At 45.7% G+C, this 121,896-nt stretch overlaps 1 protein-coding gene across 3 annotated transcripts; it reads right to left on the bottom strand.

The window, feature by feature from the left end:
- Positions 1–2,478: 2,478 nt before the first annotated feature.
- On the bottom strand, positions 2,479–85,123 carry vwf (von Willebrand factor). 3 transcript variants are annotated; one of them, XM_033039593.1, is made up of 52 exons: positions 84,994–85,123; positions 84,706–84,763; positions 84,209–84,382; positions 84,024–84,126; positions 80,863–81,071; positions 80,010–80,134; positions 77,471–77,678; positions 76,089–76,211; positions 75,884–75,995; positions 73,682–73,728; positions 72,030–72,166; positions 71,807–71,945; positions 71,445–71,545; positions 71,173–71,368; positions 69,449–69,664; positions 68,376–68,616; positions 66,986–67,080; positions 64,164–64,324; positions 63,980–64,083; positions 56,427–56,565; positions 55,593–55,727; positions 54,843–54,989; positions 53,143–53,283; positions 52,943–53,041; positions 52,015–52,171; positions 50,299–50,457; positions 49,325–49,457; positions 45,266–46,621; positions 44,507–44,628; positions 42,767–42,910; positions 41,959–42,102; positions 39,759–39,920; positions 39,221–39,267; positions 38,440–38,617; positions 37,003–37,223; positions 35,330–35,516; positions 34,081–34,428; positions 32,694–32,905; positions 31,706–31,808; positions 31,082–31,156; positions 30,092–30,196; positions 28,449–28,651; positions 27,104–27,253; positions 24,323–24,436; positions 23,132–23,315; positions 20,739–20,779; positions 19,318–19,431; positions 15,151–15,249; positions 13,187–13,315; positions 12,175–12,214; positions 10,094–10,197; positions 2,479–2,961 (listed from the first exon to the last, which is right to left on the bottom strand). In XM_033039593.1, exons 2-52 carry the CDS (start codon positions 84,761–84,763, stop codon positions 2,776–2,778), a joined length of 8,427 nt encoding a protein of 2,808 aa, XP_032895484.1. In that variant the 5' UTR covers positions 84,994–85,123; the 3' UTR covers positions 2,479–2,775. The 3 variants fall into 3 exon arrangements, with proteins under 3 accessions (XP_032895484.1, XP_032895482.1, XP_032895483.1); XM_033039591.1 differs by lacking the exons at positions 80,863–81,071; positions 84,024–84,126; positions 84,209–84,382; positions 84,706–84,763; positions 84,994–85,123 and having other exon boundaries at positions 77,471–77,695; XM_033039592.1 differs by lacking the exons at positions 80,863–81,071; positions 84,024–84,126; positions 84,209–84,382; positions 84,706–84,763; positions 84,994–85,123 and having other exon boundaries at positions 44,507–44,626; positions 45,288–46,621; positions 77,471–77,695.
- Between the last annotated feature and the right edge of the window lie 36,773 nt (positions 85,124–121,896).

Genomic DNA, 121,896 nt, shown 5'->3' with positions numbered 1-121,896 from the left:
TAGTTTTCTGGAGAAAGTCGATGCTTGTTTACTTCAGTTTAGTTTGGTTTAGAGATATAGCGCAGAAACAGGGTCTTCGGCCCACCGAGCCCAAGCCGACCAGAGATCTCTGTAAACCAGCACGATCCTACACACTAGGGACAATTTACAATTTTTATTGAAGGCAATTAACCTCCAAACATGTACGTCTTTTATGTGTGAGAGGAAACCGGAGCACCCGGAGAAAACCCTCTCCGTTATGAGGAGAACGTACAAACTCCGTACAGATAGTCAAGATTGAACCCGAGTCTCTGGCACTATAAGGCAGCAACTCTACCGCTGCCCCTTGATATAACCATCTAAAATCACCAAAATAAATTGACAAAAGCTATTTAAACTGAAAATAATCTAACTAACTAAACTGACTATTCAAGTTTGAATTCAATTCAATCCACAATAAACATTTCAAAACACCGCTGGAAACTAGTACAATTTCGGCTAATCAGAGGTGTGAAGGAAAGCGGAGGACATTCATTGGCCACAACCCCCCGCCCTGGCCCTGGATTCGACCCCCATCCCTATACTACACGGAGCCAGAGACCGACCGGGAGGGTGCCACATCCAAACTGGAGCCAGCCTGGAGAATCCAGGGATGGAAAACCCATCCATCTCTCTGTCAGAACAAGACCTAACCTCCGATGTGTGCAGAGTTCAAATGAACAGTGGAAGGACATTCAATAGTGACTTTCAAATATCTTACACATAAAATGGAAAGTTGTAGATGCATGTCATAGTCATGGAGTTGTACAACATGGAGACAGGGTCCTCGGCCCAACATGTCCACGCAGACCAAGATGCCCCATCTATATCAGTTCCACGTGTCCAGGTTTGGCCCAGATCCCTCTAAACCTTTCCCATCCATACATCTGTCCAAATGTTTTTTTTAATGTTGATATTAAATGTACCTCAATTACTTCTTCTGGCACCTCGTTCCATACATCGTGTGATAAACCTGCCCCTCGGGTTCCTATTAAATCGTGCCCCTCTCACCTTAATCGTAAGCCTTCTAATTTGTGATTCCCCTACCGTGGGTGTAAAACAAATCTCAGTGCCATCCCCTTACGATGTTATACAACACTGTAAAATCACCTCGAAAAGATGGATGTGTAAGGGGAGTGCGGTGCAAAGGTTAGTCAGTGAGCTAGTTCAGGCATGTGATAGACTGAAAGGACTCCAACCCGCAATGGTTGAGATCACTCCATGGCTATCATAAGGCTGGCAAGCTCGGCTCTTTACCTCCAAATCCTCCAAGATCATCTTCCGATCCAGGGTCCGCCACGTGGATCAGGATGAGACGTGCTCACGCTTCTTCTTCCATAAGGTTCACAGGGGGAGCTCTGTGATGAACAGCCTTAGGGAGGAGGACGGCTCAGTAACATCCTTGCAGACGGATATGCTGAGGATCTGCACATCCTTTTATACAGATTTATATGACAGAAAGGCCAGAGACAGCACTGCCTCCCAGAACTTCCTGTCCTCTATCATGGAGGTCTTGGAGGACGACAAGCGGGAGAGTCTGGACCAATCACTGGCCCTAGAGGAGCTGACTGGCTCCATCCATTCCTTTGACTTGAGTAAAACTCTCCGAAGCGATGGCTTACCGACCGAGTTGTATTCGGCTCTGTGGGACTGGGTGGGCCCAGACCTGCTGGAAGTATACAATGACATGCTTCTAGCTGGCAGCATGTCAGACTCCATGAGGAAGGGCAGCATTACCCTAATCTACAAGCAGAAGGAGGAGATGAATGATATAAGGAATTGGAGACCCATCACATTGTTGAATGTCGACTACAAGATCCCTCACCAACCGGGTCAAGTCTGCTCTGGGACGGGTGATCCACCCAGACCAAACCTGTGCTGTACCTGGCAGAAAAGGGTTGCCAGGATCCCTGTCACGATTTATTCCGAACAGCTCTGTCACAGAGGACTCTGTGATTTACGACTGTTCCCAGGGACTCATTCAGAGACTGACATCGAGTGCTGCTGGAAGGTCATCAACTCGGTGAAAAACGCTCTTTGGTCTGCCTGAGCTTTGTTGACCTCCGAGATATCTGTTGGGGAATGTTGCCGACTGGCCCGCTCCAAGCTGCAGGAGTACGTGCTGAGGGACGCACTGAAGCTTGGTGCAGCCAACGCCAAGGCTCGGTGGGGGAGGACCACAGTCTAGGGCCCTTCCGCTGCTGGACATGGTGGAGACGCCCCTCAAAATAAGGGAAGGGATTCCACGTCAGTGGGCCACAAGAGTGGCAAGGGTGGGGGATAAATTAGTGGAATTTGTATAAACAGTATTGAATGTATGTATAGCCTCCTAGAATGTTGCAGGGAGTCCTGTAAGGATCATGTATTGGATATATTTATTTCTCGAATAAAGTACATTTTGAAAAAAAAAAATTAAATCATAAGCTCGCTTAACAACAAAATAAGCTCCACAGATGACAGTTTGTGGCTTAAGCCTACATTGGAACTTTATTTATTAATTTGTGTAAATCTGAAACCAGTGCAGTTTATATTGTCGGTCGGACATTGATTCAGAACAGTTATTGCAGCAACAAAACAAGAATTTGCTATTGCTCACATCTGCAGTGAGGGTCGGCTCAACAGAAGCTGAGCATTAAGTTGGATATTACTGTTTGTGAAGAAGCGAGGAAACTGAGAATTCAATCCTGAACTTGACATAATACAATTTCTGGCTCAGCAGGTAAGATTGGTTGGTGGCGTCGACAAGTTTCACTCCGTTCATTCACATCGATGGGCCACACAGCCACACTCCTGCATGTCAATAACTCTGTGCTGCAGCACAGTCCCATTTGAACATCTCAGAGGCACGAAGACGGGAGCAGATGCTGTTGCTGCACAGCAGGTACATTCCTTTTCAAACTCCTTCATCTGCAAGGAGTAGGCATGGCTACTCAGACAGTGGCCCTGAAACACAAAAGTAGTTCAGCTCAGTTTAGTTTATTGTCACGTGTACCTCGGTACAGTGAAAAACGTTTGTTGCATGCCAACCAGTCAGCAGAAAGACAATGCATGATTACAATCAATTCAGTTGGCGTGTATAGAAACATTACAAGGGAATAACGTTTAGTGCAAGTAAAAGTCCAGTCGAGGATAGTCTGAGGGACATCAAAGAGGTAGATAGTAGTTCAGCACTGCTCTCTGGTTGTGATAGGATGACTCAGTTGCCTGATCACAGCTGGGAAAAACTGTTCCATGAATTTGGTGGTGTGTGTTTTCACACTTCTATATGATTTGCCTGATAGAAGAAGATAAGATTATGAGAGGCATAGATAGAGTAGACAGTCAGAACCTCTGTCCCAGGTTGAAAATGCCCAACACCAGAGGGTGTAGCATGAAGGAGAAAGGGGCAACGTTTAAAGATGTCCATTGCAGGTTTTTGTACACAGAGAGTGGTGGGTGCTTTAAATCTGCTGCTAGGGGTGGTGGTGGAGGCAGATACGCTAGTGGCATTTAAGAGGCTTTTAGATAGGTACATGGAGGTGCTGGGAATGGAGGTATGTGGATCAAGTGTAGACAGAGAAGATTAGTTTAACTTGTCATCATGTTCAGCACAGATGTTGTGGGTCGAAGGGCCTGTTCCTTTCCTGTTCTATATTCTATCACCAACTGAACAACTGCAATGTTTAGGGATTTGATATTGTTGGGACAGAATCCCATTTTGTCATTTTGTAATCACATTGAACTCTCCACAATGTTTCTGGTGAATTGATATTTAAGATTATTGAGTTGTATTTGATGGTGCAAGGGATGAGAGGCACAGGAGTGTTCCCAGCTGAGCTGACGGCAGAAGTAAGAAATCAGAAGCAGGAGGAGACTGTGAGGAAAATTAAACTTGTTCGCCATTCAACAGAATTGTTGCCAACCCTGGGTATCAAGCCACAGCCAATCCCCACAACCCCTGTTTCCCCAAGAGTCTAAAAACTGAGTGAAGTGTGAACATACAGAATATCCACAGGTAAGGAACAGGTTCCATTTACAGTATTACAAGTCAACTTTGCCCATTAGACAGAAGGTACACAAAGATCACTCCACATGGTAATGGAACCACCACAGTATCAAAGCGCAGAGCACTGATAACATAGAACATAGACAGATGAGAACAAACAATTACTGAAAGTGGAGAGGGAGGAAATTAGTCGCACCAAGTGCTACATCAGTCCGAGGAAAGGTCTCGACCCGAAACGTCACCTATCAATGTTCTACAGATATACTGCCTGACCCGCTAAATTATTCAAGCACTTTGCCAGGTATTAACCAGCATCTGCAGTTCCTTGTTTCTGCATTCTGGATTCATGGGTAATATCCACTGGGAGAGGTTGTGTAAACTGGGATAATTTGCTCTGGAATATCAAACATCAATACAATACAATACAATTTTATTTGTCATTTGAACCTCATTGAGGTTCAAATGAAATGTTGTTTCTGCAGTCATACACACAAGAAAAAGACCCAAGACACAACACAATTTACACAGACATCCATCACAGCGCATCTCCTCCTCGCTGTGATGGAAGGCAAAAACTTATCTCTCCCCTGCACTCCCCATTCTTCTCCCGATGTCAGAGTCAAAGCCCCCGGCGGGCGATGGTAATTGTCCCGCGGCCATTAACGCCGCGCCGGGTGATGCAAGGCCACGCTCCGGGTCTTGGTGTTGGAGCCCCCGGCGGGCGCTAGCAAAGTCCCGCAGCCATTCCAAGCCGCGCGGGGCGGTGATGTAAGGCCCCGCTCCAGGTACTCTTCAACCCCGCAACTCGGGCGGGAGAAGTCGCCGTTGCGGAAGCCCCGAAAAGCGGTCTCCCAGCAGGGACCCGCGGGCTCCTGGTATTACTGTCCACCAGACCTGCGGTTGGAGCCTCCGAATCTCCGGGTGTCCGGTCGCAGCAGTGCGCCACCACCGCTCCTCCCGCTCCGAACTCGGCCAGCTCTACGATGGTGAGTAGGTCAGCAGCTCCGCGACTGGAGCCCCAGGTCGTTCCTGCTGGAGGTCGCTCCACGTTGCTCAGCCCCAACGACAACGGAGACCCGACAAGGAAAAGGTCGGGTTCTCCGTGCAGGGGAAAGATCAAATCGCTTCAAACAATGCGATTACTCCAGCACTTTGTGTTTTCTTCCATAGTTTTAGACACAGTGTGGAAACAGGCCCTTCGGCCCATTGAGTTCACACTGACCAATGATCAGCCATTCACACTAGTTCTACGCTATTCCTGTTTCACATCCTTCACACTAAGGGCAAATTACAGAAACCAATTAACCTGTAATTGTGCAGGTCTTTGGAATCCAATAGTGCTGGGGCTTCTAGTAAATACGTGTGTGAGCTTGCAGGTGTTCCGTATGTATGAGTGTGGTAAGATGTTTAAATAGTTTTATGAAATATTGAACAGATCCAGTTTTGCCATTGCATTTCCCATGTGTGGTGCCCCTCGCTGGCAAGGTGTGGTATTGCAGACAGTGACAAGACACCAATACAATAATGTGGCAATATATGGGTTTGAATGATCAGGCAGCAAATTGCGTAGCAGACACAAGTCGTGCTAATAATTACACACTTGGGAGTTTTTATTTAAAGTACCGACATACCCCAAGGTGAAGCAGTGATTTGAAGCAACTTTGAGGCACTTTAATGTATGTGGGTCGTATTGCATTGATGCTTGGAGAATAGTGTTGAAATTGTTCTGAGACTGAAATCACCAAAATGTTTTTAGCCACAGAAGTTTTACTTTAAACAATTCGTGAAAAATTAAGAACGCTCATGGTATCCAAAAGAAATGTATAACATGCTAATAGAGAGCAAAAGTGGTTTACATATGTGTGTGTACCGGGATACAAGGAAAAGCTTTGTATTGTACTATCCTAACTGATTTGATAATACATAAATACAATCAAGTCAAACTCAAGAACAACAGGTAGAGCAAAGGGGAAGATACAGAATATAGCTCTCAGCATTGTAGCACACCAGTTCCAGAGACAAAGTCCAATGTCTGTAATGGGTTAGAGGTGAATGGGACAGTACCCTAGCTTATACAGTGGCTTGCAAAAGTTTTCATACCCCTTGAACTTTTCCACATTTTGTCACGTTACAACCACAAACGTAAATGTATTTTATTGGGATTTTATGTGATAGACCAACACAAAGTGGTGCATAATTGTGAAGTGGAAGGAAAATGATAAATGGTTTTCAAATTTTTTTACAAATAAAAAACTGAAAAGTGTGGCGTGCAAAAGTATTCAGCCCCCGAGTCAATACTTTGTAGAACCACCTTTCGCTGCAATTACAGCTGCAAGTCTTTTGGGGTATGTCTCTACCAGCTTTGCACATCTAGAGACTGAAATTTTTGCCCATTCTTCTTTGCAAAATAGCTCAAGCTCAGTCAGATTGGATGGAGAGCATCTGTGAACAGCAATTTTCAAGTCTTGCCAGAGATTCTCAATTGGATTTAGGTCTGGACTTTGACTGGGCCATTCTAACACATGAATATGCTTTGATCTAAACCATTCCATTGTAGCTCTGGCTGTATGTTTAGGGTCGTTGTCCTGCTGGAAGGTGAACCTCCGCCCCAGTCTCAAGTCTTTTGCAGACTCTAACAGGTTTTCTTCCAAGATTGCCCTGCATTTGGCTCCATCCATCTTCCCATCAACTCTGACCAGCTTCCCTGTCCCTGCTGAAGAAAAGCATCCCCACAGCATGATGCTGCCACCACCACGTTTCACAGTGGGGATGGTGTGTTCAGGGTGATGTGCAGTGTTAGTTTTCCACCACACATAGCGTTTTGCATTTAGGCCAAAAACTTCAATTTTGGTCTCATCTGACCAGAGCCTCCACATGTTTGCTGTGTCCCCCACATGGCTTGTGGCAAACTGCAAACGGGACTTCTTATGGCTTTTTTTCAACAATGGCTTTCTTCTTGCCACTCTTCCATAAAGGCCCGATTTATGGAGTGCACGACTAATAGTTGTCCTGTGGACAGATTCTCCCACCTGAGCTGTGGATCTCTGCAGCTCCTCCAGAGTTACCATGGGCCTCTTGGCTGCTTATCTGATCAATGCTCTCCTTGCCCGGCCTGTCAGTTTAGGTGGACGGCCATGTCTTTTTTTTATTTATTTTTTTTTTTTTAATTTAAATAAATGTATTCAATTATTAAAAAATAATATACACTACAATAAAACAAGCCAGAACCCACCACCATAATACAATACAAACATGTAATAAACTACTACACAACTATGATACAATCCTTATTGAGGATACATTCAACACCTTGCGGAGCCCAGCGGTCCCGGAACTCCCTCAGGGTGCCCGCAGACAAGGCGGATTCCCTTTCTAATCCCACCCGGGCACGGACGTAACCCCGGAAAAGGGGCAGGCAGCTGGCTCGGGTAGAGCCCTCCACCGTCTGGCGCCGTGACTCGCGGATGGCCAGCTTGGCCGCCATGTCTTGGTAGGTTTGCAGTTGTGCCATTTTCGGATGATGGATTGAACAGTGCTCCGTGAGATGTTCAAAGCTTGGGATATTTTTTTATAACCTAACCCTGCTTTAAACTTCTCCACAACTTTATCCCTGACCTGTCTGGTGTGTTCCTTGGGCTTCATGATGCTGTTTGTTCACTAATGTTCTCTAACAAACCTCTGAGGCCTTCACAGAACAGCTGTATTTATACTGAGATTAGATTACACACAAGTGGACTCTATTTACTAATTAGGTGACTTCTGAAGGCAATTGGTTGCACTGGATTTTATTTAGGGGTATCAGAGTAAAGGGGGCTGAATACTTTTGCACGCCACACTTTTCAGTTTTTTATTTGTAAAAAAATTTGAAAACCATGTATCATTTTCCTTCCACTTCACAATTATGCGCCACTTTATGTTGGTCTATCACATAAAATCCCAATAAAATACATTTACGTTTGTGGTTGTAACGTGACAAAATGTGGAAAAGTTCAAGGGGTATGAAAACTTTTGCAAGCCATTGTAGCAGGCCAACCATTGACATCACCCACCTTACCCAGGTGGATATGAATTGAACCCAAGTCTTTTTGCTGATGAATGCTATGCTATAAATCAATTGGTAATGTATTGGTCAACTCTCCAGATATAAATGGAATATGTGATCATTTCACACGGAGGTGTAGCGGTGTGGAGGGGAGAACAGCACAGCACAGGAACAGACCCTTAGGCCCACAATGTTTGTGCAGAACATGATGGCAAGTTAAACTGATCTCAACTGCCTGCTCATCATCCATATCCCTCTATTCCCTGCATGTCCATGTGCCTATCTAAAACACAACTATCGTATCTGCCTCCACCACCACCCCTGGCTATTCCTTCCTGACACCCACCATCCTTTGTGTAAAAAACTTGACCTGCACACCTTCATTAAACTTTCTCCTTCACCGTATAGCTCTGCCCCCTCTAGTGTTGAACATTTCCAGCCTGGGAGAAAGGTTCTGACTGTCTACCCTATCTATGCCTCTCATAGCTGTATACACTTCTGTGAAGGCTCTCCTCAAACTCCGACATTCCAGAGAAATCAATCCAAGTCTATCCATCCTCCCCTTGTAGCTGAAATCCTCTAATCTAGGCAGCATTCTGGTAAATCTCCTGTCACCCTCTCCAAAGCCTCCAATCCTTCCTGTAATGGGGTGACCAGTACTGTATGTGAAGGCATAGTGTAATGGCACATGATTGGTGTCCCTTGCTATCTCTTCCCTCTAACAGGTACTCATCAGCGACCCACAAAGACTCTTTGGACATGGCATTCGCAAGCAGAGCAATCCTCAATCAGAGATGCTGCCTCTCCCGCTGAGTTACTCCAGCATTTTGTAACTATCCTCGGTGTAAACCAGCATCTGCAGTTCCTTCCTACACAACCCTCCATCACAACGGCTGTGTGCAAACCTAATAGAACTGAGGACTAAATTACTGTGTATGAATATTGCATTAAATCTAGGCGTGGACTTAATACCCTTGCAGTCTCTTCCAATTAAGCCATCCTGGGCAGAGAATGAGCAGACTATTCTGGTGCTTGAATTTAATTACTGAAGGAGGTTTGGCTATTCGAATAAAACTCAATTATAGCTAAATTGTTCTGTGCTTTCATGTTGATGAGAAACTGGTTGTGTTTCAGAGGTTTAATAAACCCCATGCACGTTATCAAATGTTTGATGGGGAATCGAAAAAGACAGTCCCATTACCGGGACCTGCTAACAGATGGGGTAATAGAACATCATTAGCAACAGGAATTCCACAAACACAAAGAATGAGCCTTGGAGAATTCACCTCCGCCGGTGAAAATCCTCTTTACTATGACTATCTAATGTTCAGTCTGAAGAAGGGTCCCGACCCAAAACGCCACCCACCCACGTTCTCCTGAGGTGCCCCCTGATTCACTGAGTTACTCCAGCACTTTGTGTCTTTTTTGTAAACCAGCATCTGCAGTTCCTTGAGACGACACCTAATGATCTGAGGTGGTTTCCAACTTTCCTCAGGGAAATCCAGAGTTCTATTAATGTTCACTTTGCTTTGATTGATTGAAAGACACAGCATGGAAAGAGGCCCTTCGGACCAGCGAGTCCGTGCCGACCATCGATCATCCATAGACTAGTTCTATCTTACAAGCAAGGAATAATTTACAGAAGTCAATTAACCCATGAACCTGCACGTCTTTGTAATGAGGGAGGAAACCGGAGCGCCCGGAGAAATCCCACGCGGACACAGTGAGAACAAGCAAAGTCCGTACAGACAGCAACCATGGTCAGGATCGAACCCAGATCTCTGATGCTGTAGGGCAGCAGCTGTACGTGCCGCCCACAACATGCCTGGTTGTGGTGGAAGGAACGAGGGATTCGATACTTCTAGGAAGGGGAGGGAAGTTGGGAGGGTGAAACCTTTAAGATAGTTACGATTCGTTTTACTGGCTGCGTACCCAGCCCTACATCTGGCATTCCAGTTTCAGTTCCAGTTCCGTTTCCACTGCAGAGCCAACAGGGGAAATGCTCAACAATGAATAAAAACATTGGTAAATCACGTGGTAAGCAGTACCTCACAATAATGGATATCAGTCTCCCCTTCAGTTGTACAGTCATCCTGGGTAATCTTTTTAATCACACGAGTTAATTTCTTGCACTGTTCTGACTTGTATTTGCCTGAACACAAAAATATGAAGTATCTTAAAATCAATCCTGTCAGATAATCAGTGAATACAGTCATTTTTATTCTTATTTTAGCATGTAATATTCATCAGGACATAGGAAGTCAGATTTTGCACATGACATAGTATCATCGAAAGGTGTAGACTTGTGCCTTGCTATGGATGGGATCGCTGACACATTTGGAGAGTCAGACCCATTCTCATCATCATATCTCAGTATTCTTTGGGAATGGGAATGGAAAACTGGAGGGTTATTACACCGCGTACAGAGTGAAACACTACTCAAGAAAGGCAACAAAAAATGATCCCAGTGTTTCAAAGGCAACGTCTAACCAATGCGTAAAGTCCATTCACTTTCTCCATGACTGTCTGGGCAAGACCAGGAAATGAACACACACCAACTCTTGCCTGACAGGAGTTCCAAACAGGCCTAATAGAGTCATACATCAAGTAAATCGACCCTTCAGCCCAGCTCATCCGTGCCAACCAAGTTACCCATCTAAGCTACTCACAAGTGGCTGTGTTTGGCCCATATCCGTCCGAACCTTTGCTAGCCACGTACCTGACCGAATGTCTTTTAAATGCTATTATCCTACCTGCTTCAACTACCTCCTCTGGCAGTTCGTTCCATATACCCACCACCCCACGAGTAAAAAAGTTGCCTCTCAGGTTCCTATTAAATTAGCCTGGGTAAAATACATTGTGCATTCATCCTATCTATTCCCCTCAGATTTTATGCACTTCTATAAGATCACCCACCAATCCTTCTGCTAATAATACATTCCTAGCCTGCCCAACCTCTCCCTAGAGCTCAAGCCCTGGCAACATCCTCATGAATATTCTTTATACTCTTTCCAGTTTAATGGCATATAATTGGGAAAGATGAATGAAGCCCTGGAACACCCTCAAACATGGGATTTTGGGAGTATTTGCCTTTCACTTTGCTGAGATTAACAGTAGCATCTTGAAATTCCACCAGAGTAGCTCCACCTGCAGGCTCCTTCTCCCCTAGGCCAGTAGATTGTTTCAGTATTAAAGCAGTCTGTGCACTGGCATTCTCAACCGCGGCACCATGGCTAATCCAACTCTAACCTTTGCTATCGGTTGTCCTTTCGTAATCCTCATCTAAAATCATTTAAAGAATATTAATTGATCCCAATTCAACAACGGTTTGAAGACTAAATTTTCACATCTGAACCTCAAATGTTAAATCACCTTTCTTTTGTCTTTTAATTGACCTTGTTACCCAAATGTTTTGGCTTTTTCAAGCATTTTGTCTTGTTTCCAAATTGCCAAGTAGCAAAAATGATCGGGAAGTAGTTATTTTAACATAATTCTCTGTAATCTTGAGGACCTTCAATAGGAAAGGTTTAGAGGATAGGAAATGTTTAAAGGGATATGGGCTAAACATGGGCAGGTGGGACTGGTTTTAGTTTGGAGATACAGCTTTGAAACATGCCTTTCGGCCCAACAAGTATGCGCTGACCAATGATCACCAGTTTACAAGTTCTATCCTACACGCTAGGGGCAATAAACCTGCATGTCTTTGGAATGGGGGAGAAAACCGGAGCACTCAGAGAAAACCCATGGAGAAGGTACAAACTCCGTACAAGCAGCAACCGTAGTCAGGATTAAACCCAGGTCTTTGGCGCTGCGAGGCTGCAACTCTACTGCTGCACCACTGCACCGCCCCTCGTGTGGATGGGGCATCTTGGTCAGCATGGACGAATTGGGCCAAAGGGCCTGTTTCCATGCTGTGTGACTCTGTGACCTCAATACAAATTTCTTTCCTCTTCCTGTAATATCCCCCATTGTAATGAAGACTCCTATCCCCCAATTCTCTGTCCTCAGAGTAAAACCTCAACTCACCATTAACCTGCAACCTAAAGGGTATTGATTGCTCAGTACATGTGGATATGCAGCTAATAGCAACAAGACATCACAACTACAGAGCCACAGCATGGATACTCACAGGTAAAGCAGCAGCTGTTTTCCACAGGTACGATCTCACCCTGCAGGCCAAGAGAAGTAAATAACACACTTTAGAGTTCTCTTTTACTATTAGCTTCATTTGAAAGCATATGATGGCAAATTAAGTTTGATGTTAGAACTCTCAAATCTATGGTTCTGACGATAAGTCACAAAGGTGAAACATAACTCTTGTTTCTCTCTCCACAGATGCTGACCAACTTGCTAAGTATTTCCTGCAGTTTTGATTACTGTTTAGAACAGAAATCTGTGGTTTAGTTTAGAGATACAGAATGGAAATAGGCCCTTCGGCCCACTGAGTCCGCGCTGACCAGCGATCACGCCGTACTTTAGTGCTATCCTACACACTATGGTAAATTTACAAATTTTTAAAGCAAAGCCAATTAACCTACAAACCTGTACGTCTTTGGAGAGTAGGAAAATTATCCATAGAATAAAGACTCCATTCATGCTAGGAAACAGCAAACCTCTCCCTGCAAATCTGTTATTTCCCTAATACATAAGGTCAACTGCCAAATTAGTCAACACTGGAGGATTGAGTCTGATGTCAGGAACCACGTCATTGTGTAGATATAAGGAACAACAGATACTGGAGACATGAGGAAAACACAAAGTGCTGGAGGAACTCAGCGGGTCAGGCAACATCTGTGGTGGGAATGGACAGACGACGATTCAGATCAAATCCATTCTACAGATGATGTCTGATGTGCTGAGTTCCTCCAGCACTTTGTGTTTCGACTCAACACTTCTTTGTGCAAATGTCAACAAACCTGTGGATTCTGCTTCCGACCAGGAGGGAGAATCCTTGGATTCTTCCAGAAACTATTGGGAGAGAGGTCTCCTGGATGAACGATCGACAGTGATCCGTGGATCTAAGCCTCTGCAGCGATTGTCGTGAGGTTTGAACAACTCGAACATTGCACGCTTCCAGTCCCACGGACGGTCCTAGACCAAAGTTAGTCATTTGAAGGCATTGAGCCCCTTGAGTCACTTACCCCTCCATTTCTGCATTCTTGCTCATCGAACGACATGCAGACTGTTATTCGCTTCTCTGACACAAAATCTCCAGTTTCACTCACTTTGCATCTGTACAAGTCACAGTTATCTTGCACCTTCTCATCCGCCTGTTGAAATAAAGTGCTCTCTTTAAATGCATAGTTGTTACAATCTCCCGTTGATACGACTAAAATGCACATTTCCTCCAATTTAAACAGTGAATGTTGACGAATGTCTGTCAAAAGTGTCTGTCAAAAACAGAAAATAACATTTTATGGGGCCGTTTAGCATAATGTCTTGTTATTGCCAGCTAAGTACTTTTTGAAGTATAGTCATTACAGGAATGAGACCTGTAACTTGCACACAACAAAATCCCACAACAAGTAATACCAGGAGTGATTAAGTGGTCTGTTTTTATTTATATTAAATGAGAACTATATATTCACCGGGCTATTCATATCCATTTTGAATCATGCTTTGGGAACATATGTGTACCAGAGAGTGCAGACTGAGCTACACTGAGTTTTACCATTTCTTCTGAAAAACTGCTCCTCCCATAATGATAACTAGAATCATAGAAAGAGTCATACAGCACAGAAACAGACACCCAGGCCCAACTGTGTAGGAAAGAACTGCAGATGCTGGTTTAAATGCTGGAGTAACTCAGCGGGACAGGCAGCATCACTGGAGAGAAGGAATGGGCGACGTTTCTTCAGAAGAAGGGTCTGGACCCGAAACATCACCCATGCCCTCTCTGCAGAGATGCTGCCTGTCCCGCTGAGTTATTCCAACATTTTGTGTCTAACTTAGCCCAACTTGCCCATGCTAACCAAAATACACTAGGCCCATGGTCCATATCCCTCTAAACCTTTCTTATCCATGTACCTGTCCAAATGTATTTTAAATGTCTTTATGGTACCTGACTCAACTACCTCCTCTAGCAGCTCGTTCCATATACCCACCACCCCTTGGGTTCCTATTAAATCTTTCCCCTCTCACCATGAGCCTATGTTTTCTGCTTCTTGATTCCCCTACTCTAGGTTAAAGATTGTGTATTCCCCTCATGATTTTATACACCTCTATAAGATCACCCCTCAGCCTCCTGCGGTCCAAGGACTAACGTCCTAGCCTGCCAAACCTCTCCCTATAGCTCAGGTCCTCGAGTCCTGGCAACATCCTCATGAGTCTTCTCTGCACTCTTTCCAGAATAATCACATCCTTCCTAGAGCTGCGTGCCCAAAACCGAACATAATATCCTAAACACTCGTCTTTTTCAGTTTAGTTTAGTTTAGAGATACAGACCCGTTTAATTTAGTTTAGTTTAGAGATACTGGCCCATTGGGATCACCAAGTCCGCATCAACCAGCGATCCCCACACATTAACACTATCCTACACACACACGAGGGACCATTTTTACATTTATACCAAGCCAGTTAACCAACAGACCTGTATGTCTTTGGAGTGTGGGAGGAAACCGAAGAGCTCGGAGAAAACCCACGCAGGTCACGGGGAGAATGTACAAACTCTGTACAGACAAGCACCCGTGGTCAGGATCGAACCCGGGTCTCTGGTGCTGTAAAGCAGCATCTCTACTGTTGTTTCACCGTGCTGCCCACTTAGTTTGAACAAATCTTCTGAAAGTGCACATCTCCTACAATGATAACCACCTAACCATTACCCGGCAGTGTCAATCTGGACTGTGCTATCTCGGACAGAGAGAGGGTTGAATCTATGAAGTATGAGGGTTGAGTCTGAAGAAGGGTTTCGGCCTGAAACGTTACCTATTTCCTTCGTTCCATAGATGCTGCTGCACCCGCTGAGTTTCTCCAGCATTTTTGTGTACCTTTGAATCTATGATTCCCTGACTCCGAACTGAAAGTGACACCTCTGATCCAAGTGTTTTCCCAAGTGTATGAGGTGTTTGCTCAACTCAGTATCTACACTATGTGTGTCAGCACCAACCTTCAACTTGAGCACTGTCCCATTCGTCAGATGGATCATGCACATTGTGGCTATGCATTTCCCACAGCAAGAACCACTTTCTTTTTTCCTGATGAATCCCTGGAACAAAGAGCAAATAACAAAAGTCTTTAAAAAATGCAGACATTTTCTTTGCAACGTTAATTACCCTTGATCACGAATATTACCAATCACCAATGGCATGTTGTGTGCCAGAGCTATAGGGAGAGGCTGGGCAGGCTAACTGTGTAGGAAGGAACTGCAGATGCTGGTTTAAACTGAAGATAGACACAAAATGCTGGAGTAAGAAGGGTCTCGACCCAAAACGTCACCCATTCCTTCTCTCCAGAGATACTGCCTGTCCCACTGAGTTACTGCAGCATTTTGTGTCTATCTTTGGCTGGGCATGCTAGGACTTTATTCCTAGAAATTCAGGAGGATTGAGGGCTGATCTTATAGAGGCGTGCAAGATCATGAGGGGAAAAGATCAACTCAATGCACAGAGACTCTTACCCAGAGGACATAGGCTTAAGGTGAGGAAGGAAATATTTAATAAAAACACGAGGGGCAACATTTTTACAGGTTGGTGGGTTTATGGAACAAGCTGCTGGAGGAGGGTAGTTGAGGCAGGTACTATCATAACTTTTTTAATATATTGGACAGGTACATGAATAGGACAGGTTTAGAGGGCTATGGGCCAAGCGCGGGAGGATGGGACTAAGGTGGATGGAGCATGTTGGTTGGCGTGGGCAAGTTGAGCCAAAGAGCCTGTTTCTACGCTGTATGGCTCTAATTAAGTAACAGACGAAATGTTTTACAAGTAACATAAAACTATGTAAAAAGCCTGAACATTGTAAAAACGTGACTTGGTCCACATTTCACGCATTCCAAAACTACGGGCATTATGCTCCACATTCCTTACTCTCCAGAGCACGCTGATGGGGCTTTAGAATCCATCCATACATAATGCATATTTGTTGGTGTTAATCAAAGGGAAACCTTTGATCAATCACTTGTAATGGAGTGAAGATTACTGGGGCTATGACAGGAGCTCATGAAACTGAATACCTAACACGTGCTCACACCAGCCTATGTAACGTGTGTGGAGAATTAACCATAAAATGCACCCTTAAACTCCTGCATACTATCAACATGTTCACTTACTGTTATAATAAACCCCTTACACTTGCACTATAGGTGAGCACGCAGGAGTTGAAGTACAATTTGGAGTAAGGTTGGTTGGAAGGACATGTTATTAATGTTGCCATGTATTCAGAGAAAAGATGTAGAGCATCGAACATAGCAGGCACAGAAATCGCTGTCAAAACTTGGGGAATGACGCAATTTCTTGGCGGCCGTGCCCGCGCACACACACGCGAGGTTTCGGCCAGCGGGCCTTATGGCCGGTAACATCGGCAACTGACCTAGTTGGTGACCGACTCCAAACCCCAGCAACAGCAGCCAATCGTCCGCCCCGAATCGTGGGGCTTCAATCGGCCCGTTCGAGGGGGGCTTCAACATCGGGAGTGTCGATCGCCTCGACGCATCAATTCGACCACGGGGCGGTGGAAGATCCCGAGGTCGATTTTAAGCCGCGCCGGGCTGGGCGATGAAAAGCCCCGCGAACGGGCCGATTCAAGCTCCGCCCTGATCTTTGCTCCACCAGGACGTCTCCCTCCTCCAATCACCGCGCTCTATCCTCAGTCCCCCCCCCCCCCCCCCTATGTCTGCCTCGGACCGACACTTCCCTCCTCCAGTCATCACGCTGAATCATCATGTCCCGCCCCCTCCCCCCCCCTCTACTGCCTGTTGACCGACATCTCTCTCTAGCCCTATCGGCGCCCTCGATCATCAGTCCCACCCTCACTGTCTCGCGGGAAGCAGAGATTTTTAACAGCTTTTTTTTCACGGAGTTTTAAAATCCGGACAACAAAAAATGGGGGGATCGTCCCCCACCACTCGTCCCCCCCCAGGATTTCCGCCCCATGCACAGTGCAGCACAGGAACAGGCCCTTCATGATGCCGAGATACACGAATCTCCTCTGCCTGCACGTGATTCACATTCCTCCATTCCCTGAATCTGCAACATCTTTATTCAGATGTACCATGAGTCTTCATCTTTGGGTGCGGGCATTAACTTTTTGTAAAAGTACCAGCTATTTATGGAACACTCCGCCTGCAGTTTCATCCCATTAACAAAGGCTCGGTGCTGGGACCACAGCTACATCAATGATTTAGTTGAAGGGATTCAGTAACATTAGCAAATTTGCAGATAACACAAAGTTGGGTGGCAGATGAACTGTGAGGAGGATGCTATGAAAATGTAGGGTGACTTGGACAGGCTGGGTGAGTGGGAAGATGCATGGCAGATGCAGTTTAATGTGTATAAATGTGAGGTTATCCACTTTGGTAGCAAAAACAGGAAGGCATTATTATCTAAATGGCGTCAAGTTGGGAAAAGGGGAAGTACAACGGGATCTGGGGGTCCTTGTTCATCAGTCAATGAAAGTAAGCATGTAGGCACAGCAGGCAGTGAAGAAAGTAAATGGCATGTTGGCCTTCATAACAAGAGAAGTTGAGTATAGGAGCAAAGAGGACCTTCTGCAGTTGTACAGGGCCCCAGTGAGACCACACCTGCAGTATGGTGTGCAGTTTTGATCCCCTAATTTGAGGAAGAACATTCTTGCTATTGAGGGAGTGCAGCGTATGTTTACAAGATTAATTCCCGGGATGGCGGGACTGTCATATGCTGAGAGAATGGAGCGGCTGGGCTTGTATACTCTGGAATTTAGAAGGATGAGAGGGAATCTTATTGAAACATAGGATTATTAAGGGTTTGGACACGCTAGAGGCAGGAAACATGTTCCCGATGTTGGGGGAGTCCAGAACCAGGGGCCACAGTTCAAGAATAAGGGGTAAGCCATTTAGAACGGAGATGAGGAAACACTTTTTCACACTGAGAGTTGTGAGTGTGGAATTCTCTGCCTCTGAGGGCAGTGGAGGCCAGTTCTCTGGATACTTTAAAGAGAGAGCTAGATAGGGCTCTTAAAGAAAGTCAGGGGATATGGGGAGAAGGCAGGAACGGGGTACTGATTGGAGATGATTAGCCATGATCACATTGAATGGCGGTGCTGGCTCGAAGGGTCTAATGGCCTACTCCTGCACCTATTGTATATTGTCTAAATCCATTAAACATGGATATGCAGAGAATAGAGGGATATGGATCATGTGTAGGCAGAGGAGACATAGAGTCATGGAGATTGCCAGTATCATGTCATCATGTTTGGCACACACATTGTGGGCCGAAGGGCCTGTTCATGTGCTGCACTGTTCCATGTAATATTCTCCTATGCATTTAACACTATTGACCACAACATTACTCAGCATTTAACTAATAAAATAGCTTCAAATTTAATATTGAGAGATCACTGTCTGTTGATCCTTTTTCAATTCAGTCATTCCCGTTTCTCTGCTATTGGTAATGATCGAAATGCCTGCCAGGTCAAAGTTTAACAAGTGGGTAATTGTTTCATGAAGGTTCAGGTTAAGGTTAATTATTGTCATGTGTACTGAGGTACAGTGAAAAGCTTTGTATTGCATACAATGCAAACAGATCAGATACGCAATGCATAAATACAATCAAATCAAAAATAGGTAGAGCAAAGGGTAAGATACAGAGTGCAGAATATAGTTCTCAGCATTGTAGCGCATCAGTTCCAGAGACAATGTCCAATGTCCGCAATGGCTTAGAGTTGAATTGGACAGACCGTTCAGAAGCCTGATAACAGCGGGGAAGAAGCTGTTCCTGTGTTTGGTGGCGGAGGAGAATGGTGGTGTGTGAAGTAGGAGAATGTTGGCTTCATGTCCATGTGTTGGTATTGGGACAGTGACGTTTTTCTTATTTCGAGCACATTCAGAGATAAACTTGCCATATACTGTTTCTGCCAATAATTGAATATTAAATCTGACATTGTTTTTAAATTAAGAAAATGAAAGGATCTGATGATACCAGATAGATAATGTTCCTTGGTACCTTGGTAAATGGCCAAATACGTTAACGTGTTAGCCGTTCCATCAATGAGCCGGTTGAATTTGGCTCCCCTTTGCCTGACCCCATCTCATTCAATTCTGCAATCATTAATAGTAATGAACATAGACATGTGATCTTACTTCAGGGCACCCTGTACATCGCACGGTGCTACACCGGAGAGCGTACGTCAGTTTATCCTGTTTGACTGTACATTGACACTCAGTGCAGTCATCAACCTTCAGAGATTCCCCCACCTAGAAAAAAAACAAATAACTTTGTTCACCGACAATATTTAATACGAAACAGTCAAGCAGAGGTGCAAGCAATACTAGGTAACTAACCAACAAACACCCCCCTCCCCCCTAACCTCCCCCCCTTCCCTCTCATCCCTGTGTCCACCTAGATACAGGTAAGGGGGTTGTTTGGTTGGTACATGGGTGGACAAAGGCTAGAGATGAAAAGACAGAAGGCTGTGAGATACGTATGTGCCCCACCTGGATGCATGCGAAGTTCCGTGCAGTGTATGCCGTGAAGATTTACTGGGTGGAAAGTTAGCTATAAATGATATTTAAACTTGCAGCAGTATACACTAGGGGCAGCAGTGTTGCAGCGGGCAGAGCCGCTGCCTCATAAAGGGTTCAATCCTGACCTCGGGTATTGTCTGTGTGTGGAGTTTCCACGTTCTCCCTGTGACCCCGTGGGTTTTCTCTGGGTGCTCAGGTTCCGTCCCACATCCCAAAGACGTGCAGGTTTGTAGGTTAATTGGCCCTCTGTAAATTGACACTAGTGTGTAGGGAGTGGATGAGAAGATGGGATAGCATAGAACCAGTGTGTACAGGTGAGTGATGGCTGGTGTGAACTCAGCGGAGTGAGGACCTGTTTCCCTGCTGTACCTCTAAAACTAAATCTCAACAATCATGATCTCCTCTGGACCATGCCTGTGTTAGCACAAGGGACTTTGGCATCTGTTCTATTATGGTCACCTGGTATTATGTTTAAACTCTATTGTTTTATTAATTATTATATATTTATCTGTGTGCTATTATAGGCCTGTTAAGCTGCAGGAAGTAAGAATGTTATTGTTTTGTTGACAATGATACACTCTTTACTCATGATTCATGCCGTCTGATTTACCTCTTCACTCATCTTTCTCTGTTGAGACTCATACTTAAACCCCTTTATTTTTAGTTTAGATTTGGTTATAGATACAATGTGGAAACATGCCCTTCGGCCCACTGTGTCCGAGCTAGCAAGCAATCACCCATACACCAGTTCTATCTATACTACACTTTAGGGGCACTTTACAGATTTACAATGAACCCATAATCCTGCACGTTGGAGGAAACCGGAGCACCCGGAGAAAACCACGTGGTCACGGTGAAAACATATAAACTCTGTACCGATAGCACCCATAGTCTGCATCGAGCCTGGGTCCCTGGCACTGTAGGTCAGCAACTCTACCGCTGCACCACATAAGTTTTCTTTCAGAAGCAGAACAATTATTGTATTGTGTACAACAGCACAACGTTAAATAAAATGATCGAACAAGCCATTTGCTTACCCCAATGACGGATCCATTTAGCAAGCAAACATTTCCTGGAACTGGAGAATAAAAATTGATCAATAGTATTGATTCACATATCCGTGTGATATCCATATCATCCCAAAATTTAAACTGTGACTTTTATGCACAGACCAATTTAAACATTCATAATTAACACTATAATATCCTGGATGGGGGAGTCTTGATTTGCAATTAATCCTTTTCATTATTTTGTGTTTCTAATTTTGACACTATAATTATAAGACAGGGTAGGGAACCATTCAAGGGGGGGAGGGGGAGGTGCAGTTTTCAATTGCTGCAACATAACCTTGTATAGGTCTGAGAGCTTCATTATAGACACAAAGTGCTGGAGTAACTCAGCGGGTCAGGCAACATCTCTGGAGAACTTGGATAGGCGATGTTTTGGGTCAGGACCCTTTACGAGTCTGAACAGCATTAAAAAAAACATTTGGACATGTACATGGATAGGAAATGTTTAGAAGGATATGGGCCAAGCAGGAGCAGGTGGGACTAGTTTAGATGGGGCATCTTGGTCGGTGTGGGCAAGTAGGGCCGAAGGGCCTGTTTTATGCTGTATGTCACCTGTCCATGTTCTCAGAAAATGCTGCCTGACCCACTGAGTACTCCAGCATGTTGTGCCTTTTTTTTTTTTTAATATACCAGCATCTGCAGTTCCTTGTGTCTACATCTAGCTTCATTATAGAGGGTGGAGTTGGATTTACGGGAGGTGGCCTTGGAGGGGAAGATTCTCTTCAAATTGCAGAGCATCTTGGACAGTAAAGCTCACCCCCTCCATGACACACTGGTCAACCTGCGGAGTACCTTCAGCAGTCGACTGGTTCCACCAAGATGCAATACGGAATGCCACAGGAGATCCTTCTTACCTGTGGTTATCAAACTATACAACTCCTCCCCCTTCTGTCATGGGGTAGACTAACTCCCCTCCCCACCCTCTCCCTCCCCAAATCTATGCACATTTCCAATTCTTTCCACTTGTCACTTTAATTTCATGTTTCATGTACTTGTGTTGTATTTTACGACTGTTGGCAGATCAATTTCCCTCCTGGGATAAATATAGTTCTACTGTAGCATCGAGAACAAACTGGGTCATCACAAGGATGAGACATCCAGGCTTTAAGAAATTGTTCTGGTGGTTTGTTTCCCTGTCAGAGTGTGATAACCGGACCTGTGTGTTTCATCATCAGTGCATACGTCTGAGGCAGGCAGCTGCCAAACATGTCATCTGCCGAGGCTCACAAAGTGCATCCCTGTGCTGAAGGATTCTCTCCAAAAAAGTTTGGGGAAAACAGAGGCGGGAAGAGGAAGAGCGGGTTGAGGTGATGAACGTTGCTGGAGTCTTCCTGGAAGCCTCTTCAGGAACTGTGGTGTATGGCCACTGAGGGATGCTATGCTGGGGTCAATGAGAATGATCCCAGGGATGACCAGGTTAACTTATGATAAGCGTTTGACGGCACTGGGCATCTGCTCGCTGCAGTTTAGAAGGATGAGTGGAGGCATAATTGCAACATACCAAATAGTGAAGGGCTTGGATAGAGTGGATGTGGAGAGGATGTTTCCACTAGTGGGGAGAGTCAAGGACCAGAGGGCAGAGCCCCAGATCAAGGGACGTACATTTAGAATGGAGATGAGGAGGAATTTATTTATCCAGAGGGTGGTGAATCTGTGGAATTCATTGCCTCAGACTACCATGGAGACCGTCATTAGGGATTTTTAAAGCGGAGATTGACAGATTCTTGATTAGTAAGGGTGTCAAAGGTTACAGGGAGAAGGCAGGAGAATGTGTTAGCGAGGGAATGTTAGATCAACCATGATATAAAGTGGAGCAGCCTCGCTGGGCCGAATGGCCTAGTTCTACTCCTTTGACTTATGGGCATAAGATCATAGCATTTACAAAACTGAAGCATCAGTGGAAAGGAACCCAAATCTGAACTAATTACAAACTCCAACTAAACTCTCAACTGTGAACTGCCTTGATTACACTTTGGGCTTTGTTTTCACTTCTGCATTGTATTTGTTTGTGTTTTAATTTATTGAACATATAAGAATACAGCACAGAAACATGCCCTTCAGCCCACAATGTTTGTGCTGATCCTGATACCAAGTTAAACTGATCTCTTCCGCCTGTATATGGGATGTGGGAGGAAACCTGAGCACCCAGAGGAAACCCACATGGTCACAGGGAGAAAGTACCAACTCCATCCAGACAGAACCCATAGTCAGGATCGAACCTGGGTCTCTGGCGCTGTGAGGCAGCAACTCTACCGCTGCACCACTGTTCTACCCGCTGGACATGGAGGGTCACCCGTGTCTAGTTTTGATCATGAAGGTTGTGTGTCATAAAAGTCTAGAAGGAATGTTGTAAGACTCACCACACTGGCACAGCGGGCAGCAGTTGAGGAAGCGTTCACAATGCAGCTCATAGCCAAGAGGACACTTTGGCACGTCAATGTGTGAGCACGACTTATTCCTTTCATGTAAAACCACCTCGCCGTTGACTTCCAAGCACTCCTGCATGATGCAGGGGTTTGTTGAGGATGTCCACTGATCGCCAGCCTGCAGGACAACAACAAGACTTTAACCTTCACTGACATAAGGTGCAAGTGCTGACAGAGTGCAACGCAGTGGCGCAGCGGGTGGAGCCGCTGCCTCACAGTGCCAGAGACACGGGTTCAATCCTGACCTCGAGTGCATGGCTGTACAGAGTTTGTACATTCTCTCTGTGGGTTTTCTCCGGGTGCTCCGGCTTCCACCCACACTCCAAACACGCGCGAGTGTGTAGTTTAATTGGCTTCTGCAAATTGTTCCCAGTGCGTAGGATGGAACTTGTGTGAGCGAGTGATCTCTGGTCAGCGTGGACTTGGTGTTTCCTTGCTGTATCTCTAAAACTAAAACTAAACTAAAAGATGTTCCCTGAATACTTTTAACGGATATTTATTTCATACCAACATAAGCAAAGTCAAATTATGACCAAAATAATCTATTCCAAAATAGTAGGTAGATAAAAATGCTGGAGAAACTCAGCAGGTGAGGCAGCATCTATGGAGAGAAGGAATAGCCGACATTTTGGGTCGAAACCCTTCTTCAGACTGATGTTGAAGAAGGGTCTCGACCCGAAACGTCGCCTATTCCTTCTCTCCATAGATGCAGCCTTTCCAGCATTTTTGTCTACCTTCGATTTTTCCAGCATTTGCAGTTCTTTCTTAAACAATAACCCAAAATAGTGATTTGTTTGGAATTTGCCTCCTCAGACAAGATTGTAAAGGGATAACTTAATGCAGTGTTCTTTTTGTAGACTATAAGGTGTCAGTATGCATCATTAATAAACATACGTTTAACCTTTCTGAAAAATAAAATAAGAATGTGCACATTTTTAGAGGTGCCGGCATGCTGTAACGTCACAATCAAAACACTGCTGAAATGTCTGAACAGAAGTTATCTCAACACAGAAGATGGAGATGCAGGCGTGCAGGCATGTCTAGGTGTCTCAACATGTTGTAGAACATGTTCTACGCACCGTGTAACATACAAGTAACATATAAGTAACGACCTCATGCACTCACTAGATGGATAATGTTGACCGGATCTCCATCACCTCTCTGAGAGACACGTTCTTCACACACTGCCTTTTTGCATCTTCCACAGCAAGCATCTTTGTCTTCCCTGTAGCTGAATCCCTGTGGATGAGAAGTTCATAAGCTTATTAAGTCATAGGGATAGAATTAGGCCATACGGCCGGTTGAGTCTATTCCGCCATTCAATCACGGCTGATCTATCTCTCCCTCTCAACCCCATTCTCCTGCCTTCTCCCCATAACCTTTGACACCCTTACTAATCACGAACCTGTCAATCTCCGCTTTAAAAATACCCAATGACTTGGGCTCCACCGCCGTCCGTGGTAATGAGTTCCACAGATTCACCACCCTCTGGCTAAAGAAATTCCCCCTCACCTCCTTTCTAAAGGTACGTCCTTTTATTCTGAGTTATCAACATTAGGATCATTCCGAGATCTTCCTCGGCCTGCAATAACCATGGGTCACATGACTGGCATTAAAACATAGAACACAGAATGTAGAACACTACAGCACAGGAACAGGTTCTTCAGCTCATGATGTCCATGCAGCACAGCATGTCATGTTGAAGTAATCCCCCCTGCCTACACGTGATCCACATTCCCCCATTACCTGTACATCCATGTGCCTATCCAAAAACCTCAAGCACCGCAATCCCAGCCGCACGTTCCACGCACCCACTACCTTCTGTGTATAAAAACTCGCACTACCCATCTTCTTTAAACTTTCCCCCTCTTACCTTAAAGCTGTGCCCTCTAATCTTTGACATTTACACCCTGAGAAAAAAGTCTTACTGTTTAACCTATCTACGCCTCTTATCATTTTATATGGTCTCCCCTCAACCTCTGACGTTCCAGATAAAGTAATCCAAGTATGTCCAATTTTTCCTATGGGGTTGAACTCTATAAACTAGTGATCGGTCAGATCAATCTAATCTATTGACTCTAATCTATAGATTCTAATCTAATCTAATCTAATCTACTGATTTTTTTTCAACATTTGCTTTTGATGAAAGAGAAGGATTGAGATTACTTGAGTTTGGGCAGAGAGATTACCAAACAAATGATGTATCTACTTGATCATTTTAACTGGCATTGTGTTAATATATATAGAGTTTCCAACCAAAGAAATCTTGTATTCATGATTGGATTCATGATCTGTCTGGAGGTCCTGATCATTCTCATTAAATCACTCCGAGACCCAAATAAAATTCCTATCATTTCTCAGTTATTCATTTGGAGGAAGTTTCTGGCAGTCACAACGGAATGGCAGCTCTGTTGCAGCAGTGGCAAACTACAGTGAAGGAAGGGGCTGTGAGAGATGATGGTGGGATAGGGTTAGGTGTCGGCACCTGCATGGAACCTGACATATTTTGAAACCAGTGGAAGTACAAATCTTATCCATGTTGTCGAGGTGCTGCCTGACCCGCTGAATTACTCTAGCAACTTGTGGCCAATTTTTGGTAAACCACCATCTGCAGTTCCTTGTTTCTAAATTTGAGGAAGGACATTCTTGCTATTGAGGGAGTGCAGCGTAGGTTCACAAGGTTAATTCCCGGAATGGCGGGACTGTCATATGCTGAGAGAATGGAGCGGCTGGGCTTGAACACTCTGGAATTTAGAAGGATGAGAGGATATCTTATTGAAACATATAGGATTATTAAGGGATTGGACACGTGAGAGGCAGGAAACATGTTCCCGATGTTGGGGGAGTCCAGAACCAGGGGCCACAGTTTAAGAATAAGGTGTAAGCCATTTAGAACGGAGATGAGGAAACAATTTTTCACACAGAGAGTTGTGAGTCTGTGGAATTCTCTGCCTCAGAGGGCAGTGGAGGCCGGTTCTCTGGATACTTTCAAGAGAGAGCTACATAGGGCTCTTAAAGAGAGCTGAGTCAGGGGATATGGGGAGAAGGCAGGAACGGGGTACTGATTGTGGATGATCAGCCATGATCACATTGAATGATGGTGCTGGCTTGATGGGCCGATTGGCCTACTCCTGCACCTATTGTCTATTGTCTATTGCCTTTCTTCAGATTGCCACTGTTTTAGGTCAGGATCCTTCTTCAAAGGTTCAAAGGTCAGTATATTGTCACGTGTACCAATTAAGGTACAGTGAAACTCGTATTACCATACAGCCATACTAACAAAAAGCTACAAAACACACAACTACATAAAAGTTAACATAAACATCCACCACAGCAGGTTCCCCACATTCCTCACTGCGATGGAAGGCAATAAAGTCCAATCTTCTTCTCTCTTTATTCTCCCGAGATCGGGGTAGTAGAACCATCCGCAGTCGTGGCAATTGATCCATCCGCAGCCGGCGATCGAAGCTCCCATGGTTGGACCTCCCAAAGTCGGTCTCCAGCAGAGACCGCCAGCTCTTATATGTTAGGTCGCAATGCGGACAGAGATACGATATGGATAAAATTTGCATCTCCGTCAAGGTGAGAGATTCAAAAAAAAGTTTCCCCCCCCCCCACATAAAACAAACTAAAGAACACAAAAACATACATTTAACACATACAAAAAAATCAACAAAGAAGGAAGGCACAGACAGACCGTTGGCGAGGCAGACATTGCTGGCACCACCCAGTGGATCAGAATGGGAGTCCAAGAAAAGGTCCCGACCTGAAACGTCACCTGTTCACAGATGCTGACTGACCCGCTGAATTCCTACAAGACTTTGTCCATTCGACATTGTATCAATTGAGTCCAGACACGAGATTTGAGTTTTTTTAATTTAAGAAAGCAGATATATTCTTACTTACAAGTGGACAATTCTTGTTGCAGGCTTTGGCCGCACACTGCACGGCGTGAAGCCCCGTGATGCTGTCCCTCCTGTTCGTGCACGAGCATTCGTTGCAAGATTCCTCCCAGCTCCTCCCGACCAAGTAGACCACATCATTGTACACACAAACCTGTTTGTGAGAAGCATCCAATCAACACCTTAGTGTACCTCATTACATACGACGTGTGAATACCATAACCCGGCTCACAGTAACAGACCCACAGGCTAACGCACTAGCATGGAGTCAGGTCACGTTGATTTAATCTCATTTGAAAGTTGGCAATGGAGAGTCACCGAGAGAAATGTACTGGAGTACCAGGGCAGAGATTAAACCCACACTCTTCTGACTCACAGCTGACGCATATAGAACATCCCCTTTGGGATCACAGAAGGATCTCGACCCGAAATGTCACCTATTCCTTTTCTCCACAGATGCTGTCTGACCGGCTGAGTTACTCCAGCATTTTGTGCCTATCCCCTTAGAGACCTACCCTTTAACTTATACATTACTACAGCAATGTACAGTTGCACTATAATGGTACTATAACATGCAGTAACTATTACCTCTCTACATTAATGTATCTCACAGTAATTTAGACATTATTACTAGCCTGATGGTAATGCTCAGTAATCTCTTGTCTGAGTCAAATCTTCTCACAGTCACATTTCCCGCTCACACCATTCCCCCTCTCACTCAAAAAAACCCTCTCACTCAAAGACGCCTTTTGCTCAAAAGCCCCTCACACTCAAGAACCCCTCCCACTCAAAACCCCTCACACCATTCCCCCTCACACTCAAATACCGTTCACTCAAATACCCCATACACCATTCCCCCTCACACTCAAAAATCCCTCACACTAAAAAAAAACCCCTCACACTCTTGCCCAGAGTAGGGGAATCGAGAACCAGAGGACATAGGTTTATGGTGAGGGGGGAAAGGTTTAATAGGAATCTGATGGTCCATTTTTTCACGGGAGTATGGAACGAGTTGCCAGAGGAGGTAGTTGAGGGAATGTTTTAAGGAACAATTAGACAGGTACATGGGTAGGTACATAGAGTCTTGACCCAAACGTCACCCATTCCTTTTCTCCAGAGATGCTGCCTGTCCCGTTGAGTTGATCTGGCATTTTGTGTCTATCGTCGGCACATGGGTAAGACAGGTTTAGAGGGCTCTGGGCCAAACACAGGCAGGTGGGTCTAGATGGGGCATGTTGGCCGGTGTGGGCAAATTGGGCTGAAGCATCAGTTTCCTCATTGTATGACTGCAGTGACGCAGTTGATGGCAGCCACGGGGTTGAAGACTGCACACACACACCATCATTTACCTTGTTAGGCTCGCAGTGTGACGAAGTACAGTTGCAGTCATTTATCACCGACTTGAGTGAATATCCAGCGGGGCAGGTCACTATTTCATTATTGCAACTGCAGACACATTCATATCTGTCGCAACATGTTGTTGCAATTGTCTTCAGTACACGATGCTGTGGACATCTCAAGGGTCGTCCCTTACACATGTTCCTATTGCAGACTAAAAACGACAGAACATCTAGATTAAACTGGATTTGACCAATGGTCCCTACTCCTTCACTATGACCCTTTGGTCCTTGTAATTCAGCCACTTGTACAGCCGATAGTATTATTTGTGGTGGGATTTACAGTGCCTTAGCTTTGACCAACACTGCCCAAGGTCTAAAGTTGGCATAGAGAATCTCGCTGCCAATGAGAAGATTAAAATTATTTGGAGACACAAGGAACTGCAGATGCTGGAATCGAGCAAAAAAAAACACAAAGTGTTGGAGGAACTCAGTTGCCCAGGGACTGTTCTACAGATTGGCATAGTTTAAGGTCAGGACCCTTCTTCAGAATGGGAGTCTGAGAAAATGGCCCAATCTGAAACATCACCTGTACTCAGATGCTGACTGACATGCTGAGTTCCTCCAGGATTTTGTGTTTTGCTCAAGATTCCAGCATCTGCACTTCTTTTTTGAGAACTGGGCTTATCTTGTCTTGTTTAAGGAATTAGTTTGCCTTTGTACAAGTTCAAGGGGTGATTTTCATCTGTTGCAAAACACACTTGGCAAATAAAGTACTATTCTGATTCTGATTCAGGCACAAAAATACAATCAAGATGGGGATCTTCAACTGATACCTGATATTGTGCATCATCCTTGTAAATGGCTGATCTCCTGGAAGTTTATTATGGGGCTGATTGCCTTTCCTACTGCCATTAAAGAACCTCACAAGAGGGAGGTGAGACTAGTGTAGGTGGGATATTTTGGTTGGCATTGCCTCCATCTATACCTCAAGCTGCCTCAGCAAGGCCTCCAGCATAATCAAGGATGAGTCTCACCCCGGCCACTCCCTTTTCTCCCCTCTCCCATCAGGCAAGAGGTACAGAAGTGTGAAAACGCACACCTCCAGATTCAAGGACTATTCTTCCCAGCTGTTATCAGGTAACTGAGCAATTCTCAAAAAGAGAGGGGTCCTGAGTTAACATCTACCTCATTGGAGACCCTCGGACTATCTTTAATCAGACAGTGCAAAGTGTAAAAACGTGTGTATACCCACCACAAGGGTCTGCATTGGGAGTATGTGATCAACAATTGCAATCTCTGGCCCTTTCTTTGACCTACACCATACACAATGCTGGCAGAGACCTCTACAATATATTTTCGGCTTTAAATGCACACCACATATTGCGCTGATTCAAGGAATTAAAACAAATTTAAAAGGCAAATATAATACATGACACTGAAATTTGAAATTGATAACTGTTCTGCTCTGTGCAGGAGAAATAAAGCAAAACCATTTGTAAAGATTCCTTTGTCTCATTTTTCCGGTCTAATTATAAATAAACACACAGAAAAATACACGGGAGATGTCTACACTGTCACTCTATGTTCCTCTAACCTCTATTAAAATGCATAAGCTGTTCACGAGCGAGCGATGGACTTTTCCGAGAACTCACCACATTCATAAATTGCCCTGCAACGGCCTGGGTTTTTCAGTGAGAGTGAGGTCCCATCTGCACAGTTTGGGATTGGCTGCATTTCACACGACTGGAAATCACAAACTATGGGAATGGAGAACATCCATCATTGGAGAATTGGCGCTCTGCTTCTAAACTTCATGTACAGTAGATATCCACATTGTATGTGGTGTTACACAAAAAGCAGCATTACTCCATCAGCAAAATATTCTGTTCATAAATTTACCTCACAGAACACAAATACAACAAATGATCACAGTTTGCATGCAAAATGAGTGATATCGTAGGTTTAAGGGGAAGGGGAAAAGGTTGAAAAGGAATCTGAGGGGTAGCTTTTTGACACCAAGGATGGTGGGTGTATGGAACAAGCTGCCAAAGGAGGTAGTTGAGGCAGGGACTATCCCAACATTTAAGAAACAGTTAGACAGGTACATGGATAGGAGAGGTTTGGAGGGATATGGACCAAATGCGGGCAGGTGGGACTACTATAACTGGAACATGTTGGCCGGTGTGGGCAAGTTGGGCCGAAGGACCTGTTTCCACACTGTATCACTCTATGACTCTCTCTATGACTCTATCAAAGTACAAACACACAGTCACAGAGTACCTTTAGCAAAATGTACATGGCAGGTTGTGAGTGTTAGATTTTCCTTCATTCTCCAAACATTGTTTAACATCATAATGTTATTATGACGTTTCTCTATGCCCTCAGAATATCTTCCTAAATTATCCATCCAATCTGTACCTCAAGCACCCATTAAGCAAAACAGCTTTTGTACTTAACCCGAAAATATTCTTTCACCTTTGCAATACGAAATGTAAAAAAGCACAAAGAAATATATCTTATTGCCGATCACTTAAGTCTTATTACTTAAATAGAACTTAAATAGTTTTCGTTTTCCTCAGAAACAGTAAAGCGTCAATCTATTCTGAACGCAATATTCAATATTCAGAAACAGCTGTACATACGGCATTCATACTGTGGACAACACTGGTCTGCGACACGCTTTAACATCGGACTCTCACAGACTTCGCACATAGGCACTGGAAAGAGGAACAGAAAAGACATTTCATCAGTTAAAGTCAACAATCATAAGAAGTTTCCATGGTTGGCAAATGATGTTTGAATTCTGTTGAATTAACATTCTGCATTATAATGTATTCACGCCATGATTTATAATTCTGTTATGTCCAGAGTTTGGATCTTATACAGGCAGATGAGAATATTTTAACTTGACATCATGTTTGGCATGGACATTGTGGGTCGAAGGGCTGTTTCTCTGCTATACTGTTCTATTTTCTACGTTCATTAAAATATTGACGGTAACTGCAAACAGAGTGAGGTTGTAGAAACAAGGAACTACAGAAGCTGGTTTACAAAACAGCTACACCTTTTAAATCAACAAGATTTAACCAAGAAGGCAAAGAAAGGGTTAATGCCACAGAAATGTGTTCATTGATTTTAACAGGGAGAGTCATTGTTGACGCTAGACACAAACTGCTGGGGTAACTCAAAGGGACAGGCAGCATCACTGGGGTCGAGACCCTTCTTCAGACTGAGAGACATTGCTGGCGCTGTGGGTTGTTGTTTACCTGTGATGGCAGGACAGGGCTGGTTGGTGCAGTTGATCTGATTGTTTCCCAAGCACATGCAGAGCTGGCAGGGGTCGCGATGTGGTATCCACGTATCCAGATACTACAACATAAAGCACATGGCAAATAAGTTAACAGCGGCCATTGCTCCACGAGAGAGGCTAGGAAGAGAACATCGATATTTGGGCAAGGATTAAATGTTTAGGTTATGGACAAGTTCCAATATTCATTTAATGAAGTCACTCCCATTATTCACAGCTCACTGGTGTTTAATTAAGTGCACTGGGTATTATTCCCCATGTCATCAGTCTGATGAAGGGTTCCAAAACGTCACCTAAGCATGTTATCCAGAGATGCTGCCTGACCCGCTGAGTTACTTTAGCACTTTGTGTCTATCTTTGGTATAAACCGGCACCACAGTTCCTTTTTATGATGATAATGATGATGATGATGATGATTATTCACCCTGCATGAAAACATGCAATTCATCATTTCCTTCCTGCTTATCGGTTTAACGACAAGTGCAATGCTATTGTACAGTATTGCCTTTTCTTCCTGTAACTTGAAATTCCTTGCATCAGTGCAATATGTGGCATGCATTTTAACCTGAGTAGATGTTGTGAGGTTCTCTGCTAGCCCTCTGCAAGGTGTTGATCAGAGAAAGACCCATAGGTTCCATTTGTTGACGACATGTTCCCAATGTAGACCTGTGCCCACCAAGAGAGAACATTGTGCATGAGCTGCTTTCAACCTCATCGCTGGAACCAGATGGGTCTGGAGCAAAAAGCGTGCTGGAGCAACTCAGTGGGTTAGGCAGCATCAGTCTTAAATGACCTCCCCTTTATTCTAAGACTGTGGCCCCTGGTTCTGGACTCGCCCAACATTGGGAACATTTTTCCTGCATCTAGCTTGTCCAGTGCAGGAAATACTGGACATAAGACAGTCCAGGTCGGGACCCCTCTATTTCTTTCTGTTGTTGCCCTCGTACCTGGTGATACACTTGCTGTTCATCCACGCACTGTGTGCACACATCCTCGGTGACACACTTCCTCCCCAGCAACAGTTTGCCTTCCGGGCAGAAACATCCTTCCATTGGAGGACCCAAACAATCTGTGGTGTTCCGTCTTCCAATGCTTTCACAGTGCTGGTTGCAGTTTACCCCACAAGCATCATATACAAAGGACTCCGGGCAGTGGGCAGCTGGAAGGGAAGGGAGAAATAAAAGGATCAGGCCAAAGGTAGATAAAACCAAAACATACTCCATGACTTGCAAGAAACTGGAGATGGCTTTGCCAGTGCAGGTGCCAAATCAGCTCCAATTTGCCAGGACTCGAGGGCTTGAGCAATAGGGAGAGGTTGGGCAGGCTAGGACTTTACAGCTTTCAGCGCAGGAAGCTGAGGGGTGATCTTATAGAGGTGGGTAAAATCATAATAGATTAGTTAAATGCTCAAAGTCTTTTGCCCAGAGTAGGGGAATCAAGAACCAGAGCACATAGATTTATGGTGAGAGGGGAAAGATTTAATTGGAATCTGAGGGCCAACTTTTTTTACACAAAGGGTGGTGGTATATGGAACGAACTGCTAGAGGCGGGAGTTGAGGCAGGTGCTATCACAATGTTTCAGAGACATTTAGACGGATACATGAATAGGATCGGTTTTGAGTAAGAATTTAATTGTTCTATCTGGGACAAACTGTACATATGACAATAAAACACTCTTGACTATGACTCAATGTACAGGTGTCTGTTTCGTGAGGTCTGTTTGGTCACTGACACATTCAAGGTTAAAGAAGAACATTTCAAAATGGAGGGAATTTAAGGGTAATGGGGGGGAATTCATGCTTGGAGTACGAGGATATAGGTGAGGCATTAATTAGGTACTCTGCATCTGTATTCACCAGGAGGAAGAACTTGAAGGGCAGTGAGATCAGGGTGAGAATACTGATATGCAAGGGCAGTTCAAGATCAAGAAGTGGTGTTTAAGAGGGTTTTAGATAGGCATGTAGATATGCAGGGATGAAGAGATATGGGTCATGTACAGGCAGAGGAGATTATTTTGACTTGGCATCATGTTCGGCACAGACGTGGGCTGAAGGGCCTGTTCCTGTGCTGTCCTTTTCTATGGTCTATACATGGGTTGGTCAATGAATTGTTCCTAGCATATAGGCGAGTTGTAGAATTGGGCTGGTCGATGAGAATGCGAGGAAAATATAAAATGGGATTAAGTTAGGGTCGGGGGTGAAAGTGAGCGATAGATGGTTGGTGTGGACTTGGTGGGATGAAGATCCTGTTTCTCTGCGACTCTGTGCTAGTCCCGTCATATCCCGAGTGAGGTCGCTGACAGAAAGGGATTCAATGCAAGATGAGATGACTTACGGCAGAGGCTGTCCGACCTCCATCTGACGCAGACCCCCAGGAGTTTGCACTTGAAACTGTACGCAGCGATGGAGTGGCACAGGTCATCGCTGTTGCAAGCCTTCTTCTGGCAAATACTGAGGTATGGGTGTGGGGCAACAACCTTGTGACAGGCCTCAAACAGGGAGGAGAGCAGAACGTAGCACTGATCTTCGGTCGACACACATTCATGGGCCACCGGCACTTCTTCGGTACATTGCATGGAGAACGGATCCGTCAGAGTCCAGTCATTTACAAACGAGAGTCTGCTTTCAGTAACAGAACCGTTCTGAAGTTTAAAATCATTCAACTGATTGTTGTCGCAGGCTCCTGGAAACCGAGGAAAAAGCAGAGTCGATATTGGTTTATTATTGTCACCTGTGCCGAGCTACAGTGAAAAGCTTTTGTTTACGTGCTAACCAATTAAATCAGATCACACAAGCCACGGAGGAAGGAACTGCAGATGCCGGTTCAAACCAATGATAGACACAAAAAGCTGGAGTAACTCAGTGTGTCAGACAGCATCTCCGGAGAAACTGACATTTCAGTTTGAGACCCTTCCTCGGACTGACCCAGTGGATAAGAGGGAATGAATGAGATGTGAATTGTCCCAAACCATGTGAACTACTTTCCCGAGGCAGGTGAAGTGTAGATGTAGTCGATTAAAATGTTACATGACAAGAATTTATAATTACAGGACATCCTTAACGCTGTATGTTCCAAGACGTAAAACTAGACGTGGCTAAGGCAAGAGGCCCCCCTAAATAAAATGAACTACTGGAGCAAATCACCAGGCAACATCAGGGTATTGCTGTTACTGTGTTATTCAGCAAATGCCTTTATAGGCTGTGGGCCGAGGAGTTTTTTCGTTCAGGTTTGTGACCCAACTCACGGAACTACCTGAATTTTTAACATATTGTGTAAAAATATTATATAAATCATCCCTGAAACTCGTCAAAACCAAAACCTGCACATTTTGTTTAAATATGAGAAAAACGTCCAATTTTCCGAGTAGTAATTGTCCAATCAATGCACGTTTGACATTAACCCGCTGAGTTACTCCAGCATTTCCAGTCCTAGTTTGATGTAGCAGTCCTAGAAAAGGAACACACTATGCAGACTTCTTTCAAACGTTGGAACCGGACTGCAATTGTTTTTACTTTAAACTCTGACCGCAGGTGAACAACAATCACAGCAGACGACTATCTGCCACTCGTCTTTCACCACTCACCGCAAAGTCCAGCCACATTGAAAAGAGACAACGCCGGAGAAACCCAAAGCCCGAAAAGGTTGCTCAGAGGACTGAAGATGAGAACTAATCCCAAACTGGGAATGCTTGCTACAAAGTTACTGGATCCAACGATATCCATATTCCCAATGGTTAATGGGGAATGGACTGGTTTCCCATTGACTGTAATCTGGGGAAAGGAACAGAGATTTGATTACAGCACAATACATGGAACAGACATATTGCAAAAGAAACATAGAAACATAGAAAATAGGTGCAGGAGTAGGCCATTTGGCCCTTCGAGCCTGCACCGCCATTCAATATGATCATGGCTGATCATCCAATTCAGTATCCTGTACCTGCCTTCTCTCCATACCCCCTGATACCTCTAGCCACAAGGGCCACATCTAACTCCCTCTTAAATATAGCCAATGAACTGGCTTCAACTACCTTCTGTGGCAGAGAATTCCAGCGATTCACCACTCTCTGTGTGAAAAATGATTTTCTCATCTCGGTCCTAAAAGATTTCCCCCTTATCCTTAAACTGTGACCCCTTGTTCTGGACCTCCCCAACATCGGGAACAATCTTCCTGCATCTAGCCTGTCCAACCCCTTAAGAATTTTGTAAGTTTCTATAAAATCCCCACTCAATCTTCTAAATTCTAGCGAGTACAAGCCGAGTCTATCCAGTCTTTCTTCATGTGAAAGTCCAGACATCCCAGGAATCAGTCTGGTGAACCTTCTCTGTACTCCCTCTATGGCAAGAATGTCCTTCCTCAGATTAGGAGACCAAAACTGTACGCAATACTCCAGGTGTGGTCTCACCAAGACCCTGTACAACTGCAGTAGAACCTCCCTGCTCCTATACTCAAATCCTTTTGCTATGAATGCTAGAAGTGTGGAGGACGGAACCGCAGACGCTGGTTAAATCGAAGATAGACACTAAATGCTGGAGTAACTCAGTGGGTTAGGCAGCATCTCTGAAGAGAAGGAATGGGTAATGTTTTGGTTCGAGAAGAAGGGTCTCGACCCGAAACGTCCAGAGATGCTGCCTGTCCTGCTGAGTTACTCAAGCATGATGTCAAGTACTACTGATCTACTCTTATCTGCCTGTACATGGTCCATATTGCTTTATTGCCTGCACTTCCATGTGCCTATCTAAAAGCCTCTTTAATGTCACTATCGTATCTGCCTCCACCACCACCTCTGGCAATGCATCTCACTCTCTGTGTAAAAAACTTGGGACAATTGAGCCATTTAAGAAGCAATTAGGTAGGTACATGGATAGGACAGCTTTAGAGCAAGGATTCCCAACCTGGGATAATTTTACCCCAGGGGTAAATTTCGTTTATCCAGGGGGTAAATTTGTTGATTCTGGGTTTGTACACATTTTTTCTCATTGACTGACTGTATTTGGTTCTGGTATGCCGGTATCTGTTCATCATTAGTTGTTCATAAATAAGTGGAATAACATTGTTATGTGCTATTAAAGTTGACAGGGGTAAACGGGACGAAAAAAGTCGGGAAACCCTGGTTTAGAGGGATATGGGCCAAACGCAGATGCGGAACTAGTGTGGATGGGGCATGTTGGTCGATGTGGGTAAGTCGGGCCGAAGGGCCTGTTTCCACGCTGCATGGCCCTATCACTCTGCGACTTCAGACTTGTTCAAACCTACTGTCATATTGTCATGCAACAATGTTGCCGTATGGTGCTGCTTGACTTCAATCGCCTTGATGCAGTTTGCTCTGGAGAACACGTGGCATAGGCCCTTGTGCATGATTATTTGTGTATCCTGGTCTTCAATTTGCAGCAACATAAAGGAGCACTTCCCAGTCAACGAGAACTCCAGCCCATCAAAAGTAGCAATCTCTGTTTGAGCAGAGACTGTACATAAACCTGACAGAACAAGAAAGCAAAACTTAGTTTTCATACGTCTTTATTAGATTCACCTTTCTCTCCCACACACCACCAACCTCTCAGCTTCATCTGTACCAAGATCCTGATTTAATGCTCTAAATCCTGGGTGTGAAGCAAGCATCCCTTATTTCTTCTTTACCACCTTATCTACCTGACCTGCCACCTTCAAGGTTCTTTGGATTTGTACATCAACGGCCATTTGTACCTCAATACTCCCCAGGACCTCACCATTAACAGTGTATATCATTCCATTATATTGATAAGAAGTTCCTTGGAATAACAAATATGATGACCAGATTACAGGGTGCTCAAGGACATATCATTAGCATAATCTAACCTGAAAGACTCTTCCTTATTCCCCCCCCCCCCCCCCCCCCCCATTATATCTTTAGGAGTTGGTGACCTTTGGTGGCACAGCAGTAGATTTGCTGCCTCTCAGGGCCAGAGACCCGGGTTCAATCCTGACTACGGGGTGCTGTCTGTTCAGAGTTTGTACGTTCTCCCAGTACATTTCTCTCAGTGCTCCGGTTTCCTCCCACATCCCAAACTCATGCAGGTATGTAGGTTAATTGGCTTCTGTAAATTGTCCCTAGTGTGTGGGATAGAACTAGTGTATGGGGTGATCGCTGGTTGGTGTGGACTCGGTGGGCCAAAAGGCCTGTTTCCACAGGACTAACGGGCGGCATGGTGGTCCAACAGTAGAGTTGCTGCCTTACAACATCAGGGACCCGGGTTCGATCGCCAACTACGAGATGCAGTCTGTACGGAGTTGTATGTTCTCCCCGTGACCTGTGTAAAATTTTGTCCGGGAGCTCCGGTTATCTCCCACATTCCAAAAGATACATGTTTTTAGATTAATTGGCTTCGGTCGAGATTGTAAATTGTCCCTCGTGCGTGTAGGATAGTGTTAGCGTGCGGGGATCGTTGATGGTCGTGGACTCGGTGGGTCGATGGGCCTGTTTCCACTCTGTATCTCTAAATTAAACTAAATTAAAGGTTTCAGATGTTGGATTTGCTCTGTATGTTGATTATTCTTTGCTTGATGAAGTTCCTGGCATCGGTCAAAATTTATACACTACAGATGTGGATCAAGGTGCCTCTACTCTTGATTTCAAACTCAATATTCCAAATTGATTTCAGTATTATCCCTCTGCGACATAGGATGTAACAGAGGTCATCGTAGCTTAGTACTTACAGGGACATGCCCATCGACAGCCGCATGTCTCCTCGATTTTGATGTTGGGCAGGTCGTTACTGCAGGTAGGTTTACGGAGTTTCTCGCAGTTTACTTTATGATTAATGGAAATAACCTCCCCGTTGTGTTTGCACATGAAGCTGTGACATTTATCCGGCAGCATCCACTTCTCCCCAGCCTGGAGAAATTCCAAATATCACGAAAAAATCATATTTCACTCAAGCCTCATATCAAACCAATGCAGAGGGTTAGAAATACTGCCATGATTTTAGGAAACAGGATCCAAAATATATATTTTTTTAAATGTTAATTGTCCATTAATCCAGAACATAAAACAGTACAGCACAAGAACAAGCCCTTCGGCCCACAATGTCTGTGCTGAACATAATGCCGTTAAACTACTCTCCTCAGGCTGCCTGGAATGCACATCCCTCCATCCCCCCTTGCACTTCAAAGCTGTGTCCTCTACTCTTTGATATTTGCACCCTGGGAAAAAGGTTCTGACTGTCTACCCCATCTATGCCTCCCATCATCTTAAATACTTCTATCAGGATACTTAAAAAAAAAACAATCTAAGTTTGTCCAAACTCTCTTTATAGCTAATACCCTCTAATCAAGACAGCTTTGAAGTAAATCTCCTCTGCACCCATTCCAAAGTTTCCACGTCCTTCCTGTAATGGGGTGACCAGAACTACACACAATACTCCAAATGCAGCTGAACTGTACTGCTGAGGAAGTCTGGAGATAGGGACCATTGCAGCAGCATTGAGCCAAGGTGTACCTGTCGTCGATTCCCTTTGTCATCGATGCATTCCTGGGGAGAAATCACTGCAAAAGAAAGAAAAGTGTAAGAAACACGGCATGCATTGCTGCCACAATCAACGCAGCACATCAAGTTTATTCTTCATTCATCAGTGCCATTTGGTAATATAGTGCTTTACATTCCATCCACCACTTCCCCCTTTACTGACACCCTTTTGTCTCCTTTTCACCTCCAGCCTTTGTCACTTTTACTCCACCCATCTGCAATCACACCCTCCCCTGTATTCACCAATCATTTGCCAGGCTTTGTCCCGGCCTCACCCCTCTTTTCCAGCTTTCTCCCCCCTACTCCATCAGTCTGAGGATTGAGCCCGACCCAAAACATCGTCTGTCCATTCTCTCCACAGATGCTGCCTGAACCGCTTAGTTCCTCCAGCACTTTGCGTTTTGCAACAGATTCCAGCCTCTGCAGTTCCCCAGTTCTCAAGTTTATTCTCTACTTGTCGCACCCTAGCACTGTTCATGAGAAATCAAAATTAAAAACTCGTCAGACTCACCCGTGCAGACTTTTTCTATGAATTCATTGCTGTGTTCCAACATCATAGGCAGTACTTCCGCGTCACGCAGCTCAACAACATTTTCTGGGTTGGGCCCAGCTAAGCTTAGAAGTTCTTGCTTATCATATTCCCGACCCATGCCTATCGGGATCACCGTAACACCTGGGGTGGAAAGAAGTTACTTTAACATTGGATCTTTCATGACTTTTGGGACTTCCTAAAGAAGCAAAGTATTGCTGATAATACCAATGCAAATTTAATAAGTAAATTGTGTTTTTTTCACTCAGAGGCTAGTGGTTACATGGAACAAGCTGCCAGAGGAGGTAGTTGTGCCAGGTGCAGTAACAGCATTTAAAAGTCATTTGGACAGGTACATGGAAAGGACATGTTTAGAGTGGTGTGGGCCAAATGTAGGAAATGTGGCAAGCTTAAGTGGGGCATCTTGGTCGGCTTGGAAATGTGTGCCAAAGACCTTGTTTTCATGCTGTACGACACTATGAATCTATGACTCTAAATTATTTTGTTATTACACTAAGACTGCTGCAGCTTACTGGCCAGTGTTTAATGAAATCCTCTTGCAGTATTCCGTGTGACAATTGTTTCATTAAAAACATTGTCAAATAAACAAAATTGTTCTAATTTTGGATTAAAAATCAGTTTTATTATTTGTTAAGTGCAAATTAATATCAAAAAATCATTCCGTGTGATTGAAGGAAATAATGGTATGTTTGCTTTATGATTGTGTTAAATGACAAACAAAGATTTTATGAAAGCAAATATTTGTGATTTCTGATGCTACAGATAGTTTACCAGTGAAGCAAAGTTAAGAGAAAAACAAAGTTGATGGAGGTTGAGGGGACACTGGATAGGAGTATGAAAAATGATGTGAGGTCTAGATAGGGTAGACAGTCAGAACCTTCTTCCCAGGTCAAAGACTAGAGGGTATAGCTTTAAGGAGTGAGGGGCAAAGTTCAAAGGAGATGTACGAGGCATGTATTTTACACAAAGGGTGGTGGGTGCCTGGAACATGTTACCTGGGGTGGTGGTGGAGGCAGATGGCATTTGAGGCTTTTAGATATGCACATGGATATGCAGGGAATGGAGGGATATGGATCACATGCCGGCAGAGGAGATTAGTTTAACTTGGCATGGGAACAGGCCCTTCAGGTGGGGGAGGTAGGGAGTGGGGAATAGAGGGAGAGGAGGGCAGTGGGGGAGATGAGGAGGGATAGTGGGGGGGGATAGGGGGAGGTGAGGAGTGGGGAATAGAGGGATAGGAGGGGAGTAGGGAGGGGAAAGGAGTTATGGAGGGAGGGAGGGGGTGACTGAGGGAAGGGGAAGAGAGGGAGAGAGAGTTGAGGGAGGAATTGGGGGGAGGGGAGGAGGAGAGGGGAAAGAAGAGGGAGGGTGAAGAGGAAGGGGAAAGAGTGCCAGAGATGAGGGGAAATGAGGTGCACCTGTGCCGTTGGGGGCTATGGGTGGGTGGTCGAATATTGCGTTAGGGGACCAAGCCTCCTGTGTGACAGGGACCCAACAGGTCCCACTTAGTCTAATCTTGCACTAAATGTTAGTCAGGTTATTCCCTTTATCATGCGTCTGTACACTGTGGACAGTTCGATTGTAATCATGCATTGCCATTCCGTTTACTGGTTAGCACGCAACAAAAGCTTTTCACTGTACCTAGAATAATGAAAGGCATAGATAGAGTGGATGTGGGAAGGATGTTTCCACTGGTGGGAGAGTCTAGGACCAGAGGTCATAGCCTCAGAATTAATGGGCGCTCTTTTAGAAAGGAGGTGAGGAGGAACTTCTTTAGTTAGAGGGTAGTTAATCTGTGGAACTCATTGCCACGGAGGGCTGTGGAGGCCAAGTTGGTGGATATTTTTGAGGCAGAGATAGACAAGTTCTTGATTGGAACTGGTGTCAAGGGTTATGGGGAGAAGGCAGGAAAATGGGATGAGGAGGCTGAGATCAGCCATGATTGAATGGCGGAGTTGACTCAATGGGCCGAACGGCCTAATTCTACTCCGATAACTTGTGAACTTGTGAACCTCGGTACACGTGACAATAAACTAATAACTAATGATTACATCCAGTGGAGGGACAGCTGGGGCCTTAGTGTAACTGAGAAGCAGCACCCCTCAATGCTGCCTGCCTGAAGCATGGTCTGGCTTCAGTGCGATGAATTAGTGTGACGTACCTGAGATGATGGCTTCCCTCGATGCCTGGACAACATCATCCACGGACCTGCCGGTGACTATCACCACGGCGACCTTTGGTACTCCAACCCTTGCTCCATTTGTCTCAGTTATGCCATTCTGCACTGCAAAGGTGAGTGCCGTTCCTACAGAACATCACAAATACATCATCAGGACCCACTCTCCCATTGCCAAGCACAAATTTCAAGACACGTCAAATACAAAAATCCTGTCCAAAAAATTCAAGGAATTAAGCTGGAAAGAGTGCAGGGAAGATTCGCAAGGATTTAAGTGTTTAAGAAGGAACTGCAGATGCTGGAAAATCGAAGGTTGCAAGGATTCGCAAGGATGTTGCCAGGACTCGAAGACAGAGCTATAGGGAGAGGTTGGGCAGGCTAGGACTTTATTTCTTGGAGCGCAGGAGTCAGAGGGGTGGTCTTAGTAAGGGGGAATAGATAAGGTAAATGCACAGTCTTTCACTGAGAGTAAGGGAGACAAAGCAGCAGAAGGCATAGGCTTAAGATGGGAGGGGAATGATTTAAGAACCCGAGGGGCAACCTTTCTCCACATAGAGTGTGCTGGGTATATGGAACGAGCTGCTGGGGGAGGTCGTTGAGGCAGGTAATGCATTTAAAAGACATTTGGACAGGTACATGGATAGGAAAGTTTTAGAGGGGGTAAGGGTCAAAACGCAGGGAGGTGGGACTAGTGTAGATGGGGCATCATGATCAAGTTGGCCTGAAGGGCCAGTTTCCATGCTGTATGACTCTATGACTAGAGGATAGAACTTTAACACTGCAGCATCTTTACCTATCCGACTTGGCCCAGGCTCTCTTTGTTGGATATTGTCGATCACATCCAAAAGTCCCTCCTTTTCCTGGTTTCTGTTGAAAGTGACCTCCAGAGTGTTGCCACTGCCGTACTGCAGGATGGAGATATGAGTCGCTTCTGGCCCTGTGACTCGAGGAAGACGACAAAAACATTTGCAAAGTGCAGCTTTTTTTAGACTGTGTCCAGCAAGCGAGATGCAAAAACAACACTAGAACAACAGTGGAACTTCACAATGCCACAGGTCATTTTAAACTGGAGAGTTTAAACGGAAAACAAACTGAATGAGCCTTCTTCCCTCCTTCCACCCTACCCCCCTACTCTACCTCCTCTCTCAATCCTCTCCCTCCCTCCCTCCACCCACTGTCCCTCCTTCCCTCCCTTCCTCCCTTCCACCTCTCCCCTCTCCAACTACCTCCACCAACCCACCCTCTCTCACCAATCTTGGTTTCAACTCTTGCACGATGGCAGGAAGGGGTCTGATTGACGCAGCAAGGCTGAATGACCTCCTTCTGTGTTACACATTTTAAAGACTATGGCCATCTCTAAGGGGTGACCATTGTAACTACTGACTGAGGTTCCCCGGTTGAGGAAGCCAGGTGGCTTAAAAGAAGAATGGAGAGTGGTTCCATCGGGTAAGATGGGGACATATTGATGGAAGCAAAATTGTTGATGAATGCAGATTAATTTTTAATTGAGATGCATGCTGGCACCTTTTTATCTTCAAAAAACACACTGATGCATGCTGTCATTTCGATGGTATGGAATGTTTACTCAGACTGGATGATAGAATCTACCTCAATGTCTTGGCTGGAAAAGAATCTTCAACAACACAGTTTTGCAAGTGGCAAGTTGAGCCGGTTTCACTATGAGTTAATTTTACCACCTTAATGTTTTTGTTTCACCAGGGAAGTGCCACACGGTGGCAGAAGGTACGGGGATGCACGGAGGAGCCGAACGACCAGCGCGGTATTGAGAGCAGCCTGGCGAGCGGGGAACCAGGCGGGTGGGGGCCGCCGAGAATGAAGAGGGGCCCAGTGGGGGGGCCACTAAGACCAAAGAGGGACCCGACGGGGGGGGTGGGCATTAAGTTTGAAAAGGGACCGCCAAGAACAAAGTGGGATCTGGCGGGCTGCCTGCGGCCAAGTGTGATGGCAGGCCTGATAAGATGGTACTGAGAATGTTTGAAACTTTGTCGCGCCGGAAACGTGGGGACTCTGAGTACTGCCTAGGTGAAGTCCGCCCGCGAGTCAAGGCGCCAGGCGGTGGAGGGCTCTACCCGAGCCGGCTGCCTGCCCCTTTTCCGGGGATACGTCCGTGCCCGGGTGCGGTTAGAATGGGAATACGCCCTGTCCACGGGCACCCTGAGGGAGTTCCGGGACCGCTGGGCTCCACAGGGTGTTGAACGTATCCTCAATAAGGATTGTATCATAGTTGTATAGTAGGTTATTATGGATATATGTTTGTATTGTATTATGGTGGTGGGTTCTGGCTTGTTTTGTTGTAGTGTAATTATTATTTTTTAATAATTGAATACATTTTTTGATTGAAAAAAAAGGTGAAGTCTGCTGTTTTGTGTTACCAGATTACATGCAAAAAACCCAAAGGATTTCACTGTACCTAGGTGCATGTGACAATAAAGTGTAATTGAACCATTGATTGAATCCTGCTTGGATCAGTAGTTTGTTCTCATTTGCAATGGTGCCCCCCTCCTCCACTGACCTGTGTTCACCTTCCTCATGAATGATTTCACAAAGCTCTTCATTTCCTCAAATTTTGCCTTTCCAACATTGTCACTGCCGTCGAGAAGGATGATGATATCCATTGGTTCTGCGCACAGACCTAGAGAGAAATGGCAGAATTATACTCGTGGCTCCAAACATCCTGCTTGCAATCCCGAGCGGTCAACTCATTTTGGAAGACGTTCATGAATAACTTTCATTCGAAAGTGTTCTAAGGACCGCCGCACACTTCAACACGACTCGTCGATTGAATTGAAAGATACGGCATGAAACAGGCCCACTGGCCCACCAAGTCCACACTGCCCATGGATCACCAACACTAGTTCTACCTTATCCCACTTTTGTATCCACCCACTACACATTGCAGAGCAAGGTGCCCCATCTACGCTCAGCCCACCTGACCACATCCCTCTGAACCATTCCTATCCATGTATGTGTCCAAATGCCTTGTAAATGCTGTTGCAGTACCCGCCTCAACTACCTCCTCTGGCAGCTCGTTCCATACACCCACCACTTTCTGTGTGGAAAATTATGCCCCCCCCGGGTTCCTCTTAAATCGTTCCCCTCACAACTTAAACCTACGCCTTCTGCTTCTTGATTCCCCTTCCCTGGGTAAAAGACATACCCACCACCCTCCAAGTGAAAAAGATAAAGTAACTTTGGTGGAAACGAAACAGGTTAATGGCCAATGTGCAGTAAATTAAAGTTGAATTCAAATAGAAACTTAAGTGTTTGCATAGTTGGGTTACTGATAGTCTCACCTCTCGTGGTGGCTGTGGTTAGGGGAATCGGCTGGCAACACTGCTGGTAAACTATGTTGGTGATTTCAGTGATGTTCTGGTAGGTCGTGTGCACAATGGGGGGTGGGAATATGTCGACATCAATGTCGGGGCCCACTAGGATGGGGATCAGCTCCACCTGCTGCTGCTTGACCGTGTTGAAGGGGTTGGTGATGTTATCTGTGGGAGGGTTGCTGGTGATCATGAACACCAGGTCGGGGGCCTCCTCCCATGCTCCGTTGTGGTTGGCAAGCGTGGTCTCGATGACGTGCTGTAGGGCCTTGCCCGTGTTGGTCAGCTTCCCCCCGTGGAAGTGCATCCCCCTTATTGTCTCGATCACCTCCCAGATCCTCTGAGTGGCGGTGAAGACTAACTCCTCGCTCACCGTGTCCGCGTACTGGACGACGGATACGTGCGTGGGCTCTTTCGTCACTTGGAACTGTTCGATCATCTTAATGACAAATTCTTTGGTCTTGTTGAAGTTGTCCGCTCCCACCTTATCCGAGGCCTCCAGCAGGAAGACAACGTCACGCCTTGTTTCCTTGCCGGCCATCGAGGTGGGGAGCACTTGTGCGGCTGTGGCAGGCACGGTGCTTGCTGTTGTTACTGGGGGTACAGGGGGCGGGGGACTGGCTCCACGACTACACATGTAGTCCAGGATTTTCTTCCTGGACTCCATAAGGTCAGCAACGTCTTTCAAAAAGAATGATTTCCCTCCAGGGGACTTGGCTGCGATCAAGCCGACTGCCTTCTGGTCGATCGCTGCTCCAATGCCCAATGTGATCACCGCCACCTTTCTCTTGCTAATTAACTGCAGGGGTTTTCTTTCCACAGTGGAGAAGGCACTTGCGGTCACAAGTATGGCCACTCTGGGGACATTCTTCCTCGAATCCCTCCCAAACACAAGAACGGACGTGTACTTCAGGGCTTCTCCCAGGTTAGATTTGGAACCTCCGATGTATCCCATCGTCCTCACCAACATCTTCAGTTCCCTCGCGCTCTTCTTCTCCCACAGGTCGAACTGCTTGCTGATGCGCGAGTGGAACTGGAGAAGGGCCACCCGGATGTTGGACTGGCCGATCTGCATCTGCTCCATCATGGATAGTACAAACCTCTTCACATCATCAAACTCTGCCCTGGAGAAGGACTTGCTGCCGTCGATCACGAACACCAGCTCCATGACCCTGTTGCAACCGCCGACCACTTCCGTCGCTCCCTCTGACTGTGTTGGGAAAGCCTCAGGGACCAGGGTTGGGACTGGCCCTGGGACCAGCCTGGGGCAGTCGGCGCAATGCAAGAACGTTCCAACACACTGGCTGGGGAAGCACCGTGGAAAAGAAAGGGCGTACGTTATACATTGAATCACTGTCAATGCATCACCACTTACACCGCGGCAAATATCATCAGAGACCCGCACCACCCTGGCCACACTCTCATTTCACTCTGACCATCGGGAAGAAGGTACAGGAATAGCTCCTTCCCCACAACCATCTGGCTCTTGAACACTAACCTCAACTGTGATTATGAATTGTGTTTGATTCCACTAAAGACTTTGGGGTATTTTGCACCAGTATTGGCATTATTATTTTATTGAATTTTTGTCTACTTGTGTTGCGATTGTCGGCCTGTTAAGCTGCAGCAAGTAAGAATGTCATTGGCCCACTGTCAGCGCATATGAAAATTAAACACCCTTGACTCTTGATTCTTAAAAAAGACATAATATCTCATACATGCGAACATTGTCACAATGGGGATTTACACAGTTGCAGTTCACACAGGCTGGAGTCTATTCATTGGTGCTGTCCATGGTCCCTGTTCATTAGTGCTGTCCATGAACCACTACCTGATCTGGTCTTCGTCAGGAGAACATTAACAAACACCTTGGACAACTGGCATGGTCCGAGACTTGAATCCTGCCAGACGGGGAGCTATCTGGAATATTGTCCCACTGTATGAGTTCATTCAAGTGCTCTCCTGAGTTTAAAAATAAAATCAAACTCGTGGTAAGCACGTAGAATGAACGTAGCGGTTACGTCAGCGCCCAGAGACGTCTCTTAGCAGCTTGTAACGCTAATGGCAGGTACTCGGGAAGACTTGCTAACGGCAGGTAAGCTCGGAAAGACTCGGAAAGATTTTTCAACATGTTGAAAAATGTCCACGAGAGCCCCGAGTACTTACGGCCATTACCGTAAATCTCCGAGTTCGAATCAGGGCAAACTCGGGGAGAACTCTTGAATTAACTCGGACAGTGGGACAGGGCTTAGGCGTTCACTAATTACTTTGAGTTCACTTTTTGTTTTAGAAGTTAGATGCTATTATAAACATTTTCTAGTAAATCCACCAAGTTTAAAGAGAGTGCAAGATATGGGACCCTAATGAGTTATTGGGAATGAGGATCCGGTAAGTTTAAAGGTACATCACCGGAGCACATCAACCGTTGAACAAGATACTGAACCTATGGGATTTTCAAATAGTCGGGTGGTGGATTGTTGCAGTTTCACCGTAGTACTGAGCCAGCCGCACAAAGAGGTGTCGGCCACAGCTCAGAACAGGGTGTCCCATCACAGTTGCCCAATAGGTGTAGCTGTTCACCTCTTTCAGCTCCCCGTGAGCTGGGAAATGACTCATCCTGGCAGGGGAGTGATTGTTAGACTAGCTCAGTGGTGGGGAGGTTGCAGGCATCTGGGAATCCAGTGCTGCACACAGTGCAGCAATTCTCAGCTGTACATTTTCACACACCCTAAGTACAGACACACGTGATTACAAATGTATACAGCAGCACATACACACACTCACGGTCACAAATGTATATGTAAGTACACACACATTAATGCACACAGACACACATGCTTACAAATGTATATATCAGCACACACACACATTAATACATTTGTGAGCGTGTTACACAGGCTAGCGTCTGTTCACTAGTGCTGTCCACAGCCCCTGGTCTTTCTCCACCTGATCTGGTATTCATCAGTACATGATTACAAATGTATATATTAGTGCACACACACACTAACACACACTCACATGCCTACAAATGTATATACTAGGACACACACACTAACACACACACACACATACAAACATATGCCATTAACACATGGTTACAAATGTATCAGTACATACGGACATTAACTCACACTAATGTTTATAAATGTACATATCAGTCCACACACTAATACCCAAACACATATACACTAAAGCGTGCAGGCACACACATACACGCTTACAAATGCATATATCAGTAAACACACACAAATTAACACACATTGCTACAAATGCATATATCAGTACACACAGACTCAAATTACCACAAACACACACAGACACCAAATATAAAATTATAAAAATACAAATTGACCATTTAATAATCCATATAGTTATTATTTTAAATGATTTTTTGAGACTTAAATGCAATGAGTGTTGACATAAATTAGCGTTTTAGTTTTAATCTTAATCTTAAATTTGTGATCCCAAACAGTATAAACAAAGAACTGCAGATGCTGATTTAGAAATAAAGAAAAAGTGCTGGAGTATCTCAGTGGGTCAGGCAGCATCTCTGGAGAACATGGATAGGTAATGTTTCGGGTTGGGACCCTTCTTCAGACTGATTGTTTGAGGGAGGGGGGGGGGGGGTGGGAGGAGGGGGGAAGAAAGTTGGCAGAGAGGAAATGGTGGGACAAAGTCTGGCCGCTATAAGTGAGGGGGGGAAGGGGTTTTTTTTAGGTAGATGTTTGGACTGAGGTACTCCAGCACTTTGTGTCTTTTTTTGTTATCCCAACCAGTAGCCCAGTCACAGGGTCATAAGGTATAGGAGTAGAATTAGGCCATTCGGCCCATCAAGTCTACTCCGCCATGTAATCATGGCTGATCTATCTCTTCCTCTTAACCCCATACTCTTGCCTTCTCCCCATAATCCCTGACACCTGTACACATCAAGAAATCAGTACATACACACACAACCAGTGAGGTGTGTGTGGAAGGTTCAGCAGTGCAGACTGAAGGAGAGAGCCTACCAGTTTTGGCAGTGGTCGGTTCCATTGTTGATCACAATCGCCTGTCCATCTGAAATGTGCCGTCCTTCATAGACACAAACTGGGCACAATTCAGGATCGACGCAAGTCTGTGAACTTTCATCCAGTATTTTTTCTATACATTAGCGCAAAAGAAAATGATAAATAGTTTTACTGCCGACCATTTGACAAATCATTTGGTTCAGATCAATTTAAAAAGCTGTAGAAACTTGCTTTGATTTCCAGCCACATTCCTACCTCTAGTTTCAGAGGTCGGAACTCTTAAATCCTTTTGTCTCACACCTTCTGTTTATTTTTTTCTGTTTTTAATAATATGCTACCTTGCTACAGCTCAGTCATTGAATCGTACAGTGTGGAATCAGACCATTCGGCCCAACTTCTCCATGCCGACCCAGATGCCCCATCAATGCGAGCCCCACCTGCCCACATTTGTCTCATTACTCACTAAAACTTTCCTTTCCGTGTATCTTTCCAAACGTCTTTTCAATGTTGTTATCGTATATCTGCATCAACAACCTGCTCTGTCAGCTCATTCCTTATACCCACCATTCTCTGTGTGAAAGAGTTGCCTCTCAGGTTCCTATTCAATCTGTGACTGATTCTGTTGCGTATATTTGTACTATCGCTGCTGAAACTGAAAGTGGGTGAGTTCCAGGTTGGGTGATAGAGTGACGCAGCACGGAAACAGGCCCTTCAGCCCCGCTCATGCATGCTAACCAAGATGGCCCATCTACAGTAATCCAATTTACCCGCAATTTCCCCCATATCCCTCTCGGCCTCTCCTATCCGCGTCCCAGTTCAAGTGTCTTTTAAATGTTGCTATGGTACAAAAATGTTATTATAGGATAGTGTTTGTGATAATTGTGAATGGTGAGGATGAAACAACGATATCTGAGATTATTCCACAGTTGAAAGCAGATGCTACATTTGACGTCACGAGTCTTTATCAAACCAACCTGTGGGACAATGTGCGTGGCATCCTTCCACACATGCGACAGGGCAGTCCTCCTGGTGTGGGTGCTGGCAGGTGCGTGGGCAGGCGGGAGCACACACGTTGTATCTCCACTCACACACGTGTTCAGCGTGACCATCGTTTAGTTCATCACAACTCATGGCTTTAACGGGCAGAAAGAGAACAGCAGTCAGCAAAGGTGCATCACATCCCAGCAGTGTGCCAGTAATCGGCCATGTGGGTCAGAGCTTGCAATGAACAGGTCTCCATTGAATCCCAGGCCAGCACAACGAGTAACACAAATCAAGGCGGATTACTGGAGGCTGGAAACTCCACCACCGGAATAAAAGACTCACGACTTAAAATTGTTTGATTTACAACACAGAACATTGAACAGTGTAGCACAAGAACGGGCTCTTCGGCAAGACCATCTCTTATGTCAAGACCATATTATCTACATGCACGTGATCTATATCCCTCCATATCCATGTGTCTACCCAAAGGCGTCTTAAACCCAACATATCTGGCTCCACCACCACCTCTGACAGCATGTTCCAGGCACCCACCACCTTCTGTGTAAATGCCCCACAGCATCTCCTTCAAACTCTGCCCCTCTCACGTTAAAGCTGTGCCCTCTAATATTTAATTAAATAATCTCTCCCTATGCGTTGAATAGCTGCGTGGTGCTCCAATCAATTCTGGTGCCATGGACAGATAACGAAGGAAATTATGTACGGTATGTCTTTGGATAAATTTGGTTTCAAATAATTTTCATGAGTTATCTTCAAACTATCCCACTCACAACTCATCTGACAATAATATTTCCTTTAAGGACAATCAGGAGTTGCTTTGCCAACTTGGAACTACAACCAGTTTGTTGCCAATATCAGCCATGGTCGACGAGCCTGAGACATGTTTGGGAACAACAAGTGATTCTAATTTAAGCATGATTCCTGATCCCAAAACCGAACTGAGCCACAAATAGCTGTGGAGTTCAAGTCAATGGTTATTTTTAAGGTGGAGTTTGGCAGATTCTTGCTAAACATGGGTTTTGTGGAGAAGGCAGGAGAATGGGGTTGAGAGGGAAAGACAGATCAGCCATGATTGAATGGCGGACTACTCGATGGGCCGAATGGCTTAATTCTGCTCCGATCACATGAACTGAACGGCCAGAGGAGGCTTAAGAGAGTGATCACAGGAAGAATCGGGTTAATATAGGATGAGCATTTGAAGACACTGGGCCTGTACTCGCTGGAGTTTAGAAGGATGAGGGGGAATCTCGTTGAAACTTACCGAATAGTGGAAGGCCAGGATAGAGTGGATGTGGAGAGGATGTTTCCACTGGTGGGAGAGTCTAGGACTAGAGGCCATAGCCTCAGAATTAAAGGGCGTATTTTTAGGAAGGAGATGAGGAGGAATTTCTTTAATCAGCGGGTGGTGAATCTGTGGAATACATTGCCACAGACGGTTGTGAAGGCCAAGTTGATGGATATTTTTGAGACGGAGATTGATTGATTCTTAATAAGTATGGGAGTCCGGGAATATGGGGAGAAGGCAGGAGAGTGGGGTTGCGGGGGTGAAGGTAGATCAGCCATAATTGAATGGCGTAGTAGACTTGATGGGCCGAATGGCCTAATTCTGCTCCTGTGACATATGAACTTATTTATTTCCGTCTCTGTCTAGAGCTGGAGTTATTCTGCAGCTTCCCAGTTTAACTTACGACACAGGCTGTTGGTCCTCCACTGGACCTGTATGCCCCGCTGAGCACACTCGTGCGCGTAGGCCGCAATGGCGTTGCACAGGCAGAGGCACTCTCCCATGGAGTCACAGGAACAGGTGTCATACACGCAGATCTCCCAGAACGGCAGAGGGTCGATCTGAAAACAATACCCGCAGGGTTACAGCTTGGACGGATTCAACACGCACATCAGGAGAGGCACAGGTCTCTTCCCGATCTCCCTTCACAAGCATAAAATACAAGAACAACATTTAAAAGACAATTGGACTGGTACATAGACAGAAAAGGTTTAGAGGGATATGAGCCAAATGGTCGGCGCCGACAATTTGGGCTGAAGCGCCTGGTTCTGGTGAGTGGCAATAATTGCACGTTCAAGCTATCTTATTGAGTCATGGAATCATAGAGTGATACAGTGTGGAAACAGGCCCTTCAGCTCAACTTGCCCACACCGGCCAACATGTCCCAGCTAAACTAGTCCCACCTGCCTGCGCTTGGTCCATATTCCTCTAAGCCTGGCCTATCCATGTACCTGTCTTACTGTTTCTTAAACGTTGGAATAGTCCCAGCCTCAACTACCTCATCTGGCAGTTGTTCCACACACCCACCACCCTTTGTGTGAAAAAGTTACCCCTTTGATTCCTATTAAATCTTTTCCCCTTCACCTTGAACCTATGTCCTCCGATCCTCGATTCCCCTACTCTGGGCAAGAGACTCTGTGCATCTACCCGATCTATTCGTCTCATGATTTTGTATACCTCTATAAGATCACCCCTCATCCTCCTGCGCTCCAAGGAATAGAGTCCCAGCCTACTCAACCTCTCTCTACAGCTCACACCCTCTAGTCCTGGCAATAGCTCTCTGTTTCTGGCCATGGCCTTGTTCACCCACGTTCGGAAGGATTTTCACTCACCAGCTTTGCACACTCACTGAACAGGCTACTTTTGATCAGGTCGCAAGAGTTCTCAACCATTGCTTGCTTCAAACTGTTTCCGCTACATGGAGAGGGTGCCTGGGAAGTGAAAGAAGAGAGAAGAATCAGCCTGAGACAACTCTTACTCCAACACACCGTGCTAACAGGGCGACAACATTGGAACGGGGTCGAGCAATTACCTGGATGGCATCAGCACACAAATGTTTCACCGTCCATGAATTCCCAAAGTCAAAGGGGTCAATTTCAAGTTTGTTCGCACTGCTCAGAAGATCATTATTTTTATTTCCATCGAAATTACCGCACAATCCACAGACTTTACCCTATGTCAAAGAGGGGGAGTTTGAAGAAAGCAAATGACATTTGTTTGTATAAGATTGCAGTTAATATAGACAATTTCAGTTGATATATAACAGGTATTTTAACATATTGTATATTCCAGTGTTATAAAACATAGAACAGTACAGCATCGAAACAGGCCCTTTGGCCGACAATGTCTGTATCGAATATGATGTCATTAAACTATTGTAAGTGTTACGTTGGGAAATTATTCTAGACTTTAAATATTTCTCAGTTAACATATTTTTATTAACAAAAAGATCAAAAGATAAAGACAGCGCCCATTTTAGAAGTATTTGGAAACTGATAAGAAGGGAAAAAATAGGAAGGAATGGACAATGATGGAAAAATGATTAATTGTGTTCGCAGATAGCTTCTTCACAATCTTTACATCAAAGTGAATTATGATTACAGTAATAAAACAATGAATTGTATGCCGCCTGATGTTTGATTTCATGATATAGAATTGCACAATATGTGTAAGCAATTATAACTTTAACATAATCTCACGCTAATGCTAATGTCCTCACTTGGCTGTTTTCTCCAACTTCAAAGACTTCTAACCACTCCCTTGGGTAAAGTACTTTATTCCAAATTCCTTATTAGATTTATTAGGTTCCAGCTTATTTTTGCAGACACTAATTCTGGCCCTCCCTGCACATGAAAACATTTTCTCTCTATCTGCCTTGGATAATTTCCATTTAGTCATTTATCTGTCTTTTATTGTCTTGAGAAAAGAGACCATTAATGTAACTACTTCCACATAAAAGTACAATGGATTTCCTGACTGTTCTCGCCAACATCAATGTGTTACGTATGGTTGCCATTTAGTTGTGGCTGATTATAAGGCTGCATCCAGTGTTATAAATGGTCTCTAGTTTCTTACAGAAAATAAATGAAAGAGTAAGTTTAGTGAAGGAATAGATGGGTGGAAGACTGAAGGAAGAAGGGGAGGTCACGAGAGGAGAAAGGAAGGAGAAATGGAGGGAAGAAAAAAAACAAGAAGAGGCTTAAGAGGCTTTTAGATCAGTTGCAGTTTTAGTTTATTGTCACATGACCGAGATTCAGTGGAAAGCTTTTGTTGCGTGCTAACCAGTCAGCGGAAAGACAATACATGATTACAACCAAGCCATTCAGAGTGTACATACACAGGATAAGGGAATAACATTCAGTGCAAGATAAAGCCAGTAAAGTCCGATCAAAGATACTCTGAGGGTCACCAATGAGGTAGATAGTAGTTCATGACTGCTCTCTAGTTGTGGGGAATGGTTCAGCTCCCTGATAACAGCTGGGAAGAAACTGTCCCTGAATCTGGAGCTGTGCGTTTTCACACTTCTGTACCTTTTGCCTGATGGGAGGGGGGAGAAGAGGGAGTGGCCAAGCTGTGATGGGTATTCAAGGAACAGGGGGGATATGGATCATGTGCCGGCAGAGGAGATTAGTTTATCTTGGCATTATGTTCAGTACAGACATTGTGGGCCGAAGGGCTTGTTCCTGTGCTGTACTGTTCTATGTTCCGAATAAATCATTGAAATCTACTTACCTTGTACTGCCCCTTAATTTGTACAGAGATGCGAGTGCCTTTGTCCCACAGGATAGAAATCGCTTTACCCAGTACTATTATGGAGTAAAGACCAGAATTAAATATCTGCATGTCTTCTCCATTCTTAAATGGCTTTTTGATAATCACCTAATCAAAAAAAGATTAAAATTATCAGTGAAGAAATAAAAGTCTAAGTGTTGTCATTCACTTTATTATTATTATCATGTGTACCAAGGTTAAAAGTTTTTGTCTGCTTGCCATCTAATCAATACTATACTTATATCCAATCAATATTGCTATCCAATCCATACTATACTATTATACAATCCAATTAATATTATAGAGTCGAAACAAGAAAATGCAGATGCTGGTTTACCAAGAAAAGATACAAAGTGCTGGAGTAACAGGTAGACAGCATCTCTGGAGGACATGGATAGGTGAAGTTTCAGGTCTAGACCCTTCAGAACCTGGAGAACGTCTGAAGAAGGGTAGCAATCCAAAAGGTCACCTATCCAGGAATGCTGCCTGATCCACTGAGTTACTCCAGCACTTTGTGTCTTTCCAATTCATACTATACATGAATACAACATGTATATTGTAGAATATGGTGGTGCAGCATTGTACTGTTACTGTTACAGAGACAACGTCCAATGTCGGTAATGAGGTTGGGCTGGAGAAGGTTGGTCACACACTTTGAGCAAAGCCAGAAGCTTCATTTCTCCAAGAAGAAGAGGTTATCTATGTACTCACCTCTCTCGCAAACAGCTCCAGCTCTCCGCCATCGTATAACACGGTGATGTCTTTTGAACATTCTTCTCCTGGCAACCCACAGCCACTGTGTTCCACTAAGATGCGGAATGTTCCTTCATTCCCACCGCAACTGTCCTACAAGTTATGAAAAACGTCAAAAGTCAAAGAAGAGAAACAACTAAAATGATTAAAATGTAGGTAAGAGCCATTCCCTGAGATGTCCACAGGCAAGGAAAATGTGAGTCAAAGAAAACTACTTCTGCACAGGATCAAGATGGCAGGTCAGGGGAGCATAATTATGAATAGCAATAAGAACTTCAGACATTTGGAAACACAGAGGCACAAGGACCTGCAGATGTTGGAACCTAGAGCAAAACACAAAGTGCTGGAAGAACTCAGCGGGTCAGGCAGCATCTTTGGAAGGAATGGACAGATGACGTTTTGGGCCTATTCCCATCTTCCTCTTTTAAACAAGGTATTTATTTAGTTTACAGGTAACAATGGAGGTGATGGCACAGAAACATATGGTAAGGTTTTGTTTATTTGAAAAAAATAAAGAAGGGATGCATCGATAATGGAAACATTAATAGAAAATGGTGGTAATGGCAGCATCTGTAGAAAGAGAAACAGTGTTGATATTGCAGGTTGGTGAAGCATTGATTTTTGTTCGAGAATTGTAAAGGGAAATGGTTGGATAATGGGTAGTCCTGCTTAAAAGATAACTATTGCCAGAAGTTAGGAGTTCAATGGCTTACATGCAAAGACAAAGACATTTGTCAACGAACTCTTTGGTAATTCCCAGACCCTCTGTTGAACCACAGAGAGTGTCCATACCTGAACCAGCACATACTGACACTGGCCTGGGAAAGTGTACTTCAGCCCATCGAAGGTGATGTAGTGGGCCTCACCAACGCCAAGGCAGATACCATCGCACACTTTATCAGTGCACTGCCACTTGCGATTGAGACATTTACTGCAAAAACAAAATGAAAGCAAACGGTAAATTCCATTTTCACTGAAGAGAGTTGGCCGACATCTTGAAGAAACAGAATGCAGTTGATCTTGAAGATGGTACAAGAGGTCCATTGGTGAACATGTTTTTTCCACCCAAGTCACTCGTTCTCACTCAACAAATAGCTCATTGCATTCAGTAGCTGTACAAGTTGTTGGTTGGACAACACTTGGGGCATTGTGTGCAGCTCTGGCCGCCCGGCAACAAGACATTTGTCATTCAATTGGAAATGGTCAGAAGCGATTCACCAGGATGTTACATGGGCTTGTGGGCTTGACTTATAGGGAGAGGTTGGATAGGCTGAGATCATGATTTATCATAAGAGCATAGGAGGCTGAAGGGTGACCTTTCTGAGGCGTACAAGATCTTGAGGGGCATGGACATGGCAAACACTGAGTCTGTTTTCCCAGGGAAGCAGATTCTAAAACTAGAAGACACGGGCTTAAGGTAAAAGGAGAGAGATTTGAGACAGAACTCAGGAGCAGCCTTTTCACTCAGAGGGTAGTCCGTATCTGGAAATAAGTGCCAGAGGAAACTAGAGAAAATGATACAATTACAAATGTTAATGGCCATTTAGGCAGATATTGGGATTGGAAGAGTTTAGAGGCCAAATACAGACAAATGAGACTATGCAACCTTGGTTGGCAGGGACAGGGTGGGCCGAAGGGCCTGTTTCCACGTAGTACAGCCCTGTGACTATCGTGATTTTTAAATTACAGGTTGACACCACTCTATGTGAGCCTTTTTGTTGCAACCACAGGGATGCTGTGAAATCTTCTTTCCTCATGACTGTCCTCACACTCTCCCACTAACAATGATATAACACCTGGTAAACAGCAAACCTCAATTCAACCTTTCGATTGCCTTGGAGAAATCTGTGATTTCTGTGCATGTAGCATCCGTCATCATTGGATCGGACGCGGCCTGCAGCGGCACGGAGTGGCGGAGCAGCGGGGGAGTCACGGACACCATCGCCAGGCCAGGCCCACCCCTGCTACACAGATACGATGGTCGGGACGACAGATGGCACAATGGGCTAAGTGTTCGGCTGGCAACCGGAAGGTAGCCGGTTCGAATCCCGCTTGGAGTGCATACTGTCGTTGTGTCCTTGGGCAAGACACTTCACCCACCTTTGCCTGTGTGTGAATGTGTGTGAATGTGTGTGAGTGATTGGTGGTGGTCGGAGGGGCCGTAGGCGCAGATTGGCAGCCACGCTTCCGTCAGTCTGCCCCAGGGCAGCTGTGGCTACAGAAGTAGTTTACCACCACCGAGTGTGACTGAGGAGTGAATGAATAATGCGATGTAAAGCGCCTTGAGTATTAGAAAGGCGCTATATAAATCCCATCCATTATTATTATTTAGATCGGGGCATGTCTTTGTAGGGAATAGAGGAATATGGGTCATTTGTGGAGAGTCACAGATGAGATCAGTTTAACTTAGCTTCATATGTAGGAAAGAACTGCAGGTACTGGTTTAAATCGAAGGTAGACACAAAATGCTGGAGTAACTCAGTGGGACAGGCAACATCTCTGGAGAGAAGGAATGGGTGACGTTTCGGGTCGAGACCCTTCTATTGTGTTTCAGCCGAAATTATTTATATTAATCGCAGTTTTATACAAATAAATATAATTTGCTTTCTTCAATTGTGCACAGCAAAGTTTAACAAGAGAAACTAATAATGTGGCGTGATTTGTAGCTCAGGAACAGTTGTCGCTGAATCACAATGCCCAGAGGAGAACTAACAAAATATTTTGAAATGATGATGAGCTCTGATAACATTGAATTATGAAAGGCAACTTCCTGTGTTTGGAAAGTCCGTGACAAAGGGTCGTGACTTCAAAATGATCACAAAGAATGTGAACTTGCTTGCTGAGTTGTCTGTTGTTATACAAAAGGCTGTTAGATTATTGGATTCAGTTTAGAGATATTGCTTGGAAACAGGCCCTTCAGAGTTTGCACGTTCTCCCTGGGACCACGTGGGTTTCCAGTTTCCATGCTGACCATCGGTCACCTATTCACGCTAGTTCTATGTTATCCCACTTTCTCATCCACGAGAGGACAATTTACAGAGGGCCAATTAACCTACAATCCCGCATGTCTTTGGGATGTGGGAGGAAACCGGAACACCATGAGGAAACCCACGCGGTCGCAGGGAGTACGTGCAAGCCCCTCATGGACAGCACCCAAGGTCAGGATCAAGCCCGGGTTCCTGGCGCTGTGATTGAGCATGGCTTTCTCTTAATTGTGCAAGAGAAGCCACGCTCAACTTTAACGGGAAACTAAACCACTATTTGAAGAAAGGATTAACACAAGATTTTCTCCCCCTCCCCACCACGATTGGTCTGAAAAAGCGCTCTCAGAATAGGTAGTTGAGGCAGGGACTAACGCAATGTTTAAGAAACAACTAGACAGGTACATGGATAGGACAGGTTTAGAGGGATATGGGCTAAATGCAGGCAGGTGGGACTAGTAAAGATGAGATGTTGGTCGGAGAGGGCATGTCCGGCCGTTGAATGAGAGCTTTGTGTGAACAAGGAATTTTCATTGCACCCTGATGTATATGATAATAGCCTGAACCTGAATCTCATTGCATGTGAGCTATGATCTGTGCCTGGCCTTTTTGAATAATCACTGCACTAATCTACTTATGGTAAATGGGTCAATGTCTCCATTAATTAAGGCGACACAGTGGCACAGCAGTAGAGTTGCTCCCGCACAGTGCCAGAGACAGGGGTTCAATCCTCACTGCGGGTGCTCTCCGTATGGAGTTTGCTTGTTCTCACCTTGACCACGTGGGTTTTCTCCGCGTGCTCCAGTTTCGTCCCGCATTCCAAAGACGTGTGGGTTTGTAGGTTAAATGTAGATGGTCTATAATGATCCTCTGTAAGTGTGTAGGATAGGACTAGTGTACGGGGTGACCACCGGTAGGCATGGACTCAGTAGGCCGAAGGGCCTGTTTCCACACTGTATCTCTAAAATTAAATACTAAAATTACGAGAAATTAAAATGGCAGTGATATGCTTTGAAGTTCCTAATTAAATGTTCAGATGAAGGTAACCAACCACCAACGTTAATCTAGCTCGCATTCTGACAGGCTGCCGGGTAGATAATGTTGCCATTTGAAAAGTAAAAGCTGCAAGCAGTCAAATGAAACCTTACATAGTCACAAAATGCTGGAGTAAATCAGCGGGACAGGCAGTATCGCTGGAGAGAAGGAATGGGTGACGTTTCGGGTCGAGACCCTTCTTCAGACCGTCTTCATTCCTTCATCCTTCTCTCCAGAGATGTTGCCTCCCGCTTAGTTACTGCAGCATTTTGTGCCTATCTTTGGTTTTAACCAGCATCTGCAGGTCCTTCCTACAAATGAAACCTTATAGTGGCTGCCCTCTAGCAATGCACAGCATATATACCCAGGCATATTGTTGCAGCACAAATTAAATCATAGAAAGGAGGATGTGCCAGGTTGGTGGTGCTGGACAATCTCTCTGTTTATTAAACACAAGTAATGTGGAGAGGAATTAACATAGATTACTTCCTGCAAGATGTCATCTTTTTGGAAAAGTGAGTGTAATTGATTTGTGATTTGGGATCCAGAGACAAAACAGAATTGGACTACTTTTGAGGTTGTCGGAACATCTTATGAAAAGTACATTATAGTCGATGATCAACACTAAGCTTTGCTTATTGTATAGGAAGGAACTGAAGATGCTGGTTTAAACTGAAGACAGACAAAAAATGCTGGAGTAACTCAGCAGCACAGGCAGCATCTCTGGAGAGAAGGAATGGGTGGCGTTTCGTGTCGAGACCCTATGGAGTATGAAGAAGGGTCTCGACCCAAAACCTCACCCATTCCTTCTCTCCAGAGATGCTGCCTGTCCCTCTGAGTTACTCCAGCTTTTTGTGTCTATCTTTTGCTTATTGTATTTTTGCCAACTGGCTCAGAGAGTATAGTGGAATTATCTGGAAAACGTAATCGTTGCAAGGCATAAACAAATGGCAGGAAGTACCACAAAAAATTCCTGAATGTCAAGAAGCACAGTCTCACTCAATAAACATTCCGACAGAAAAACGGTACGGGCCAAAACATGGACATTCCTTTGTTTTACGATTGTTCTGATGTAGTTCCTATTATTTGATGGCTGGCTAATATTATAGAAAATCATGCTCTAGTGTTTATTTTATGGTCAAGTTTACATTTGTGATCTCAGTTCAAGCAGGCCAGATTGCGTTCTTTGTCAGTGTTGTGCGGGCATTGACACATCTCTGCAGAAAAATGTGTGATTCCGCTTATACCCAAACACAGCTCAAACACAGGGAGACCTCTCGCACGCATCACGGTGCAGTGTCAATGCGGGCAGTCCTGGCTCACAAGCTGATAGTCAGGGCGGACATGAGGAGTCAAGCCCTGGGCTGAAGAAAAACGTCTCGACCCAAAATATCACCCATTCCTTCTCTCCAGAGATGATGCCTGTCCCGCTGAGTTACTCCAGCATTTTGTGTCTATCCTCAGTGTAAATCAGCATCTGCAATTTCTTTCTACACCCTAGTCGTAACTCCCTGAAGCAAGCTGGAGAGTCAGTTAAACTGAGGGTAATCTACTATGGTTTCAAAGTGTCCTGTCACTGTTAACCTGCTCATATTGATACAAAAGCTCAAGAGGATGAAAGGGAGTGGGACATCTTTGTATGTTAGCTTATGATGCATGTGAGAACAGTTTAGTTTAGTTTAGAGTTACAGCGTGGAAATGGGTCCTTCAGCCCACTGAGCCTGCAACAACCAGTGATCGTCCATTCGCACCAGTTCTATCCTACACACTAGGGACATGTTACAGAAGCCAATTAACCTACAAATCCGCACATCATTGGAATGTGGGAGGAAACTGAAGCACCCGGAGAAAACCCGCGCAGTCACAGATAAACGTGCAAACTACATACAGACGCCACCCAAGGTCAGGAGTGAACCCAGGTCTCTGATGCTGTGAGGCAGCAACTCTAACACTGCGCCACTGTGACTGTAACCTTAGTTATAGGTCTGAGCAGAGGCGTACTGATGGATTTCTCGTCAGACCATGTGGGAGAATACTCCTGATGGTGGTGAGGGAGTCTTGATTTACCCTCATCCTCTGGCGAAGCCCACCTCCCTCTAACTCTCACCAACCCCACACCACAATTCACATCACCTTTCACTAGGTCCACTACTGCAGACTCCAAACGACGACATTTCCATTAAAGCCCGAGGGGGAAACCTGATAGATCAATAAGATCCAGGCAGTGCAAAACAGTGGAGCAAGGTTCATATCTAACAACTACAAGTGGCAGAGCTCAGTCTCCAGCATGATAAAGAACCTTAAACTTCATCCACCTACTACTCATCGCAAGTTCGTCAGACTGACAACATTCCACAAGATCAAGAATACCATTATTGATTTAAAGATGGGGGAGCACATCTAGTTAACCCAAGCACCCATCGGCATGTCAACCAGAAGCTGCCAACCCGGAAATTATTTAATTCCACACGGCACTTCATTAGCACTTTCTAACTCATTTTTCTTCAAGACAGCAAGAGATTGGAATACCCTACCAGCCAGCATCAGAGATCTCCAAAACATCAACACATACACTCCAAAAGCATCTCCATCTTGACTAGCATGTCCACCACCATCATAGTGCTGAGTGAAGCTCTATCTAGAGCTTTGCAGCGTATTACATCCACATCCACATCCACATCCAGATGTTTATACAATTATGAGAGGCATAGATAGGGTAGAAACATAGAAAATGGGTGCAGGAGTAGGCCATTCGGCCCTTCGAGCCTGCACCGCCATTCAATATGATCATGGCTGATCATCTATCTCAGTATCCTGTACCTGCCTTCTCTCCATACCCCCTGATCCCTTTAGCCACAAGGGCCACATCTAACTCCCTCTCAAATATAGCCAATGAACTGGCCTCAACTACCTTCTGTGGCAGAGAATTCCAGAGATTCACCACTATCTGTGTGAAAATGTTTTTCTCATCTCGGTCCTAAAAGATTTTCCCCTTATCCTTAAACTGTGACCCCTTGTTCTGGACTTCCCCAACATCGGGAGCAATCTTCCTGCATCTAGCCTGTCCAACCCCTTAAGCATTTTGTAAATTTCTATAAGATCCCCCCTCAATCTTCTAAATTCTAGCGAGTACAAGCCGAGTCTATCCAGTCTTTCTTCATATGAAAGCCCTGACATCCCAGGAATCAGTCTGGTGAACCTTCTCTGTACTCCCTCTATGCAAGAATGTCTTTCCTCAGATTAGGATGGCAAGAATGTCTTTCCTCAGATTAGGTAGACAGTCCCCGGGTGAAAATGTGAAAGGCCAGAGGGGCATGACTGTAATGTGAGAGGGGGAAATGTTTAAATGGACATTTACAAGACAAGCCTTTTCATACAGAGAGTGGCGGGTGCCTGGAATGTGACCAGGTGTGGTGGTGGAGGTAGATACTATGACAATATTTAAGAGGCATTTAGACCAGCACTGGAACAGGCAAGGAATGGAGGGATATAGACCTTGTGCAGTTTAATTTGGTATCATGTTTGACACAGACATTATTCCTGAGCTGTACTGTTCTACGATCCACATTCTATGTTCTACGTTCTATATCTCCGCTCGCAGGCAAAGGGTAGCTCATGGTGACCTGTGTGGGTTTTCTCCGGGTGCTCCCGTTTCCTCCCACACTCCTAAGACATGCAGATTTGTAGGCTTGGTAAAATTGTAAATTGTCCCTAGTGTGTACAGGATAGTGCTAGTGTGTACAGGATAGTGCTAGTGTGTACAGGATAGTGCTAGTGTGTACAGGATAGTGCTAGTGTGTACAGGATAGTGCTAGTGTGTACAGGATAGTGCTAGTGTGTACAGGATAGTGCTAGTGTGTACAGGATAGTGCTAGTGTGTACAGGATAGTGCTAGTGTGTACAGGATAGTGCTAGTGTGTACAGGATAGTGCTAGTGTGTACAGGATAGTGCTGGTGTGTACAGGATAGTGCTAGTGTGTACAGGATAGTGCTAGTGTGTACAGGATAGTGCTAGTGTGTACAGGATAGTGCTAGTGTGTACAGGATAGTACTAGTGTGTACAGGATAGTGCTAGTGTGCGGGGAACGCTGGTCAGCACGAACTCGGTGGGCCGAAGGGCATTTTTCCACACTGTATCTCTAAAATAAACTAAATTAAACTAGTGTACATGTGATCGCTGGTTGGTGTGGACTCAGTGGACTGAAGGGCCTGTTTCCATGCTGTATCTCTAAAGTAAACTGAGCTAAACTGTTTTATATGTAAAAACATCCTGGCAATAATTTGCAGTGAACAAGCCTGTGTTAAGGAAGGTGAGTAAAAATACATTACCAGGTATTGCAATCTTTCTGTATAGTTTCTCCAGGGCCATATTCCATGCCCTTGTGTCGACAGGAGCACATTTCTGGAGAGATGCACATAGTCCCCACCTGGACCTGAAGTAGAGACAATATGTAAGGTATGTATCTACACCTTGGTCAGAGGACTGGGTCACTGTGGGAGTTATGGTTCTCACCTTCCCTGGAGGGCACATGCAGCCGGACGTGCACCTTGAGCTCACGCAGTCAAAGTCATAGTTCTGGCAGATCTTCATACATTCAATGCCTTTCGCTGTCGGGTCATCTTCTGGGCAATCAAATCTTCTCATGGGTGGAGAGCAACTCGTGTCCCGCTTGACTGAGGGAAAATCGCGGTTCAGTCAAAACTACTTAAAAACAGAGCTTGGGAATTACATGCTATCTTAACCATGCAAATTATCACCAGCCTTTGACACAGGATCGTAATAGACACAACATCATAATGGATGATAGACACAAAATGCTGCAGTAACTCAGCAGGACAGGCAGCATCTCTGGATAGAAGGAATGGTTGACGTTTTATGGTCAAGACAGTCTGAAGAATGGTCTCGACCCCAAATGTTACCCATTTGAAGCATATAAAATTCTGAAGGGATTGGGCAGGCTAGATGCAAGAAAAATGTTCCCGATGTTAGGGGAGTCCAGAACCAGGGGCTACAGTTTAAGGAAAAGGGGTAGGCCATTTAGGACTGAGGTGAAGAAAAACGTTTCCACCCAGAGAGTTGTGAATCTGTGGAATTCTCTGCCACAGAGGGCAGTGGAGGCCTATTCACTGGATGTTTTCACGAGAGAGTTAAATATAGCTCTTAGGGCTAATGGAATCGAGGGATATGGGGAGAAAGCAGGAACGGGGTACTGATTTTGGATGATCAGCCATGATCATATTGAATGACAGTGCTGGCTCGAAGGGCCGAATGGCCTACTCCTGCACCTATTTTCTATGTTTCTATGTGTCTATGTTTCGTTCTATCCAGAGGTGCTGTCTGTTCCGCTGAGTTACTCTAGCATTTTCTGTTTATCTTCGGTGTAAACCAGCATCTGCAGTTCCTTCCTAAACATAATGGAAGATGACTGATAGCATTAAGCATTCACTGGACTGATGTGTGCACGAACTATCAGCCACAATGTCTCCGCGTGAACTTTAGTTTGACGATCCCTGTGAATATAGCGTATATTACTCAATAAATAATATAACATACTGCACTTATGTAATAAGAGAAAATATGCCGGAGTAGCTCAGCAGGTCAAGCAGCGTCTCTGGGGGGACATGGATAGGTGATGTTCTGGGTTCAAGAGACAGGAGTGTTTTATTGTCATATGTCCTGGACTGGATAATGAAATTCTTACTTGCTGCAGCACAACAGAATATGTGAATATGTAAACATTGTAAATAACGGGGAAAAAAGAAAGAAAAAGTTCAATAAATAACAAACATAGTGCAAATAACAAATAATATAATCTTTTGCAGTTCAGAGCTTAGAGCTTATTCGTTGTTTAATAGCCTGATGGCTGTGGGGAAGAAGCTGTTCCTGAACCTGGACTTTACAGTTTTCAGGCTCCTGTACCTTCTTCCTGATGGCAGTGGTGAGATGAGTGTGTGGCCAGGATGGTGTGGGTCCTTCATGATTTTGGCTGCCTTTTTGAGGCAGCGACTACAATAGATCCCTTTGACGGTGGGGAGGTCAAAGCCGGTGATGGACTGGGCAACTTTTTGTAGTCTTTTTCGCTCCTGGACGTTCAAGTTGCCGAATGCTCTCTACCGTGCACCTGTAGATGTTTAGGAGAATCCTCTTCGACATGCCGAATCTCCGTAATCTTCTCAGGAAGTAGAGTCGCTGATGTGCCTTCTTTACAATTGTTGGGACCATTCTTCAGACTTCCCTCCCTGAAGGATCCCAACCCGAAACACCTTCTATCCATGTTCTCCTGAGATGCTGCCTGCTGAGTTACTCCAGCACTTTGGGGGGTTTTTTGTAGACCAGTATCTGCAGTTCCTTGTCTCTCTGTTATGGAACGTATTAAATCCAGGATACCAAGCACCCTGGCTGTGGAGGGTGACCGTGTGGGGGGACCACGGTGAAGAAAAATGGGGGCCAGGCCCATGGGGGGGGGGGGCACTCTAGTTTTAGAATCCTCTGCCCAGGGGATAAGCCTGTGTTTATTTGTTGTTCGATCCGGTTTGTTCTGTTTAGGCGCTGTGCACACGGCAGCCAGCCAACGGTCGCTAGTCCCTTTTTTTTGCACTTTTAATTGCAAGTGTATCTTGTGTGTTGTGACTGTTGGCAGACCAATTTCCTTCCGGGGATATATAAATTTTTATCGTATCATATCGTATGGTAACCTGGACCCACTGCTGTTCGCCCACTGCCACCACAGGTCCATGGCTGACGCCATCTCCCTGGCCCTATACTCATCTCTGGAACTCATCCCTGGATAAGTCCCTACGTCAGATGTATGGACTCTAGCTCTGCTTTCCATTATCCTCATCTCCAAACTCGTGGAACTTGGTGTCCACACTCTGGATTCTCCGTGCACTTTGTGCATTTACCCTATTTATTCCTCTCATGATCTTGTACATCTCTATAAGATCACCACTCATCCTCCTGCACTTCAAGAAATAAAGTTCTAGCCTGCTCAACCTCCCCGTTTTGCTCAGCCCCTCGACACCTGGCAACATCTTCTTTTCTGCACCCTTTCGAGCTTAACAACATCTTTCTTATAACAGGGTGAACAAAACTGAGCACAATACTCCAGCTGTGGCCTTCCTCACCAATTTCCAGTCCACTCCATGAAGGATTTCCATCGTTAGACTGAATATCAAGGTGGTGAATTTCTATGAATGTCAGAGTCAGCAAATAAAATATATTCCCCAGGAAGGTTGGTTGCATGCCGTGGTGCTACAAATATCTGGGCTTTTTGGCGTAACTCCAACCTCAAATACTCAGCAAATACCAGGGAAGTGTTAAACACAAACTCTTACCTCTGCCAACCACTTCAGCGTCTGAGAAAATGCTTGGTGGATAATTATGGATCACATCGTTTGAGCTGCAATGCATCACACCATCTTCACAGTAACTGTCATAGAAAACAGAAGGTTTGAAACTTAAGGATAAGTCAAGACCAAACACCACAACCATCAGCTGTGCTTCATATAGAGGCACAGCATTGAAACAGGTCCTTTGGCCCATGACTCCACCCCAACCACCTGTTCACACTAGTTCCACGTTATCCCACTTTCCCGTCCACTCCCTACACACTAGCGGCAATTTACAGAGGGCCAATTAACCTACAAACCTGCACGTCTTTGGGATGTGGGAGGAAACCGAAGCACCTGGAGGAAAGCCACGCGGCCACAGGGAGAACTCCCAACAAACTCCACACAGACAGCACTCGAGGTCAGGATCGAACCTGGGTCACTGGCGCTGTGTGGCAGCAGCTCTACCACTGTGCTACTGTGTCGCCCTCAAACACTAGAAGTAAGCAAACTAGTCCAAGCAGGACAAAGTGTGAAACAATCTGAGAATGCTTCACAGTGACTGACCCTCAATTTTAGAAATAAATGTGGTTATCTGGCTTTAAAATCCAAACGCACTCAAATGCCACAGCGGATGCACAGAGTATGATTGTATCCTGGGGCCAACCAGATGTTTGACCACGTGTAGGGCCAATATCACACCCATTCACTGCCCAAGACAGTATCTCCTGTGGGGATTTACTACTTACTACTTCTTACTATTGTTTTAATAGACTTTATTTTACTTTAGAGATAGACAATGGACAATAGGTGCAGGAGTAGGCCATTCGGCCCTTCGAGCCAGCACCGCAAGATACAGTAAAGTATCAGTCTGATACAGTCTGAAGAACGTCACCTATTCCTTTTGTCCGGAGATGCAATCTGACCCGCTGAGTTACTCCAGCTTTTTGTGTCTATCTTAGCTCCCTGAGTCCGTGCGACCAGCAATCATCCCATACAGAGGCACTATCCTATACACTAGGGGCAATCTACAATTGTTACAGAAGCCTATTAACTTCAAACTGTATGTCTTTGGCGTTCAGGAGAAAAACGGAGCACCCGGAGAAAACCCATGTGTCACGGGTAGAATGTGCAAACTACGTACAGACAACACCCATAGTCAAGATCAAACCTGGGTCTCTGACACTATAAGAAGGCAAGTCTACTGCTGCACCACTGTGCCGCCCCTAATGCTTTCAGTGGATTGGTTTAATGAGAATTGAATATGGTCAATTGCAAAATTACATGGCATTTATAACACTGGGTCTCCCGAAGAATAGAATTCCGTCTGAAATTTCAGTTAAAATTTCTCAGACGGCAGGTTCAGAAACTTTGTTTTCCACTCCACTTATCTCACCATATGACGTTTTCAAATGTGATTTCCTCGTGTGGTTTGTAGATCTCGTCGTTGAAGTAGCAGGAACACTCTGACTGTGGGACACACTGACCCTCCTCATTGGCATACTGGCCGGGGGGGCAGTAGCAGCCTTCCAGGCAAAACTCAGTGCATTCTGTATCCAGGCTGGACAGCGATCTGCAGGTCTGGTTGCAAGGAGTGCCACACTGCTCGTAAAGCTGCCCATCAGCACAGTTCATCTCTGCCAGAACATATCGAGAAAGAAAACATGGTTATATAGAACATGACTCCTTTTATCGTGTATCTACACACTGTGGACAGCTTGACCGCAATCATAAGCTTATGTGATTCGAGTAGAAATGGGCCACTCCGCCATTCAATCATAGCTGATCTATCTTCCCCTCTCAACCCCATTCTCCTCATAACCCCTGACACCCATGTGCGGTCCTTCAACTGACGAGATAGCACGGAACAAAATAGCTTATTACTGTACCTCAGAAACGAAACTAAAGAGAACATAGAACAGTACATCACAGGAATGGGTCCTTCGGCCCACAATGTTAGTGCCGAACATAAAACCAAGTTCAACTGATCTCATCTGCCTATAAATGACCCACAAACTCCCATTCCTTGTACTTCCATGTGCCTATCTAAAAGCCTGTCTGTGTGGAGTTTGTATGTTCTCCCTTTGAACGTGTGGGCTTTTTCCGGGTGCTCCGGTTTCCTCCCACACTCCAAAGATGTGCAGGTTTGTAGGTCAATTGGCTTCTGTAAATTGTCCTAATGTGTAGGGTAGAACTAGTGTGAACTGGTGATCGCTGGTCGGCGCCGACTCGATGGGCCGAAGGGCCTGTTTCCACGCTGCATCTCTAAACTAAACGAAACTAAGAATATTGACTGCAAAAGCATTCTCTCATTTACCCACAGGTAAGTTGCATGAAAAGTGGTGATTGTTGTATTATGTACAGTGACGTGACCCCCGAGAATGCAACGTTTCCTATAATGCTGGGTAACGTTGTGTTTCATTCGTCATTGTTAAAAGAGAAAGGGATGGGAAGGCGTGAGGGACTCACCGCAGAAGTCGGGCGATCTCCAGTTGATAAGGACACCTCTCCTGGCACACATGGCGGCATAGCTGGCGATGGCAGAGCAGAGGCACTGGTTGCCACTGGAGCAGGCACACACGTCGTAGTGGCAGATCTTGAGGAAAGGAGCAGGGCTCACTTCATGGTGGCACGGCACAAACTCAGTCAGCAACAGGACCGAGCACACCTCCTCCGCGTACCTCACTGAAACGCAAATGCAAACATCCCATGACTGCTCACTAATCTGCTGAACGTCCACAACATTGAAAGAAACAAAGCACTGGAGGAACTCAGCGGGTCAAGCAGCATCTCGGGAGAACGTAGACAGGTGATGTTTCGGGTCGAGATCCTTCTTCAAATGCACAGGCAGACTGAGTCTGAAGAAGAGTCCCAACCCAAAACATCACCTTTCCATGGTCTCTAGAGATATTGCCTGACAAATTATTCCAGCACTTTGTGTCTAACAAAGAATTACTATCGGCCTCATCAGCGTAAAACAGCATCTGCAATTCCTTGTATCTATTTTATTAAAGGTTTTGTTTTCTTACAGCAGGTGCTAAGTGTCTCTTCCACACCACTAACACAGTTAGACATCCTACTGCTCAGAGCCATATTATCAACACTGGGCTCCACTCTGTCAATCTGTACTATCCAAAGAGGTGACTTCATGTTTGTAATCATAGACCTGAAATGTCCTAATTACAGAACGTTATCTATCGCAGTTAACTAAAGGTCCCTGCTATTTGCAGAATGGTGCTGCTATCGTCAGCAGTGCAGGCTGCAGTCTGATCTCTAGTGATAGTCTCGCGCGTTCATACTATAGACAATAGACAATAGGTGCAGGAGTAGGCCATTTGGCCCTTCGAGCCAGCACCGCCATTCAATGTGATCATGGCTGATCATCCACAATCAGTAATGTCACGTAATGTCACGTACTAATGTCACGTACAGATACAGAAGCTTGAAAGCAGGTATCACCAGACTCAGGAGCAGCTTCCTCTCTGTTATCAGACTTCTGAATAGTCTTCCATAAGCTAGGGTACTGTCCGATTCACCTCTACCCCATTGCGGACATTGGACTTTGTCTCTGGAACCGCTGTGCTACAAAGCTGAGAACTATATTCTGCACTCTGTATCTTCCCCTTTGTTCTACCTTTTGTACTTGAGTTTGACGATTGTATTTATGTATGGTACATCTAATCTGAATGGATAGCATGCAAAACAAAGTTATTCACTGTACATGACTATAATAATAAACCTAAACTTAAATGTAATGTTTAAAGGCTTGAGCTTCCAGCAGCCAGCTCTGTTTGCTTCATGTGATTACGGTGACGACACTCATTGTCTCCTTTTAGCAACTGTTTCCGTAAATTATTTGACAGTCTTTGCATCGATCACCAGACTAGTCACGGAGCTTCTTTTAAGACCTCAATTATTCCGAAAAGGAAGGGATAACGTGCCACAGTAACATTAAATACTTTCTCCTAAACGTAGATATCCACGTTAGAGAGAGTTGAGGGAAGCCTAGTTGTATTTGTTCTGCCTCCCCCCTCCCCCCTCCCCCCTCCCCCCTCCCCTCCCCCCTCCCCCAGAACCTCTCTGCATTTACCATTCATCCTCACTCCTCAGTAGGCTCAACTGCCAGAGAAAATATTACAATGTCCATATTGAATGAGAAGAGGCACTCCAAAACCGCAACAAAACCTGTTTACCTCTCTGGGGATTTAACTTGCAAGGGTCGGCATGTATCTGTTTCAAGTCGGCACAGCCTCCGTTGATCTTCCAGGAGTTCCCAAAGTTGACCATTTCGGGTTCAACAAGCCCGGATGGCGTGAGGAAGTCATCGCCTTCATTGCCATTGAAATTTCCACAGAGGCCACAGGTTACCCCGGTGTACACGGAGCCCAGCTACAAGAAAGGTGCGAGTTAGTTCAGTGCCAGCAGACGACTGGGTCTGATAGAAGCCTGTATGCTTTGGCCGTACCTTCAGATTCACCTTCCCATAGCCATCCCAGTCAAACTGAAAATCGTCATCATATGTCACCCGAACTGATGACAGAACGGTGTGCTGAATACGAAGGCTTCCTGTAGGAAGAATGAGATGAGATTTTCAAAAGAATAGGATGAATGTAAGATCAGTGTAAAGAGTGGCTAATGGTCCGCATGGACTCAGTGGGCCGAAGGGTCGATCTCTGTGCTGTATCGCTCCATGACTCTATGAATAATCGAAGAGTAACAGAAGAGATATTTTCATTGTATGAGACTCTTTGAATCTTATAAAGCACAGTGTCTATTGGTAATAATGATTAATAATTGGTAATAATTATTGATAATAATGGTCCAAACCTTGTATTAGTGGTGGTTGTATGTCCATGCCGTTTATTGCGACTCTGCCGCCATGTTTGAGTTTAATGTTCATGTTCTCCAGCTCCAGGAACCTCAGAGTGGCCGATCGTATGCAAACAGCGTCTGGATCATCTGCACACTAGGGAAGAAAGTTCAGAGCACTGAATACTGCCGAGAAACATCCTTCATCATTGAACCGAGTGAGAGTGACGATCAACTGTACCTGCACTTTCTCAATGAAGACTGCAAATGTGTCCCCCTCACAGTCTTTGGCCAGCAAGTACTGGCACATCCCAGCAAACGTGAAGTACTTGTCATCAAAACTCTTGAAGTGCGATTGCCCAATGACAAAACATTCCCCTAATTGTGAGAAAGTTAAATATCACCAGACGAATGAGTTGAGGCTGGTACTATGACAACATTTCAAAGACACTCGGACAGATACATGGATAAGAAAGGTTTAACATAGAAAATAGGTGCAGGAGGAGGCCATTCGGCCCTTCGAGCCAGCACCGCCTATTCATTGTGATCATGGCTGATCGTCCCCAATCAATAACCCGTGCCTGCCTTCTCCCCATATCCCTTGATTCCACTAGCCCCTGGAGCTCTATCTAACTCTCTCTTAAATCCATCCAGTGATTTGGCCTCCACTGCCCTCTGTGGCAGGGAATTCCATAAATTCACAACTCTCTGGGTGAAAACTTTTTTTCTCACCTCAGTCTTAAATGGCCTCCCCTTTATTCTAAGACTGTGGCCCCTGGTTCTGGACTCGCCCAACATTGGGAACATTTTCCCTGCATCTAGCTTGTCCAGTCCTTTTATAATTTTATATGTTTCTATAAGATACCCCCTCATCCTTCTCAACTCCAGTGAATACAAGCCTATTCTTTTCAATCTTTCCTCATATGACAGTTCAGAAGGATATGGGCCAAACATGGGCATGTGGGATGAGTGTGGATGGGGTATGTTGGTCGGCATAGGCAAGCTGGGCCACAGGGCCTGTTTCAATACTGCATGACTATGTGACTCTAAACGTGGCAGGTAGATTGATGCAAGATGATCATCCATTTCAGCATCACCTCTGTGAGGCAGACAACAGAAAGACATATTGTTCATTTTGCTGCCGATTTAGGGAACAAACACTTGTCGATGTGTACAAGGACATTGCAACCGGATAAGTGAGACACAAGAGAATCAGAGGAAGTTGGCCGTGAGTAGGGAGACCATTCGGTCCATCAAGTTCATGCTGGGTCGATACATCTATACAGCTACTCTCACGCTCCCGCCTTCCCTTGGTAAACATTCAATGAGTGTCCTTTGATTATTTTAGAATCTCCATATTTATTTTCACCAACAGTGTCGGGAGAACGGCCCATTCCTGTACTGTTCTGTGCTCGTTGTAAAGCCATTATTGACTCCATCTGATCTCAACGGGTCAAATGTGTCTTTTAAAATTCATATTGTGAACTAAGGGCGGCATGGTGGCGTATCGGCAGAGCTACTACTTTATACACCAGAGACCCGGGTTTAATCCTGACTTCGGGTGCTTGTCTGTACGGAGTTTGTACCTTCTCACTGTGAATTGCCTGTGTTTGCTTCGAGATCTTCGGTTTCTCCCACACTCCATAGATGCACAGATTTTCAGGTTAATTGGCTTGGTGTCAATGTAAAATTGTCCCTAGTTTGTGTAGAGTAGTGCTAGTGTGCGGGGATCACTGGTCGACGCGGACTCGGTGGGGCGAAGGGCTTGTCTCCACACTGTATCTCTAAACTAAACTAAAAAAACTGTTGGCTACAAGAGAGTGAATAAAACTGCCTCTCATCAACTGAACTCATTCAGACTTTACAACTTTCATGATAAAATAGAAAGCACACCTGGACAATCCTCGTCAGTACACTCCCATTTTCCGTGGCTGCAGACACTGCAAGATAAAATTGCAAACATAACATGGAAACTTGCAGAATTGATAGACAACTTTTCTAACGAGTGAGGAGGGGCTGCAAATGTCATCCAACTGGAATTTCCAGGTGGATTTTAGTTGAAGGTTTGGGTTCTGGAAGAACCAACAGTGAGCAATAGACTTGATTTTATCAAGCTGTCAAGGGTACAGAAGAGATTTATGATGTTGCCAGGACTAGAGGGTGTGAGCTATAGGGAGAGGTTGAATAGGCTGGGACTCTATACCCTAGAGTGCAGGACAATGAGGGATAATCTTAGAGAGATGTATGAAACCATGAGAGGAATAGATTGGGTAGATGCACAGGATCTTTTGCCCAAAGCAGGTGAATCGAGGACCAGAGGACATAGGTTTAAGGTGAAGGAGAAAAGATTTAATAGGAATCTGAGGGGTAACTTTTTCACACAAAAGGTTGTGGGTGTATGGAACAAGCTGCCAGAAGAGGTAGTTGAGGCTGGGACTATCCCAACATTTAAGAAGCAGTTAGACAGGTACATGGATAGGACAGGTTTGGAGGCATATGGACCAAGCGCAGGCAGGTGTGACAAGTGTAGCTGGGACATGTTGGCCTGTGTGGACAAGATAGGCTGAAGGGCCTGTTTCCACACTGTATCACTCTATGACTCCATGACTTTGTATCTCTGCATCCATTCCGCAGTCTCACCTCTGAACATAATGTGCAAAAAATGGGCATAAAGTTAAAGGAACGGTACTTCTCTATGCTGTATACTAACTTAAGGCACGGAGGAAACTCCTACTAAAAAAAAAACCTCTTGTGACATTATCAGTATTGAAACATCAAAATGTACTGTCAGTGATTACACTGCTCCACCGGGTGGCGCCGTGAGTGGCAGCCTCCCCAACAGCCTGTCTTGTCACTTTCTTCTTTGTCTTTTTTAGTCTGTGTTATTTGTATGTTTTAATTCATCTTTTGTTTTTGTATTATGTGGAGGGTTGGGGAAATTATTTTTGAATCTCTTTCCTTGGCGGATATGCAACTTTTGCCGTGTCGTATCTCCGTCCTAACATCGTGGAACTGGCGGTCCCTTTGTTAGGGATCGGCATCGGGAGCTCCAGCTGCAGGAACTACGACCACCCCGATCGCGGGAGCCTCGATCGCCCCAATATGGAGGCTCCCGCTCCAGGAATCTAGTGCGAGCGCGTACAGCTTTCTGACTGTTTGGGTGGACAGGGACTACAGAGAGAGCGACAAGTGGTCAGTGCAACTCTGGTTACATCACGTTGAAGAGCGTGTGTGTGGGCCGGACATTAGACTGATGGCTGTGGGTCTCCACATATGCTGTATGCCCTAGGGATTCTCACACAGTGCTGTGGTGGCTGGTTAATTTTTAATGTAAATTTGTATCGTTGCTTTATTTGGTATGACTATGTTAAAATCAAATTTCACTGTACCTCAGGGTACACGTGACAATGAAGGAATATTGAACTATTGCTGAAACAAATTTATCTGGAGAAAACTATTTGCAGAGTTTAACCAATCAATTATAGACTTTTCAATATATAATCAATGATTTAGGGTGGATATGTAAGTTATATTACGACATTTAGGTATATAGTCACTTACGTAAGTTGAATAAGGAAAGTAAAATATAAATTGTTTTAAATATAAGCATAGGGAGTGGATGTGAAAGTGGGAAACAGAGAACTAGCATGAACGGGTGATCGATGTTCGGCACGGATCCGGTGGGCTGAAGGGTCCGTTCACATGTTGTATCTCCAAATGCTAAACTAAATACTTGGGTATGAAGAAGGGTCTCGACCCGAAACGCCACCCATTCCTTCTATCCAGAGATGCTGCCTGACCCTCCAGCATTTTGTGTCTATCTTCGGTGTAAACCAGCATCTGCAGTTCCTTCCTACCTTGTATAAAGACAACCAGGGAGAACAGTAGTGTAAGTAGAGGCACGAGTATGGAAGAGCAGGGAACTACAGAATTACTGGCACCAGGATTAATACAACGTGCAGGGAAAGAGAGTGAGCCTTGTGTCCGTTTTCAGTGATCAGTAACGCTTGATTGGAACATCCAACTGCTGGTGTGATGCATCCCATGACCAAGCTTCCCACTGTGGTCATTGTGGACATTAGCTTCAGCACTAACCATTCATGGCAGCCTTGGGAGATACTAGAGCCAGCCGGATACTTCTTCCCCATGTGCATACAGGAGCAGTCGGAAGAGACCACACAAGTGTCTCCGTCCAGCACCTTCCCACCTGAAATCCAAACACCAGATCAGTCCCATAAAACGCAGATACTTCAGGCTTCACATTTGCTGAACATCTGATGTAAGGAGCGTAAACAAATACCTCCACAAGTGCAGCCATCCCTGCATTGGTTGTTGCACAGATGATTGATGTTTAAACTCTTGCATGTTTTGGAGCAGGGCGGCACACACGTGCGATATTCCATCCTGGCTGGACACTTCAGTGCTAGTTAAATAAAAAAAGTCCTGTGTAAAACGGTACAAATGCAATACATCTGGACACACTACACCTCTGCCCATAATCCGCCCATGGCTGACTAGGAATTGGGAAGTCAATACAACATAATGTTTAGCAGGCTCCCAATGCAGCAGAATACAGGAAGGAGATCCTTCAAATCATAGCCAAAGTCCTCCAGTCTCGCACGATATATTTACACTCTATGGGACTTCTTTACTGTGAGAATAAATACTGCATGTATTATTTACTGGCAACAATACAGTTGTTTTTAGCTTAGTTTAGTTTACTTTCCTTTAGAAACACAGTGCGGAAACAGGCCCTTCGGCCCACCGATCCCGCGCCGACCAGCAATTCCATCACACTAACGCTATCCTACCCACACTAGGGACAATTTTTTTACAATTATACCAAGCCATTTAACTTACAAACATAGAAACATAGAAAATAGGTGCAGGAGTAGGCCATTCGGCCCTTCGAGCCTGCACCGCCATTCAATATGATCATAGCTGATCATCCAATTCAGTATCCTGTACCTGCCTTCTCTCCATACCCCCTGATCCCTTTAGCCACAAGGGCCACATCTAACTCCCTCTTAAATATAGCTGTACTTCTTTGGAAATTGGGAGGAACTGGGGATCCCAGAGGAAACTCATGCAGGTCACAGGGAGAAGGTCCAAACTCTCTACAGACAGCAACCATAGTCAGGGTAGAACCCAGACCTCTGGTGTTGTAAGGCAGCAGCTCTACCACTGTGCCACCGTGTAACCTACTATATATACTAACAATTCAAAATGGTTTGATATGACAATATGGGAATAATCTGAACCTTCTGATCTACTTTACTATCTGTACTTTCCAATTGATGGCTAATGAGATTATCTTGTTATTCTAATCCAGCAGCCTTTAAAAGTAACTTACTTATACCATACGAAGTAAAGGTAACATTAAATCGTAATTCAAAATATTAAATATTAAATTACACTGGATTCTAAAGAACAAACATTCACCGTTAGTTATATTAAAATAATCTTTTGTTAAAACTGATGAGTTAGTAATTAAGTAGAAACAAGGAAGGGTCTGAAGGAATCTGAAAAAGGCTGTCAACCCAAAACATCACCTATCCACGCCCTCCAGAGATGCTGGCTGGCCCGCGAGTTACTCCAGCACTTTGTGTCCTTTTATTCCAGTTAACAATTACATAGTTGTGGGAAGATAAATAGAGAACTGGTGATCTTTTCTGAACTTACAGCAGTCGCTTTCTCGAGTCCAGTCTTGGAGGACTGTGCCCTGATGAGCACAAGACCTTGCGTACTCCAGGAATGCTTGGCAGTGACAATCCTTTCCTTCGCAGTGACAAATGTCATCCTCACAACTCGCGATGAACGGCTCTGGATCCACAACAGCGTTACACGCTCTGAATATTTGGTCCGTTTTGAGCATTTTACACTTTCCCATCTATAATCAAAGAAGTTCTACAATCAAATAAAAGTTTAATTCAAGTAAGCGTGGTTTCCGATTCTTTCTCTATATGTGCCTCACTTTCACATATGCACTTTTGATTGTATCATTATATCCATTAAGTTCAATATTTGTATGTATTGAACATATGAAGAGCAATAAAGGACATTGTACTGTGTCCAAAATCCAACAGGCGCATAATAGCATGCAGATATGGAGGAAGAGTTGTCAACCCAGCTCCTCAAACCTGCTCCACCATCCAACAAAATCATGACTGGCCTGACTGTAACCACAACTCCACATTCCCACCTACGCAGAGCAGCACGGTGGCGCAGCGGTAGAATTGCTACCTTGCAGCACAAAAGACCCGGGTTCGATCCTGACTACGGGTGCTTGTCTGTATGGAGTTTGTATGTTCTCCCTGTGACCTGCCTGAGTTTACTCTAGGATCTCCGGTTTCCTCCCACATTCCAAAGACGTACAGGTTCGTAGGCTGATTGTAAATTGTCCCAAGTGTGAAGGATAGCGTTAGTGTATGGGGGACGCTGGTCGGGCCGAAGGGTCTGTTTCTGTAAACTAAACTAAACTAAGCTACTCATGATAACCATTCACAGCCCATGTAAACTACAACCCAACCCAATGGCATGAACATTGGATTCTCAAATTCCATGCAACCTGCACTCCCCTCTATCCCTGACTCTCTCCTCTTATCGACCCTGGCCCTCCAATTCACCCCTCTATTCATCCTCGTCAGTACACTCCCATTTTCCGTGGCTGCAGACACTGCAAGATAAAATTGCATCCGTAACATGGAAACTTGCAGAACTGATGGACAACTTTTCTAACGAGTGCAGAGGTGATGAAAATGTCATCCAACTGGAATTTCCAGGTGGATTATAATTAAAGGGTCGAGGCCTTCACATTTAGGGAGAGGTTGGTCAGGCATGGACTTTACTCCTTGGAGCGCAGGAGGCTGAGGGATGATCTTATAGAAGTGTATAAAATGCTGAGGGGAATAGACATGGTAGACGCACACAGTCTTTTTCTCGGGTTAGTGACATTTAAAAAAAAAAGAGGACATAGGTTTAGGGTGAGAGGGCAAAGATTCAAAAGGAACCTGAAGACAATAGTCAAATGACAATAAATTGTATTGTATTGTATTGTATTGTAAGAGCAACTTTTTCACCCAGAGGATGGTGGGCATATGGAATGAGCTGCCAGAGGAGGTAGTTGAGGCAGGTGTTGTCACAACATTTAAAAGACTTTTGGACAGGTACTTGGATAGGGAAGGTTTAGAGGGATATGGAGCAAACACGGGCTATTGGGACTAGTGTAGATGGGGCATTTTCCTTGGCAAGGGCAAGTTGGGTTGTAGGACCTGTTTCTGTGCCACGTGACTCGATGACTTTATGAATCACAGCCATCTCTCTCAGAGATAAAGGTCTCTTCTCAGTGTTAAATGTGGACTCCATTCTTAAACAATTGCCTTTAAATCTAAATTCTCCCAGTGTAGGAAACATCTTCTGAACATCCCGACTGGTGAAGATCCCACTGTTTAGTGGTTCAACCTCTCAGTTTTCTGAACCCAACAGATACAAGCCTAACCTGTCCAACCTTTCCGTTGAAGTCAAGTTTGTAGAAGGATCCTGACCCAAAACATTGTCTGTCCATTCCCTCCACACAGATGCTGCCTGACCTTCTTCAAATGTTAATGCTGTGGGCCTGGTGTGGTCTGAAGAAGCGTCTCAACCCAAAACGCCACCTGTTCCTTTTCTCCAGAGTGCTGTCTGACCCGCTGAGTTACTACAGCTTTTTGTGCCTATCTGCTGCCTGACCTGTTGGGTTACTCCTGCACTTTGCGTTTTGCTCAAGATTCTAGCATCTGCAGTTCTTTGTGTCTCTTTCCAACCTTCCCTGATGAGACAAAACCAGGGTCATTAACGAGAATGATCCCAGGAATGATTGGTTTGTGTTTGAGGAGCGTTTGAAGGCACTGGGCCTGTACTCGCTGGAGTTTAGAAGGATGACGAGGGACCTCATTGAAACTTATTGAATAGTGAAAGGCCTGGATAGAATGAATGTAAAGAGGATGTTTTCACTAGTGGGAGATCTCTGGGGTTATGGGGAGAAGACAAGAGAATGGGGTTGAGAGGGAAAGATAAATCAGCCATGATTGAAGACGATGGGCCAAATGGCCTTATTCTGTTCGTAGAACTCATGAACCCATGAATGTATGACAAATTGCTTCTTCCAACTGGGCTCTCTCCTATCAATGGTAATGATTCAACATTATTACAGGAAGGGTGCTTGTAATCCATCGGAACTCACGTTTTCCACCGCTTCCGAGGACAGGCTGCAGGTTTTACTGGGTGGGGACACTCTGCTGCACATCTCCTCAGCACCTCCCATTGACCAAGAGTTGGCAAAATCATAGCTGCTCTCCACCTGGAAACCTGAGAGAAAAATAACAATCGTTTTCATCATCCGAGAACCAGGAGCTCCCCAACTCCAATCCCCTTCTGACGAAACGGCACAGTAGAAGATTTTTTTTTAAAAGAGTCATAGAGTCATCAGGGTACTGGTGTGGTAATTCTAACGCACAAGAATACAAGGTGGACTCCGTGAGTAGTGGACTCAGCCCAGTCCATCACAGGCACAGCCCTGCCCACTATGTAAGCATGGGCACCAGGCTCTGCCTCAAGAAGGCAGCATCTATCCGCAAGGATCTCCACCATCTGGGCTGTGCCCTCTTCTCGCTGCTACTGTTGGGCAGGAGGCACAGAGGCCTTAAGATTCAACAGCACCAGTTACTTTTCCACAACAATCAGGCTCTTGAACTGACCGGTATAATCCTAATCCTATCGACAACGGAACACCATGGACCACCTCTCACCGAGGACATGTTTTTCTAATCATGTTTTCAAAAATGTTGTTTTTTTACACTAATGTCTTCGCCTTTTCTTTGCAATTTCTTGCGGAATATTATGTGTAAGTTCTGTTTTATGTATCTGTATGGTGTCTGGGTCTCTGTGCATGTGATGCTGGTGTAAGCCAGATTTTCATTGCACCTGTACCCCACCGTACATGTGCGTCTGACAATAACCTTATCTTGACTAGTGGCTCGTGTCTGTTCATGATCTTTGAAACGCTGACGGCTGCTCATGAACAATCTCTCTGTTACCTTCTTGAGTTGTGTAATCATCCTGGGGCAAATCATTGTAGTTGCCGCAGAGGCCACATGTCCGACTGGAATGTTTTTTGGACAACATGATGTCCACGTTTCCGCTGGTATCGATCCGGGCGGTGAAGCCATGCTCGTCACTCGATATGATGAGGTAGCCCGCTTCTGTCCCGACGAACACGCCAAAGAGTGTGAACGGCAGCTCAACCCTAGAGAGACCAACATAGACTGGGTTACAGACTGCACGAGCATTGTCGCAGAGTCGTGCAGCGGTGCAACAAGCCCTTCGGCCCAACTTGTCCACACCGACCAACATGCCCGGACAACACTAGTCCCATCTGTCTGCATTTGGCCCACATCCCTCTAAACCTATCCTATCCATGTACCCGTCTACATTTTTCTAAAATATTGCGATAGTACCTGCCTCAATCTTCCTCCGGCAGCTTATTCCATTCACCCACCACCTTTTGTGGTTCATATTAAATCTTTCCTCCTCACCTTAAGCCTATGTCCTCTGGTCCTCAATTCCCCTACTCTGGGCAAGAGACTCTGCGTCTACCCGATCTATTCCTCTTGTGATTTTTTACACTTCTGTAAGATCACCCCTCATCCTCCTGCACTCAAAGGAATAGACTCCTAGTCTACTCAACCTCTCCTTATAGCTCACACCCTGGCAACATCCTCGTTAATCTTCTCTGCACCCTTCCCGGCTTTGTCCTCGATGCCTCAATGGTCCGCAGAGTTAAATTATTTTAATTTAGTTAATTTTATTATGTTTAGTTCAGCTTATTTAGTTTATTAGCACGTCTACCAAGGTACCTCAAAAAGCTTTTCTTTGAGTGCTATCCAGTCAAAGAAAAGACTGCATATTCAAGCCGTCCACATGCACAGATAAAGGATAAACATTTAATGTAAAGATGTAACATAAATGTCTAATAAAGTCCGATTAAAGATGGTTCAAATGTCTACAATGAGGTAGGTGGGAGGTCAGGACCACACTCTAGCCGGGGAGAGGGTCTGTTGCAATCCTCTACATTCAGTGAAGGAAACAAGGTGCTGGAGTAACTCTGCAGGTCAGGCAGCATGACTTGTTCAGCTACTCCAGCACTTTATCTCATTTTCTATAAACCAGCATCTGCAGTTCCTTGACTCTACATTCAGCATCTGCAAAGGAGAAGCCTCAAATTAACCCACAGATCGGCCGTGCAATTAATTTTGAAGTTAATGGCGAGTGACAATGGGTGGATAGTTTAGTTTACTTCAGTTTAGTTTGTAAACATTACTGGTGCCCAGTTTAGTTTAGTTTATTAACAAACCACTTTTTTGCACAACAGTTCCTTGTCCCTTTGGGGAGATTCTACCTTCCTGCTGCCGATTTTCACTTTTAGTTTGGTTTAGTTTAGTTTAGTTTAGAGACACAGCGCAGAAACAGACCCTTCGGCCCACCGAGTCCCCACATTCTGACACTACCCTACACACACTATGGACAATTTTACATTTATACCAAGCCAATTAGCCTACAAACCTGTACATCTTTGGAGAGTGGGACAATAGACAATAGGTGCAGGAGTAGGCTATTCAGCCCTTCGAGCCAGCACCGCCATTTAATGTGATCATGGCAGATCATCCCCACTCAGTACCCTGTTCCTGCCTTCTCCCCATATCCCCTGACTATTTTTAAGAGCCCTTTCTAGCTCTCTCTTGAAAGCATCCAGAGAACCTGCCTCCACCGCCCTCATAGGCAGAGAATTCAAGACACACAACTCTCTGTGAGAAAAAGTGTTTCCTTGTCTCCGTTCTAAATGGCTTACTCCTTATTCTTAAACTGTGGCCTCTGGTTCTGGACTCTAGCGTGTCCAAAACCTTAACAATCTTATATGTTTCAATGAGAAAACCTCTCATCCTTCTAAACTCCAGAGTGTACAAGCCCTGCCACTCCATTCTCTCAGCATATGACAGTCCCGCCATCCCGGGAATTAACCTTGTAAACCTACGCTGCACTCCCTCAATAACAAGAATGTCCTTCCTCAAATTAGGGGACCAAAACTGCACACAATACTCCAGGTGTGGTCTCACTAGGGCTCTGTACAACTGCAGAAAGACCTCTTTGCTCCTATATTCGACTCCTCTTGTTATAAAGGCCAACATGCCATTCGCTTTCTTCACTGCCTGCTGTACCTGCATGCTTACTTTTTTCGAAATTGAAGATCTCAGCGAAAACCAACGCAGGTCACGGGGAGAACGTACGGACTCTGTAAGGCAGTAGCTCTACCACTGCACCACCGTGGCGCCCCCTTTTGAGTCTGGCCACACTTTCCCCGAGATATAATAACGTCGCATTGTTCTAAAATCATGACTGGCCCCGTATTTTTGCAGCTGTAAATTTAATTTGAAACCTGCAAAGCGAATAGTAATGGGCTGCCCTTTCTATACAAAAATTAAAATAAACTTTATTCCAAGTAAAAAGTGTACTGTGCAAAACTTCTAACATTCTCAGTGGCTGTACTTGCATTGTATTTGGTAGTATTCACTATAACATCATTTATACCCGGCACCCTTGCCACTCACATGGCCCCTTGGGGTGATATCTCTTCCCTCGTTTGAGGGGTGTCTCCACCACACTTTGCCCCCCCATGTTCACTAGACTGTAGTCCTCCCTCACAGAGGCTTGGCATTGGCTGCACCGAGCTTTAGTGCGTCCCTCAGCACATATTCCTGCAGTCTGGAGCGGGCTGGTCGGCAACATTCCCTGACAGACATCTCACTCTGCTGGTGGATCAACAGGTTTCGGGCAGACCAAAGAGCATCTTTCACCGAGTTGATGACCTTCCAGCAGCACTTGGCGTCTGTCTCTGAATGTGCCCCTGGATACAGTCCGTAAATCAGAGAGGCCTCTGTTACGGAGCTGCTCGGGATGAACCGTGACATGTACCCTTAGAAACCTCTCCAGACTCTCTTTGCAAATCCACACTCAGTGAAGAGGTGGGCAGCTGTCTCCTCTCCATAGCAGCCGTCCTGAGAGCAGCGTGCACTGGTAGTGAGATTCTGACGGTGCAAGAAAGATCTGACTGCGAGGGCTCCCCTCACCGCAGGCCAAGCACGTTCTCAATCACTAAAGCAGAGCCAGGGTACCCAGGGAGTGCATTATCAAGGGGCCTTACCTTTTTTTGCCCATAGACGCTTCTCCTTTTACAGTAAGGGTGACCTCAAAGAAATCGCCCAGAAATAAAGAAATACTTTTCCGTTTCCCAGTCTGGTAGTTACCTGAAACACACGGGAGACGTCACTTATCAAACAGCTGGAAGTCACATTCACAAAGTCACAATGAATGCAAGGTTTAACGTACCTAAAAGCGAGAAAGAGTTTTTCACGCAGTCGCCGGCCAATTTGTAACTGCACTGCCCTGGAAACTCGTAGAAGCTGCCGTCAAAGGTGTGGGTGCGGTATTGTCCGAAGAGGCTGCATCGAGCGCTCTGATGCCGCTCGCCCTGGTTCTGGGCCACCGATGCTTCCCCCTGCTCTGTTCAAAGGACACAAGAAGGTACAAAGCATTCACTTCCAGCTGCTCGCTCGCCTTCCCCCTCCACCGCTCCCCCCAGTCCCGTTCCCACCCCCTGCAAGACTGATCGAATGGCGAAGTAGACTTGATGGGCCGAATGGCCTAATTCTGTTCCTATAACTTATGAAGACGTCTGTTGCAAGTTGAATAGTTCTCGGAATAAGTCACCACCAGTACGCCCCGTGCCCTAAAGCTAGATTTATCAGCAAATATGCCTTGATGTGTCGCCCACTGAGGTTATATCAACACTACGCTTCAGTTAAGAGGTTAACTGCCTGCTTTACCTTGTGTAAGGGCCACAAAGGCGGAGACCAGGAGCACTGGCAGGTAACGGCTCACCATCTGTAGAAAGCCCAGAGACATACAGTTAGCAAAACACCATTCAGCATCTCCCCATGGACAGGCAATGTAGTTGACAATCCCTTCCCAAAGCCCCTTCCAACAATAAATTGTCGCAAGTAGTCCTGTTCATTTCTCTCTTGACTTCCATGTCTGTGCTTTGAGTTATGAGTAAACATTCTCCCATTTAAAGTGCTCCCCTCATTGCTGCACAGAGTCTAAGCTGCAGTTACCTTGGCTTCTGCTGCGAAGAATGACCAGGGTCCAGAATGAAACCGAGCTCACCACGACGTCACATCGGCATGTTCGGTGGGGTGAGTGGGGAGTGGAGGGGATAACGTTTCCAAGAACAGTGGTGTCTTCTTGTGAAAACAGAGCAATTTGTAGAGGACCGGAAAAGCGGGATAATTATGCATGGAAACGCGGGGACATCCGGTGCTAAAATTATGGTATCAGATTGAAAAGAAACTGCACAGTGCTCATTTCCCAAAAGAAAACAATGGTAGGAAACTGGATGTAGTAGCACTGACAGAGTTAGCAAAAGCTAAACTTCACATCACTTCTAAGGCAGTATGTTTCCCCTGTGACTTCGGTTATGAGACTGGAATACACTTCACACTTTATGTTTTTGCCAGGTACTTTGTTTGATTGATATCTCCTATGATCGTGAACGACCTTTTTTTCTATGCAGGTTATTACTCTTTATTGCAATAGGACTTGTAAAAGCAGTATGTGTTAAAAAATTTGCAACACATGGAACTGCAGAGGCTGGAATCCCAGTGTTTCCATGCTTAATTATCCCGCAGTTCCTGTCCTCTATGAATTGCTCTGTCTTCACAAGAAGACACCGCAATTCACCGCAATGGAGCAACTCTGCGAGCCAGGCAGCATTTGTGGAGGGAGTGGACAGATGATGTTTCTTCAGAAGGGTCCCAACATGAAACACCATATGTCCATTCCTTCCACAGATGCTGACTGACCCGTTGAGTTCTTCCAGCACTTTGTGTTTTGATGTGAAGAAAAGTTTGTTCATTTTCAGAACAGATGTACCTCTTATTTTGCTAATTTCATAATGACTGGTGCAATAAAATTAAGACACAAGGAAAGGCCTTTTCTTGATCCAGATCACTATTAATATCACTCTAGAGAGAAAGAGTGGATTCAAGGTGCAGGCATGAGACCCATTTCACTCCTACACAGAGCAGCTGAAGCCCAGAGAGGAGGAGGCCATGATTTTGGATTGGAATTTGACACTTCAGTCAGAAAAAATAATGAGGAAGTGTTGTAGAAGAATAAAGAGACTACAAAAGAGTGGAAAACACGATATCGTTGTAGAATGATGTCAATAATTCAAAAAGTAGATTAGAAAGAAAAATAAGGGACAGCACTTGAGGCAAAAAAAAACATAAAGTGCTGGAGCAACTCAGGCAGCATGACTGGAGAACACGGATAGGTGACATTTCAGGTCGGGATCCTTCTTCAAACTCAAGTAAAACTGGTTTCAGATGATGCTTGTTGTGTGTTAATGGAAGAAGCAATCAAAATGAACATGAAGTGTTTGAAGCTTCTGTAACTATGAGGGAGGATGGGGGGTAGGGGTATCGAATAAGCCAAATAAAACTGCCAAGAAGGAAAAGGTGGTGAATTGTTAAAATTATTGCCCCCCGCAATAAGATGCTCGTAGAATTGTTTCCAAAATCAATTTGTTTTGCATTCACCCAAAATCAATTTTAGACCTAAAATGCTGGAATGACTCAGCGGGACAGACAGCATCTCTGGAAAGAAGGAATGGGTGATGCTTCGGGTTGAGACTCTTCTTCAGACTGAGAGTCAGGGGATGTCTTTGACCTAAGTCACAGGGGCAGTATCAGGCCACCCTGCCATTAAATCATGATCAATCTATCTTTCCCTCTCAACCCCATTCTCTCACCTTCTCCCCATAACCATTGACGCTCTTTAGTTTAGTTCTGGAAGAAAGTTAAATGGAGCTAAATGAGGTGGGGGAAGGGTAATGAATGGGAAAAAGCTTGCTCAATGTGGTGACGTCAAGGCATGAGGAGAAATGGAAGTGAATGATTCCAGGATCATGGAGAGAGGCTGAATAAAGGTGACAGTCTTGTTCAGGTTGACCACCAGGATAAATCAAGGACAACCATCAAAGAAATTTGTGAAAGAAATTTGAATTTCATAAAGTTTCTGAAAATGTATTAATAAATTATAAATGGATTGTCAGAAATCTTTGATAAAATATCCTACAAGAGACTTGATGGCAACATTCAAACATGTTGTACAAGGGCAAATGTAGCATGTAGACATAGACACAGAGTAATTTAAGCACTGAAATAGGCCCTTCAGCCCATCGTCTTTGCTGGCTATCAACCACCCATTTGCACCAGTCTTACATGAATCCCATTTTATTTCCCTTCATTCCCATCAACTCCTCCCAGATTCTGCCAGATTCATCCACACTGTGGAGGCATTTTAGAGTGTCCCATTAACCCACCAACCCTTCGGGGTCGGCTGAAGCGGAGGTGGGGATTGAACCTGAGTCACCGGAGGTGTGACACAGCAGGTTGACCAGCTGCCCTAGAGTGCGACCCATCAGCAGAGGAAAGAGGGTGCTTATATAACTAGACACTTCCTCTCCTGGTGGGATTAGTTGAGAGATACAGCATGGAAACAGGCTGTATCTTCGGCCTACCAAACCCACGCTGGCCATCAATCACCCGTTCACACTAGTTCTATGTTATCCCACTTTTGCATCCACTCCCTACACACAAGGGGCAATTTACAGAGGGCCAATTAACCTACAAACCAGCACGTCTTTGGGATGTGGGGGAAACCCAAGCACCCGGAGGAAACCCGCCAGGAAACTGGGAGAACATGCAAACTCCACACAGGTAGCACCCGAGGTCAGGATCGAACTCAGGTCTTTGGCACTGTGAGGCACCAGCTGTGCTACTGTATTTTACTTACACCACATTCTCAGTCCCCTACTATACTCCTTATACACATGCGACTGTGCGGCCAAATACTAATCCAACTCAAACTACAAGTTCGCAGATGACACCACCGTAGGGGGCCGGATATGGAATAAAGGCGAGACGGAATACTGGAAGGAGATTGGGAACTCGTATCTTGGTGCCAAGACGCCAACCTCTCCCTCAATGTCAGCACGACAAAGGAGATTGTGATTGACTTCAGGAAGCGAAGCAGCACACACACCCTTGTAAACATTGAAGGTGCCAAAGTAAGGATCATCGAAGGTTTCAAGTTCCTGGGAACAAATATCACCAGCAATTTGTCCTGGACCAGCCAGGTTGAAGCAATGGACAAGAAAGCACCTCCAACGCACGCATCTTCCTTAGAAGGCGTAGGAAGTTCGCTAACAACACTCATCAACCTCTACAGTTGCACCGTAGAAAGCATTTTATCGGGATGCACCACAGCATGGTTTGGGAACAGCTCCATCCAAGATCGCAATAAATCAACTAGAGTGCAGTCCTGACCTCCTATCTACCTCATTCAAGATCTTCCATCTATCTTTAATCTGACTTTATTGGACTTCAATGTTAATGTCCCTTGCACTAAATGTCCCTTCATCCTTTTTCATGTGCACTCTGAGCTGCTTGATTTATATAGCCTGTTCTTTGACTGCATAGCATGCAAACAAAAGCTTTTCTATGTACAATGGTACACATGACAATGATGAACTAAACCAATCTAAACTTTGAGCTGAGATCACGGGGAAGAAGAAACTACTGCATGCATCACAGATGCGTGAGAGCAAGTTTTTGGTCCCTAGAGTCAAGAGTGTTTACATGTTGTACGTATTGTCAACAGAACAAAGAAATTCTTACTCGCTGCAGCTTAACCGGTCCATCACCACTCTAATGTATATTTCAATATATAATAATCAATATTACAGTAAATTAATAACAGTAATACTAGGCAACCACAATAGAGCAAAACCAAAGTCCGAGACTGCTCTTCCAGTCAATTAACCTGGGGAACCCAGGCCTAACAACAGTGTAGTGTGTACAATTAACTCACCTGCAAGTAAGCTAATGAAGAAGCTGCCCTTGGCTCTTACAGGTTGCAACTCCATCATCCACCGTTCACTGGGGCTACTTGTTTAAACTTTATCTGCTAAAGATTCAGAGACAGCAACACAAATAGAAAAACATTGATTTTAGTAAGGTTAGAGATCAAAGAAAATATGAGCCATTGAACATTTCCTTGATCATCATCTGCTAGATCATCTGTTCTCTTCACGCCTTACATGTTTTTTGTACCCTTCCATATCTCCTTTCCCTCTCCCCTGGCTCTCAGTTTGAAGAAGGGTCTCTCCAGAGATGTTGCCTGTCCTGCTGAGTTATAGCCCTGTCCCACGGTGCGAGTTCATTCCAGGAGCTCTCCCGAGTTTAAAAAAAATCAAACTAGTGGTAAGCACGGAGAATGAGCGCAGCGGTTACGTCGGAGCTCGGGGACGTCTTTTAGCGGCTCGTAACGCTAACGGCAGGTACTCGGGAAGACTCGCTAACGGCAGGTAAGCACAGGAAGACTTGTGAAGATTTTTCAACATGTTGAAAAAAGTCCACGAGAGCCCCGAGTACCGACGAGCGGCCATTACCATAAATCTCCGAGTTCGAATCAGGGCAAACTCGGGAGAGGTCTTGGAATGAACTCATACCGTGGGACAGGGCTTTAACTCCAGCATTTTGTGTCTATCTTCAAAGACAATATGGTTTTGTTTAGTTTAGATTAGTTTATTATTGTCACATGTATCGAGGTACAGCGAAAAGCTTTTTTGTTGTTGTAAAGCTTTATTGTTGTGTGCTATCCAGTCAGCGACAAGACTGTACATGATTACAATCAAGCCGTCCACAGTGTACAGATACAGGATAAAGGGAATAACTTTTAGTGCAACATAAAGTCCTATAAAGTCTGATTAAAGGAAGTTCAAAGGTCTCTAATGGGGTAGATGGGAGGTCAGAACCGCCGTCTAGTTGGTGACAGAATGGTTCAGTTGCCTGATAACAGCTGGGAAGAAACATTCCCTGAATCTGGAGGTAGACAAAATTCTGGAGAAACTCAGCGGGTGAGGCAGCATCTATGGAGCGAAGGAATAGGCGATGTTTTGTGTCGAGACCCTTCTTCATACTGATGTGAGTGGGGGGGGGGGGAGAAAGGAAGAGGCAGAGACAGTAGGCTCATCCACTGTATTCGCTGTTCCAGGTGGCAACTTCTCTACATCAGCGAGACCAAAAGCAGGCTCGGCGATCGTTTCACTGAACACCTCCACTCAGCCCGTCTTAACCTACCTGATCTCCCGGTTGCTCAGCACTTCAACTCCCCCTCCCATTCCCAATCTGACATTTCTGTCCTGGGCCTACTCCATCGTCAGAGTGAGGCTCAGCGCAAATTGGAGGAGCAGCACCTCATATTTCACTTGGGTAGCTTACACCCCAACGGTATGAACATTGACTTCTCTAACTTCAGATAGCCCTTGCTTTCTCTCTCCATCCCCTTCCCAGTTCTCCCACTAGTCTTACCATCTCTGCCTACATTATATCTTTGTCCCGTCCCCTCCCCTGACATCAGTCTGAAGAAGGGTCTCGACCCAAAATATAGCCCATTCTTACTCCCCAGAGATGCTGCCTGACCCGCTGAGTTACTCCAGCATTTTGTGTCTACCTTTGACAGCGATGGTGCGTAAGTTATACAATTCAGCATGGCCATCTCTAGACTGTGGGAGTACGTGGTGAGGGACGCACTGCAGCTCGGTGCAGCCTCCGCGAAGGCTCCGTAGGGGAGGACCGCAGTCTAGGGTTCTACTGCTGCCGGACATTAGGAGGCAGAGTGTGGTGGAGTCGCCCCTCACACGAGAGCAAGGATATCACCCCGGGGGGCCTCCGAGGAAAGATGATGGCCGGAAACATCACCTCTCCATGTTCTGCCTGAGCTGCTGAGTTACTCTAGCACTTTGTGTCTTTCCTTGTACACCAGCATCTACAGTTGCCTTGTATTTGCTAAAACTGGGCTATCTTTAAATGTTCATCTGGCTCAATTTCCACTATTCTGCTGAGACAGAGAATGGCCACTGACTCTGTTCCCCTCCCCTCCCCGGGTGTTTGCCATTGATTACTTTTAACATTTCCGCTCTGTATTTTGTTTGGGCAAAGGTTTGATCTGCGATTCAGGCTCTTGTCTCTGTGCACAAATCAGTTGTTGTGGGCAGAGTAACGAGCGACATCAGGATGTGGAAAAATTCTACCTAATTATCAGAATTCTCGGCTTTGAGCAGATTGCCCCAAACTCCTGCTTTATCTTTGCTGGGACCTTGCCAAATCACAGCTGAAATAGATGTCCACAACTGGTTGCGCCATTTTGGCGGCACGGTGGCACAGCGTTAGAGTCGATGCCTTACAGCGCCAGAGACCCAGGTTCAATCCCGACTACGGGTGCTGTCTGTACAGAGTTTATACCTTATCGCCGTGGGTTTTCGCCATGATCTTTGGTTTCCTCCCACACTCCAAAGGCATATAGCTTTATAGATTAATTGGCTTGATATAAATGTAGATTGTCCCTAGTGTGTAAAGGATATTGTTAGTGTCACGGTTCGCTGGTCGGCGTGGACTCTGTGGCTTGTTTCCACACTGTATCCCTAAACTAAAGTAAAAATTATTCCAAATAATGCTTCGGATGACCCATTAGAGAAAATTCCAGGAACATTGAAAATAGGTGCAGGAGGAGGCCATTCGGCCCTTCGAGCCAGCACCGCCATTCATTGTGATCATGGCTGATCGTCCCCAATCAATGACCCGTGCCTGTCTTCTCCCCATATCCCTTGATCCCACTAGCACCTAGTGCTCTATCTAACTCGCTCTTAAATCCATCCACTGTCCTCTGTGGCAGGGAATTCCACAAATTCACAACTCTCTGGGTGAAAAAGTTTTTTCTCACCTCAGTCTTAAATGGCCTCCCCTTTACCCTAAGACTGTGGCCCCTGGTTCTGGACTCACCCAACATTGGGAACATTTTTCCTGCATCCAGCTTGTCCAGTCCTTTTCTAATTTTATATGTTTCTATAAGAACCCCCTCATCCTTCTAAACTCCAGTGAATATAAGCCTGGTCTTTTCAATCTTTCCTCATATGACAATCCCGCCATCCCAGGGATCAATCTCGTGAATTTACGCTGGACTGCTTCAATCCCAAGGATGTCCTTCCTCAAATTAGGAGACCAAAACTGTACACAATACTCCAGATGTGGTCTCACTAGAGCCCTATACAACTGCAGAAGAACCTCTTTACTCCTATACTGAAACCCTCTTCTTATGAAGGCCAACATTCCATTAGCTTTCTTTACTGCCAGCTGTACCTGCACGCCAACGTTCAGTGACTGGTGCACAAGGACGCCCAGGTCTCGCTGCACCTCCCCCTTACCTAACCTAACCCCATTGAGATAATAATCTGCCCCCTTGTTTTTGCCACCAAAGTGGATAACCTCACATTTAGCTATATTATGCTGCAGCTGCCATACACCTGCCCACACACTCAACCTGTCCAGGTCACCCTGCAACCTGCTAACATCCTCTTCACAGCTCACACTGCCACCCAGTTTTGTGTCATCCGCAAACTTGCTAGTGTTGCTCCTAATTCCCTTTTCCAAATCATTAATACATATGGTAAACAGTTACGGCCCCAACACCAAGCCTTGCGGCACTCCACTCGCCACTGCCTGCCATTCTGAAAAGGAGCTTCACTGTGATGGATGTTTGTGTAAATTGAATTGTGTGTGTGTGTCTTGTAGTTCCTCTGCCACTTTGTGTTTCATTTCACAAAACCTCTGTAGAATAACAGGTAGGATTGTGAGGGTTGGGGATTAAGTGAATAGCACATCTCATCGAGTCACTCTCACAATGCTTACCATACTCATACGTTTGGGAAAATCGAGTACACTTTAATCCACGCAGAATTACTTCCTTCATACCTTTTTTTGTACATATTCTGGGCAAAAGAACCTCAATAGCTCAGTTGCTCTCTCTGCACACAGGCACAAAATGCTAGAGTAACTCAGCGGGTCAGACAGCATCTCTGGAGGACATTGATAGGTGACGTTTCCGGTCGGGACCCTTCTTCAGAATCTTTTTGGTCCTTTTTAAAGAGTCATCGAGACAGTCCACATGCTTTCTCCAAATTGTTTTCCCTTCAGCAATTTATCCAATTCACTTTAAAGACTATAACTTGCACCATTTCATTTTGTTTTTAGTCCTTGCCATAGTGTCCATGGATAGACACAAAAAGCTGGAGTAACCATATAACCATATAACAATTACATCACGGAAACAGGCCATCTCGACCCTTCTAGTCCGTGCCGAACACGTATTCTCCCCTAGTCCCATATACCTGCGCTCAGACCATAACCCTCCATTCCTTTCCCTTCCATATAACTATCCAATTTATTTTTAAATGATAAAAACTAACCTGCCTCCACCACCTTCACTGGAAGCTCATTCCACACAGCCACCACTCTCTGAGTAAAGAAGTTCCCCCTCATGTTACCCCTAAACTTCAGTCCCTTAATTCTCAAGTCATGTCCCCTTGTTTGAATCTTCCCTACTCTCAGTGGGAAAAGCTTATCCACGTCAACTCTGTCTATCCCTCTCATCATTTTAAAGACCTCTATCAAGTCCCCCCTTAACCTTCTGCGCTCCAAAGAATAAAGCCCTAACTTGTTCAACCTTTCTCTGTAACTTAGTTGCTGAAACCGAGGCAACATTCTAGTAAATCTCCTCTGTACTCTCTCTATTTTGTTGACGTCCTTCCTATAATTAGGCAACCAAAATTGTACACCATACTCCAGAATTGGCCTCACCAATGCCTTGTACAATTTTAACATTACATCCCAACTTCTATACTCAATGCTCTGATTTATAAAGGCCAGCACACCAAAAGCTTTCTTTACCACCCTATCTACATGAGATTCCACTTTCAGGGAACTGTGCACAGTTATTCCCAGATCCCTCTGTTCACCTGCATTCTTCAATACTCCAGCATTTTGTGTCTACCTTCAACAGAGATAGTGATTCAGTTATACAATTCAGCATGGCCTGGTCTAGACTGTGGGAGTACGTGCTGAGGGACGCACTGAAGCTTGGTGCTGCCACTGCAAAGGCTCTGTGGGGGAGGACCACAGTCTAGGGTCCTTCTGCTGCTGGACATCGGGGGGGCAGAGTGTGGTGGAGTCGCCCCTCACACGAGAGCAAGGATATCACACCGCGGGGCCACATGAGTTGCAAAGGTGCAGGGTAAAATGATATTTCTGGGAACACTATGATACGACGCTAACCAACGTGTGTAAAGCCTCCAAGAATGACGGAAGAATTTCTGCACAGTTCTTGTTTTGTATATATTACTTATTCTGAATAAAGTTTATGTTGATAAAATAAATATTTATGTAAAGGTCACAGACAGGGGGGCGGGACACACACACACACACACACACACACTGCTTCCGAGGAAAGACCACGGCCGGAATCATCCTCTCCATGTTCTCCAGGAATGCTGCCTGAGCCGCTGAGTTACTCCGGCACTTTGTGTCTTTCCTCGTACACCAGCCTCTGCAGTTTCCTTGTATTTGCTATAACTGGGCTATCTTTAAATGTTCATCTGGCCACACTCGTCCTTGACATGGAGACGTCTCTGGATGGCAAGGGACTCACTGGCTGAAAGTACAGGGTCAAACATCAGAAGCGCCGCCATTTAGGCCACTCACGCAGCCGCCAACGGATGTTAAATCCAATTTCCTGTCAATAAAGTCTTTCCAAAAGCTTTGAACCCTTGCCAGCTTCCCCCAGAACTCCAGCCAACCCACCCTCTGAGAAGGAAGCGCTACGTAAACAGAGAGAGGAGTAGAGTACAGCTCGTACACTGTTGCTCTCTCTCCGCTTGTATTGGCCACAATAACAATGTTCAACTGCTGCCACTGACATAGATTCCCAGATGAGACTGGCAGTCTGCCTTCAATACTCAGTGAGGAGGCTTCTCCCAGATGAACAGTGTTACTTGTAGCGATTGCAGCTCACACACCAGCTCAGCTGGAGTTCAGGTGCCAGATCTCATGGAACCCCCTCACCGCCCCCCTTTGTGACCTCTACTCCCGGCTGCAGCAAGCAGCTCATTCCTCATCCTCCACGCTCCCGTCGGGAGAAGGTACAGAAGCTTGAACGCAGCACACCACTAGACTCAGGAACAGCTTCTTCCCCTCTGTTAGCAGGCTGCTGAACGGTCCTTCCATAAGTTAGAGTACTGTCCGATTCACCTCTGCCCCACTGAGGACATTGTGAACTGATGCGCTACAATGCTTCGAAAAATATATTCTGCACTCTGTATCTTCCTCTTTGCTCTACCTGTTGTACATGAGTTTGACTTTACTGTAATTACTGTATGTTGAATGTTACCTGATCTGTTTGGATAACATGTAAATAAAGTCTACCTCGATACACGTGACAATAATAAACCTAAACCAAAACATTATGGGCAGGGAAGCGACTAAAGATCTCCAAACGATGGGCAGGTTGTTAAACTCCAAGGTATTCAGAGAACAAATGTTCCCTTTTGAAGAATCATCACTGTGACCAAGATTAATGACCTCGCATTACTGATTTAACAGAACATCCCTCTATGGAAGAGTGAAGAGTGAAAGTTGGAGCAAGGTGGGAGTAGGCAACACAAGGGATGGTCTGCAATGGGCAGGGTCACCAAAACATAAACGAGAAAAATGATGGTGGTACAAGGCCAGAGGAAGTAGCCCAGGTGAGGATAAAGAGAAACACATGATGGACCAAGAGGTGTAAGTGACAACAGTTGAACCATTATCGGCCTCCTCTGTTGAGGAAATGTAAGCATTTGTTTGGGTCACTTCTCAATAGATCTTTGCTCAATTTCCACTTTTCTGCCGAAACAGAGAATGGCCACTGACTCTGTTGCTCTCCCCGGGGGTTTGATTACTTTTAACATTTCCGCTCTGTATTTTGTTTGGGCAAAGGTTTGATCTGCGATTCAGGCTCTTGTCTCTGTGCACAAATCAGTTGTTGTGGGCAGAGTAACAAGCGACATCAGGATGTGGAAAAATTCTACCTATCAGAACTCTCGGCTTTGAGCAGATTGCCCCAAACTCCTGCTTTATCTGCTGGGACCTTGCCAAATCACAGCTGAAATAGATGTCCACAACTGGTTGTGCCATTTTGGCGGCACTGTGGCACAGCAGTAGAGTCGCTGCCTTACAGCGCCAGAGACCCAGGTTCAATCCCGACTATGGGTGCTGTCTGTACGAAGTTTATACCTTCTCCCCATGACCCCGTGGGTTTATGCCGAGATCTTTGGTTTCCTCCCACACTCCAAAGGCATATAGCTTTATAGGTTAATTGGCTTGATATAAATGTAGATTGTCCCTAGTGTGTGAAGGATAGTGTTAGTGTCACGGATCGCTGGTCAGCGTGGACTCGGTGGGCTGAAGGGCCTGGTTCCACGCTGTAACCCTAAACTAAACTAAAAATGATTCCAGTTAATGCTTCAAATGTCCCAGAGAAAGTTCCAGGAACTTCCAGGAACAATATATGTTCAGTTTACATCAAATGGTGACTCTGTTCATTTTGTGGAGAGTGAAAGGCTGCCACCTCATCAAACAGATCTGGGTAAGAATGTGATTTAGCGGCATTAAATAAATTATTCTTTATACTTGACCATTTTCCGGAAGAAAGGTCTCGACCGGAGTCTGAAGAAGGGTCTCGACCCGAAACATCACCTATTCCTTCTTTCCAGATACTGCCTGTCCCACTGATTTCCTCCAGCTTTTTGTGTCTATCTTCGGTTTAAACCAGCATCTGCAGTTCCTTCCTACATGTGTCCGTGGATAGGATTGTTTATCATGTCGTTTACATGTGTTGAAGCATTCAAACATCAAATGAGTGCAATATTTAAGACTGTCCAATTAAGACTAATTAATACGATGGTGCAAGAAGTCATTCTGGAAAAGATGCAGAGAAATGAGAGGGAGATCAAGAACAGTGAACCTGCAACAATTTGGCAGCTATACCACAGTCACAGGGATTCTAGCGGTGCTGGGTTGGCAAGTTTCACAGGCTAGAACATAGAACCGCATAGGAGCAGGCCCTCTGGCCCACAATGTTTGAGCTGAGCACGGTGCCAAGTATTGAGCTGTTTCAACATGGATTATGACAGGAAAATCACGTATGACTTATTTAGTTCAAGTTCAAGTTCACATTTCTTGTCACACACCAATTAAGGTACAGTGATATTTGAGTCACCATACAAGTAGAGAGAACACAATACACAATACACAACATAAACATCCACCACATTGGAATCAGCATTCTTCACTGTGAAGTTCTGTCATCTTCCTCCTTTGTGCTTTGAGGATGTGGGTGATAAACAGAAGTGAGGAAATGGTGACTCTGGATTTTATGATGGCTCTTTAAAAAGTCCCACACTGGAGTTTTGGTTGCCAAGGTTACTGAAATTGCAGACAATTGTGGAAGCAGCCCATACCTTCACACAAACCAATCTCCCTTCCATTGACTCCACTTACACCTCACGCTGACTAGGCAAGGACACCAGCAGAATCAAGGATTCCCTCTTCTCTCCTCTCCCATCAGGCAAAACGTATAGGTGTGAGATGCTGATCTCTGAATTCATTGATAATTTCCTCCCAGCTTTTATCAGGCAACTGAACCATCCTAACAACAACTAGAGAGCAGTCCTGAACTACTATCTACCTCATTGAAGACCCGCAGGCTAACTTTGATCGGACCTTACTGGCTTTCTCTAAAAGTTAATCACTGTATTCAATTTATGATGTATCTGTACACTCTGATTGGCTCGATTGTAATCATGCCACTTTCTGCTGACTGGATAGCACTCAATAAAAGTGTTTCACTGTACCTCAGTACACGTGACAATAAACTAAACTCAACTAAGATAAAGTCTGATTAAAGATAGTTCAACGGTTTCCAATTACGTAGATAGGAGGTCAAGGCCGCACTCTAGCTGATGAGAAGACGGTTCAGTTGCCTGATAACAGCTGGGAAGAAACTGTCCCCGAATCTGGAGCTATTCGTTTTCAAACTTCTGTTCCTCTTGCCTGATGGCAGAGGGGAGGAGAGGGAGTGGTCGGGCTGAGACTGATCCTTGATTATGCCGGTGGCCTTGCAGGGGGGGCAGTGTGAAGTGTAGATGGAGTGCATGGAGTACCATGCACAGTTCTGGTTTGCCTTACCTAAAGAGGACATGCATGCCATCGCAGGAGTGCAGAGAAGGTTCCCCTCTGTGTCGCGGGGATGGGTGCCAACATCCTGGTGAATGGCAGAACATGCGCGAGGGACCAAACAGCCTGCTCCTACTCCAATGATTACAAAGAACATTGGATGCAGTCAGCAAGTCAGGCAGCATCTGTCGAGAGAGAAGTAGAGTTAACATTATGATCTAGACCACCTACTGATCCTATGTGTTAACATGGATCAGTTTTATATTCAGCCAGAACCAAGAATCTTAGATTAGTACATATGTCAGGGGGCATGGGGAGAAGGTCAGGAGAATGGGGTTGAGAGGGAAAGATACATTGAATAGCAGATGGGCGCAATGGCCTAATTCTGCACCTATAACGTATGAACCTCTGAACCTTACTCCTTAATTCTCCTTTTTTTCTACCTCCTTGTCATCCGCAGTCAGCCTTAATCCCTCCTCCCATATGTTGCAATCCCACTCCCCAAACAAGCTCTGACTTCAGCTCAAAGGCCCCATTCTAAAAAGTTGTGGATGCCGGAAAACTGAAATAAATAACAAAATGATAAAATCATATCATTCCTGCTTATTTGGCGTCACTGGCAGCTGAGTAGTGTAGCTGGAAGAGTCACTGCAATACTACGTCACAGCGCCAGAGCCCTGGGTTCGATCCTGACCTCAGGTACTGTCTGTCTAGAGTTGCACATTCTCCCTGTGACCACGTGGGTTTCCTCCAGGTGCTCCGGTTTCCTCCCACATCCCAAAGATGTACAGGTTAATTGGCCCTCTGTAAATTGCCTGTAGTGTGTAGGGAGCGGATGTGAAAGTGGGATAACAGAACAGAACCTACAGTATATGAAAAAAAGATACAAAGTGCCGGAGTAACTCAGAGGAGTTACTCCAGCACTTTGTGTCTTTTTTTGTAAATCAGCATCTGCAGTTCCTTTATCTATGTGCGATAAAATTAGTGCGAACGTTGAGCGATGGTCAATGTGAATTCAGTTGGAATTAAGGATAATTTCCATGCTGAATCTTTCAATCAATCAGACAAAATGCTGGGAATAATCTCATACAAACATAGCTGATAACACACCAGATCTTTTACTACTCTTCCCACCATATTACAAGGAGTCAAACAATCCTTCCATGCATAGGCACAATGTGCCAGAGTTACTCAGCGGGTAAGGCAGCATCTCCGGAGAACATGGATAAGTGACATTTCTTCTCAGTTATTCCAGCATTTTGTCTCTCTTTGGTATAAACCAGCATTTGCATTCCTTTTTTTTTGCATAAACCAGCATTTGCATTCCTTTTCTTTACACAAAACTTCCACTCTAGTCATCCTGCTAGTTTCTCTGTTCATATCCCGTTATCACCTCCTCCATAACCAACAACGTGGGCTCCTTGGCTATTGGTGCTATAAGTTTTCATTCCTCTAGCTTTCCTTTCTCTTGACTCTCAGTCCAAAGAAGGGTCTCAATGTGAACCCCCCCCCCCCCCCCCTTTCCCTTCCACTAATATTCCTTTCTCTGGCTTCACATTCCACACCTCTTCTATCCTTATCAATTTATCTTACACTTTTTGTCTTTTCATCTCTGCGCAACCATCTGGAAATCAAAACTCCCCCTTGCCTGTATCCACCTATCACTCACATGCTTTGTTCCCCTAACCCCCCCTCCCCCACACCGCACTTTTTCAGATTTCCCCCCTACTTATTCTTCTTAGGCCCCCTTCAGTCATGGCTGACCATGGGTGTCTCCAGGGTGCTATTCCCTATATGGTGGACCCCTGTGCGTGACTTCGTTTAACATGGGGAGACTGGTGCACAGACCACGGCCCTTGACAGATCTGGGTCAGGATCCAGTGGCCTGGAGTCCAAGATGACCGGAGACCTTTTTCTGCTGCAGCCTTCATCCGCCTTCCCAGCCGTTGTGACACTCCACTAAGCTCAGCCTGTTCCACCACTGAGGTCTTGGTTGGATTGATCTTTGTCAGAGACCTCCTCCTTGACCTTATCGCCATGGGTGGCCCTACCAGGAGCATCGCTCTCAGGATCTCAGGTCCACACAAGCTTCTCCACCACGACAAGGTGACAATCCATGGAGAAGATTATCCTACTACGATCAGTCTAGATCAGAAGGATGCTGACGTCGCTTATTCATGTTCTGCAGAGATGCTGCCTGACCCGTAATGTTACTCCAGCACTTTGTATCTTTCTTAGTAAACCAGCATCTGCTGCTCCAAGTGTCTACACTTTAAAGTTGTAGTATTACTTTCAATCCGTTAACGATAAGAACATGTGTGTTTATAGCCTTGAAACATATTTCTGTGGATACCATTACTTCAAGTCTCCAGCAGATGGTGACATGCACTTTAAATTAACCTCAACGAACAGTGTTAACTAACTCAGCGGGACAGGCAGCACCTCTGGAGAGAAGGAATAGGTAACGTTTCGGGCCGAGACCCTACTTCGGACCTGAACTTCAGACCAGTCTCCACCCGAAACGTCACCCATTCCTTCTCTCCAGAGATGCTGCCTGTCTCACTGAGTTACTCCATCATTTTGTGTCTGTCTTCGATTTAAACCAGCATCTGCAGTTCCTTCCTACACGAATGGTGTTAAGTATCAGGTATGTTGCACTTACACAATATTAGGCTCTTCACATGATAACACAGTGAATGAAGTGTGATGATGAAAGAGACAGTGAAATACATCCTGAGACCTTACTTTTAGACTTTCGAGCGTGGAACCAGGCCCTTACCAAAATGTATGTGATATTTATATTTTCTGATATTTATGAATGGATGACTTAATTTCCTCATTAGATATGAACGGATGATTTAATTTCCTCATTCCCATTGCAGGTCTTGTGGAAGAGTTCAAATGCAGTGAAGCAAGGTTGGTCATGACTCTCACTGAATCTGAAGATACTGTTATTCGTACAGTGGCCCCCCCTGTGTGGCAACGAGCAGGAAGTAGACCCCATCTGAAGCCGTTCAGAGTGCTAAGTCTGCTCAACATTTTAAGGATGTGGTTGGCCAAGTCCAACACAGGAGAGCCGGGCTCGGGCTCGTCCCAAAAGCTCCTCAATGGCACAAGGCAACATCAGTGCAGAAGAGATGGTTCGTGGAGGAGGAGGTGAGAAGACAGGAGGAGGCCAAGGCCGTCTCAATGGCCAAGCAGGGCCAATGGACTAACTGGGAGAGCCTGGAAAAGAGGAAACTCAGCTGGTGTGACATCTGGCAAAAGGTGGGATCTCGGCTGAGGTTTGTCATCAGAGCCACGAATGACGTTCTACCCTCACACCAGAAACTGAAGTAGTGGTTCGGAGAAGATCCCGCTGGCTCCCTTTGCCAAGCACCTGCATCACTAAGGCACATTTTAACAGAATGCACTACGAGCCTCGCCCAAGGGCATTACACTTGGGGGCATAACCAAATTCTCACAGCTGGTATCAATCCTGGAACAGAGGAGAACGACCACAAATGCTTCCCCATCAGCAGAAAATGTCCACTTCACAACATTTGTACCAGCAGGCCAACCTTCAGAGCACCAGATAACATCAAAGGATGCAAGCATTTTGCAGCCTGCTCGGGATTGGAAAATGGACGTGGACTTGGGGAAAAAAGCTTCTGTTTCTCCCAGACATCGTGGCTCCAACACTCCGGCCAGACATTGTCCTGTGGTCCACAACAGCCAAGTTGGCGTACGTTGTGGAATTGACAGTTCCATGGGAAGATAGTGTTGAAGACGCTTATGAGAGGAAAAAGACCAAGTACTCTGAACTGGCAACTGAAGCTGCCCAGAATGGCTGGGAGACCAAGATTTTCCCTGTCGAAGGTTGCTACATCTACGACCAGGCTATTGAAGAAGATGGGGGTGAAGGGTCGATCCCTCCAACAAACAATCAAGTAATTGTCAAATTCTGCAGAAAAAAGCAGCAATTGGCTTTGGATTAAAAGGAAAGATAACAATTGGGCTGCAAGATGAAGACAGAGCGTATGGAACTGAGGGGGGTGTACCTGGGACGCCAGGTATCACCGTTGAGCCCTCTGGAGATGTTGTGGGCATCAATGAAATGTCACAGAAGGAGGGTGCCCACCTGATGACCCCGATGACGTACCTGCCTTACTTTCACCACTCCAATCCCATTTCCAATATCAAGAGTGCCGACTTACTACAGGGATTGAAACATCAAGTCCTATTAGCTCTACAGTTTCCATTGTGGAATTTGGGTTTAAATTGTTTGATGAAGAATTGTGTGATATTTGCAATGAATCATTAAGAAATCCAGCCAAGAGCTAATTGAAATAGAATCTAACTCTTAGTTGAGTAGACTACAAACACCTCAGGCTAATGGAAACTAACAGTAATGTTTATTGGTTTTCTAAGAGCACATCTCCTGCTTCTCTTGAAAAAAAATCAACAGATGCTGAAAATAACAAGAAAAGATGCTGGAAAGATGCAGAGGATCAGGCAACAGCTGGAAAAGGGGAAAAATAGGCACAGTTCAACTCAAAGACCTTTCACCAAAGTATTAACTCTGCCTCTCTTGCCACAGATGCTACCTGACTTGCAAAATGTCCTTGGTTTTCCCTGCCTCTGTCTATTTGCCTGTCGCTCCCCAACCGTTACTGCTTGTCGGCAGGAATCAACACATGTTTTTGAAGTTCCCAAAAAAGGCAGAGTTTGTGGCTTGCTACAATGAACAAAGAGAGCTTGAGGAATTGAATGGGCTGAGCTTCATGAACATATTCCCAACTGGTTTAGAGAGCAACAGCCATAACAATGGAGGTAGCTTTTCTGAAAACATAAGGAACTGCAGATGTTGGAATCTTGCATAGAATACAAAGTCCTGGAGTAACACAGGGGGTCAAGCAATCTCTGGAGGACATGGATCCAACACACCATTGATTTTAAAGTGGATTGCAGGGCAAAGAGTTGTGTTTGCTGTTAATCATTTAATTTAGTTTAGTTTAGAGATCCAGAGAGCACAGAAGTGGGAAAGTAGATCAGAACTGGAATTTCTGAATTAAATTCAGGTTCTTTGCGATTCATGGGTCAGGGCTAATTTCCTTCAACCCTCTGAGTCACTCCATCACTGTGTGGTTTGGCCTTGTGTCTCCAGTTCCTTCAATATATTTGTAGAATGTATTTCCCAATATATTTGTGAAATACAGGTTCCTCATCTGCTGTGTTAATTCCCCACTTTGTGCTATTTTTATGCAAAGCCCCCACCGGATGACATGTGTATCACCATTCTTTGAATAAAGGGCAATGTCAACGTGCGGTTTGCTACCAGGTTATCAGCACCTACGCAAAGGCTACTTTTGCAATATCCTGTCAGTAAAGAAATCCCCCCCCCCCCCTCCCCCGTACAAAATATGTGATGCAACTATAATATCAATTTAGGAAAAACTGTATGATGTGTTTGAAGTGCATGTGCTCTGAAAACCTGCACAACAAGGTTCTTAGGGACAATCAATCTTGAGGATAAAGTGTTCAAGAAGACAGTAAGTACTGGAGTTACTCAGAGGGTCAGACAGCATCTCTGGAAAACATGGATAGGTGACTTATTTTATAAACCTGCACATGCAGTTTCTTATTTCTACATTTCCAAAGACTTGGTAGGGTTGCAAGCCAGACTGAAGCATGATCCAGCCATATGTTTCAATTGATTTTATTACCCTTCACATCAATTTATAAAAAAACGCTGGTTGATAAACTTTGTAATTCACCGTCAATAGGGGCAAAGTTGTCTGCCTGGAAACTTGCCCTCATTTAGAGAATGCTGTAGGAATCACATGCACTTTGGTAATATGCTTTATTGAATTACATTTCACTCCTCCTCTTCTCTCCTTATCTCATATGCTTTTGTCCCCCCCCCCCCACCCACTTCATCTGTGTAGATGGTTTATGCATGCAACCTATAATGTAGCTACCTCAACACCACTAACCACGCCCAGCCATATCAGTGTCAGACTTGACTCCTTTACATGGTGTCAGCAAGTTAAACGCGCACTTCCTGTTTATCGGGTTTTATTTGTCCCTAGTCCAACTAGTGTTTAATTCCCCATGCTAGATCAGAAGCTACGTGCGGATCTACTGCAAAGACCAGACCTCACCCTGACTCAGACAATGCATGCATGCCGCATAGCTGAAGTAGTTGCCCCGCCACATGGGCAGAGGGGATCTGACAATCGGGCTATTAATCTGACTGGTGTTGTTGTGCCCCGTCGCAAGCAAGACAACTTTCGCCCTACGCCGCGGCCGATTTATGCCCCTCGGGTCCCGCTTGTCAAGAAGTGCCCCAACTGCAATTATATCCACTCCATGCAGTTGCAGTGCCCAGCATTTGGCAAAGCTTGTAATTTCTGTCGGAAGATGAACCATTTTGCAGCTGCCTGTCGCTCCCGTGGGAACGTTCCCCCAGCTCCTAGACAAATTTTAAACAACCTTCAGCAAGTTGATAACGAACTCGATTCCCAGTCCTCTGTCGACACTGCCCCGACTCTGAGCCCAACATTTCCATGGGAGATGCTAGTGTTTACACTCTCCTTCATAGCCGATCTCGCCTCCCCGATCCTTCTGTGCTCATTACTGTCAACAACAAGTCCTTCACTGCTAAGCTCGACACGGGGGTGAAGGTGAATGTTATGTCAACATCCCTCTTCAAACAGATAAGAAATAATGAGCTGTTGACTGCTGATCGCTCTATATTGCGTGCTTATGGGGGAGAGGAGCTAACACCTGTGGGGAGGGCCACCTTCCATTGTGTGCTGCAGAAATCATCCCGTGACCTGTCGTTTTTCATTCTGGACTGTGACTGTGATTGAGCAATCAGGCCTGTCAGGATCTCGGTCTGGTGTCTTTCGACCGTACGGTCCACGAAGTGCGGGTGATGCTGAATCCACTCTCCGAGTACCCTGACCTCTTCGATGATAAGCTGGGGAAGCTGCCACTTGTATACAAGATCGCAACTGACCCATCGGTAGTGCCTGTGATCCGTGCCCCACACAGGGTGTCGTTTGCCATGAAGGGCAAGGTCGAAGCCATGCTGACAAACATGGTTGACATGGGAGTGCTTGAAGCCGTCAGCGATCCCACCGAGTGGGTCTCCACCATGGTCGCCACCATGAAGAAGGGTAAGAACGAAATACGGGTGTGCATCAACCCCAAAGATTTGAATCTGGCAATAAAACGTCCCCACTACCCTATGCGGACTGTAGAAGATGTTGCTGCCCAGGTCGGTCAGGCCACGGTGTTTTCTGTCCTCGATGCCAGGAGCTCGTTCTGGCAAATACCTCTAGACAAACGCTCCTCAGACTTAACCACTTTTGACACACCCTTCGGAAGATTCAAATTTTTGCGGATGCCATTCGGCATCAACTCCGCTAGCGAAGTGTTTCAACGCTCCATGGAGCAACTGTTTGCTGGTCTGCCGTGTGCCATTATTGTGGATGACATTCTTGTTTATGGGAGAGATGCTGCTGAGCATGATCGCCACCTCCGACGGATTCTAGACCGCGCTCGCCAGATCAACTTAAAGCTTAACCCGTCAAAGTGCAGGTTCCGTGTAGCTGAGGTACCCTATGTTGGCCACATCTTCACGGCCCACGGGCTGAAACCTGATCCGCAGAAGACCAACACTATCTCCGAGCTGCCTGCCCCGACAGATGTTACCAGCCTGCAGCGTTTCCTGGGCATGGTCAACTATTTGGGGAAGTTTATCCCCGACCTCAGCGAGTTGAGCGCACCCCTGAGGCAACTGACGAAAAAAGGCATTGCCTGGTCCTGGTTTTCCCAACACCAGCAGGCTTTCGACTTCCTTAAAACGAAGCTGATCAGCACGCCGACTCTCAAGTTTTTTGATCTGCAGCGTCCAATTGTGGTTACGTGCGACGCTTCCCGTTTCGGACTGGGTGCTGCCTGCCTGCAGCTCTATGATGATGGCTCGCTGCAGCCCATTTCTTATGCCTTGCGAACCATGACGGACACTGAGCAGCGCTATGCACAAATCGAGAAGGAGCTTCTTGCGGTTGTGTTTGCCTGCTCCAAGTTCAAGGACTTCCTTTTCGGTACCAGGTTCACCGTCGAGATGGATCATCAACCCTTGGTGACAATCCTCAACAAACCAATCCACATCGCTCCAGCCAGACTCCAGCGAATGATGCTACAGCTCCAGCGGTTCGACTTTCAGATCGTTTACAAGAGGGGCACTGAGATGCATGTGGCTGACGCGCTGTCCAGAGCCCCCCGGTCCTCCTGCGACAGACATCCCTACGAACAGGAGGATCTGCAATACTCAATGTCAACTTTGTTCCCTCTAAGCAGCTGCAGTGCCTGGTTGAACACACTGCCAACGACCCCGACCTGCAACAGCTCGCAGCTGTCATCCAGCGCGGGTGGCCAAGCAAACGAACCTCGCTGCCTGCTTGTGTCCACCCTTTCTTTCTGGTTTGTGATGAACTGGTGCTCCGGGACGGGATCATCATCAAGGGTCACAAGGTGGTCGTCCCTACCTCCCTGTACGACTCGCACTACAACGCTGCCCACATGGGGCATCCGATGCCACTGTCTCACATGCCCAAGAACAATACTATTGGCCCGGCATGGCAAAGTACATTAAGGCCCGAGTAGCCTCCTGTCCTGATTGCAAAGCTCTTGCCCCACATCAGCAGCGCCAGCCACTTCTGCAGCAGCCTGCCCCAGCTATGCCCTGGTCATCGCTGGCTGCTGACATATTCGAATGGCGTGGCAAGCAATACCTAGTGTTGGTCGACTCCTACTCAAACTGGTTCGAAGTGGATCTTCTCCCTGCTATCACCTCTGAAATGGTCATCAGTAAGCTGCGCCGACACTTTGCCACTTTTGGGTCCCCGGTCAGTTTACAGACCGACAACGGCCGTCAATTCACCAGTGCAGAATTCAAAGCTTTCGCTGTGAAGTGGAACTTCACTCACTACACCAGCAGTCCTGAATACCAGCAGAGCAATGGCCTGGCTGAACGTGCTGTCCGCAGTGCCAAGAACTTGCTCGAGCAGTCTCGTCTCTCCAATGGTGACTTCTACCAGGGTCTACTAAACCTTCGTAACATTTCCAGGGACACTACCATGCGATCCCCTGCACAACATCTCATGTCCCGCGTTCTTCGCCCACCGATGCCGATCGCCCAGCAATCCCTAGTGCCCAAGGTCCTCCAGCCTGCCGCCTTCCAGCAACGGATTGCTCAAAAGCATGAAGTACAGCGCCGCTCTCACGACAAGTCCTGCCGCCCGCTCTCACCACTACTGCCTGGCCAGGTCGTCCGCATGCAGACAGCCACCGGATTCTCCTGACTCGCAACCGTGGTTGCGGTGGACAATTCACCCAGATCCTACTTGGTGGACTTTGAAGGAACTATCTACCGCCATAGCCGCCAGCACCTGTTGGCTGTCAACGAGCCTCAGCCTCCTCCTGTGGCCCCGTGCTCCTCCATTGCGTTTCGAGCCTCCCACTACTAACTACCCCTCAGCTCCCTGCATGCCCCGGTTAGTCCGCTTGCCGCGGTCTGCTCACTCTGCCCTTCCGGGATTCTCCTCCCCTGCCCGCTCTCCTTCTCCTCCCCCGCCATCTACTCCTTCTCCCCCGTCTCCTTCCCCTGGCTCGCCTGTGCCGGTCGGGTCACCTTCCGCATTCCCGGTTGGGTCTCCGCCGGCTTTCTCCTTCCCGGCTGTTCCTGCTCCTCCTCCTCTTCTTTCGGGTGGGGAGGGTGAGGGTGCCATGCGCACTCGCTCGGGTCGGGTTGTCAAACCTCCTGTCCGTTACGGTGATTTCGTTTAGACTTGCAGGTGTTGTATAACCACCCTGCCACTGTTATAACTTCAATTTTAAATTTCTAAGGGAAAGGATGTAGATGGTTTATGCATGCCACCTATAATGTAGCTACCTCAACGCCACTAACCGCACCCAGCCATATCAGTATATCTGTGATATCCTCCCCTTGTTCCACCCCTTGGTTCCAGTACGCCTGAAGGATAGATGCATTCAGTACTGGGACGTGTGTGCCATGTGCTTTAATAAAATACTCAGTAAAGGTCACAGTGTGTCAGACTTGACTCCTTTACAATCTGCATCCATCTATTACTTGCCAGACTTTGCCCCACTCCCACCTACTCCATCAGAGTAAAGAAGCGTCACGACCCAAAACACCATTTGTCTATTCCCCAGATATGGACTGACCTGCTGAGTTCCTTCAGTGTATGAAGGAACTTCATATGCTGGTTTAAACCAAAGATAGACACAAAATGCTGGAGTAACGCATTTTGTGTCTACCTTTGAGTTCCTTCAGTACTTTGTTATTTTGTTTATCATTCCAAGAAATTGTGTTGTGGGATCATTTATCTGTACACATAGTCCGAGTCATTCAATATGGAAACAGGCCCTTCAGCCCAACTTGTCCTTGCCGAACTATGGCAGATCAAAGCTAGTTCCACCTGCCTATGTTTGGCCCATATCCCTCTAAACCTATCCTATCCATGCATCTGTCCAAGTGCCTTTTATCCTCCGTGAATCTTAAGAGCTATAAAACAAACCTTCAAATTGTTGGATGCCACCAAGACCCAAAGAACCAAATGGCGGAGCATCAATGGCATACAGATACAAGTTTGAGCCTTAGAGTGACAGAATCAAAGTAATTAGAAGGTTAATTGTTAACCAAAATATTTCAAAAAGCAATGGAAGATGCAGCTGAATGCAGACTACAGCTTGAAAGTCTGAGATGAAGATAATTGACTTGGATGTGAAATATTTTGTGAAATGTGTAATGTTAAAACATTTATATTCAGTCACGATCACTCACGATCACAGCGGGCATTACTCACTGCTGATCCAGACATTCTTTGAGCTGAGGGTTTAGGAATTTATGGAGGAAGGAGGGGAAAATTGTTCAACGTCGCAAAAATGATCTGGATTGGAACTAATTGGCAATTCACACTCCCGTGCCCAGTCAAACGACTGTCAATAAATTAGATTTAACCCAGGAAAAAAGACCAATAAAGAATATTACCTGTAACAAATTTCAGTCCAATGTGGAATCCGGGAGGCGCTACAGGTCTCTCCGTTGCCGGTCCAGCAGGTCCAGGAACAGCTGCTTCCCTGCGGCTGTTACATTACTCAACACTGTACCTCGGTGATTGCCAATCTGAATCTGAATATGTGGACAGGTTTTCAATAGGGGGCAGGACACAGTAGCACAGTGATAGAGTTGCTTCCTTACAGTGGCAGAGACCCAGTTTCAATCCAGCCTACGGGTGCTGCCTGTAACGGAGTTTGCACGTTCTCCCCATGACCTGCACACAATTTCACCGGGGTCTCCAGTTTCTTACCACACTCCAAAGATGTACAGGTTTGTAGGTTAATTGGTTTTGGTAAAAATTGTAAATTATTCCTAGTGTGTAGGATAGTGCTAGTATACAGGGAACACTGATTGTCACTGAATCAGTGGGCCCCAGGGCCTGTTTCCGTGCTGTATCACTAAACTACTGTAGCAGAGAAGGAAGAATGGGCTGGCAACAATGCCGATCCGCACTCTCCTGAAGTCCAGACACAGGGCATTCACCTCCAATGATACAGTGGCCTACATGAAGACCAGATACGACCTTGGTAAGGCCATCAAAAAGGCCAAAAGGGACTTCTGCTCCAAACTGGAGGACGAGACAGATGTTCGGCAGCTGTGGCAGGGTCTGAATGCAATCACCTCCTACAAGGCAAAACCAGGAGGCAGCTCGAATGCCGGTGTAACATCACTCCCTGACGAGCTCAATGCGTTTTACGCACGCTTTGACAGGGAGAATACTGATGTGCCTTCCCGATCCCCCATTCGCTGTGATGGCATTTCAGTCTCAGTCACAGAGGCCGATGTCAGGAAATCCTTCAGAGGGGTGAACCCCCGAAAAGCACCTGGACCTGATGGTATACCCGGCCGTGTTCTAAAAACCTGTGCGGACCAACTGGCGGGAGTTTTGACGGACATTTTCAACCTCTCACTTCTGAGGTCTGAGGTCCCCACCTGCTTTAAAAGGGCATCAATTATACCGGTGCCCAAGAAGAGTAAGGTGACGTGCCTCAATGACTATCGACCAGTAGCACTAACGCCGGTGGTGATGAAGTGCTTTGAGAGGTTGATCATGGAGCAAATCAACTCCTACATCGACAAAAACCTGGACCCACTGCAGTTCGCGTACCGCCACAACAGATCAACGGTGGATGCGATCTCGCTGGCCCTCCACTCCGCACTGGACCACTTGGACAACAAAAACTCATATGTCAGGCTGTTATTCATTGATTACAGCTCGGCATTTAACACAATCATCCCCTCCAAACTGGTTACCAAACTCGCAGAACTGGGTCTCTGCGCATCCCTCTGCAACTGGATCCTCGACTTCCTCGTCCACAGACCACAGTCTGTTCGTATTGGTGGAAATGTGTCAGCCTCAATAACAATCAGCACGGGAGCACCTCAAGGCTGCGTGCTCAGCCCCCTGCTGTACTCACTCTATACCCATGACTGCGTAGCGAACCACAGTGCGAACTCCATCATCAAGTTCGCTGACGACACCACTATTGTGGGGCGTATCACTGATGGGGATGAGTCAGAGTACAGAAGAGAGATCGAGCAACTGTCCATATGGTGCCAGCGCAATAACCTGGCCCTCAACACCAGCAAAACCAAGGAACTGATTGTGGACTTTGGAAGGATAGGAGGGGGACCCACAGCCCCATTTATATCAACGGGTCGATGGTTGAAAGGGTCAAGAACTTCAAATTCCTGGGGGTGCACATCTCTGAAGATCTTTCCTGGTCCGAGAACACTAACGCAATTATCAAAAAAGCTCATCAGCGCCTCTACTTCCTGAGAAGATTACGGAGAGTCGGATTGTCAAGGAAGACTCTCTCTAACTTCTACAGGTGCACAGTCGAGAGCATGCTGACCGGTTGCATCGTGGCTTGGTTCGGAAATTTGAGCGCCCTGGAGAGGAAAAGACTACAAAAAGTAGTAAACACTGCCCAGTCCATCATCGGCTCTGACCTTCCTTCCATCGAGGGGATTTATCGCAGTCGCTGCCTCAAAAAGGCTGGCAGTATCATCAAAGACCAACACCATCCTGGCCACACACTCATCTCCCTGCCACCTTCAGGTAGAAGGTACAGGAGCCTGAAGACTGCGACAACCAGGTTCAGGAATAGCTACTTCCCCTCAGCCACCAGGCTATTAAACCTGGCTCGGACAAAACTCTGATTATTAGCAACCACTTTCTGTTATTTGCACTACCAGTTTATTTATTCATGTGTGTATATATTTATATCATGGTATATGGACACATTTATCTGTTTTGTAGTAAATGCCTACTATTTTCTGTGTGCTTAAGCAAAGCAAGAATTTCGTTGTCCTATACAGGGACACATGACAATAAACTCACTTGAACTTGAACTTGATTGGTTGTGGTGTCAAGAATGCAGGAGGAAAATTACATTTCTATAGTCGTTGGAATTGCTTTGAGTTTTCCTAATGATATGAAGGTGGTGTTACTGCTACCGAGTATCTAATGATTATGTGCACAATATTTATACAGGAGGAGAGGAGAAAGCAAACTCTGGTCATGGTGTAATTTGGATATCCGATGTTTAAAGTACGTGAAAAATAATGTGCACAATCCCTCACGTACCAAGAAACAATAGGAGATAGGATCTCAGTCTTAAATGTAGGAGACTACAACATTTTTTACATTCTTCTGTGGGATGTGGGCATTATTGGCAACGGCAACCTAAAATCTCCTCAAAATGTGGTGGTGAGCCAACTGCTGCAGCTTTTCTGCTCAAGGAATTCTCTTAATAGGCAGGTAATAGGAAAATTTGAAGCAACACTTATGTCTTTAAACCTCAATATTCAAAAACCTCTGAATATCACAAAACTTAACAGGCAACAAAGTCCTTGTGTTAAAGCGATGAATGCACATTTGGATTTCTCAGTCGGCTCTTCAAAACATTTCCTTTATTTCTACATCATCTCTGGTTGTTACTTCACATTGATATCAATGGATGGATGGCATAACATAAAGTGCTGGTGTAACACTGGGTGGTGCAGCGGTAGAGCTGGCCTCACAGCTCCAGGTTCGATCCTGATCTCGGGTGCTGTCTGTGCAGAGTCTGGATGTTCTCCCTGTGACCTTGTGGGTTTCCTTCCACATGCAAAAGACATTAGGTTTCTCGGTTACACAAAATTGCTGGGGAAACTCCGCGGGTGCAGCAGCATCTATGGAGCGAAGGAAATAGGCGATGTTTCGGCCCAGAGCTATTTAGATTTATGGTGTGGGGTGAGTCAACGTTGAAGGTGATGCATGAGGTACCATCAAACATATTCTATCCTATGGATGCAGATGTTCAATATGATTAGATTTGCAAATGTCCAGGCAAATGAAGAGTACGTCACTCATTAATCTTCTGAATTGGGGTAACTTTTTACACAAAGGGTGGAATGAGCTGCCGGAGGAGGTAGTTGAGGCAGATCCTATTGAAACGTTTAAGAAACATTTAGACAGGTACATGGATAGGACAGATTTAGAGGGATATGGGCCATAGGCAGACAGGTGAGACTTGTGTAGATGGGCCAGTGTGGGCAGTTTGGAGCAAAGGGCCTGTTTCCACACTGTATGACATTAAATTGTGCCTTGAAGGCCATAGACAGGTTTGGAGAGTCATGACTTGAGCCACTTACCGTGTGATATCACGCCTGAGAACGTCTATATTTTTATGTGGCTAATGTAGTTACATCTGCAGTCTTGGTATCCCCTCCCTTACCCTCGTACCCACCTCGCCAGGACACTGCTGGTGGGACATCAGGGAAGGTCACTCCATCAAAGTTCAAGGGGAATGGGTTAAAGCTGCACCACTTGGAGACAGTCACTGCTTATCAATCATTTGCATTTGGGGAACAAGTTTAATCACCTCCAAGTTCCTTGCCACTCATGAGCCTAAACCTGGAAGCTGTACAATGATGCAAGCATAAAGAGAACGCATCAATGCTTCTACCTCCCCAGAACATTTGATATGTCCGCAAATACTCTCTCAACATTCTACAAGTATATACTCAGCGGGTCAGGCAGCATCTCTGGAGAGAAGGAATGGGCGACGTTTCGGGTCGAGACCCTTCTTCAGACTGATGTCACGGGAGAGGGCGGGACAAAGATAGAATGTAGTCGGAGACATTAAGACTAGTGGGAGAACAGGGAAGGGGGAGGGGATAGAGAGGAAAAGCAAGGGCTATCTGAAGTTAGAGAATTCAATGTTCATACCACTGGGGTGTAAACTACCCAAGCGAAATATGAGGCGCAGTTCCTCCAATTTGCGCTGGGCCTCACTCTGACAATAGAGGAGGCCCAGGACAGAAAGGTCAGATTGGGAATGGGAGGGGGAGTTGAAGTGCTGAGCAACCGGGAGATCAAGTGGGTTAAGACGGACTGAGCGTCCCTCCGACTTTTGCATTTATGTTATGCCTTTAAACCTCACAATATTCTAGAAGTGTCTAAATATCCCAAACCTCTAAACAGGCTACAAAGTCCTTGTGTTAATGCAATGAATGCATATTGGGCTTCTCTTCAAAACATTTCCTTTATTTTTACATCATCTCTGGTTGTTACTTCACATTGATATCAGCAAAAAGGAAGTTTGATCAAATTAAAGATGAAAACAATTGTGCGATTAAAAGGATTTTTTCAAGACGCCCAATCTGGCATTAGGACAGAATACAACAAATTCTTTACAGCATAATGTAAGGCAAAAATCCAATTTACAGGCATTATCTATATTACTAAAAGTCTGTTCTTGACCGGTTTTGGCTTTCTGTGCTGCGATTTCCGAGAGTACGCCGCCACCTACGGCCGTCATTTCTGGCCACCTCGCTCAGAGACCCCCTCCGCCGCATGTGTGCCGAGGAATTTTCCCGTCGATGAAAATTGACAGAGATTTTAATGTTTTTACAAAATTCCCCATTCTCTCTGCTGCCCCTGCCGGAGAGAGGTGGAGGGACTATAAAACCAGGAAGTGGTGTGCCTCAATCAGTCTCTGCAAGTGGTGTGCCTCAATCAGAGCTCTGAATAACACTGACAAATGTCTACAGCACTGAGTACCCTTAATTTGGTTTGAAAATGAAAATATGGTTAGAGGTAAAAAAGCACTGCCTGCAAATGGTTGTTTGGGTTTGGGCTGAAGTAAAAAGGCACTCTCTCCCCCCCCCCCCCCCCTCTCCTCCTCCTCCCCCCCCCCCCCCCCCCCCCCCCCCTCCCCTCCTCTCCCCCCCCCCCTCCTCCTCTCCTCCTCTCCCCTCCCCCCTCTCCCCTCCCCCCCCTCTCCTCCTCTCCTCTCCCCCACCTCTCCTCCTCTCCTCTCCCCCCCCCTCTCCACTCCCCCCCTACTCCCCCTCTCCTCCCCCCCACTACTCCCCCCTCCTCCCCCCCTCTCCTTTCCCCCTCTCCTTCCCCCCCCTCTCCTTTCCCCCCCTCTCCTTCCCCCCCTCTCCTCCCCCCCTCTCTCTCTCCCCTCTTTTTCTCCCCCTCCTCCCCTCCATCCCCTCCCCCACTGTCCCTACCCTAAACTCCCCTCCTCTCCACACACCCCTACCCCCTTCCCTCCACCCTCCCTCCCCCGCCCCTCATCTCACCCCCCTCTCAGCACTCCCTCTCTCCTCCCCCCCTCCCCCCTCTCTCCCCCCTCTCCTCCCCTCTCTCTCTCTCTCTCCCCCCTCCTCCCCTCCATTAGCGTGAGTGCGGGGGAGGGGGGGGGGGGGGGGGGTAGTTAGTGTGTGACGCTGCATGCCGCCTCCCCCCCCCCCACAACCGCACGTTGGGGGAACAGACCCAACGGGTCTGCACTTGGTCTAGTATCAAATATAAATTCGTGGCAAGGTTGTAATATTTTATGGTCACACCTTGTCCCATTACCCTGGCTTTGTACTTCTTGGTGGATTGCTGACTACAGTGTGTCTTCTAAGCCGAGTCATTGTTAACTAATGAATGGTTAAACCAGCCCAAGTTACCATCAGGTCTGCAGCAGTCAGGAACTGGAGATTATAATGGAGGTGCAGGGGTCAATAAGTCTAACTTAAAACGTTGATTTACAAGGAAGTGCAGATGTTGGTTTAAAAGACTAAGTGCTGGAGTAACTCAGCGAGTCAGGCAGCGTCTCTGGTGAACCTGGATAGGTGATGTATTAGGTCAGGACCCTGATTGTAGGGGGGACAAAGCAGTCAGCACAATATCCAACTATTGACACAGCATCATCAAGCTTTCCCACAGCAATCGTCCTTGATTGCTAACAAATATAATTATTTAGTGTCTGGTTATGAGTTGACTGCTGGATTTATCATTCATGAAAGCTTGGGTAGAGTGGATGTGGAGAGGATGTTTCCACTAGTGGCAGAGTCTAGGACCAGAAGTCATAGCCTCAGAATTGAAGGACATTCCTTTAGGAAGGAGATGAGGAGGTATTTCTTTCGTCAGAGGGTGGTAAATAGACAATAGACAATAGGTGCAGGAGTAGGCCATTCGGCCCTTCGAGCCAGCACCGCCATTCAATGTGATCATGGCTGATCATCCACAATCAGTACCCCATTCCTGCCTTCTCCCCATATCCCTCAACTTCGCTATCCCTAAGAGTATCTAACTCTCTCTTGAAAGCATCCGGAGAAACAGCCTCCACCGCCCTCTGAGGTAGAGAATTCCATACACTCACAAATCTCTGTGTGAAAAAGTTTTCCTCATCTCCGATCTAAATGGCTTTCCACTTATTCTTAAACTATGGCCCCTGGTTCTGGACTCCCCCAACATTGGGAACACGTTTCCTGCCTCTACGGCCAAGTCAATGGATATTTATAAGGCGGGGATAGACAGATTCTTGATTAGTATGGGTGACAGGGGTTATGGGGAGAAGGCAGGAGAATGGGGTTAGAAGGAAGAGATAGATCAGCCATGGTTGAATGGAGTAGACTAGATGGGCCAAGTGGCTTAATTATGTTCCTATCCCTTATGAACGTATGACTGCTGGTAACAGTAAAACTCTATTTAGAATCAGAGCCATACAGCATGGGAACAGGCCCTTCGGCCCAACTCTTCCATGCCTACGAAGATGCCCCATCTAAGCCCCACATGCCTGCATTTGGCCCGTATCCCTCTAAACTTTTCCTTTCATATACCAGTCCAAGTGTCATTTAAATGTTGTTATTGAACCTGCCTCAACCATCTCCTCTGGTAGCTCGTTCCATATATCCACCACTCTGTGTGAAAAGGTTGCCCCTCACGATCGTATTCAATTTTCCACCTTCCTCACAAACCTACGTCCCCTTGTATTTGATTCTCCTACCTTGGGGAAAAGACTCTGTGATTTCAACCAGTCCATTCACTTCATGATTTTTTACACCTCTATAAGATTACCCCTCAGCCTCCTGTGCTCCAAGGAATATAGCCTGCCCAACCTTTCCCTACATCTCAGCCCCTCAATTCCTGGCAACAACATCATAAAACCTCTTTGCACTCTTTCCAGCTTAATGAAATTCTTCCCACAGCAAGATGACCAAAACTGAACACAATACTCCAAATGCAGCCTCCCCACCAATGTACCAATGTACCAAAAGCCGTCTTGACTACATTATCTACTTGTGATGCCCGTTTCCTTCTGATGTCAACACGTCCTCCTTGATAAAATCAGTGTGAAGTAACAACCATTGTTTTTGTGTTCAAGTTAGGAAGTTGCTCAACAGAGACATGGAAACCTCTAAATTGCACTGGTGGTAGCTGCGAAACAGAAATTATTACAGATACAGTAAACCCTCGCAATTACCGACCTCTATGTAAACATAGAAACATAGAAAGTAGGTGCAGGAGGAGGCCATTCGACCCAGCACCACCATTCAATATGATCATGGCTGATCATCCAGAATCAGTACCCCATCCCTGCTTATTCCCCATATCCCTAAGTGCTAATGTAACAGACCCTCTCTCAAAGGTGTCCATTCATGATGGCGATCGGCGGGTGGTGCACAGCAGAGTGGATAGGCGGTGGTAGGGAGAGAGTGAGGAGTAAAACACTTTTGAAGAGCGTAGCATTGGGCACGGGTTTGCAGCTGCCGCCACAAAGCGCGTTCCCGGGTTGTTGGATGCAGACGCAGTGCTCGCATCACTGCCTATGCGTCACCCTGGCAACGCGTGCCTCGCGTTGCAACCCCCCAGTTCCGCCCGGTTACCCAACGAGCTGGTGTCACGTGGCGGGAGCTTCCAGTTGCCGGAGCAGCGTGAAGATGGCATGAGCACCGGGCCCATCCCTGGTGCTTCGCATGTGGTGCCGAAGGATTTGCAGCTCCCCAGCCTGTGAAATCCCCCCCTGGTTTAACCCCCACCCCACGCTATGTTTCTTCCCAACCGGCCTTGGGTTAAACCCCCCACACCCCGTTATAGCGGACACCATCCCCACCCCCTGTGGTCCTGTTTGGTGAAGGTTTACTGTATACAGATCTCAATCACATCTCTGCACTTTGCTGGTGTGTCCGGCTACAATTTCATCTGTATCAGAACTGACTCCTGCAACAAACTAAAGTACCCATGCAATGTTAGACACTTCAACAAGCCTTTGCTGTTGTAAAATAAACCGTTCTCAGATTAATCTAGAGCATTAGTGGAAAGTTGTTAATTGCGTGCCTGCTAAAACCTTTTAAGTCCTGAGAATATAAATCTGGGAGCTGGCACAATGTGGCATTCCAGAAATTCGCAAGGTTCAAGGAATGCTGATCAAATTTACAATCACAGCGTGCACAGACACCATAGAAAATAGAAGAAAGAGTACAGGACATATTCTGCTTGGGTAGCTTACAGCTCAACAGTGTGAACATTGAATTCTTGAATTCTCAATTGTTAGGTAAGAAAGTGACAGCCAACCCCCCCCCCCCCCCCCCCCCCCCTTCTCTTCACTGGGCCCCACCTGGAATCGCACCACTTTCTCCCCTTTCCCATTCCCCACCCCTCCCCTTTCCACTTACATCCCTTTCTCTGGCTTCCCTTCAGTGTACTTGGTTTGTGTATTCTGTTGTGCTACTGAAAGTAAGAATGTCATTGCTCTATCTAGGGCATATGACAATAAAACACTCTTGTCCACATTTCACACTTCTTCTCTCCATTTCTCACACTTTTGCCTTTCGATCTCTGGCCTTAGTCCAACTGTCTGACAATGAAACTTCCATCACCTGCATCCACCTATCACTTGCCTGGCATTGTTCTGCTCCCACCCTTCTTCCCGCTTCCCCCCCATTACTATTATCAGTCTGAAGAAGGGTCTCTGACCCAGAATGTCACCGGTTAATGTTCTCCAGAGATGCTGCATGACCCGCTGAGCTACTCCAGCATTTTGTGTCCTTTGTAAACCAGCATCTGCAGTCCCTTGTATCTATATAGAACAAAACAGCACAGGAACAGGCACATCGGCCCACAACGTTTGCGCTGAACATGATGCCAAGTTAAATTGATCTCAACTGCTTGTACGTGATCCATATCCCTCTATTTCTTGCACTCCACATGCCTATCCAAAAGCCTCAAAATGCCACTATCATATCTGCCTTCACCAACACCCCTAGCAAACGATTCCAGGTCCCACCACTCTCTGTAAAAAACTTGCCCTGTACATCTCAGCTTTCCTTCTCTCACCTTAGAGCTATGCCCCCCCCCCTCCCCCCTCCCCCCCGGACATTTACACCCTAGGAAAGAGGAAAAGGTTCTGACTGTCTACCCTATCTAAGCCTCTCATAATTTTATTTACTTCCATCAAGTCTCTCCTCAACCTCAGACGTTCCAGATGACCTAATCCAAGTTTATCCGACCTCTCCTTGTCGCTGAACCCCTCTGATCCAGGCACTATCCCACCATCCCTGCGTATCCATACCACAACCTTATCAGGTAGTCCTTGGGGTCTGTCAGCAATGTAGAGAAATGTGGGAAGAGCTTGTAAACTCTGATTGACAAACCTTATTTTATTCACTTCCATATTGATTGCTTTAAAAACAGGAAAGCAGGTATTCAAAATTGCTGTTACTGAATGTTTCATTAACTAAACACAAAAAGGACATCAGAATAGGCCAAAGTAATGTGGGGCCTTGGAGAAGACAGTGGCTTCCTTATTCCTGCATGATTTAGTAGTCCTGTGGTGAGGAGAACTCACACAAAGAACTGCCACCAGGTTAGTTAGATCGGGCACCTCAAACATCTATCACCAAGTTAACTCTGATCAAGTGGCAGATGCACTTGCGCTTTTATAATCATTTGATATCTAGAGTCATGGGGTTATAGTCCTACCACATGGAAACAGGCCTTTCAGCTCAATTTATCCACATCAACCCATCTAAGCTAGTCCCATTTACTCGTGTTTGACCCATATCCCTCTAAACCTTCCTACCCATGTACCCTATCCAAATGTCTTTTCAATGTTGATTTTAAATCTATTTCTCCGGTGATTTAGAATGTAGAATCTAATACAGGGGAACATGGAGCACTTTTAAAATGGCCAGTTGACTAAACTCTGTAAATGATCCATGAGATAGGTTGCAAGAAAGCATGGGTGTGATGCATTAATTAAAGCATGCCATAAATGAACTAAACAAAATCTGCTTGTTCACCAGTCAGCTGTTATTTTTAAACAGGCAGTGGTCATGTGATATTAAAAGGAGAGATTTGCTTCTACAGGGCACAGACTCACAATTTCCCTGAATGTGTGATCAATGTTCCTGCACAGGTTAATGTAACAGTAAACTTGCACACTGTAAGGTACTGCCAACAATACTGTTCATTAATTTGGCACAGTGGCTAAAGGAACTGAAAGTGGGAATCTTGAGCAAAACTCAAAGTGCTGGAGGAACTCAGCGGGTCAGGCAGGCTTCTGTGGAGGGAATGGTCTGATGGTATTTTGGTCGGAACCTGTAAGAAAGGAATATTAATGTAAATTATTATGGTTCATTTCACCTCCTCCTGAATATCCAGTTTAATTTCCAACGGAATAGTTGTGCACTGGTGCTAAAACTGATGCCCTACGGTTACAGAGAGCTGAAGCATTTTTGGAGTCCAGGACACCACTGATTGCATCCACATAGGTTTCTTGACCGCAAGCGGTAAGATAAGATAAGATTTTTAAGATAAGATAGAATTTATTTGCCACACAACCAGGGTCGGTGGAATTTGGGTTGTCAGCAGCGATACAATAATAAAGAACACACAACCACAATAAAAATGTAACACAAACATCCACCACAGCATTCATCACTGTGGTGGAAGGCACAACATTTGGCCAGTCCTCCTCCATTTCCCCCCCCCCGTGGACAGGACCAGAGTCCAGAGTCAGTCCAGGATCGGCTCTTCCTCACCGGAGACCGCGGCTTTAAGTTGTTGTAGGCCGCAGGCCGGCGGTCGAGATTTAAAGTCCCCGCCGCAGCCAGAAGCACCGTAGACTGCAGGGCCGGTTGAAGCTCCCTTCCAGGGCTGATGGTAAGTCCATGCCGGCCCCGCGGTAGGAGTTGGCCGCGGGCCAGCAGTGATGGCTTCTTCTTCCCCCGGGTCCCCCACGAGGGATCCCGGGTTGTAGACGCCGCACCAGCTGGAGCTCTGCAGACCGCGGCTTCAGGCTGCGACTTCAGGCTGCCGGCTGCCCCGGGCCAGCGAAACGGAGCGCTCCCCTCCAGCGAGCCCCAGCGAGGGCTCACCCGCTCCACATCGAGAGTCCACGCTGCGCCCGCCGCTGAAGCCCCGGGCACGTCTCCGGGAAAGGCCGCGCCGATCCTTGATGTTAGGCCACGGGGGAGGCGACCTAGAAAAAGTCGCCTCTCCATGGAGGAGGCAACCAAAGCGGTTTCCCCCTTACCCCCCCCCACACCACCCCCCACACAAAACACACGAAGGAACATTAAATACACACTTTAAAACATACTAAAAAATTAAAAAAAGTTGAAAAAACTGAAGTGCTGCTGACATGGCTGCACACGGAGGAGCGCCCCCCTACGTCAGCTGTTGAGGGTGGAAAGAAATGAAGAACTGCAGATGCTGGTTTATACACGAAAGGACACAAAGTCAACGGCAGGTCAGGCAGCATCTCTGGAAAACATTGATAGTCCATAAGTCGTAGGAGCAGAATTCGGCCATTCAGCCCATCGAGTGCACTCCGTCAATCATGGTTGTTCTATCTTTCCCTCTCAATCCCATTCTTCTGCCTTCTTCAGGTAACCTTTGACACCCTTACTAATCAAGAATATGTCAATCGCCGCATTAAAAATATCCATCAACATGGCCTCCGCAGCAGCATGTGGATTGGTGACATTTCGTGTTGGAACCATTCTTCAGACGGAGGCTGTAGAAAGTCCTGCGTGCTTACTGGTCAGAAGGATGGAAAGTCAATGCACTATTCTCTGATGATCTGAGAGATCTGAGGATCAGGGAAGGGGGAGATGGCAATACGAGATGCAAGCCAGTCTGTGGAGGGCTGTGCTGAGAGGTACAGCTGTTAGTCCTGATCAGACCATTGAAGTCTGTTGGAAGGAACTGCAGATGCTGGCTGACACCAAAGATAGACACAAAATACTGGAGTAACTCAGCGGGACAGGCAGCATCTGAAGTTTCGGACTGAGTCTGAAGAAGGGTCTCGACGCGAAAGATCCCCCATTCCTTCTATCCAGAGATGCTGCCTGTCCCGCTGAGTTACTCCAGCATTTTGTCTCTATCGTCAGCTTCAGACCATTGTTTATTTTCCCTGCAGCGCTGCGTGATGCATGCA

The sequence above is a fragment of the Amblyraja radiata genome, chromosome 21 (genome assembly GCF_010909765.2).
Source record: "Amblyraja radiata isolate CabotCenter1 chromosome 21, sAmbRad1.1.pri, whole genome shotgun sequence".
Taxonomy (NCBI): domain Eukaryota; kingdom Metazoa; phylum Chordata; class Chondrichthyes; order Rajiformes; family Rajidae; genus Amblyraja; species Amblyraja radiata.
This window is presented reverse-complemented; position numbering and strand designations above follow the sequence as displayed.

Bases quoted from the DNA above. Each gene is read 5' to 3' on its own strand.
- vwf (XM_033039593.1), bottom strand. From the start codon at position 84,763: ATGGTGAGCCGTTACCTGCCAGTGCTCCTGGTCTCCGCCTTTGTGGCC. The intron at 31,809-32,693 runs GTACGAGGGCAA...TTTATGTTGTAG, and splicing joins AACAGCAAGTGTATCACCAG to TATCTGGATACGTGGATACC. The intron at 20,780-23,131 runs GTGAGTCTTACA...TTTATTCTCCAG, and splicing joins CTGCCCGCTGTGCCAGTGTG to TTCCAGGAAATGTTTGCTTG.